This window comes from Rhinoderma darwinii, chromosome 2, assembly GCF_050947455.1.
Source record: "Rhinoderma darwinii isolate aRhiDar2 chromosome 2, aRhiDar2.hap1, whole genome shotgun sequence".
Taxonomy (NCBI): domain Eukaryota; kingdom Metazoa; phylum Chordata; class Amphibia; order Anura; family Rhinodermatidae; genus Rhinoderma; species Rhinoderma darwinii.
In genome coordinates this window covers 187,590,894-187,735,072 of record NC_134688.1, presented here as the reverse complement: position 1 = coordinate 187,735,072, position 144,179 = coordinate 187,590,894, and the positions used below count along the sequence as shown (strand labels likewise).

Here is a 144,179-nt window from a genome sequence, read left to right as displayed (position 1 = left end):
AGTTCACTTGTTTGGGTCAATGATTCATTAACCCTGCGGCATCTTCTGGGGGATTCGTCTGATTCATCGTCACTAGCAGACTTTGTGGTGGGCCATATTTTTATTTATTTTTTATTAATTATATACAGTATATCACAGTAAGTTGGTACCAACTGAACAGTAGATATACAGATGTATATTAAATGGAAAAATCTTTACTCCAAAAGCACACAGGGGCTTACTGGGTCAGTGATTGTCAGTTTCTAGCCAGTGAAGGAGTTGATAGGGAAAGGGACCATTGGTGAGTTCCTGACAGAAGTACATATAAAATAACGGTACAACAGTACCAACTAACTTTTTTTTAATGTATATATTTTTGTTTATATTTTTATATATATATATATATATATTTCTATATATATAAAATAAAAAAATAGAAGCTGAATGGAAGTCACTGGCCAGTGATGGGTTTATGATGGGGGGGGGGGGAGGGCCTATATACTATAAAATATGTGTAGTGCTTGGTGCAACTGTAACAATATCTGACAGGAGCTCTGAGCGACAATGACTCTCTCTGAACGCTTCTCTGACAGAAATGAAGCGATCAGAGGGAGTGGTGTCACCAACCCAGACACCTGCCCTCCCCTGTACTCTGATTGCTTTGTGAATTCTCACCTATCAACCAGAGCAATTTAGTCCTGGGCTGGCAAGCTGTAATTGGAGGCTGTCTGTGACAGCCGCCAATCACAGCTGTCACTATCTACATTAGTGCATAATGCTCTGATTTGTCTGTGAGAATTTGCAGACCAATCGGAGCGATCGTCGACCCGGGACTGCTCTCATTGGTCCCAGGCCGGCTAGCTGTACTCCTCTGCTTTCTCTGACAGTGGAGATTACAGCCCCTGTTCCCCGCCACCCTATTTAAATAGGACAATGCTCTGATTTGTCCATGAGAATTCACGGACCAATCAGAGTGTTCGCCGACCCCGGACTGCTCTCATTGGTCCTGGACCGGCTAGCAGTGATGGTCAGCTGTCTGTGACAGCTGCCATCACAGCTCTGTCACCGTGCACTAAGGCACGATGACGGTTTTATACCATGACGAATATATTCGTCATGGATCATTATGTGACGCTGCTTTATGACTAATAGATTCATCATGAAGCGTTAAGGAGTTAAAGTGCAAAAAAAAAAAAAAATATATAGATATATATATATTATAAGTTAAAAAAAAAACTCCTTTTCACATTTTTTCTCTAAAGTAATGTTAACTGGTATTGCCGCATCCGTAAAAGTTAGAACTATTATAACATAACTTTATTTAACCCGCACAGTAAGCACTGTAAAAGCAAAAATGTAAAAGGCCAGAATAGTTGTTTTTTTGGTCACCTTAGCTCCCCCAAAAAATGGAATAAAAAGTGATCAAAAAGTCACGTACTCCAAAATGGTGACAATAAAAACTACAGCTCGACCTCCTATTGCTCCGAGAAAAAAATAAAAATGTTATGGCTCTCAGAATATGATGACAAAAAGCAAATTTTTTTTTGTAACAAAAACAATTTTCTTTGTAAAAGTGGTAAAACATAAAAAAACTATATCAATTTGGCATCTACTTAATTGCATCAACCTGTAGAAATAAGTTAACATGTCGTTTTTATCGCATTATAAATGCCGTAAAAACGAACGCCAAAAAACAATGGCGGAATACTGTTTTTTGACTATTTTACCCACAAAGAATTTATTTTCAGTTTCCCAGTACATTATACAGTACGTTAAATAGTGCCATGAAAAACGACAACTCGTCCCGTAAAATACATGCCCTCATACGGCTATGTAGACGGAAAAAGTTATGGCTTTTGGAAGGTGGGGAGGAAAAAAACTAAAATTAAAAGCCAAAAATTGGTCAGGTCATTAAGGGGTTAAAGGTTTGACACCGCTAGCAAAAAAGACACATTTAAATTAATTAAAAAGCACAAACATGTAATTCAAACCCTTGGTTGGGTAAAGGACCCACCACACATGGAAAAAATTACAAGTCATAGGACACACAATACATATATGACAGAACCTATTCAAGTCAATAAATAACCTATGTAGAGAAAAATTTAAATAATGCAAAAGAAAGAAAAAGAGTACATAGATAATCACAAAATATTCGTAGATAAAGTAGTGTCTATGCAAGTGTGGCTATGGCTCCATGAGAGCCCCATGTGTATCGCCATACTGATGGCTTCATCAAGGATCACTTTAGGGCTGTGATCCCAGTGCAGTACGTCACTTCGTTCAGTGTATACACCAGGAAATTCTCCTGACGTATACATCAAATATGCCCATACATTTCAATTAGCCAGATATATACTATGAAATGGAATTGACCGGTATACCTATATAACGTATATCATGTGGTATCCATTTTTTGTCAATAGCAGATGTATTCAATTGTATAGGCATAGTTCTGGGGCAAACATTCCCCCTAAGCTAATGCCTGAACGCAGTGTGAACTTTGTCTAAGGCCCCATGCACACGACCGTAAAAAAACTCAGTTTTTGCGGACCGCAATTGCGGTCCGCAAAAACGGACCCATTCACTTTCATTGAACATGGACACCTTTCCGTAGCGCTACGGAAGGGTGTCCGTGCCGTGGAAATGTTCCGAAAATTATGGAACATGTCCGTTCTTTTGCATTTTGCGGGCCGTACTCCCATACTTTGTATGGGAGCACGGCCCGAAAATGCGGCTGTCAGTCGCGGTCGGCCGTGCCCGCAATCGCGGGCCGTGATTGCGGGCACGGTCGTGTGCATGGGGCCTAATACTGTGGATTATATCGTGGTAAAAATTGCCAAACCTGGGAACATATCGCAGCAGAGTGGATAAAAGGAAATATTTCTCCTAGGATCTATTTCCGTATTTAGTAACTAATTGCCAGAGGCAGAAGAAAAACCCTGTTTGCCAACTACCTTGCTAAATATATGAAATATTCTTTATTAATGCTATTAGAAGCGACAAAGAGACAAACCACAAAAATGTAAAAGACTCTATGTACGCTGATAGTAAATAACCTGCGGGCTCAGTGCCTGGATAATACAAAGTTAATGTAATACTTTTTTTTAAATACTTTTTATTGAAGGGTTTTCAAAAAAATTTTTGTTGAGGAGACAAAAGGGAAGAAGGGGAGGGCAACAACATAATACTGTAAATAAATCATTATGCATTGTAAACTGAGGGGAGGGGAGGAATAACACAAAAAAAAAGGGGGGGTTACAAGAGAATTTGCTCTAACAGACAAGTGAGGAGGTGGCAATATGGGACTGGGGGGTGGGGGAGACCTATCCAGGTCGGGACATTGTACCAAGTTAAAATCGCCCCAATAATCAGACTATATCTAGGGGACCCAGTATAATTTGAAGAACTTCCGGGTAGAACACTTGTTAGTTATGATTTGGGGCATAAATATTGACCGATAGATACGGGATGTTTGCTATAACCACGTGCAAGATTAGGTACCTGTCCTGGGGATCTCTAATGGAGTCTTTCAGTGTGTATTGTAAGCCCCTTCTGAAGAGGATTGCCACCCCCTTGAAGAGGAAGAATGCGAAGCAGAGTAGCATCCAGATAACCAAGGGGCCACTAGTTTGCCTTGCGTGTCGGATCTCCAGTGAGTCTCCTTCAAAAAGAGAATATCAGGGGAGAGTCGTTTGAGAGGATTGAGCACATTTTTCCTCTTCAAGGGTGACTTTAGGCCATCTACATTCCATGAAATGAATCTGAGGAGTGGCGGTGTGTGATATGTGTCAGGAAGGTGAGTATTAGGGGTACTCCTCCTGTGTCCAAGAGGTAGATCCTGATAAAGCTGCGTAATACCCAATCGCTGTACCACACGGTCCCAGCAAGCCGCTTCCACAACCCAGTGCTGACGGTGTGTTTAAAGGTGAGAACCATGCATCTAGTCATCAGAAAAAAAGAACACCGCACCAGCGAGTATAAATAGCACAACATAAACATATACACATTGTAAATAGCGATCCCAATCTGGGACAACAAAGCATCCGCCATCAAAGAAAAAAATAAATCGTTGACTGCAAATTCAAACTGTGTGAATAGCAAGCACAAGTCCATATGTCAAACTGAGGAATCTTCCCCTGTGGAGGACATGATTTATTCTGCATCATTTCCTTCCAGGCAGAGTCTTCTCCTAGCTTGAACAGGGTCCTCAAATATTAGTGTGTGGTCACCATCTTGCACCTTCAATTTGGCTGGGAACACGAGTTGGAACCGTGTATTCCTCTCATAGAATAGACGGCAGATTGGGGCAAAAGCCTTGCGTTTTTTGAGAAACCGCCGCTGAGTAGTCCTGGAAAATTAGGATTTTAGAGTCATTGATGAGTAAGTCCCTCTGTTTCCTGTAACCTCTTAAAACTCTTTCCTTCACCGCCAAATGGGAGTATTTGTCAATCACCTGGCGAGGGCTGTGATCTCCAGCATTTCTGACAGTTCTAGGAGGGCCCAATCTGTGCGTTCCTTCTATCATGAGCGGGTCCCCCCCAAGTTCGAGGCCCAGAGCTCAGGGGAGATCCTTACTAAGATATTCCAGCAGTTGCTCACCTGTCACCTCAGGAATGTCAACAAAACGTAAATTGCTATGCCTGTCCCTGTTTTCCAAGTCATCCAGTTTCTTCCTCAGATGCTGATTAGTCACTTGAGTTAGGCACACCTTTTACCCTAAAGTGGATAACGAGGTCTCTGATGTTGTGAATCTCGTTTCCAAATCAGCGTTTTTTTGGGAATGTGATGTGATTTGCGCCAGAGCCGTGTTGATGGAGGGGTGGAGCACCACTAACCTTTTATCAAAAAGTGGCAACAACATTTTGGAAACCTCTTGCGCAACCAGAGTGGACTGTAGGGCATCCATATCAGCATTATGCAGTGGACTATTTTGTGGAGACAGTCCCGGAGGCGTAACATCGTCGCCTGTGAGCAATTACGGGGAAAACTGTGGTTGTGATGAGACTTTTGTGGACGAGGATTTGGGAGGCATTTTGTCCGCTTTAGCGCTACCCCTAGATTTATGCATATTGAGTGAATATGTGGAGTTAGATGGCAAGGAAAGTTGAGAACGAGTAGATCTCCCTTCCAAAGATTTTGTTAAATATTTGTCCATGTCACAGTTCCCGGAATTATGGAAGAAGGCAGTGCGCCAGAGGGGAGTCTTAGCTTCAAATGCAGAGGGTTACAATGGGGAAGCATTCCTCGTGCATTCACATAATGATGGAGAAATTAGGGACATGGCGCCTCTATCCTAAACATGTGAGGTCATAGTGAGTATAACAGAATATTGCAGTCCCAAAAATTAGTAGCAGCAGCAATAAATATGTGCACCTTGCGTTATCCCACGACTATATAAGTACGGGCCACAAAACATCAAAAGGCCAATATAGCCTATATAGTGTCCCCCAAAGGGGCTGTAGAATGTCTAAGGGCAAAGTGGAAGCAATGTCCTGTGTAGTGCAGGCTCAGGTGGAGAGAAAATGGCATTTCCCCTCTGTCAACTTCCAGTCCTAGAGGCTCAGGGATGTACCCTGGAGATTATCTCCTACCTGTGCATCGGGGTTTGTGTTGCACATGAGGGAAGTCCCGGCTAGGAGGGTGCAGATGGTCCCCAAGCAGGCCGGTCTTATTCACCGCCCAGAAGTAAACAAGATGGCATGGCGGCGGGAGGCAGGAGAGGGGCAGGCCGTGGCCTCCGGCCTGTATGTCTGCGTGTGCTGGGGGATGGAGAGAAGCTCCCCGCTCACCTGGAGGTCAAGAGGACGTCGATCATCACGGAGTAACAGCCTCCGGTAAGGTTTCCAGCCGACCGGAACAGCAAGGTGGCGGCGGTGGGGGCCGTTAGCAGAGGTCCGGCGTAACACCGCCTATGACTCCGGGGATGCCAAAATGACACCCACCCCTAGAATGTGTACCCTCCACAAGCGCAAACAGGGCACCTGCAGTGACGTCGCAGGCAGGATGTCTGCGATGAGCCGCAGATGTCAGAGGGCCGCCAGAGGGAGCTCAGATTAAACGCGGCCATCCACGATGCCCCCCCCCCAGATGTCCAGTTGATGTAATACTTATATTTACATGTGCTATCACCAGCGGCTGCAGTTACACCGTGACCATCATTGTATTAAAATTAGTGAGCCCCACCGACATGGTTCACTACAACAGTAGCGTCTTCAGTGGTTTGCGGGGCTAATGGCGGCGCGCTGTTCTGCTTTCCCTTTTATGAACATTGGAGTGACGTGAAAAAGGGTGTAGCTCACTGGTCAACCAATTAAAATCGATAAGACCAAACGAGCCTCTGCAAGACATGACGGACACGTAGGTTATCCAATCGAAGGCCAGAAGGGTGCATCCAATCAGGGAGGACTGTTAACACTTGTGTAAAGCAGATTACCTGACTGTGCAGAATCTAACTGCAGAAAGGGACCACAATTAGAAAATTAGAGGTTAGACATGTTGCGCATGCCCAGGGACTTAGTTCTTAGGACTCAAAGAACAGTATAGAAGGTATGTCTAAGTATGCAAAATCTAAGTGCGAAAACGACCGCACTTAGAAAAATAAAAAGTTCAACATATTGCGCAATCCCAAGAACTTAGTTGTTACGACTAAAAGGACAGTATAGAAGGTAAGCCTATACATTGTAAACTGTCAAAAAGAGGGGACGGTGCCCGTCTCCAGACATTTCGGAACGTGAAATAAATAATGTACAAAAATTAAGTGCCGAATAAAAGCACTTAGAAATTTCACCAACAAAATACATTGCGCATGTCTATGAAATTAGTCATTAAGACTCAAAAAACCCAATAGGCGCGATACACCTATAAAGTGTATTAGTGTTAAATTAGGGTCAATGCACACAGTTAGGGCTACTGTAATAAGTCAAATAGTATGCAATAAAGGTTAAAGATAACGTAATCCTGATAGTATATAAGAAATAACAATATCGTAGGCCATAAGAATATACAAAAAGTTATGCAAAGGGAATCAATGAAGAAGAACAAAGGAAAGGAAGGGAAAAGGTATGCCGCCATAAAACCGTACCTGTGGTTCAATCCTGAGTGCAAATGAGGAGTTACCAATTTTGTCTTATTTATAAACAGATCCAACTGAATACAACAATAATACTTAAGATATAGTATCAATTAGAAATTAATGGCAGGAACAAAGAACCATTGTTCTCTGTTGTCATTTTTGTCATAACATGACCAAGCTGTAGAAACGAAATGTCAAGGAAAATGAGTAAAGGTGAAAACTTCATTAAGTCCTTTAGGACTTAAAGAGGCTCTGTCACCAGATGAAAAACGATAATTTTTGACCAATTTATAAACAATTTTACGTTTATGCTAATTAGTTTAAATTCTCTTCACAACGCCTAGTTGTCTATTAAGAAACTAATTAGCATAAATCTAAAATTGTTTGTAACTTGGTCAAAAATGATAGATTTTCAAAATAAAAACCACTGTTGTTATCTACATTACAGCGCCTGGCATCTTCTTGTAAAAGTTTTCGATCTAGATTACCGGCTCCAGGGCCTAATTTAATTTGGGTAATACCCCAAAATTTAAGGCTGCTGGTATTTCCATCATGTCTAGATCTAATATGTCTGAACAGGGGAGTGTCTTCTTTGGTGTTAATAGTACTGAGGTGCTTGGAAATTCTTCTCCTCAATTCCTGGATAGTCTTGCCAACATATAGTTGGGGCATAGATATTTGGCCACATAGATCACCCCCACTACTCTGACAGTTGATACATTGCCTGATTTGATAAGATTTACCATCATATGGATTACAAAAATTCTTAATGGTGGGCATGAGAGGACAGAAAGAACACCTCCCACATGGATGGGAGCATATCACCGGAGATTGAAGCCAAGTGCTGCGTGAAATAGATTGTCTTGAACAGTGACTGTGTACCCGAAATTCACGCAAGTTTTGCCTCTCCAGTACGTAACATTAGCAATATCAGAAATAGCGTCCGTGAGATCTGGATCAGCCTGAAGAATGGGCCAATATTTATGTCAAATATTGGTGACTTGAGAAGAATAGGCATTAAAGGTGCCTATGCATCTGATGTTAGAAGAAGATTTTGACTTTTGCCATATAAAAGGTCCTTTCTATCTGTTGCTCTAGCCCTAGCATACGCTCTATTTAGGTATTTTTTGGGATAGCCTTGTGCCAAAACTTTTTGGTATAGGCCATCACATTCGGATTGAAAAGTCTTTTAGCTCTTAAGTATTGTCTTATCTGGATTCCCTTCTTTAACCCCTTAAGGACGCAGCCTTGTTTTGGCCTTAAGGCTCAGAGCCCATTTTTCAAATCTGACATATTTCACTTTATGTGGTAATAACGTCGGAATGCTTAAACCTATCCAAGCGATTCTGAGACTGTTTTCTCGTGACACATTGGGCTTTATGTTAGTGGTAAAATTTGGACAATATATTCAGTGCTTATTGGTGAAAATTTGCAAAATTTAGGGAAAATTTATAAAAAATAGCATTTTTCAGAATTTAAATGCATCTGCTTGTAAAACAGATGGTTATACCGCCAAAAATAGTTACTAGTTCACATTTCGTCTATGTCTACTTTAGATTGGCATCGTTTTTTGAACATTCTTTTATTTTTCTTGGACGTTACAAGGCTTAGAACATAAACAGCAATTTCTCTTTTTTTTTAGAAAATTTCAAAAGCCTTTTTTTTAAGGTACCTCTTCAGTTCTGAAGTGGCTTTGAGGGGCCCATAAAACACCCCATTTTAAAAACTAGACCCCTCAAAGTATTCAAAACAGCATTTAGAAAGTTTTTTAACCCTTCAGGCTTTTCACAGGAATTAAAGCAAAGTGGAGGTGAAATTTGCAAATTTCATTTTTCTTGCTGAATTTCAATTTTATTCAATTTTTTTTGTGTAACACGGAAGGTTTTACCAGAGAAACACTACTAAATATGTATTGTCCAGATTCTGCAGTTTTTAGAAATGTCCCACATGTGGCTCTACTGCGCTCCTGGAATAAAACACAAGCCCTAGAAGCAAAGAAGCACCTAGTGCATTTTGAGGCCCCTTTTTTTATTAGAATATATTTTAGGCAGCATGCCAGGTTTGAGGAGGTGTTGAGGTGCCAAAACAGTAGGAATCCCCCAATAGTGACCCCATTTTGGAAACTACACCCCTTAAGGAATTAATTTATAGCTGTTATCATTTTGACCACAGAGTTTTTTCACAGCACCTATTTTAATTGGGCTGTGAAATTAAAAAAATGACATTTTTTCCAATAAGATGTAATTTATGATCAAAATTTCCTATTTTCACAGGGAACAAAATAACCCATTTTGTTTCCCAATTTGTCCTGAGTGCGGCAATACCCCATTTGTGGTGATAAACTGCCGTTTGGGCCCATGGGAGGGCTCAGAAGGAAAGGAGCACTATGTGTTTGTTGGAGTCCAGATTTTGCTGGATTGGTTTTCGGGTGCCATGTCGCATTTGCAGAGTCCCAGAGGTATCAAAGCAATGGAAACCCACCAGAAGTGACCCCATTTTGGATACTACACCATTCAAACAATTCATTTATGGGTAATGTGACTATTTAGACCCCATAGTTTCTTCACAGAACTTATCTGAATTGGGCTGGGAATTTTAAAAAAAATTTTTTTTTCCAATAATATGTAGTTTTAGGTCAAAATGTCTTATTTTCACAAGAAATAAAATACTCCATTTTGTTGCCCAATTTGTCCTGAGTGCAGCAATACCCCATTTGTGGTGATAAACTGCCGTTTGGGCCCATGGGAGGGCTCAGAAAGAAAGGAGCGCTATTTGTTCTTTGAAGTCCAGATTTTGCTGGATTGGCTTTCGGGTGCCATGTCGCATTTGCAGAGCCCCAGAGGTATCAAAGCAATAGAAACCCACCAGAAGTGACCCCATTTTGGAAACTACACCCCTCAAGGAATTCATTTATGGTTGTGGTTATCATTTTGACCACACAGTTTTTTAACAGCACCTATTTGAATTAGTCTGTGAAATAAAAAAAATTACATTGTTTCCAATAAGATGACATTTTTTATCAAAATGTCTTATTTTCACAGGGAACAAAATACCCCATTTTGTTGCCCAATTTGTCCTTAGTGCGGCAATACCCCATTTGTGGTGATAAACTGCCATTTGGGCCCATGGGAGGGCTCAGAAGCAAAGGAGTGCTATGTGTTTGTTGGAGTCCATATTTTCTGGATTGATTTTCGGGTGCCATGTCGCATTTGTAGAGCCCCAGAGGTATCAAAGCAATGGAAACCCACCAGAAGTGACCCCATTTTGGAAACTACACCCTTCAAGGAATTAATTTATGTTTGTTGTGACCATTTTGACCCTACAGTTTTTTCACAGAACTTATTTGAATTGGGCTGGGAATTAAAACAAAATTATTTTTTCAAATAATATGTAGTTTTGGCTGAAAATGTCTAATTTTCACAAGAAATAAAATACCCCATTCTGTTGCCCAATTTGTCCTGAGTGCGGCAGTACCCCATTTGGGGTGATAAACTGCCGTTTGGGCCCATGGGAGGGCTCAGAAGGAAAGGACCACCATTTGGCCTACTGGGGATTTTTTGGTGCAAAGTCATGTATGCAGAAGCCCCTGAGGTACCAGTACAGTTGAAACCCCCAAGAAGTGACCCCGTTTTAAAAACTACACCCTCTAGAGGTGTAGTGAGCATTTTGACCGGAGACATACACCCCATAAACTGTAATGTGGGTACTCACGGGTATGGCAATACCCTCAATGTGGCTGTTATCAGCTGCCTGGGCACGCAGCAGGGCTCAGAGGGGAAAGACGAGGGGGGATAAGCTGTGCGGAGTGCATCAGGGTAAGTAAAACTGGGGTAGATTAAAAATCATGGGATGTATGATACATTTTGAAGCACTCTTTCATACGGAGCCTTAGTTTTTCGGGACACGTGTCACATTGATATATTGTGTCCTTCCTTATCCCCCTCTTATAGCAGACTTTGTACCTCTTTTGACTTTTTCCTTTCTTGCCAGTTTGGGGAACTTCTCCTGGAAAGTGTTGCCCTGGTACGATGCGTGTGGCCTCGCCTCCAGAAGTACTGGGTGCCCCCCCCCTTCTTGGTCCATAAAAATTAGTTTCTTGATAACCACCTATTGAAATTCCAGGAAAGTTCCCCTCTGGCCTGTACATCGATGTAGCACGTACGCGTTGTACAATACCATCTGTATGATGTGCCCGGCCAGCTTCTTATACCACACCGCATGGCGCTGTAGGGCTTCAGGACTTGATCTGACAAGTCCACCCCTCCCATGTACCTATTGTAGCCCAGGATGCAGTCTGGTTTGGGGGTCTCTGTACTGGTACCTCGTACAGGTACATGGGTACTGGTGTGGCATCTCTCCTGTCCTTGTACTTGACACACAATATGTTGCTGCTAGATTGTGCCCTGCTCTAACCCCTTCTGAGCGTTTGCCCTGCAGAATCTTAGGGAGACCTCTCAGATTTCTTCTAGCAGTGCCGCATGCCGCAGGACTGGAAGCGAGGCGGTTGAAGAGTGGGACGCTGGTATAAAAATTATCCAGGTAGAGGTGGTAACCCTGGTCCAGCAGTGGGTGCACCAAATCCCACACAATTTTTGCATTAACTCCCAGTAAGGGGGGGGGGCATTCTGGGGGCTGAGCACTGGTGTCCTTCCCTTTATATTTCCTAAATTTGTAGGTATACCCTGATGCACTCTCGCACAGCTTATACATCTTTACGCCATACCTTGCCCTCTTACACGGCAGGTACTCGCGGAATTGAACCCTCCCTTTAAAATGTACCAGGGACTTATCAATAGAAATACACTTCTCGGGGGTGTATGCTTGGGAAAACCGGGCACTGAAACGGTCTAATAGGGGTCTCCGTTTATACAAACGGTCAAAACTGGGGTCATCTCGGGGTGGGCACGGCTATCAGTATAATATAAGAAGCAAAGTATTGCCTCATTTATTTTTTTAGGTTACAGTTCAGTTCTGAAGTTGCTTTGAGGGGCCCATATATTAGAAACCCCTATCAAACACCCCATTTTAGAAACTAGACCCCTCAAAGTATTCACAACAGCATTTAAAAAGTTTATGAACCCTTTAGGTGTTTCACAGGAATTTAGAGCAAAGTAGAGGTGAAATCTACTTTTTTTTTTTGTCAGAAAATCCTTTTTATACCACTTTTTTTTAGAACACAAAAGGTTTTACCAGAGAAACGCAACTCAATACTTATTGCCCAGATTCTGCAGTTTTGAGAAATATCCCACATGTGGCCCTAGTGCGGTAATGGACTGAAGCACCGGCCTCCGAAGCAAAGGAGCACCTAGTGGATTTTGAGGCCTCCTTTTTATTAGGCACCATGTCTGGTTTGAAGAGGTCTTGTGGTGCCAATTGTAGTTTTCTAGGGGCGCATGCGACTTTTTGATCAGTTTTTATTCTATTTTTAAGTGGCGTGGTGACTAAAAAAACGCAATTCTACTATTGTTTTTTTATTCTATTTTTTTACAGCGTTCACCGTGCGCTATAAATGACACATTCACTTTATTCTGCGGGGCGATACGATTACGGCGATACCAGATGTTTATAGTTTTTTTTAATGTCTTATGGCGTTTGCACAATAAAATACGTTTTGTAAAAAATCATTTACTTTTTGTGTTACCTTATTCTAAGAGCCATAACGTTTTTATTTTTCCATCTATAAAGCCGTGCGAGGACTTATTTTTTGCGTAACGAACTGTAGTTTCCATCAATACCATTTTTAGGTACGTGCGACTTTTTGATCTCTTTTTATTTCATTTTTTGGGAGGTGAAGTGACCAAAGAATTGTGATTCTGGGACAGTTTATTATTATTTTCGTTTATGGCGTTCACCGCGCGGGATAAATAATAAAATAATTTTGTAGTACAGGCCGTTACGGACGCGGCGATACCAATTATGTATAGTTTATTTGTTTATTATTAATAAAAATATATAAACAAAGGACTGATAAGGGAAAAAGGGGGATTTTTACTTTTATTACTTTTAAATCTTTTATTTTCTTATTTTTACACATCTTTTTTTAACTTTTTTTTAACTTTTTTTACTTTGTCCCACTAGGAGACTTGAGGGCAGGAGGCCCTGATCGCTATTCTAATACACTGCACTACATGCGTAGTGCAGTGTATTAAAACTGTCAGCTACTCACTGACAGCAAGCATAGTGGTCCTGACGTTGTCAGGACCCACTAGGCTTCCGTCGATGGCATAGCCGGACGCCATTGTTTGGTGTCCGGTTGCCATAGTCACCATCGCCGGCCGCTATCGTGTAGCAGGCCGGCGATGGCAGCTTAACCCCTAAAAAGCCATGATCGCTATTGAACACGGCTTTTTAGGGGTTAATCAGCGGGGACACAGCGATCGGTCCCCGCTGTAGGAGCTGTGACAGCCGCTGTACGAGACAGCAGCTGTCACATCTCCTGTATGTGTCGAGAGGACGGCCGAAACGGCCGTTACTCCCGAGACGTACTATTCCGTCATGGAGCGCGAACAGGGCGCTTTCCATGACGTAATAGTACGTCACTGAGCGTTAAGGGGTTAATGAGAGTGGATGGGAACTCTCCCATTGTAAAAAGCTATTACTTGCTGCTGTCTTGTGAAAAATATTTGTAGGGACACTGCCATCAGGATCCAGAGAGATTTTAATATCAAGGAAATTGATTTATTTTTCATGTATTTCATAAGTGAATTTGATCCCAATAGTTTTATCATTTAGTACATCCATAAATACTGAAAAAAGTCTCCTATCATCGTCCGATAAAATGAGGATGTCGGCAAAATATCTACAAACAAATTAGCATAAGTGGGTGCACAAACTGTCCCAATCGCAGTGCCTTTTAGTTGGTGATGGAATTTACCATCAAACATAAAGTAATGTGTTAACAAAAATTTTTTTTTTTAGTTAAACAGTGTATAAGTGATTAAACATTGTTCTAATTTTTTAATTTTTTCACGAGTCAGGAAATATTATAAATTAGATTCTAATTTATAATATTACCCAGTGCTGGTCACTAGATGGAGCAATTCCCAAAATTGCAGCATTGGCATGTGGTTAAGCCACATTCCTTTATGCTGCAAAATTTGAGAATACACACTCGCTCTAGTGAGCTCACAGAATCCCCCCTCCTTTATCCTGCCAGGAGAAAGGAGGGGATTGAACGGTCAAACCTCCTACACTGTGTGTCGCCATTTTTTGAGCTAACACACAGTGTAGTAGGTTTACATACAGTAGTAATCACACACTAAAACACGTACATACACAGACCTAACTTACCTGCTCCTGCTGCCGCCGCTCCCTCTGGTCCGTCCGCTCCGTCTGCTCCCTCTGCTCCAAGTGCACAAGTCCGGAAGCCACGACCGGAAGTAGTAATCTTACTGTCCGGCCGCGGCTTCCGGTCCACAAGAAAGTGGCGCCGGACGTCGCTCGGCCGAAGACCTTCAATTTGGACTGTGTGGGAGCGGCGCATGCGCAGTTCCCACACAGACGGCGTACAACATAGTGGATGGAACGGGCCCCGTTCACATTCACTATGGGGCTGTATGTGCCGTATTCCATGTCTGTATGTGTCGTTAATCGACACATACAGAGATGGAAAAAAAAATGGCAGCCCCCATAGACAAGAAAAAGTAAAAAAATAAAAAAAAGTAAAACACAAACACACAAATAAATAAAACATTTTTTAATAAAACACTAAAAGCAAATTGATATAAAAAATTTTTTTTCTGCGACACTCGTCCTTTAAGTATTCAAAAAATGTTGGACGGCAATCAAACCGAGATGGTGTTGTATATTAGTGTATAGCGATTCTACATCGGTACTCGCTATCTTTGTGGTGGGAGTGACGTGAATCTCCCGATGACCGTGTCCTTTGTGTCCCGCAAAAAGGAGGGTAAAGATGTAACAAAGCATAAGAGCGTTTAATCTACATACAGCTAATACCTGATGTAAGAATGTCATTAGAGACTTTTTATGCCTTGCCAAAGATCCATAAGGCCTCCCTCCTGTACCTGACAGACCTATCGTATTAGGTAATGACAATCTTACATCAGGTATTCGCTGTAATTAGATTATATGCTCTCATACTTTGTTACATCTTTACCCTCCCTTTTGCAGGACACAAAGGACACTGTAAATAAATGTATCGTTGTATGGACTCAATAGAAAGTCTGAGCCCGTTCTCTGATACATTTATTTCTGGAAAAAGCCGAACAGACACGAAGCAGCTGAGTGATCACACAAACGCTTCAGCTTCTTCGTTCTAGCGATTGGTGGGGGTCTCAGTGCTCGGACCCCCACCAATCCAAACTTCTGATATGTCACTGACAAGTCAGAAGTTTGTCAAACGTTTAGCTACACTTTAAGTTTTTAGTAGTGAAAAAATGTTTTAAAAGTTAAAAAAACCAACTTCTTTTCCTCTAAAAACTCCCATTTTTTTAAAAATAAACAAAATTGGTAATGCTGCTTCTGTAAATGTCAGAACTATTACAATTTAGCATTATTTAATGCGCACGGTGCACCTCGTAAACAGAAAAAACAAAATGCCAGAATCAGGTTTTTTTGTCAACTTAGCGGTGACACTTTTTTTTATAAAAACGAATCAAAAAGTCGTATGTACCGGGGGGTGTGGCCTGGACACGGATGGCAGAGGACGCATAACTGCACAGCTCCTGCCGGATAGAAGCTTAAAACGGCATAAATAAACCAAAAAACCTATTTGGTTCAGTTGATTTCGGTCCCCAGCCTCTCCGGAATACTCAGAGGATAAACTGTCCAAAATCGGAAGAGATCCTACAGAGGGCAGAGTTGTCCGGAGTGTCGCGGCCTTGGGTGCACTTTGCCTCCTGTGTAGCAGTTGAAGCTGAGCGGAAGCGCGGGCCCTGCAGGTCGGAGCTGAGCGACGGCTGATGAGAAGGTGAGAGCAGGGGAAACAAACAAAACACACTGCCACAATTAAGAGCTCAGACAAAGAAGTTTCCTCACACAGCAGACTGTGTCCCATTACAGCCCGATCTCATTTACGTTGTGAAAGTGCAGACAAGAAGGGACCCGCCGCCATTTTAGATAAATCAACGCAGCACATATTTACTTAGCCTCTGCTGGGAATTCACCCTTGCTGAGGTCTCCCTGGATCAATCCTGCACGGTCTGAAAAGGGACCCGCCGCCATTTTACACACATCCACGCAGCAAATAATTATACTAGCCTTGGATACATACTCACCCCTTCTTTATTCTCACTGGAGCATGTCTGCAGGACATCTATAGTATTTTCGACCTCCCCAAAAATTGTCTAAGTGGAAAGGAGAGGAAAGAGAGCAAAAGAGGAAAAGAAAGAAAAAAAAAAAAAAGGGATATCAGAGGCTTGTGACAAAGTACTCAGGACGTGATCTTAAAGAGACATACACATTTCTTCTAAACATCTGGCAACAAGATGGGTGGCACGTCAAAGAGAAATACGAAAACAAAACCTGCAAAGTTAACAGAATTTTTTTCTAACTCCTCGTCGCAGCAAAGGGAAGTTAATAGACGAATTTCAATCCCTCCCGCCTCTCCTACTCCCTCGTCCAGAGCTGACTCGATAGATCAAGACATAGGTGATCATCTAGATGTGATGCCAGTTACGGAGGATGTAATAAAAAAATTACTAAATTCACTACGAGACTCTCTACAATTAGATATGAGACAAGTCATAGGAGAATTAAAAGCAGATATTCTATCTATTGCATCACGTACAGAACATATTGAGAATAAAATGGAAGTCTTTGCAAAATCTCACAACTAGCTCATTGACGCTAACTCCACCTTAGAAGAAGAAGTGGGACGTCTCTCAAATAAGGTTCTGGATTTGGAGGATAGGTCAAGGAGGAATAACATACGGATTAGGGGTGTCCCGGAATCCATCACGCCTGACCAGTTGTCTCAATATCTTATGGACTTAATGGCGCTTATGCTACCTCAAAAATCTACTCTGGATCTAACGATTGACAGGATTCATAGGATTCCTAAACCACGATTTATTGCACCTCATTTACCTAGAGGACTATTGCTCGGATACACTTCTTCCATGTTAAAGACGAATTCCTGAAGTTTCTCAAGTCTTCCCCGGACCTACCTGACAGATTCAAAGACATAGCAATTTACCCAGATCTATCTCCTGCAACAATGCTACGACGCAAAGAATACGTTCAATCTACTAAGATATTAAGAGAAAACGGCATCCTCTACAAATGGGGCTTTCCTGTAAAACTCATAATAACCAAAAATGGATCTCAACATATCTGCGTGACCCCAGAAGCTACTACGGTTCTATTACGCTCATGGGGATTGCTTCCACCTCCGTCGAGCCCTCCTCGCCAACAGGAGAGACGTCCGGAAATTATTACGCCACTTTGGTCCGAAAAACAAAAAAGTCCACACAGAAAATCGGGGACTGATATCGCTGGACAATACACTCAGGTTTGATAACTTTTTCAGAGCTTCTCTTTGGAACTTGAGATGTCCAGCTCTTTGCTTCAAATGCCAATGGAATGGCTGGAATGTTGCCTCCTTTTCTATTTCCCTGAAAGAGGGAATTTGTTCTTGTTTGAAGTTATTGTCTTTTTGATTTTGTTTTTGTTGTTTTCTTTTCCTGACATTCAGCTAATATTACTTAACGTGGCTCTTTATATTCATCTGACCAGGGGTTGTGTGAAATTTGCATCTATTCTGTTTCTATGCCTTGTGATGCCGCCTATTGGAAATGGGGGTTAAATTTATGTCTATAAATGCCCATGGGCTGAATTCCCCTTTTAAGAGATCTATCTTATGGAGGGAGACGGCTAAGTCTAAATGTGATGTACTATGTGTACAGGAAACCCACCTCGCATCCAAAGATACTCATTTAGTCAAACACAAACAATTTCCTCATATAATTCATTCTTCCACAAATGTAAAAAAAGCAGGGGTTATCATTGCAATTAAAGATTCGGTTACATATCAACAGTTAGAAACCTATATAGATCCTTTGGTAAGATATATAATATTGGTATGTGTCATAGATAATGTGACTTACACGATCGTCTCCCTATATGCACCAAATAGAAGACAGATTCAGTTTATTAAAAAAGTAATCACTAAAGCTAAACAAATGTAAAGAGGGAGTCTGATTTTAGTGGGCGATTTTAATGAGGTTCCGGACTCAAATATGGACCGTACTCTGGGTCCGCGAAGACTGGGTGGGGATCTTAAGAACCTGATTTCTGAGGAAAATGTACATGATATTTGGAGATATCAACACGCCTCAGAAAAAGATTTTACATTTTTCTCTTCCCCGCATAATACTTACTCCAGGATAGATTTCTTTCTGGTGGATAGGGAGCTCTTACTAAATGTTGTACAGTCCAATATTGGGGTGATTTCGTGGTCAGACCATGTGTCAATAGATCTTATTCTTGCGGATAAATATAACAGATCCCCACGTTTTCCGTGGAGACTTAATACCTACTTATTGAACGATAAATCTTTGCAGACTTCAATAGGAAATGCCTTATCAGAATTTTTCTTAATTAATTCCCCTACGGCTTCTTCTCCTAAACTTTTGTGGTGTACCCATAAAGCGTTTGTCCGAGGCCTATTCACACAAGCAGCAGCAAGAGCAAAGCGGGAAAGGACCAAACAAATAGACGCTCTTCTTTCTGATATTCATAAACGGGAAAATAGCATGAAGGTGTCTCCTTCAGTCGTTTTGAAACAAGAAATTAGAAATCTCAGGGATAAACTACGTTCCTTATATCTTTATGCATATGAGAAAAACCTAAAGAAACTTAAGTGGAATTTTTATGTTCAGGGGGACCAGCCTAGCAAAATTTTAGCTCGCAGAGTTAAACAACACACAGCAAAAACCAAAATACATTATTTAACCCCTTAATGACCGGGCCTGAAAAGACCTTAAAGGAACAGTGTCATCACAAATTATTTTTTCATATGTTAAAGATGTTAGTGCTTTATTAAAAACGTTTATATTTATTTGTGTGTTTGTGTTTTACTTTTTCTTATTTTTACACTTTTTCTTCCCTATGGGGGCTGCCATTTTTTGTTCCATTTCTGTATGTGTCGATTAACGACACATACAGACATGGAATACGGCAGCCACAGTCCCATAGGGACTGCGAACGGCTCCCGTCCCATTGACTTCAGTGTACGGCGTCTGTGTGGGAACTGCGCATGCGCCGCTCCCACACAGTCCAATTCGAAATTGGCGCCGTCCGGCGCCATTTTCCTGTGGACCGGAAGTCGCGGCCGGACAGTAATATTACTACTTCCGGTCGCGGCTTCCGGATTTGTGCACTTGGACCAGCGGCAGCAAACGGAGCGGACGGGCCGGAGGGAGCCGCGGCGGCAGGAGCAGGTAAGAGATTTCAATGTATGTTAGTGTTTGTGTGTGTTTACTACTGTATGTAAACCTACTACACTGTGTGTTAGCTCAAAAAATGGCGACACACAGTGTAGGAGGTTACACCGTTCAAACCCCTCGTTTATCCCGGCACTAGCCAGGATAAAGGAGGGGGGATGCTGAGAGCTCACTAGAGCGAGGGCTTTTTACCCAATTTTGCAATGCTGCAATTTTGGGAATAGCTCCATCTAGTGACCAAAAATGGGTAATATTATAAATTAGAATTAATTTATAATATTTCCTGACTCGTGAAAAAAATAAAAAAAATTTGAACAATGTTTAATCACCCACACACTAAATGTTTAATTTAAAAAAAAACAACATGTTTTTCTGGCAACACATTCCCTTTAATGACCAAGCCAGATTTGTTAAATCTGGTATGTCTGACTTTATCAGAGAATAACTGTGCGAAAGTTTTGAATATCCAAGTAAATCTGACATTGTTTTTTCGTCACATGTTGTACTTTATTTTAGTGGTAAAAGTAGACTGATACGATTTGCGGAAATTAATGAAAAAATAGAAAAATTGAAGAAATTTTGTCAAAATTATCATTTTTCCCTATTTTTAACTGCAATATGTCACATATGTACATACATACTGTACAATTTTTTTTATTAAATATATATTTCCATCGCTTTACTCTATTTTGGCAGCACTTTTGAAAACATTTTTTTTTTTTTTAGCAATTTAGAAGACTTACAAGTTTAGTAATGATTTTATACATTTTGAAGTACATTTTGTTTTCCTGCACCAAGCCAGGTTTTCAGAGGCTCATAGGTGTCAGAATGGTGGAAACCCCCACAAGTGACACCATTTTGAAAACTACACCCCTTAAGGTATTTATTAAGGGGTGTTGTAAGTATTTTGACCCCACAGTTTTTTTGTAAGAATTCATGCAAAGCAGGCGTAAAAACATATAATTTCACTTTTTTCATAAAATTATCAATTTGAAGACCGATTTCTTTGTAAAGCAACCATGAGAATGAAGAAATGCACCCCAAAATCTATCACGCTGTTTCTCCTGTTTTCAAAAATGCCCACATTGTGACCCTAATGCGTTGCCTGGACACACGGCAGGGCCCGAAAGGAAGGGAGCAACCGGAGGCATTCAGGTCTCATATTTTGCGTGAAAATGTTTTAGGCCCCACTGTACATTTGGAGAGGTTTTGAACTACCAGAACGATAGAAACTCCCCATAAACGACCCCATTTAGAAAACTAGACCCCTTAAGGTATTTATCTAGGGCTGTAGTGAGTATTTTGACCCCACAGTTTTTTGCTAAATTGAATGCATAGCAGGTGAAATAAAAAAACAAAACACTTTTTATATAAAAGTATCACTTTGAAGACCGATTTCTTTGTAAAGCGACCATGAGAATGAAGAAACACCCCCCAAAATCTATCACCCTGTTTCTCCCGTTTTCAAAAATGCCCCCATTGTGACCATAATGCGTTGCCTGGACACACGGCAGGGCCCGAAAGGGAGGTAGCGCCCGAAGACTTTCAGGACACACATTTTGCTTGAAAATGTTTCAGGTCCCATTACACATTTATAGAGGCACTGAGCTGCCAAAAAGATAGAAACTCCCCATAAATGACCCCATTTTGAAAACTAGACCGCTTAAGGTATTCATCTAGGTGTGTACTAAGTATTTTGACCCCACAGTTTTCGCAGGAATTAATGAAAAGCAGGTGGAAAGAAAATTTTATTTCACTTTTTTTCACAAATGTGTCATTTTAAGGTCAGATTTCTTGTACAGAGGACATGAGAATAAGGAAATGCACCAGAAAATGTATCACCCTGTTTCTCCTGTGTTCAAAAATATCCCCATTGTGGCCCTAATGTGTTTCCTGGACACACGGCAGGACCCAAAAGGAAGGGAGCACCCGGAGGCTTTCAGGACACACATTTTGCTTTGAAAATGGGAGGATTCTACTTTTCTAGATTGAGAAATAGATGTCCCTAACAGTTTCTACACCCTATGACTATGTCGTGCTAAGAAAGCAGCTGTCCTGAAATCATGTCAGTCCATAGACATTATGTATATCAACCCGCTCTGATATATAGTAAGTTAGAGTGGGAAAATGTATTAAACTGTTGGCGGAAAAAGGCAATATATCCAAACAAAAGGAGGAAGAATGTATATGTGGAAAACTAGAGCATGTTCACAGGATGAAAGAAAATTTGTAGGGCTGTAATGACTTTATTATTCAAAGTGACTGGTCATACAACGTCTCTTTAGCTCCATCAATCCCTATATAAGGGACGAATGTGCTAAGTGACGCGGTGCACAAAACAACCAATCACCTGTAGAATATATAAAGGGGCAGTGTCCTACACCGTATGTATAGATACAGTAAAGGACCACTACTCCCCAAATTATGTCGCTATTTCTAGAAGTATTGTCGGGTGTAAGAGGTCCACCAAAAACCCGAACAAAACTGTAATAAAGCCCATAGTGTATTGATAAGGACAAAACAGGGACTTATGCATAGACCAGGGTTGGAAGGACAAGCGGAACAATAATATAGTGACTCACTTCGCTGTCCTCGTTTGCTGCAGACCCGACACCGGTTTTTGGGGTATTTTTGGTTAGATGTTGAAGGGATGGGGTGTAAAAAAAATTTTTCAACAAGTCGGTGTACATCCTCTGACTCATGGACTACTCTCTGGACTGCAGATTGAAATAGGAGATCTTCAATCACTTTCTCCTGAAATTCAAAGAATGTCGCCCTGCCCGCTGATTTTTTGTACAGGACAAATGCGTTCTGCATCGCAACTTGAATCCCTTGAAGCGACACTTTCGCTGTCGCTTTCAAGTAAGGCTGAGTTCACACGACCTATTTTCAGACGTAAGCGAGGCGTATTATGCCTCGTTTTACGTCTGAAAATAGGGCTACAATACGTCGGCAAACATCTGCCCATTCATTTGAATGGGTTTGCCGACGTACTGTGCAGACAACCTGTCATTTACGCGTCGTCGTTTGACAGCTGTCAAACGACGACGCGTAAAAATACAGCCTCGTCAAAAGAAGTGCAGGACACTTCTTTGGACGTTTTTGGAGCCGTTTTCTCATAGACTCCAATGAAAACAGCTCCAAAAACGGACGTAAAAAACGCAGCGAAAACCGTGAGTTGCTCAAAAAATGTCTGAAAATCAGGGTCTGTTTTCCCTTGAAAACAGCTCCGTATTTTCAGACGTTTTTGGTCACTACGTGTGCACATACCCTAAAAGCTCAACTTCAGATGCAGAATCCGTATCTGAGCATAGCATCTGATAGGCTTCCTCAACGTTGTATCTTCTGGCAGCCATAATGATAATACAGTCTAAACCGCAAATAATAAATGGAACTAGTGGTTAAAAATTTTTTTTTATCAACTAAGGCCTCATGCACACGACCGTAAAAACACCCGTTATTGCGGGTCGTAATTACGACCCGCAATAACGGGCTCATAGACTTCTGTTACCCACAGGTACCTTCCCGTTTTCTCACGGGAAGGTGCCCGTGCCGTTAAAAAAAATAGAACATGTTCTATTTTTCTATTTTATGGGCCGTGCTGCTATACTTTATAATGACAGCACGGCTCGCAAAAGCGTCGTAATTACGAGCACGGTCGTGTGCATGAAGCCTAATCAACTAAGAACACTAAAAGAATAAAAAAAAATTTTTTTTTTTTTTATTGTTTTTTGTTTTTTCAAACCTAAACCTAAACCCTACGCCTAACACAAACCGTAAACCCAAGCCCAGAACAGCACCCTACGCCGTCTAAGGCCCCATGCACATGAACGTGTTTTTGCGGCCGCAATTCCCCCGAAAATCCACAGGAGAATTGCGGCCCCATTCTTTTCTATGGGGCCATGCACACGACCGTAGTTTTTGCGGTCCTTGCACGGCCCGGGAGCCCGGACCGCAGAAAGAACGGGCATGTCTTATTACGGCCCTGTTGTGCGGTCCGGGCTCATTGAAAACAATAGTGGCGGCCATGTGCATGTCCCGCGATTTGCGGGCCGCCTGCGGCGGACAGTCCGCAGCCGGCCGACCCAAAAATCACGGCCGTGCACACGGCTATGGTCGTGTGCATGAGGCCTAACAGCGTACACGCCGTCTAACAGCGTACCCTAAAAAGAAAGTAGTTTATAGTACGATTCTTAGTATATACAGTAAATATATTTATATGTATATACTATATACTATAAAATACTGAAAAAAATGTTTTGTTTTTTTTTAATAAACTGTGTAAGGGACAAGTGATTTTGTGTGGGGACACTGACACACTTGTATCTGTTTCTCTCCACAGCTAGAACAGTGAGGAGAAACAGATAAATGTTTTTACTTTTATTTTACAGTAGTGATCACTATGATTGGATCTCATAGTGATCACAAAAGATCAGGAACCAATACTATTGGCTCCTGATCACTGCTCTAAGAACAGAGCTGCTAGCAACAGCTCGTTCTTAGAGCAGGAGCTGTCATTTAGACACTCCCGGCGGCTCTGTACGCAGTAACAGCATGTGACCGCTGTGATTGGCTGTCACAGCGGTCACGTGCTGTTACGACGAAATCGGCAGGTCCTGATGGCTGCACTAAGAACCGGACCTGTTACTTACAGCCGGTTTTTAGTGCAGATGTCACCAGGGTGCTGATAAACCCCCTCTACTACAGCGACGCCAAAAGGCGTCGCTGTAGACTGAGTACATGCACCGCCTGACGTCAAAAGACGGTGGGCGGTCGTTAAGGGGTTAAACTCAGTCAGAGGGCAGAGAATTTATGATCCCCAACAGATAACGGATGAGTTTGCTGAATATTATAGAGCACTGTATAATCTTAGGGAAGATGCTTCCCTCCCTCCTACATCTCAGGAATCTATACAAGCTTTTCTGGGCAAAGTACAGATGCCACAATTGTCTGAAGTATAACTATCCCAATTGAATGCTCCCATGCGAGGGGAAGAATTAAAGAAGATAATTTTAGGTTCCAAACAAAATAAATCCCCTGGACCAGATGGCCTCCCTAATGAATATTTTAAAACGTTTACGGAAACTTTAATTCCATACATGGTAGATACTTTCAATGGAATAGTGTCTCCTCAAGGTCCTCCCTCAGAAATGTTGCAGGCCATTATTGTTACGCTTCCCAAGCCGGGAAAAACTCCAGATTCCCCAGCCAACTTTCGACCCATATCTTTATTAAACAGCGACATTAAATTATTTTCTAAATTGCTAGCTTCTAGACTAAATGACTGTCTACCTTCATTGATAGCTTTAGATCAAGTTGGGTTCGTTAAAGGAAGACAAGCTAGAGATGGAACTCGTCGGTTTTTAGATTTAATTCAAGTAGCTTCTCAATCTAAGGATGCAACAATTTTTCTTTCCCTGGATGCTGAAAAAGCATTCGATAGGGTACATTGGGGTTTCATGGATGCAGTCCTGGAAAAATTTGGATCTTTTATAAAAACAGCAATTCTCTCTTTGTATACCTCCCCTTCAGCAAGGGTTTTGAATTCCGGGTTTATGTCAAGTACATTTCAGATAACTAATGGTACTCGTCAGGGATGTCCATTGTCTCCGCTGATCTTTACTCTTTGCATGGAACCTTTCGCAGAATTGATCCGTACTACTCAGGAGATCTCAGGGATTAAAGTAGTTGCCATGGAGCACAAAATAGGCCTATACGCCGATGACGTGGTTATGACTTGTACTTCCCCCTTGAAGTCCCTGACTGCAGTACTAAAGGTTATCTCCCAATATTCCAGAGTTTCATATTATAAACTAAACATATCCAAGTCGGTAATGTTACCAATTAACATTTTGGATCCCCTGAGGGCAGATCTATCAAAATTTCAGTTTGCATGGGCAGAAACAGGCATTCCATATTTAGGTATAAAGTTATTTTCATGTCCTTCCCAAATAATCTCTAAAAATTATTCTGCTCTTTTGTTGAATATAAAGGAAGAATGTGAAAGGTGAAATAAGTTCCAATTATCGTGGATAGCCAGGATAAATTTTGGTTAAGATGTTCTTACTGCCTAAGATCTTATACTTATGTAGAACCATTCCATTCCTTATACCTGTCTCATTCACTTCACAATTCCAAAATGTTTTGCTTAAATTTATCTGGAATCACAAACGTGCAAGAGTTGCAAAGTCACTGCTGTATCGAAGGAATGGGGATGGAGGTTTGGGAGTTCCTGACATTGCTTCCTATAATGTGGCAGCGATAATGGACCAGCTGCGAGAGATGTGGCATGCTTCTCCTAAGCACCTATGGGCTCAAACTGAAGAAGTGCTTGTTCCTCATCATTCTCTCAAAACCCTGATGATAATAGCATATATGGGAGGTCCAGTTCCTCCTCTCCCCATACAATCTATGAAAGACTCCATACAGGTTTGGTCACAGGTAGTGTGTAAACAAAATTGGGTACATGTCTCCTTACAAAGTATGCCAGTGATTTCTATTCAAGACTTTGTTCCTGCCACTCCAATGTTAGAATGGGAATCAGCTGGGGTGGAGGTTCTTTCTGACTTCTATGACAACGGGGTTTTCAGAACATTTGCAGATTTAGCCGATTCATTTCACATATCTCATAAGAAGTTCTTTCAATATCTCCAAATTCGGCATTTCTTGCAGGGCTTGAAACTTCCCACCCAACTCTCTACATTTCATAAGTTTATATTTCAATGGCAGGGTTTTTAGAAAGGCCTCACATTTAGTTATGATTTACTGCTTCATAGAGGGCGGGATTCAAAAGACCCTTATATGCTAAAATGGGAAGGAGAGTTTGGTACTTCATTCTCCTCAGAACAATGGATTAAAGCTGCTAATTGGATCTCCAAGCATTCTAGATGCATAAATCATATGGAGTTAGTTAAAAAAATACATCTTAGGTGGTACTTAACGCCTTCCAGATTCTCCCACTTTGGAGGGGGCAGCTCTAATATGTGTTGGAGAGGGTGCGGAAACAAAGGCTCCACATTACATATGTGGTGGACCTGTCCTTCTATTAGCTCTCTATGGAAAAAAGTGTTTCAACTGATCTCTGAGATCTCAGGTATACTTATCTCAGGGTCCCCAGAATTGGCCGTTTTGGACATGGGGTTGGAAGATATACCTCACCAAGTCTGACTGATTTCTCAACATATTCTCATAGCTGCAAGAATGTCAATAGCTAAATTGTGGAAGTCTTCCGTCCCTCCATCCTTATTAGAGGTAATTAGAAGAGTTAACATAGATTGTAGACATGAAACGTCCTTCCTCTATTACTTTAACACACCTTATACTAAGGTGGCGGCGTGGGATTTATGGAAAAGCTTAAAATATTATAAATAAGTCATGAATATGTCTGAACAGAGTCACAGTATGTATATGAATGTCTTTTTTTTATTTATTTTGTTTTCTGTTTAGTTGATTTTCTGTTATGTTGTTTTCTGCACTCTTTTGTAGGACTTATCATGTTGAGAACCTTGGGTGCTGAAGCTTGGAGGTATTTTTCCTATGTAATGTGTTGAAAAAGCTCAATAAAAATTTCAATGATAAAAAAAAAAAAAAAAGTCGTATGTAACAAAAAATAGCACTAATAAAAATCACTTTTGCCGCAAACAAAAACAAGTCGTGATTGACTGTGGCATCTAAGGGGTCAAAAGTCTGGGATGGGAAGTAACTCCAATCCTGGCCATTAGAGCAGGAGCCCAGAACTCACTCTAGCCAGCGCGGGACAGCCTTGCTGGGCTTATGACAACGTCATGAAAATGCTGCGCTGTGGCATAAGTACCCTTAATGGTCGCCGTAAAAAGGCATATTGGTAGCAACGCGACCCTGGTCCTCCAGTCGGTGTGATGACGTGTCACGTCAACATGTGACTGCTGCAGCATTCAGATGTGACGAGACGTCATCACTTTAGGCCGGGTGTACAGACACCAGCTGGGGCACCAGGGACGTGTTGCTACGGCAGCGTCAGTGGAGGTGAGTTTGTTGTCTTCTTTTCCCTCAGCTGTTTTTAGCAAATGAAAATAAGCTACAAAATCAGCACAATTTGCTGCGTATTTGCTGTGGATGCTGGGTCGGATTTGCTTCGCCTGATGGCACACCCTGGTAAATGGACCTTTGCTAAAAGTAGTTGAGTGCCCCCCTGCCATATAGCATCTGATTTATGGGACACTTGACATTAAAACAAATAATGACATGACAATTGTCATTGGTGGCGTTGTCTGCTCCTGGAGAAGGTAGACTATCCTGTGGTGCCTATGACCGCCAGTTTGTTGTGTGTGCGCCTATAGGCAGGAACCGCGATAAACGATGTTACTTAGTGCCAGGAACAGCCCCTAGGCTCTGACCTCAATACACAACACACGCACAGTCCCCCGGCGGCAGCCGCTCTCCTCCGGGGGCGGGGCTAGTGACGTCAAGGGGCGGAGCAGGAATCTGTGCTGTGGCTGTAATGCTACTGAGAAGAACGCATCATCAACCTGCAAGGAGTGGCTGCTTCTTACCAGCTGCAAGACACCCTGATCTCCCCTGCAACAAGCGGGCACCCCCCATGTAAGTATGTACCAGGTCATTGACAGGCACATGAGTGGCAGAAGTCATATGTGCGCTGCGCGGCTGTCGCTGTCGCTGTGTGTATGTCTAATATGTTGTACATGGTGACAGGCGGGATGTGTGCAGCCTATGATGAAGATAACGGTGGCCTTCTGCTGCACATCGCTGAGCTGTCTTATTGGCCCGGAGACAAAGTCCAGTCATTGAATCGGCTTGTCTGCCGGCAGTGTCTTCCAGGCGTGCTCCCTCTTGTGTCATGGGCTCGTTCATAGTCTCACGATTCTCTATTCCATTGATTCTGCCTGGTACAACAGTCAAGCAATTCTGAAATGGTCAGGTGGTGATGACCTATGTATGATCATGCCCAATATATGTATGATGTAGCTAAGGAAGTGATAAGCTATATAATATACAGCCCAATATATGTATGATGTATGTAACAAGGTTATAACCCATATCCGATACTGCCCAATATATGTATGATGTAGGTAAGGAGGCGATAACCCATATATAATGTCCAATATATGTATGATGTAGGTAAGGAGGTGATAACCCATATATAATGTCCAATATATGTATGATGTAGGTAAGGAGGTGATACATCATACATATATTGGACATTATATATGGGTTATCACCTCCTTACCTACATCATACATATATTGGACATTATATATGGGTTATGTAACAAGGTTATAACCCATGAGATACTGCCCAATATATGTATGATGTAGGTAAGGAGGTGATATCCCATATATAATGTCCAATATATGTATGATGTAGGTAAGGAGGTGATAGCCCATATCAGATACTGCCCAATATATGTATGATGTATGTAAGGAGGTGATAACCTATATGTAATACTGCCCAATATATGCATGATGCATGTAAGTAGGTGATGACCCATATATAATAGTGCCTAATATATGTATGATGTATGTAGGAAGGTTATAACCCATATATAATACTGTCCAATATATGTATGATGTATGTAAGGAGGTAATAATCCATATCAGATACCGCCCAATATATGTATGTAAGGAGGTGATAACCTATATGTATTAGTGCCCAATATATGTATGATGTATGTAAGGAGGTGATAACCCATCTATAATAGTGACCAATATATGTATGATGTATGTAGGGAGGTTAGAACCCATATATACTACTGTCCAATTTATGTATGATGTATGTAAGGAGGTGATAACCCATATATAACACTACTGCCCAATATATGTATGATTTATGTAAGGAGGTGATAACATATATAATACTGCCCAATATATGTATGGTCAACCCATGGATGATACTGCCCAATAAGTATAGTATGTATGTAAGAAGGTAATAACTAAGACTGGGCAATATATTGGGAAAAAAAAAAAACGAAGCCAAAGTACAGCGCAATTAAACAAAGTCATGTTGCGCATTTTGATTTAAAAAAAAATTTTTTCCCCGGTTTAAACGGTATCTGCATCATCTGTCCAGGGCCGTAGAAATGAACCGCAAAAAATTGGACATGTCCTATTTTTTGGTTTTACGGACCGTGCTTACATACTTTATAATGGGAGCACAGCCCGCAAATGCGGGTGACTTTCCGCGGCCGACCGTGTCCTTAATCACTGGCCGCGATTACGGGCACCGCCGTGTGCAGAAGGCTTCATTGAAAAATAAGGGATATAGGTAAACTTTACAACTTTGTTTTACCTCTAGTGATCCAGTGGAAGGTCAAAACAACATAAAAAGTAAAAAAAACTATAAGGCGTGAACTAATCAATCGATCAGACTGGATCAACAAATTCAAAATATTTACATATGCATTGATATTTTTGTTCTAACAAATTATCTAATGCCTCATGCACATGAAGGTGTGCGCTGGCCAGTTCCCGTCCGTGACCCGTGGAAAGTTAGGACATTCTATCTTTCCACAGATCGGAGAGTCAGGTCCGTTTTCACTGACCCGATTCACCAACTTATGCCCGTTGCACACGACCGAGTGCCACTCGGATGCTGTAATAAAAGGCCCAAGTGGAACTCTGTTGTGTACAACGGCCATAAGCCTTTTTTAAAGCCATCTACTCTGCGGTAGACTATTCCATGGATTCACAGTTCCCACAGTGAGGCTGGGTTCACACGACCATGTTACGTCCGTAAAGTATGGAACGTATTTCGGCCGGAAGACCCGGACCGAACACAGTGCAGGGAGCCGGGCTCCTAGCATCATAGTGATGTACGACGCTAGGAGTCCCTGCCTCGCTGCAGGACAACTGTCCCGTACTGTAATCATGATTACAGTACGGGACAGTAGTTCCACGCAGAGGCAGGGACTCCTAGCGTCGTACATAACTATGATGCTAGGAGCCCGGCCCCCCTCAGTGTGTTCGGTCTGGGTCTTCCGGCCGAAATACGTTCCGTACATTACGGACGTAACATGGTCGTGTGAACCCAGCCTAAAGAAGGCTTGTCGTCTCTGCAGATTGAACCTTTTTTTTTCTCCAGACGGAGGGAGTGCCCCCTTGTCTTTTGAGGGGGTTTTGCATGGAACAGGATTTCACCATATTTTTTGTACAGGCCATTTATATACCTGTACAAGTTACTCATTCCCCCCCCGCCCCTTAGTTGTCTCTTTTCAAGGCTAAATAAATATCATTCTTCCAATTCTTTCCACATAACTTAGATACTCCATGCGCCTTATTAGCTTTGTTGCTCTTCTTTGTATTTTTACAACTCCAGGGCATCCTTTCTATGAACTGGAGCCCAGAACTGAACTGCATATTCTAGATGAGGCCTCACTAATGCTTTGTAAAGTGGTAATATTACATGCCTGTCCCGCGAGTCCAGGCCTCTTTTAATACACTACAATATCTTGCTGGTCTTTGAGGCAGCTGATTGACATTGCATGCTGTTATTTAGTTTATGATCTACAAGTACACCCAGATCCTTCTCAACAAGTGACTCCCCCAGTATAGCTCCCCCTAGGATATATGATGCATGCAGGTTGCTCGTACCCAGATGCATAACTTTACACTCAGTTTATACAAATAAGCTTGTAATTTCTGAACATCTTCTATAGACGGAACTATACTACGTAACTTGGTGTCCTCTACAAAAATAGAAAAAGTGCTATTAATCCCATCCTCCATATTATTAATAAATAAGTTGAATAATAGTGGTCCCAGCCCTGAACCTTGGGGTACGTCACTTATAACCGGGGACCATTCAGAGTAGGAATCCTTTATGAAATTCTCTGGACACAACCCTAAAGCCAATTTCCAATTACACACTAGACTTTTTAAACCCATAGAACTAAGGCCCCATGCACACGAATGTGCTTTTGCGGCCGCAATTCCCCCGAATATCCACGGGAGAATTGCGGCCCCTTTAATTTCTATGAGGCCATGCACACGACCGTAGTTTTTGCGGTCTTTGCATGGCCCGGGAGCCCGCACCGCAGAAAGAACGGGCATGTCTTATTACGGCCGTCTTTGAAAACAATGGCGGCGGCCATGTGCATGGACCGCGATTTGCGGACGGCTTGCGGCTGACAGTCCGCTGCCGGCCGACCCGAAAATCACGGCCGTGCACATGGCTACGCTCGTGTGCATGAGGCCTTAATTTACTCACTAAGCACCTATAAGGGACAGTGTCACATGCTTTTGCGAAGTCCATAAACACTATATCCACAGCGGCTGCTCCTCTGTCTGGAATTCTAATAATCTCTTCTTAAAAATACTGACTGGTTTAACCGGTACATGAGTTAAAGGGGTTTCCCCATGAAACATTTATGAAAGACATTTGTAAAAAAAAAAACTTAAGATATTAAAAAAGCTGTCCCACTTGGACAAAGTCTTCTCTAAATTTATGACCCACTGGAGATCGGCTGATGGGTGTGATCTGAAAGCTGAAACCCCTGTCAATCAGCTGTCATTGCCAGGAGAATCTGTGGGACGCTGCACATTGAATTAGGGATGCATCGAAACTTCGATACTGTTTCGATACCGTGCACCCTCAGACGGTTCGATGCCGTTATTTCATGTATTTCTATACTAAGCTGTGCGGCCGCACAGCTTAGCATTGTAACACGTGAATGTATGAGAATAGGGCTGCGGTTGCGTGCCGTCAGCATGATGTGATGCGACCAGTGCCGCACTAATGAGTGGCGGCACTGAAGACAGAACAAGATGGGCGCACTGCAAAACACCCCCATGTTCTGTCTTCAGTGCCTGCCGCATCACCTCATGCTGACCGTGCGCGCACTCGTTGTCAGGAGCAGGGCAATGGCTGTATTACACAGCCGCAGCCCCACTTTCATCTCCGCCGCTATTCCCCTGAATGCTGCGATCAAAGCTGACCGCAGCATTCAAGGGGAAAATGAGAAGGGGGGATGCACCCTGGATCGCATCACAGGAAATTCCTTTGACGCTTCCCTGTGACGCGATTGAGGGACATACCATATATGGGCAGACAGTCCATTGAAGGACCCCAGGGCTGTTTTACCATATTTCCTGTTGTTAGTGCATACTTAGGTATGTCCTAACAACTGCCAGTTTACTATCCGTAAACAGGCTAACGTACTGGCATATAGATATATGCCAGTACATTATAGTTTAAAAATAAATAAGTAAAAACATACGTTAATGTACACATTCGGTATTGGCGCGGTCGTAATCTGCACAACAATTTTTTGGCGTAATTTATAATGTGTACACTGTAAAAAAATAAAATAAAAACTGCTTTCTTTCACTTATTACAGTGAGGCACGAGGTTTGATGAATTTAACCTCCATGTGCCTCACATTAATAGTAATTAACCCCATCATGTACCTTACACATTAACCCATTATGACTGAGAAACATGATGGGATTAATTACTATTAATGTGAGGCACATTCAAAATTCAACACACCTCGTGCCTCACATCAGAAAATGGAAGGACTTTTTTTTATTTTTTATTACTGCTGGCAAAGTATCGTTTTGGTATTGAAAATCGCAATACTACACAAAGTATCGGTATCGAAGTCCAAATTGTGGTATCGTGACGTCCCTACATTGAATGGTAGACCAAGTAATACATGGTTGTGCAGAGTTCTCCAAAACAGGAGCTGCTCTTTCCCCCAATCTGGCGAATAGAGGTGATCCAGAGCAGAAGACCCACTATGATGTCCACATGCCCCATTACCGTGCAAACTTTCAGCTTCTGGGCTAAATCTCTTAGCAATTCTTACTTGTGAGTGCCTGTACATAGTTTCTTTTCATAATTTGCATTTTTGGAATGATCGTAATCGCCTGTGGAAAAAATAGCTCAAATTCCCAGAATGCAGTGCAGCAGAGTGTCCGTCTATAAAACTTTTTGCCTTTGAAAAAAAACGTACTGGCTGTTTTGCATGGACATATGCAATTTGAATAAACAAATAGGGCATTCTATGCATGCTATTTTTTTGCATGCAGTAGAACTGTGAACAATTTAGTAACATACATATTGGCAGTAACTTTAGAAATCAGTGACCCTCTTTTGACAGCTGTATGCCAGTCCCAAATTAGTTAAAATGGGGAAAGGAAAGACCTTTTTTATCCCAATGCTTCTTCGGCGCAGCGAACAGCACCCACATATTACTCTCACTGGCTGGCAACATGAAGCAAAGAGGTGCCCCTTCTGCACTGCAGTACTGCCAATGGGAATAATTATAGGGTGGCGTCCGGGGCATTGAAATAGTGATAAAACAAGATGAGAACTTGAATTCTAAAGAGAGTCTGTAACTTTATGTTAATTTCACAAAGGAGAGAAATGAACGGTTTGTCTTCTAAGTCTTATTATCTACTCCTGGAGAACTAATAATGAAGGTTTTACAGTGTTTTGTGGTACAAGGAATAGTTTGCTCCTCTCTTGGGAAATGCAATGTTTTTATTGCAATACAGAGCAGTTTGCTGAAGCAACATGTGTAAAAGTTCCTTCTTGCTGCTACGTAATGTTAGTTCCTTTTCCACCCACATTTGCTTTCATTTGTGGTTTTTATGTGATATTTTTCTATAGTTATTACTTCAAGGACCCACATTTCTAAATGTTTTTGCACCATTTGTTTTTGGCACATTTTACTCCAGAATAGGGTCTAATCTGCTGTGTGACATCTTTATTAACCAGTTGCACCAGAATTTAGAGCCATTTTTTATTTACTCTATTCACGCACCCATGGACTTCAATGGGTGCGTGATGCACGAAAAACGCCCAACTATAGGACATGTCGTGAGTTTTACGCAGCGGACACGCGCTGCGTGAAAATCACGGAATGTCTGAACGGCCCTATTGACTAACATAGGTCCATGTGACGCGTGTGATTTTCACGCACGTATCACGGATGTTAAACACGTTCGTGTGAATAAGGCCTTAGTCACATTTATAAAATGCAACTTTTTTTAAAAAAAGTTGCAAATAAGAGAAGAAAAAAGTCGCATCTCTACTCCATATAGATCCTGGCCTAAAAATAGTTCTATTATGTATGGCAAAATATACGACGCTAGGAGTCCCTGCCTCGTTGCGGGACAGCTATCCCGTACTGTAATCATGTTTTCAGCGTCGGACATAACTATGATGCTAGGAGCCCGGCTCTCTGCAGTGTGTTCGGTCCGGGACTTGCGTCCGAAATACGTTCCGTCCTTTAATGACCGAACATGCTTGTGCGAATCCAGCCTTACTGAAAACGTACCTCTTCCAACAAGCGCATTACCTAGGCTGAAGAGTATTACAACACTGCCTCCGCCTGACCTGTCTAGAGCCGTTTAGAGTCCTTATATGTGGCACGTCAATCGACACTCATTGAGCTCTGTATGGGAACGAATCATTGTCGGCAGCACATCCCCTATTAACACAGGGCGATGTTCTGCTGACCACGAGAATATTTACGGCCGCATAACATATGTGATCAGCCGGCCAATGCGCGTTAGCTTATGCGTCGCCTGATTGCTGTCCTGTTTACACTGGGTAATCCTCGGGAACGAGCGTTCCGTTCCCCTGACCATCGGCTGCTCTCGTTTTCTTATAAATTGTAAACTAGTTTGCGCAGGGATCACATCTATGTGAACACTGTTTTGTATCTGTACCATACTGTCAGAATGTGTTACTTTCAATATTACCACTAGGTTTTAGAAAACCCCCTCCTCCAGGGTTTCTTTCTATGTATAGTGCTGTATGTTGCTTGCTACATGTTAAAATATCTAGGCGCCTCTTTTTCACACAGACTGACTTCCTTGTTCACTAACATTCACACTGTTAGGCCTTGTTCACACAGCGCAGAGTTTGCATGTATTATTTTTAAGCCAAAGCAAGGAACGGAACCTAAGCAGAAGAAATATATCAAGTAAGGCCTTATAGGCCTGCTCTCCTGGATCCAATTCTAGTTTTGACTTGAAAAATACATTCAAAATTTGCAATAAATCTGCACAGTGTGAACAAGGTCTAAGGCTGGGCTCACACGACCTATTTTCAGGCGGTGTAGTATTGCCTGGTGGCCAGTCCAGTGAATCACTGTTCATGTAAGGGTGTATATTTGCCTTGTATGCCTATGGGAAATATATTTAATAGGCATACATTTTAAAGTTTTCCGCAGCGTAAATATACAAAGCAAGTACATCACGTGTTACTGCACCCTAATACATGGGCGGGCCAGGTACACCAGAGTGGTAGCCGATGAAACAAAGAAGATTTCTGACACACACTCCGCTTGTTTCCTGGCATAGAAAAGACGCTATTTGCACAAATTGTTTTACTATCATTTACGACAAAAAATTGGCGTAAGTTATAGCAAAAATCTGCACCAGCTCTTAGCTGGCATAGATTTGATTTTCTGATGCACAGACGGTCAGAGATGCGCCTAATTTATTAAAAAAGCATCTTCTCAGCCAGGAGAGCTGACAGGTCATATTTAAATTGCTGTGCAAAAATGAAAGCTGCATTGTGATTGGTTGCTATGAACATCAAGGCCATTTTTTCTGTTAGACAATTTTGATAAATGAGGCCCATTGATACGTGAGCTGGGTTGCTAATATGGAGGGGAATATATTATGACTGGTGTTTTATAGACTGCGGCGTGCAGCATCCATTCTTTCCTTACTATTGGACATACTGTAAAATGAAAAATAAGTATACTCAACTCACGGCTCCTTTTGTCCCCTCCCTGTCCTTTCCGGGTCCCCTCAGCATGTTGTGGTTCATACAAGGTCCTGATGCCGAGCAGTGGCCTTTTCTGCGACACAGCACTCAACGCCGTCAGTGCTACCCTATCAGTATGTTCTATAAGGTGAAGCATTCTGAGGGAGCCAGAGGGGAGAAAAGGTGAGGTAAGGATACATTTTTTTGAAAATGTATTGTCCGATAAGGGGAGGGGGGTAGTCTGATCGGGGGGGGGGGGGGGCAAGCTATGAGGCTTTACACCCACCGAGTGAAATCTATGCCAGCTAGGAGCTGGCATAAAGTTCCACTATAATTTACGCCAGTATTCTGGCGTAAATTATAATACATTTGTTGGAGAGCTGTGACCACACACCCTTTTGGAAGCCACGTCCCTTTTCGCAAAAGTGGCAAGGGCAACGTAAAAAGGCTAAAAGTCTTTTGGGCCCTATTGCAACTTTGCTATGACAGGAAACTGGTGTAAGAAGGTTGATAAATTCCCTCTATGTGTAATGTCACACAGGATGTTCACCTAAAAATATGTTCTAGTAAGACCTCGTTCACACAGGGTTTTTGTCTGGTGTCAGCGTTTTTTTAAATGTAACATGCATTTGTTATGGTGCTTTTTGTTTACGGTGGCGTTTAAAATGTTTCAAAATAAAAAACATGCATTTGTTTTTCAAGTCCTATAGAGAAACCTTTGGGAAAATGGCATAAAAAAACGCCATACCTAGCATGCTATGTTTAAAAAATAAAATAAAAAAAACTACACCTGCCAAAACGCTGTGTATGTAGACTTTTCAATAATTGACTATAGATTTTAGAGGAACCTCTGGACACAGGTTTATTTAAAAACGCCATGAAAAACGCAGCAAAACTCTGTGTGGGAATGCAGCCTAATTGTCCTACAGCGATACTATACAAAGTGACGTTTTAGATTTACTATATTGTCACAAAAAACTCTTTCTACTTTCTGTAAAAGTGAAAGTGAATTTCCATGCAAAAATGGCCGTATACTAATAATTTAGAAGTTAGAGAAATAGCCTAATGGTTTGTTCACATAACATTTTCATGTTCAGCGTTTGTCAAGATCACTTCACAATGACCTATAGACTTAAACTAGCCAAATATATGCCTTAAAGAGGCTCTGTCACCAGATTTTGCAACCCCTATCTGCTATTGCAGCAGATAGGCGCTGCAATGTAGATTACAGTAACGTTTGTATTTTTTAAAAACGAGCATTTTTGGCCAAGTTATGACCATTTTCGTATTTATGTAAATGAGGCTTGCAAAAGTACAACTGGGCGTGTTGAAAAGTAAAAGTACAACTGGGCGTGTATTATGTGCGTACATCGGGGCGTGTTTACTACTTTTACTAGCTGGGCGTTGTGTATAGAAGTGTCATCCACTTCTCTTCACAACGCCCAGCTTCTGGCAGTGCAGCACTGTGACGTCACTCACAGGTCCTGCATCGTGTCGGCACCAGAGGCTACAGATGATTCTGCAGCAGCATCGGCGTTTGCAGGTAAGTCGATGTAGCTACTTACCTGCAAATGCTGATGCTGCTGCAGAATCAAGTGTAGCCTCTGGTGCCGACACGATGCAGGACCTGTGAGTGACGTCACAGTGCTGCACTGCCAGAAGCTGGGCGTTGTGAAGAGAAGTGGATGACACTTCTATACACAACGCCCAGCTAGTAAAAGTAGTAAACACACCCCGATGTACGCACATAATACACGCCCATTTGTACTTTTACTTTTCAACACGCCCAGTTGTACTTTTGCAAGCCTCATTTGCATAAATACGAAAATGGTCATAACTTGGCCAAAAATGCTCGTTTTTTAAAAATAAAAACGTTACTGTAATCTACATTGCAGCGCCGATCTGCTGCAATAGCAGATAGGGGCTGCAAAATCTGGTGACAGAGCCTCTTTAAGTGTCCTTTTGACATACATTCAGAAAGAATGGCTACGTTGCATAGGCTTGGTAACAAGGCAGGGAAGGTGTTGGCTAATATAGCATGAGGAAAACGCCCGTCACAATACATAGCAAAAATGCGGGACGCTGCCGGGAACGTAACTAGGGACCCTTCCAGTATTAATTCAATTTTGTCTCGGTTCTATGAGGAATTATATTCTGATGGCTCTTCCTTACAATTAAATAACACACTCTTAGACAAAACCGCTTTATCTGCCATCTTAGAAGATCAGCTACAACTCCTGAATGCCCGGATTACTAATGAGGAAGTGTATCGGGCCATTAGGAAACGGAAAAACGCTAAGGCCCTGTGTCAAGATGGAATGACTGGAGAATTTTTTAAAGCCATAAGGCCCCATGCCCACTTCAGTTTTTTTCCTTCAGGGTGCTAGCCGTTTTTCTGACGGCTGGCACCCTGACCCATTCATTTCAACGGGGCCATGCACACTTATGTTTTTTTTACGGTCCCGTTGCTCCGTTCTGTTCCAAGGTAGAGCACGTCCTACTTTGGTCCGAGACTCCGTGACCGTGAGGCCCATGCAAGTCAATGGGGCCGTCAAAAAAACTGAAGGCACACGGAAGTCATCCGTGTGCCGTCCGTGTGTGATGGAGCCGTTGCCTAGCAACGGCCGGGCGGGCGGGCAGAAATACATTACAGAAATATTTACACTAATCTGCAGCCACTTGTCTCTATCAATCACTGATAGAGAAAAGAGGCTGCTGATTAAAAATAAAATAAAAAGCAGTTCATACATACCCGGTCGTTGTCTTGGTGAAGAGTCCCTCTTCTTCCTCCAGTCCGACCTTCCTTTCTGACGCAGCAGCCTGTGATTGGGTGCAGAGGCCGCTGCAGCCTGTGATTGGCTGCAGCGGCGGTCACGTGGGATGAAGCGTCATCCCTGGAGGCCGGCCTTCTGACGTCATCCTGACGTGCGTGACCGCCACTAGAGCCTGTGATTGGCTGCAGCGGCGACATGGATGAAACGTCATCGCTGGAGGCCGGACAGGAGGAATGTAAGTATGAACTTATTTTTGTAATTTTTTTTTATTACATTAAGGCCTCATTTACACGAGCGTGTGCGTTTTACGCGCGCAAAAAACGCAGCGTTTTGCGTGCGCAAAAGGCACTTGACAGCTCCGTGTGTCATCCGTGTATGATGCGCGGCTGCGTGATTTTCGCGCAGCCGCCATCATAGAGATGAGGCTAGTCGACGTCAGTCACTGTCCATGGTGCTGAAAGAGTTAACTGATCGGCAGTAACTCTTTCAGCACCCTCGACAGTGCATTCCGATCACCATATCGAGTAACCTGTTTAAAAAAAAAAGAGGTTCGTACTTACCGAGAACTTCCCGGCCGTTGCCTTGGTGACGCGTCCTTGGTGACGCGTCCTTGGTGACGCGCCTCTCTTGACATCTAGCCCCACCTCCCTGGATGACGCCGCAGTCCATGTGACCGCTGCAGCCTGTGCTTGGCTTGTGATTGGCTGCAGCTGTCACTTGGACTGAATTGTCATCCCGGGAGGTCAGACTGGAGGAAGAAGCCGGGAGTTATCGGTAAGTCAGAACTTTTTTTTTTTTTACACGTTCACGTATATTGGAATCGGAAGTCACTGTCCAGGGTGCTGAACCAGTTTAACTCTTTCAGCACCCTGCACAGTGACTGTCTCCTGCCGGGTTCGGTCAAAACGAGTTCGGCCGAACCCGGTAAAGTTCGGTTCGCTCATGTCTAAGACACTCCGTTCGGATGTTTGTAAACAGAAAAGCACGTGGTGCTTTTCTGTTTACATTCAGTTTGACAGCTCTTGCGCGAATCACGCAGTTCGCACGGAAGTGCTTCCGTGCGACCTTCGTGGTTTTCACGCACCCATTGACTTCAATGGGTGCGTGATGCGCGAAAAACGCACGATTATAGAACATGTCGTGAGTTTTACGCAACGCACTCGCGCTGCGCAAAATTCACGCATCGTCTGCACTGCCCCATAGAGTAATATAGGTGCGTACGACACGCGTGAAAAGCACCCGCGTCGCACGCGCGTATATTACGCTCGTGTAAATGAGGCCTAAAATTGTATTTTCCGAGCGCCGAGCATGGTACTGTCAAGGTTGCTTAAAGGGTTACCGCCGATCAGTGCAGCCCATTAACTCTTTCAGCACCCTGGACAGTACCATGCTCGGCGCACGGAAACACGGAGTACACACGGGAGTGCACACGGCCGCTAAAACGGGCACACGGATCCGTCACAAACGGCTGTGAAAACTGTGGCGGAAGTGTGCGTGAGGTCTAAGGGTACAAGTGACTGAGACTCTGGTATTTCTTTTTAATAACGCCCTGGGATCGGAAAGACTCGCAGCCCGCCCCACCCGCCCGCGTGGCAGGTTACGGCGTATATCAAAGTCTTGTTGAAATCTGGAAGGGATCCACTATTACTAGGATCTTACTGACCTATATCCCTCATCAACGTTGACGCTAAACTTCTCTCTAAGATCATAGCGGATAGATTGTCGGATATAATCCCTCACCTCATAGCCCCAGAACAAGTGGGATTCATTAAAGGTAGAGCAGCGGTTACTAATATCTGGACAGTGCTGGCGGTGTTGGACTGAGTGCATCATAGACCATATTTAAAAGGCCCCAAAAGCCAGAATCTACACAACGGACAGACAGAGGTCAAGGAGGCGTTATTTGTGAATGACATATTATTCCTTGCGAATCCCTCACAAGATGTCCCAATAATTTTGCAGTCGCTGCATGATTTTGGGACCTATTCAGGCTATAAATCCAACACATCAAAATGTCAACTGTTGAATTTAATACCACAAGATTCGAAGCATAGGCGACACTTAAACTCACTAGGCGTTGAAATTGCACAGTCCAATATTACGTATCTGGGCATCAGGGTGGGACTTACTCCCAAATCACTTTATGAACAGAACTATCTTCCATTAATTTAAAACATTCAGGCTGATCTTCTGAGATGGCACAGTTTTCCTCTCTCCGTTCTGGGACGGTGCTGTTTGGTCAAAATGTCCAGCTTCGCGAAATTGTTATATCAATTACAGACCATCCCACTACTGATCAAACATACAGACATTATTACGGTCAGCTCGACCTTTACCAAATTTATCTGGGGGGGCGGAAACCAAGAATAGCGCTTACTAAATTTATGATGAGAAAAGAAGAGGGAGGTCTCAACGAACCCAATATCAGAAGATATAACTTGGTTTGTCTGGGCAGACACCTACTGGATTGGAGGCATGATACAATGTATCAGTCTAACACCACTCTGGAAGGACAACTTTCAGAGCCCTGGGATCTCATGGCACTGGTACAAACAACCTTCGCTGCTCTTCCGACCGCCATTAAAGGATCATCCCTTTTACGTGACCCCTTCCTTACATGGAAAATACTACGTAAACACTATGGTCTCTCACATCAGATTTCAAAGTTTATGCCCCTGTGGAAACACAGAGTTTGTAACGGGCAGATCTAGTAAATTATTGTCATCTTGGAGGGATGGGGGGATAGAGACACTGGGTGACCTATTTCATGAGCAGGAGGAGAGGTGGATGTCCTTACAGGAAATCCAATCTACATTTCATTTGGACCACCAATAATATTTGCAGTATTATCATACTGTAAAACTAAACTCATTGACATTGCCGGTAAAATACCAGCTGACTTGTTTGACTCTTGGTCTTCGGCTCCCATAGGAGATTCATATCTCTTCTGTACAGCATTTTACGACCATTACTACTTAAAATGTACCCCAAAAGGCCTTTAAGAGATGGGGAAACACTGTTTAGTATTCCAGGTATAGAAAAACATATTGAAATGGGGTTGGTAGATTTTCGTGCCCATGTTATTAGCGAGAAGTGGAGGGAAACCCATCTGAAGACCATTCGTCGGGCAATCTATGCATTTACTTTGCCCCCTTCAATAAACAAACCCGATAGGAATACTTGCAATGTTACTCGAACAGATATGTATCATGGCTTCTGGGCCTGCCCAGACATACAAATATTTTGGAAATAGATCGCAAGCTTATTAGACCAAGTGAGTAGCTTCAAGGGGGTCCCGGGCCAGATCGAAGTCCTCTTTCATGTGCAACATGATGGAGATCCTGATGATGCGGAGGTGACACACCTTCCTCCCATAGAGCATGCCATACTCATGGTAGCAAAGCAATACACAAGGCAAGACATTTTTTTTTTAAATGGAAGCTGTTTATTACACATCACTTCTCTACATAAGTAAGGGTATGTTCACACGCAGTGTTTTCAGACGTAATTTGGGCGTTTTTCGCCTCTAACTATGCCTGAAAAAAACTGCTCCATTACGCCTACAAACATCTGCCCATTGCTTTCAATGGGTTTTACGATGTTCTGTTCCCACGAGGTGTAATTTTACGCGTCGCTGTCAAAAGACGGCGCGTAAAAAGACGCCCGCGAAAAAGTGCATGTCACTTCTTGGGACGTTTTTGGTGCAGTTTTTCATTGACTCTATTGAAAAACAGCTGTAATAACGTCCGTAAATTACGCCATGAAAAACGCAGGTAGTTAGAAAAACTTCTGAAAATCAGGAGCTGTTTTCGCCTGAAAACAGTTCAGTAATTTCTGACATATTTTGCTAAGCCGTGTAAACATACCCTTATACTTAATATAATTGATCCATTCACTGGTTCACCATGGTATATTATAGAAGACCTCAAAGGCACATTAGCGTTATTGAAACCTCCTCAAACATAGCGACAACAAGCCACTCTTCTTTTCAAATTTTTCATATATGACATCATTAACGTACTCCCTTTGATATGTCTACAGCTCCACAAAGCTCCAGTTCAGTTTCAGTTTTTGTATTCTCTTGTCGGATTTGTTAATGTGAATTCTTTGACATTTTTACATCTAAGTGACTACCTTGGCAAAAGCAGGGTGATAACATTTGCCACGTTAACGTTGATTAACTTGTCATAACACTTGTTTTTTGTCTGGTCACACTACAGTGGAGATGTTAATGTGAACATGTAGATGATTACTTTGCTTCTGACAAGAAACTGTATTTTTGTGTTTTCCACTTATGTATGCACAAAAAAACAATAAAAATATATATATTTTTTGAATCTGAGTTAATGGCATAGAGTTGCCTATGTCTGGTGCGTACGTTTGGAAAAGTGGATGCCAACTATATAACCTGACAGCAGTGTGAACGGAGCCTTAGGTCTCCTTCGCACATACAATTTTTTTTCAGCGTTTTTTAAAAGCTTGTAAAAAAGCTACCATGAATTTCAAGCGTTTTTTACAAGCGCTTCTCTATAGGACTTGAAAAAAACCCAGAAAAAAACGCAAAACCCAGAGTATGCTGCTTCTTGAATAAAACACCACCGAACCCAAAAACACCACAAACCAAAATGTAGACTTCAATATTTCACTATAAATTTTAAGTAACATCTGGCCGCAGCTTTTTTTAATCCAAAAGCATACACAATGAAAAACGTAGACAAAAAAGGCACGAAAAAGATGTTACTTAAAATTTATAGTGAAATATTGAAGTCTACATTTTGGTTTGTGGTGTTTTTGGGTTCGGTGGTGTTTTATTCAAGAAGCAGCATACAAATGGTGCGTGTGAATCCAGCCTACGGCATAAACGCTGCATAATTTCCGCAACAGAATTCTGCAGAAATCCGCAGCATTTGGAGGAGCAGCAAAGTGGATGAGATTTGTTCACGCTGAGTAAAAAATCAGCTGAGAAAATGTCCATAAATGAATAGCTGTGTGGCTTTTTAATTCATAGCATGTCAATTTATGCTGCGAAATCTTTGCACCTTTTTGTTGTGTGTTTTCCTCATTATATTCAAAAATAAAAGCCGCAACAAATTAAATGTTGCGATTTTTGCGGCGGAAACGCTACGATTCCACTGAAAATCGCAAATCTGAAAGAAAAAATGTATTAAAAAAAAATTAGAATAATAAAGTCTATACTTGCCTTCCTGGCATTGTCATAGCGACCGTTCCTTGTTCCCTCGGTAGACGTTTTATTCCATGTGACTGCTGTAGCGGTCAAATGGGCTGCAGCATCATCGCAGGTTGCCGGCTGCCCGGTAACGTTGCTTTCTTTTTTTTTTTTTTATTTTTGTTCTCCACAGCGGCGATTCTGGACGAAAATCTGAACACTAATTCGGGGTGGTTTTTCGGCCGGAACAACCTGTGGGTTCTAGGTTGGATATTCTGCATACTTTTGATGTACTAGCTGCAAAACTGACAACAGGAAGTTCAGCCCTATTACTTGTCACTTTTGAATTTTCTTCTCAGAAACTAACAATCCACTGTGCTTCCGTTAATTGAGAAGCCAATATGTCTGCACATCAGGTTGTCACTTTTGCAAAATCACCAAACCAGAAAAATTGCTAAATTCCCTGTAAACCCATTACTTTTTTCTTTCTAATACAGCAAATCAAATTTATGTGCTTTAACACTAAGCTTATTTGAAAAAAAAATTTTTTTAAAAATTGCCTTTTGCTGATCTCATCCATTAACAGGCCAGGTTTAATTTTGTCCTGCGCAGCTTCTCCGAAAGAAAAATCAGAAGTTGTAAATGAAAGCTTAACCTGACTGGTTGCTGTGGTTTCCCATGAGGCAAGTCATTTCACAGGGCACCAGCCTCGTACAATCCATTTCTATTGATAGTGATGCTGCCTTTTACGTCAAACTTCACATGCAGAGCCAAAGTCGTTCTTTAAATGGAATTTGTGGAAACCGAGCAATCCTCCCGTCTGACCTTCTCCAAAGCCGCTCAGCTCCCTGTGATGCCTATTAATAGCGGCTCATTTGTCTCCAGGACAATAACCAAAATATGAATTCATTGGATTTCACATAAATCCGGAGTCAGACGTTTTGGGTGTCCAGCTGTTTCATTGTAGAAATTTACTAGCTTCACTGCATCTTTATATATTAATTGTGGCGAATTCAAAGGATTGTCCGCTTTGAACTTGGCAGCGTCTACTTGACTGAAACCTCAATATTACATAACTCCTATCATTTCTAGTGTTGTCAGATCTCTGGCACGTTGCCTTTTCTGCACCATAATTCTTATCCTTTTCACAAAGATAACTAATGTTGGTTTGTATTATTGTTGGGTCATCCAAGCTTTTGATTGTCTACAGTTTTTATGTGGCACTGACAAACACTTCTATTCACAACTCCCAGCTAGTAAAACAAGTAAACACGACCAGATGTTACAAACACAATACACGCCCAGTTGGAAATAAGAGAAAACACGCCCAGTTGTCCATTAGAAAGGCTCATTTGCATAAATATAAAATAGCTCATAACTTTGCCAAAAATTATCGTTTTAAAAAAAACAAACCACGTTACTGTTCTCTACATTGCAACGCCGATCACATGCAATAGGAGATAGGGATTTGATAATCTGGTGACAGAGCCTCTTTAACTTAATTAAAAATAGATACAATGTTGTTTAACTAGCATCACTTAACCCATTCCCGCACCTTGGCGTAAATGCACGTCCAGGTGAGCAGTAACTTCGCGCACATGGGCGTGCAGTTACGTCCGCGCTTTAACAGTTAACCGCCGCGCGGCGCTACACCGCAGCGACGGTTAACTGTGCAGGGTGTCAGCCCTGCTCTCCCCATTGCTGATCAGCGGCCTGTCGCCGCTGAAATCGGCAATTAACCCCTTCGATGCGGTGGTCGATTGCGATCACCACATCAAAGAGGTTTACAGCGGATCGGCAGCCCCCCACATGTATTTGCGGGGGCTGGCGATCCTTATCATGGCAACCAGAGGCCAGACAATGACCTCCGGGTTGCCATGTACGGAAGCCTCGGAGGATCAGCCTCTGGCCGGTCCTCCGATGCTTCCTCTCAGTGTGACTGTCACGTCACAATGACAGTTAGAACACATTACACTACGTGTGTAGTGTAATGTGTTCCAGCAGTGATCAAAGCTGCAAGTCTCAGTGTCCCCTAGTGGGACAAGTAAAAAAAAGATAATAAAAATGTTTTGAAAAAGTGTAAAAATAAAAGTTAGAAGTGACATAAACAAAGAATGCTTTTTTTCCTATAATAAGTCTTTTATTATAGGAAAAAAATGAACAGGTTAAAAAAAGTACACATATTTGGTATCGCCGCGTTCGTAACGACCCCAACTATAAAACTGTAATATTATTTTTCCCGCACGGTGAACACCGCGAAAAAAATAAACGAAAAACAGTGCCGAATCACAATTTTTTGGTTACCACCCCTCCCAAAATATACAATAAAAAGTCGCATGTACGCCAAAATGGTACCAATACAAACTACATCCCGTCCTGCAAAAAACAAGCCCTTACACCGCTTTTTTGACTGAAAAATAAAAACGTTATGGCTCTCAGAATATGGTGACACAAAAAATTATTTATTTTATAAAGAAGTGATTTTATTGCACAAACGCTGCGAAACATAAAAAAATTATATACATCTGGTATCGCTGTAATCGTATCGACCCGCAGAATAAAGTATAATGGTCATTTATAGCCCAGGGTGAAGGCCATAAAAAAACGAATAAAAAACATTGTCAGAATTGATGGTTTTTGGTCACCTTGCTTGCCAAAAAATTGAATAAAACGTGATCAAAAAAATTTCTCGTACCCCAAAATGGTACCAATGACAACCTACAGATTGCCCCGCCAAGAATAAGCCCTCACACAGCTCCGGTGGTGAAAAAATAAAAAAGTTCTGGCTCCCAGAATATGGCGCTGCAAAATGTGCAGTGTTCCAAAAGCAGATGCGACATCGGCCAGATATCTGCGGATTATTATTTATTTACTGCATTATTATACCCTCTTATTATACCCTGATGTACCCCGCACAGATAACATATGCCCCCACATTATAAACTGAAACACCAGTAAAACCCCAAACAGAACTACTACCAAGCTACATCTGCACCCCAAAAGCCAAATGGCGTCCCTCCCTTCTGAGCCCTGCAGCCTGCCCAAACACCAGTCTACGTCCACTGATATGGCATCGCCATACCCGGGAGAGCCCGGTTAATATTTTATGAGGTATTTGTCTTCAGTGGCACACACTGGGCATAACATGTAGTGCACTAAAATGGCATATGAGTGGAAAATTTTAATTTTCACTCCGCACCATGCGCTGCGCATTAAACCCTTCGCGCACCACAACATAGCATGTCGTAGTGTGGGGGGTGATGTATGGAGTGTCTCACGTGAAAAATAAAGAATTTAAAATGGCAAAATCGCTGTTTTTTTGGTCACCTTGGCTCTACCTAAAAATGTAATAAAAAGTGCTCAAAAAGTTGTATGTACCAAAAAAAGCGACCGCTCGTCCCTCAATAAATAAGCCCTCATACCGCTCTAGTGACTGAAAAATAAAAAAGTTATGGCTCTTGGAACGCGGGGAGAAAAAAACTAAAAAGGAAAAGAAAAAAATGGATCAGTCCAGAAAGGGTTAATTACTCTCTAATGAAAAACCATTTATGCCCACACGTATTGCCGTACTCGGGAGAAATTGCTTTACAAATGTTGGGCAGCTTTTTCCCCCTTTATCCTTTGTGAAATTGAAAAAAATGCAACATTTTAGTGGAAGAAATGTTGATAATCATTTTCACGGCCTAATTCTAATAAATCCTGCAAAAGACTTGTGGGGTCTAAATGCCCACTATATCCCTAGATAGATTCTTTAAGTGGTGTAATTTCCACTTTTGGGAGGTTTCCACTGTTTTGGCCTCTCAGGGGCTTTGCAAATGTGACATGGCACCCAAAAACCATTTCAGCTAAATTTGAGCTCCAAAAGCCAAATAGCGCTCCTTCCCTTCTAAGCCTTGCTGTGGGTCCAAACAGCAGTTTATTACCACATATGGCATATTTCCGTAATCGGGAGAAATTGTTTTACAAATGTTGGGGTGCTTTTTCTCCTTTATTCCTTGTAAAAATTAAAAATGGCTACCTTTTTTCCGAAAAAAAGTAGATTTTTACCTTTACAGAATAATTCCAATGAATTCAGCAAAACAACCGTGGGGTCAAAATGCTAACTTTACCCTTAGAAAAATTCCTTGATGAGTGTAGTTTCCAAAATGGGGTCACTTTCCGGGGGTTTCCACTATTTTGTTCCCTCCAGTGCATTTCAAACGCGACATGGCACTGAAAACTATTCCAGCAAAATCAGAATTTCAAAATCCAAATGGTGCTCCTTCCCTTCTGAGTCCTGCTGTGGGTCCAAACAGCAGTTATTACCACATATGGGGTATTGCTATAATCAGGAGAAATTGCTTTACATATGTTGGGGTGTTTTTTTCTCTCTTATTCCTTGAAAAAATTTAAAATTTCTACGTTTTTTCAGAAAAAAAGTAGATTTTCATCTTCACAAACTAATTCAAATAAATTTAGCAAAAAAACTGTGGGTTAAAAATGCTAACTATACCCCTAGATAAATTCCCTGAGGGGTGTAGTTTCCAAAATGAGGTCACTTTTGGGGGTTTTTATTGTTTTGGCCCCACAAGACCTCTTCAAACCTGACATGGTACCTAAAATATATGCTAAAAAAAAGGAGGTCCCAAAATCCACTAGGTGCTCCTTTGCTTCTGAGGCCTGTGTTTCAGTCCATGACCGCACTAGGGCCACATGTGGGGTATTTCTAAAAACTGCAGAATCTGGGCAATAAATAAAAAGTTACATTTCTCGGGTAAAACCTTCTGCGGTATAGAAAAAAATTATTACAAATGAATTTTGTAAAAAAAAAATGAAATTTGTAACTTTCACCTCTACATTGCTTTAATTCCTGTGAAACGACTAAAGGGTTAATACACTTTCTGAATGCTGTTTTGAATACTTTGAGGGGTGCAGTTTTCAAAATGGGGTGATTTATGGGGACTTTCTAATATATAAGGCCCTCAAAGCCACTTCAGAACTGAACTGGTCCTTGTAAAAATCGCCTTTTGAAATTTTCTTGAAAATATGAGAAGTCTTGTAACGTCCTAGAAAAATAAAAATGTTCAAAAAACGATGCAAACATAAAGTAGACCTATGGGAAATGTTAACTAGTAACTATTTTGTGTGGTATTACTATCTGTTTTACAAGCAGATACATTTAAATTTAGAAAAATGCAAATTTTTGCAAATTTTCTCCAAATCTTGGTGTTTTTTTACAAATAAATATTGAATTTATCAACCAAATTTTTTCACTAACATAAAGTACAATATGTCACGAGAAAACAGTCTCAGAATCGCTTGGATAGGTAAAAGCATTCCGGAGTTATTACCACATAAAGTGACACATGTCAGATTTGAAAAATCGGCTTCGTCCTGAAGGCCAAAACAGGCTCAGTCCTGAAGGACTGACCTATTTAACCGCAAGTAAAGTGACACTTTCTGTTAGCGTGAATAGAGGGATGCAGTACACCGTAAGTCCAGCTTATAAAACAGCAGCTAATATGATTTACTCATATATGTAAATGCGGGCCCGGACAAAACCATGGCGACTATAAAATTGTCTCTGACCTCTTGACTTCACGACATGTTATCCAGGGTTGTGCCAGGGACACACAAATTACAAGTGCACTCATGTAGGTAAATAAGGCCCATGGCCACCTTTGTCTACTGCTGCTGTCCATTACATTCAAGTGACTGCTAATGATTTCCATGGTTCCTCAGGATTGCCAGTGGATTCCAGTCGTTGATTTGCCAGAAACTGGCACACCGATAAGTGATATTCTAGTGGGTAAAGACAAGTACCTTGGGCATTAAAAATGGGAAGTCCTTTTTTTAATTTCTTAATTCTATGCTCCATTATTCATTTCTACAGTATATATGGTTGCATTATTCATGTGTCCAGTATATACGGGGACATTATTCATGTGTATAGTATATAGTGGCATTATTCATGTATACCGTACATATTGCGGCATTATTAATTTCTACAGCATATATGGTTGCATTATTCATGTGTTCTGTATATACGGGGACAGGGCCGGCTTTAGGTTTATGTGGGCCTTTGGGTGACAGACTTAGAAGGCCCCTTTGAGGGGGAACTCACAGCTGCAGTAAAATGACAGAAAATATCACTTTGTGCCCCCATATAGATGTTCGGCCCTGTTTATGTAATGCCACACAGCCCCCCTCCCTGTTTGTGCCACACAGTACGTCTCCCTGTATGTAGCTCCTTTGGTGTTCCCTCTAGGAGTGGAATCCCCAGCTAGAGCATTGCCGACGCTCTGGCTGGGGATTCGGCTTCAGGAGAATACCCTGAAGTCACTGTCCATATACGGACAGGGTTATCAGGGGCAACCGCAGAACCATAGTCCTGGGCAGAGCGCTACTAACACTCTGCCTGGGACCAGGGGCGAAGCTAAAGGCTCATGGGCCCTGGTGCAAGAATTCAGCTTGGGCCCCCTAGCCCTCCCCAACACTACCAGACCCCTGCCTATGTCCAGCTGCCGTGCCCGACAGAACCCATGAATGCCCCCCCTAGCTGCCCCCACAGTATGCCGACACACAGTATAATGTCCCCCATAGCTGCCCTCACACAGTATAATGATCACAGTATAATGCTCCCCATAGCTACCCCCACACAGCATAATGCCCCCTATAGCTGACCACCACAGTATATTGCCACCCATAGCTGCCACATACAGTATAATGCCCCCATACAGTATAATGCCTCCATAGCTGCCACATACAGTATAATGCCCCCCTTAGCTGTCCCATAAAGTATAATGCCCCCTTAGCTGTCCCATATAGTGTAATGCCCCCCATACAGTATAAGCCCCCTCAGCAGCTACCATGTGAGCCTCCCTCCCATACCCAGCATAATGCCCCATATGTATGTACCTAATAGAAAAATAATAACATAATTACTTACCTATCCCCTTTCCTACGATGGGTGGGGGAGATCCTTTTCCTCCACTGCACTGTGCTGTCAGTGACTCGGTGCAGACAGGCACGATGACGTCACTACATCGCGCCTGCCTGCGCCGAGCCGCTTGCGGCACAGTGAATGCTGGAGCAAGGCTCCAGCATTGAAAACAATTGGAAACAATTGGAAGCGGCACCAGCGCGGTCAGCGGGCTCCCCCAGGCTTAGGGCCCCAGTCGCAGTTTCGACCTGTGCGACCCCTATAGCTACGTCACTGCCTGGGGACACTGCTCTGCTCCTAACAACACTGTCCATATATGGACAGTGATGTCAGGGGCTTTCCCAGGGATGGAGTCCTGGAGCAGAGCCGCTAGCGCTCTGCCTGGGACTCCTCTCCTCCTTACATCACTGTGAATATATGGACTGTGATGCCGTGACGACGTCAGCGCCGGCGGCCGAGTGGGCCCCCCCAAGTATAGTGGGCCCGGGTGCTGACGCCGGCCTGTTTGGGGACGTTATTCATGTGTATAGTATATAACAGCATTATTCATGTATACAATTAATATGGTTGCATTATTCATGTGTCCAGTATATACCCGGACATTATTCAGGTGTATATAGTATATAGCAGCATTATTAATGTGTACAGTATATATGGTTGCATTCATGTGTACAGTATCTAGTGGTATTCATGCGTACAGTATATATGGATACATTTAGTGTGTGCAGTGTATAGTGGCATTATAAAGAATATGATGAATATGGGTAGCAAGGGTAACTAAAATATGAACTTTATCCAACCTAATAATTAAATTAATATCCCATATAGCCTTACTGCCCATAAATAAATGAGGGACACGTTATATATCCTAGTGGTGTATGATGTATTACATTTATTGCACACGTATATTAATATTTTTGTAATATGTTACTAGAAATGTAATTATTACTAGAGAGAGTCCATTTCTGGTTGCCATCACCATTGACTCATCTCCATCAGGTCCCCATTCCTGCCGCCTTCTTCCTGTGCTGCGTAAAGATGTTAGAATAAGTAAGCAGACACCTTTCCTGTGAGGGTTGTGACCGGTGTATACATTCAGCCCATCACATGCTTTTTTTCTGGGATTCAATGGTTTATGAAATATCTGAGTAGCACAACAGGAAGGCAGAATTTAAGAAACTATGTTCAATGTTTTTGTATAGCTGAACGGTGGGTGCGCAAACGTATTTAATAGACGGCAGCTGGTCTTGTATGCTTTAAAATGCCAATGCTGATTTTAGGTCCCAGTCCGGCCCTGACATCACACAAACACTGTGAAAGGGACTGTTTGCAATTCAAATTCTTTGTGAGCATGGAGAGGTGTGGTCCCTGTCAGGGAGCTTCTATGTGTCAGGGTAATGACAAGCAGCCTGACCTGTAGTGACATGCATGCATTGCACGTTTGCTTTGCGGCACCACGGTACATTGCCTTGTCATCACTGAATTCAGCACCATTTCAGTTGAAGGCGAGTAGATAGGGATTTGTTTTGAATGTATAAGGTGATGAGACGGTCGACCGGAAGTGCCTGGGAAGGAAGGGGGTACTGTGGGGTGGGGGAGGGGGGATGGTTGCTTTGAAGGGGAGGGGACAGGGGGGCACTCTAAGATGCAGTGGATGGCTCACAACTGGAAAATATAGATGTTTATTACCATAGGGCAAGGAGTGCGAGATGAGGGGGAAGATCGAGGTTTCAAAGATTCTCTGATGAGAATGGGTGGAAAGAAACGGTGGAGGGAGGGATATGGTATAAATGTACTGTGACGGAGGTATAGGTGGGTCATACATGCATTTTGTATAATATAACAAAAGAGAAAATTTTTGTATGTACCAGATGTTTATCTTGTGTTGTCAAAATTTAATAAAAAGTTGTTTGATTTTAAAAAAAGGCGAGTAGACAAGTGATCCTGTGAGATAAGGATCATATTGTAACCACAAAAAAAAAATCTAGAATAAACTACTACACCATAAGATAAATATGAGAAGGATCACAGTGGTAACATCAATTTATTAATGAGTGTTTAAGATGTATCACTCTGGCTTTTTTTTTCTGAGCGTTTTTTTATATGATCCAAAAGATTATTAGTAGAGTAATCCCATTTGACCATAGTCCGGAAGTCCTACACTGGCACCAATATTTTTATTCCCTAACAATTGGGGTACAATCACATGTGGCAGAATTTCTTGCAGAAAATTCTGTGTGTAGTGTGATCTGTGGGTAGTATGAGTGCAATGTGATTTTGTATATGTCAAAAATGTTAAAATTGTCCCCAAACACCTGTCAGCAAAATTGTAACCTGTCACATTGATCAATCTGTCCTATCTACAGGCATTGTTATAGAACAGGAAGAGCTAAGCAAATATAGAGCTTTTTATTTTAAATCCATGCTCTATATGGCCTTTGGGAGTCGAGTGGGCGGTCTCACTCAGTGAGTAGGTCCACCCACTGGACGCCTACGTTTACAAAATATACTGAATGTTTTGCCACAAATTTCCACCTGTTCTATGGTGTAACGTTCTGCCTGCAGATTGGACTACATCCTGTATGGATGGTGTTTATACTCCATGTATTCAGCTTCATGGAGTAAGGCCCCATACACACGACCATAACTTTAATCCGTAATTAAGGAATCCGTTATTACGGACGAAATTTCAGACCCATTCATCTCTATTGGTCACGGACACCTTTTTGTATATTTACGCATGTGTGTCCGGGCCGTAGAAGTGATCCGCAAAATATAGAGCATGTCCTATTCTTGTCCACAATTGTGACATGGACTCTTCCATAGAAGTCTATGGGCGCTTCCGCAATTGCGGACGGCTACTGATGTCAATCTGTAGCCGTCGGATCCGTATTTGCGGACAGTAAAAATCCTTTTTTCTTGTGCATGAGGCCTTCAAGTTTCTATGCAAAATGTAAATGGAACCTCCTACCACTGTTGGTTTTTATTAAAATTCTATATGTCCCAATAAACAGAAATACTTTGTGTATATTATTATTATTAAATGTCTTATTTAGGTTCTGTGTTCCTGCACTTCCTCAGACAAATTGCTCAGTTACAAATCCGTTAGATATAGGTCGGTCTAGCGGCATCTCTAGTGTGAAATGAGGTTACGTAGATACATTTTCATCTACCTGCTTAGCCTACTCAGGCAGGATACATCTAGTTGTGCTATTCACAGCAGCCAAACATACTGCGGAAATGGGATTTTTCGCAGGTTTGCCCTCATTTTGTAAATCTCAAGTGAAAAGACAAATCATTTCTGAGTTTAAATTTTACATTCCCCGCAGATTTGTATCACTTAACAGATAATTGAAATACTTTAGTGAAAATTATTTTTTCCCTCCCTACCCTAAAGGGAATATTTGTTATCCTAAATATATCTACACAGTATATAATAGATACATACTACAGAAGCCTTTCCAAGGGAATCTTCAGTTTTTACTTGTGATTATTCCATAGGGTGTTTTTCACCTATTTTTGTGTTGTAGGGATGGTAGATGGAACATAATAATAGAAGGAAGGTGACATTTTTGGCTGCTGCTTTTTCCTACAGTCTGCCACCGTGAAAAAAAAAGTAAAAAATCCTGATGTCGAACTCTGCATTGTGCAATCCCTCTGTTATTCCTCATGGAAATCTGAATGAATTGAAAACTAGGTGTTATTTCAAATTTATTAATGGTGCAGTGTTAAAGGCTATGTACACCTTTGCAAGGCAAATTTATTATTCTTTTTTTTTTTTCAATAAAAATGTGTATCCGTGTGTTTGGTGCAACTTTACAAATACTTTTTTATTAAAAATTATTTTTTACTTTTTTAGATACAGCTGTCCTGTGTTCTCTATACAGAGCAGCTGTATCCTGCAGACCTGATGGGTTCAGTGACATCGGGTCCTGTTCATAACTTAGATGTGATAGAGACACACAGGACCCACTGTCACTGAACCAGTCAGGTCCGCGGGACTGAGGGATTCAGTAAATAGCGCTAGATACAGCTTCCCTGTATAGAGAATACAGAGCAGATGTATCTAAAAAAGTTAAACGAACACCTCTGGGACCCGCACCTCTCTCTAGAATGGGGCCCCCTAAACCCTGTTCTGCCGCTCTGTGTAGCGGCAGAAGCAGGTGAATTCCGACCATGACTTAGGAAATCACGAAGCTCGCTGAGCAACGCTGTTTCCGTAGGTCCCATAGAATTTAATGGTAGTGACGGAAACAGCGTAGCTCGCATTCTACGCTGCTTCCGTAACTGCCATTCACTACTATGGGAATTACGGAAACAGCGTAGCTTAGCGAGCTACACTGTTTTCGTAACTCCTGACTATCTAGTCAGGATGTGGCCGGGGAGGTGGGGGGGCCTGTTCTATAGATAGAGATGGGACCCGCATCTATCTGACATTTATGACATATCCTGTGGATATGTCATAAATGTCTCTGATGGGAAAACCCCTTTAAAGGTGACCAGTCTGGAAAACCTTGTGGTTTGTTGTAAAAAGTCATACTTTTGTCATACGTCTGCACAATAGAAGCCTAAGGGTACAACACACTATATAGCTGTATGTATGTATTTGGTATACAGAAGGACATGCCTGACATGGACCAGAAATAAGGTATGAATAAAACCTTATTTAGTCATTGGTGACTTGCCAAAAGAAAGCTGAAGCTACAGAGGGGCAAAACATTGGCTTTGTTCCTTTTAGTGTTGTTAATAAGCTAATTTACACCTTTAGCTATTATATTTTTGCACATTGCCAAGATACTTTTATGCTTAACCCCTTAAAGAGACTCTGTCACCACATTATAAGTGGCCTATCTCCTACATAAGGAGATCGGCGCTATAATGTTGGTGACAGCAGTGCTTTTTATTTTAAAAAAAACGATCTATTTTCACCACTTTATTAGCAATTTTAGATTTATGCTAATGAGTGTCTTAATGCCCAAGTGGGCGTGTTTTTACTTTAGACCAAGTGGGCGTTGTACAGAGGAGTGTATGACGCTGACCGATCAGCGTCATGCACTCCTCTCCATTCATTTAGGCAGCGCATAGGGATCCTTTTAGATCGCTATGTGCTGTCTTATACGAACACATTAACGATACTGAAGTGTTTAGACAGTGAATAGACATTCCACGGGATGTCGATTCACAATCCCTGCACTTCGTTAATGTGTCTGTGGTAGTTACAGCAGAGCCCAGCGTAATCTCGTTGTAACCTGTCATCTACAGCGTGATCTCGCGAGATTACGCTGTGCTTTGCTGTAACTACCACAGACACATTAACGAAGTGCAGGGATTGTGAATAGACATCCCGTGGAATGTCTATTCACTGTCTAACACTTCAGTATCGTTAATGTGTTAGTATAAGACCAGGGGCGGACATACCGCATGTGCAGCCGGTGCAGCTGCACAAGGGCCCCGCGTGGGAAGGGGGCCCGTTCCTCTGCTGGCCGACTCAGTTCTCAGCTGCGCGATGCTGAGGACTGAGACAGAGGCCCGTGGACAGTAGCTGCGAGCCCATCAGCGGGCCCCCCGTGGACAGTAGCTGGGCCTATCACTGAGTCGGAGGCCCGTGGACAGAAGCTACGGGCCCATCAGCACCCCCCCCCCCCGTGGCGCAGCGTGTATTACACAGCTGTTCGGGGGGGGGGGAGTTTTGCGACAGTTCAGTCCCCCGTGGCATATTAGTTGCCAGAGCGAGCAGCGTGTATTACACATAGCTGCTCGCCGGCAGGGCGCCGATCAGCTGTTGAACTGGAGGGGGGGGGAGTTTTGCGCTCTGCCACAGTTCAGTTCTTGTGAAATGTGGCGCCGGCAAGGCGCAGTTCAGCTGGAGAGGGGGGGGAGTTTGCGCTCTGCTCTCTGCTGCTCGCTTCCACAGTTCTTCGGCTACTTGTGGACAGAGCAGAGCTGACAGCGACACACAGCCACAGAGAGCCATTAGTGGAGTGGAGAAGCCCTGCTGCAATATTTACAGCAGCTACAGACAGACAGTATGTATATGGAGAGAGAGAGGCAGTATGTATATATATATTTATGTATAGTAAATAATATCATTGCACTGACACTGCAGTAGTTGTACATTTTCCAGTGCACAAGACAGTGTCATTTATTACACTGTCTTGTGTGCACTGGATGATCACTCACTGCAGGAAGAAGCCTTAACGTCAGTCAGTAAGCAGGGCAGCAAAGCTGCAGTCATTAAATGCCCCGCAGTTCCCAGGCTTGGGATCCCTTGGCTGAAGCATGGAGATCTAAATATATCCGCCCGCCCAATGGCTGCCACGTGTGACCTTAGACTGGATTCACACTTGCGTCCAGAATTCCGTTTTCCTGTTCCGTCAGAGGAGCAAGAAAACGGAATTCAATCTCCGTTACATGACCGTGCCCGACGGAACCTATTCACTAAGCATGCTGTGCTATTGTGTCAGGTAAAATGACGGACACTCCTATGGAACCATTATAGATTTTTTATTTTTTTTGTGCTAATACTAATTTACAAGTTATCCTGTAAAAAACAAGTCCTCACACAGCTCCGTCAACAGTAAAATAAAAATGCTATGGGTCTTTGAATGCGGCGACACAAAAACAATTAAAAGAGTTCTTATTGTGCAAAAGTAAAAAAAACATACAATAAAATACCTGTATATAAATTTGGTACTTCCGTAATTATACTGATGCGCAGAATAAAGTCAACATGTTATTTACACTTTATGGTAAACCCCGTAAAAAGCCCAAAACAATGGACTTTTTTTTAACCATTATCCCCCCCAAAAAAAAAATAAAAAAATATATATATACTGTATATATATATATATAAAAGTTATACAATACATGATGTATAACTATATTTGGCTCCAAAATGGTGCCATTAAAAAATACAATTCAGAATGCCCCTGTAACAATGCCAGTGCAGCATTTCTGAAAAAATGGTGGATAATGTACATCCCCCACCAGTACAAAGGGAATGTTCAGCTACATGTTCCATGTGCATTTTTTATGGCTTTTCCCCTTTGCATTGCAAAAGATGAAATCCACAGCAAAGCAAATCTGCTATATATAGGGCATGACAACCTATGAAGAATGAAGTGCAAACACAGTGCTCACATCTGTGTCGGAGCCTCCATCGCAGATTCCGTAATTTTTACTAGAATAGTGCTGTATGCAGCGTTATTTTTCCCGTCAAAATGACAGACACCGAGGTGGAATGCTGGTGTCCGTTATTTGATGAATCCGGCACTGTGCCATGGTTTCCATTTATGAAGGAAACCTTGACGCAGAGGTGAACATGGTATAACATCATATTTGTTAAATAGGCTATAATATTTACTCATAACATAGTAAACATAAATTACCATCTACTTTTCAGAATGGCGCCTGGCCCAAAACCTAAAAGTGGTGCTCAAAAGCGCAGACAAAGAAAGGACGAGTTAGCGCAGACGGCTAAACTACCAAAAATTAGTTCATTTCTTAAACAGGCTGAGAAAGAACAGAGTGAGATACCAGCCCCCTGCAGCAGCACTTCTGGTGACAGTGGTCAGATCAGCTTTATAGAAGAATGTGAAAGCAGTGCACAGGCAAGTGGCCAGGGTGAGGAGAATGAAAACTTACCAAATATATCTACTGAGGCTTCAGAAAATGCAGAGTGCTCAGAGACAGCGTCGAATAACGAATCCTGTGAAGCAGTTACTATAGAGAGTCAGAGTGAGGAACCTTCCAGAGAATATCTGGATGAAACATTTGTAGATGATGAAGGTCATGATACAATTGCTGATAAATTTCCAACAGACCGTGGTAATTTCCCATCAGAGCTTACAGACAGTCAAACAAAGAGATTCATCATTTCTCAGGGGTCTTGTAGGCCACTCATAACATTTCCACGAGACCAAAAACAGGGAGGACGTTGTTTTTCCCATACATTTTACACTAAGAGAACACAAGCTGGAGTATTGCTCCAACGTTCATGGTTGTGCTATTCTCCAAAACTAGACTGTGCCTACTGTGAACCATGTTGGCTTTTTGCTGATCGTACCTGTGGTGCCTACAATTCAGCATGGGTGAATGGTATGAGAAATTGGTCCCATCTAACACAGGCAGTGCATTATCATGAAAGCTCCATGCAGCACATTCATGCTTGCATGTTGATGCAGCAGTGGCGCAGTCACGGTACTGTAGATGAAGAAAACGAAAGGGAAATTAGAAAGCAAAAAAACTTCTGGAGGCAAGTGCTTGGCAGAGTGATTAATGTGACATTAACACTAGCAATGTGTAATCTTCCTTTCAGAGGTCACACAGAAGTGATAGGCCAAGCAAACAGCGGTGTTTTTTTGTCTTTTATTCAGTTGCTAGCAAGGTATGACTCTACTCTGCAGCAGTTATTGGAAATGCCAAGGGGATCTGTCCGGTATCTTAGCCATAGAGTACAGGATGAGATAATTGCTTTATTGTCAAAGAAGATAGAGCAGGATATTGTTAATGAGATCAAGAGCTCTCCATTTTTTTCCATAATAATAGATACAACACAAGACATTTCTAAAACTGACCAACTTAGTCAGATTTTTCGTTATGTGACAGTTGAAACAAATCAACAGAATACTGTTACAGCATTAAAGATAAATGAAGTTTTCCTCGGATTTCATGCCATCACGGATCAGACCGCTGCAAGCCTTGAAAAAGAAATTGTATTAAGTATTGAAAATAAGGGTCTTGACATAAGTAGATGTCGTGGACAAGGGTATGATGGTGCAGCAAACATGAGTGGCATATATACAGGCGTGCAAGCAAGAATTTCTAAAAGGGAACCTTGTGCACAGTATATACATTGTGCAGCTCACAATTTAAACCTTGCTTTAAACGATTCTGTCCGATACATCCCAGAAATAAACAAATTTTATGATGTAATCGAAAAATTGTACCAGTTTTTTGGAAACCGTATCAAAAGATGGGCATTATTGTCAGAAATATCTTCTGCATCTGAAACTGCTAACATTACGCTGAAGAGACTGTGTCCAACTAGATGGTCTTCCAGGAATGATTCCATCACAGCACTGAGGTACCGTTACACGGATATACTAAAGGCACTGACAAAAATCATCCTGAAGTCAGACAAAAATTCCAGTGACATCAACGATGCCTCTAGTCTAAAAAAGAACATCAGCTCCTTTGAGTTTGTGATGATGGTTGTCCTGCAGTCAAGGATTCTGGATGTTGTAGGACCAATTTCAAAGTGTTTGCAAGCCAAAGACACAAATATAGAAAAAGCAACACAATTACTTCAGAACGCAGTTGAAGTTTTTCAAAAGTTCAGAAGTGACTATCAGGGAGCGAAAGACAGTGCCATAAAATTATCAGAAAAGTGGGGCATAGGAGTTATATTTGAAAAAAGAAGAAATAAACGTGTAAAACGACAGTTTGATGAGTTGTGTCAAGATGAACGGCTCAACGATGCTGAGAGGTACTTCCAGGTTAACATCTACAATTCCTGTCTAGACACAATCATAATGCAACTAAAACAAAGATTCCAAAGTCTTCATGCAACAGTGAAAAAATTTAAAGCAATCCTTCCCAGCTCACTTTTGTCAGCAACTGATGAGGAACTTCAGAATGACGGAGAGAATCTTGTGAAGCATTTCAAAAATGACTTTTCACCAGCTCTCCCTGTACAACTCATTTCTTTCAGAACGTGCTTAAAATCACAAATTGCACAACTGACCACTGTAGAAGAAATAGCCAAGCTATTAATTGTTGAAAACAGTGTGTTATCTACAAGTTTTCCAGAAGTGTGCACAGCATATATTTTGTTCTTGACATTGCCAGTAACAGTGGCTAGTGCTGAACGCTCGTTCTCAAAACTAAAACTAATCAAGAACTACTTGCGGTCTACCATGGGACAAGAAAGGTTAAGCGGATTGGCTATGTTGTCCATAGAAAATGAACGTGCTAGAATGATTGACTTGAATAAGATCATTGATGAATTTGCAGAAAGGAAGGCAAGAAGGAGGAGTTTTAAGTGAATCAATCAACTCTCAGACAGACCAGTAAATGACAGGATCAAATATTCCCAGTTATCTGCCTAAACAGATTGAGTTTTGCTCTTTTGCATACGTTTTTCTATGCCTACATTGTATGGTTGACTACTTTTCAGTTGCCTTGATTCGGCTTTGTTGTGTAAGTTTAAGTACACAGTATTGTTTATTAGCTTTGTATAGTAAGTATTATTTATTTAAAAATGTTTTGCTTTTTTTTCATTGATTCCTCATGGCAATACTTTTACATTCCGTATGTGACATATTGAGATTCAGTCCTGCTTGATAGGTAACAGTGCAGTAAGCTAAGCATGATAAGATCATCTAAATTATTGCATCTCAGTTGCATGAGTGCTTTGTGTTATATTCAATGATTCAATTTAACCTAAGTCTCTAAATGTGGGCAAAGAAAATAAAAAAACTATACTCACCTCCTCCCTCGCCTCCGTTCACCCGCCGCAGCCCCCATCCTCCTGTCTCGGTCTGTGTTACAAGTGTACAAGGCTGCACTGGTGACGCGCTGCCGATGGCACGTGACCGCTGCTGCCAATAACTCCTCATTGGTGTGCTGCTGGGTATTTATTGACATAATCCATAGTCTCCAAAGTAATAGCTGCCGGTCTTCTGGTGATGCTAGAATATCAAATGAAAACTTACTTAGGATGTCCGTACTATGCAGAGGCAGGCGTCTTGTGTCCTCAGCCTTGGTTACACAAGGCTGGCATTTACATGGGGCTGCTTCACTCCTGTGTATTCAGGCATAATTACATGTGTGTCCAGGGACTTTGTGTCCATAGCTAAAGAATAAAAATAGGCCAAGCGAGTCACATGGGTGTCAACTGTGTGTGTATGTACATACACATATATATATATATATATAATATTGGCTAGGCTGACGTGACCATGTCTTGTCATCATTGCTGTATATGCTAATCATTTATCATATTTGATGGATCTACGGCTTTGTTTTGCAGTGGTAATATATGAATGGATAACAGGAGGCAACGTTACGATCATGTGGAGTTGACACAACATGTAAGTAAGTATTGGCTGCTGACCTCTGAACTGCGGGTAATGTTTTCAATGCGGGTGATGGGTTACTATCAAGTGGTATATTTTTTTGAATAACTTTTCTTCACACAGTGTTTGCCAATTGTCAGTTCATGGACCTATAATAATATGGGTTATTTAACCAGCATCTGTAATAGGTGAGCTAAAAATATCACACATTACATCGGTATAGTTAGTTATATAGTGGAGAGCACTTTGCAGTTAAAAGGTTTGAGAACTTAGTTACTTGCTCCAAGCATTTGTACTGAATCTCTAGACCTGTGTGAAAATCCTAAGGCGCCACTAACAAGTTTTGAGTGTTGAGTCATCCTAACATTTCTTACAGGCGACCTAAATTGCTTTCTGCAATTTCAATATTGAATAAATACCTTTGTATAAATACATTCTATTAATAAAAAGAACAACAACTAAACATGTGGCAAATTTATGTATGAAAAAAAAAATCATATTTTCATATTTGAATTTATTTTCTAAACTCTGCCTCTTGTAATGCACTTATTTTTTATTTTTTTTTACAGCAGATTAACTTGTGTTCTTATAGTCACCTTCTACTGTATCTATTATAAACTCACTGGAATAAATTACATTTACAGATCAAGTCATCAGGGGATTCTCCAGACATGTATATATGCTGACATGTACGAGTCTGTCACCAGAAATTTACCTATCAAACTAGCAACAGGGTAATATAGTGTAGGCCAGGGGTCTCAAACTTGGCTGGGTAAGTGGGCCACATATAGAAAAAATGGGAAGTTGATGGGCCGCGTTACTTTCAAATTTGATACAATACAAAATTATTGTTAATCAATTAGTTAGTTGAACTACTAGAACACTATATTACTATAATAATACCGCTAGGTTTAAAATTTGAGATCGCCCTCGGTGGGTGCTGCCGCAGTGCCCTCGGTGGGTGCTGCCGCAGTGCCCTCGGTGGGTGCTGCCGCAGTGCCCTCGGTGGGTGCTGCCGCAGAGATGTCAGGGGCTTGCCCAGAGCTGGAGTCCCGGAGCAGAGCCGCTTCTGGCACTCTGCCGGGGATTCCAGCTCTGCTCCTGACATCACTGTCCATGTATGGACAGAGATGTCAGGGGCAACCCCAGAGCTGGAGTCCCGGGCAGAGCGCTAGTAGGCTCTTCCTGGTACTCCAGCTGTGCTCCTGACATCACTGGGACTCCTTCTCTGGGGAAGCCCCTGACATCATTGTCGATGTATGGACAGCGATGTCAGAGGCTTCCCCAAAGTCCCGGAGCAGAGCGGATACTAGCGCTCTGCCCGGGACTCCGCTCTGGGGAAGACCCTGACACACTGTCCATATATGGACAGCGATGTCAGGGAATTCCACAGCGTCCCGGAGCAGAGCCGATACTAGCGCTCTGCCCGGGACTCCGCTCTGGGGAAGACCCTGACACACTGTCCATATATGGGCAGCGATGTCAGGGAATTCCACAGAGTCCCGGAGCAGAGCCTGTACTAGCGCTCTGCCCGGGACTCCAGCTCTGCGGAAGCCCCAGACATCGCTGTTCATATGTGGACAGCGATGTCAGGGAATTCCAGAGTCTCGGAGCAGAGCCGATACTAGCGGCTGCGTGCTTGAGACCCCTGGTGTAGGCTAACCTGAATCTAACGCTTATTACCTTTTTCAGATGAGTGCCTCATATATAGAGAAAATAGTTTTATTCATTATATGCAAATTAGCATTTTGGGGCAACGAGGGCGTCACCGGCGCTCCAAAATGCTGTCTTCTTTCCCCAGTCTGATCCTCCCTCCCTGATGTCCGACTACACCCGTAAGAGACAGACCTCTTCTGCTCCGCGATTCCTTGAGGTCCATCTCCTCCGGGTGTAGTGTGACGTCATCGGCGAAAGTGCAGTCGTGCCGATTAGAATGGTGAACGTAAAGGGTATACTGCGCATGCGCCTATTAAGAAGCAGAGCCGCTCACGCGTTCAGGAGATTACGGGGTCAGGCGTGAACTCTCCTATTACACTGCCTGGCCTCTGTCAATCAATGGAAGAAGTAAGGGGTATTTGGACTGGGGAAAGAAGACATAGCATTTTGGAGCAACGGTGACACTCTTGTTGCACCAAACTGCTCATTTGCATATAATGAGTAAAACGATTTCCCCTGCAAAGAAGGCACCCATGTGAAAAAGGTAATAAACGTTAGAATCAAGTTTGCCTACTCTATATTACCCTGTTACTAGCTTGATACATTTCTGGTGACAGACTCCCTTTAAAAGCCAAACGTATGCCACAAGAGTGTCCTTTTGTCATACATTTAGCCAGTATACGTTTTTTTTTTTTTTGGATCCTGCAAAAAAATCTTATGCCGTGCAGTATATGTTTTTGTTGTTTTACAATGGAATGTAATGGCAGATGTATTCAACTCTATACACTTCAATTGTGCAAGTTGGATATATACCTTAATCACAGATCCTAACAATTTCATGCTGCAGGATTTGCTTAGTCCGGTTTCCAGCGTTCTAATTGGGAGGTTATTTCAGGGAACGCTATGTCATGTCTGGATTGTAGATGGTTGTTTTGTCTCCATGTGCCTGTAATTCTATCTTTAGAACCCTTTTTTACAGCTCTGCGGCTGTAGTTATGAGATAAATAGATAATAAAGACATGTCTGAGTCTAGTTTGGATTTAAACTTTTGCAGTTTCAATGTTGACAAAACATTTTCTAGTGATATGGTTCGGCACAAAGCACTTTTTAAAAATGTTTTTAATTAAAGCCAATCTTCTAATAAGTACAGGAGTCCTCTCTGCCTGCGTGTCCAACAAGCATCATTTTGCATTTGCAGCAAAAAAAAAATTGGGCGCCGATCTCTCCTAAAAAGTACCCCATAACATTATTTAGAGGGACTGTACACTCTGTTTATTCCATAGATTGGAAAAGTAGTGTCAAGTGCTCTTTAGAGGAGTCTATATAATTAATTACAAAGCTTGACACCGTTCTAACATAATAACTATACTTCATTAAATTTTTTGTTTTTTTTTGTTTTTGTTTTTTTAAATATTTCAATTACTTTGCATTTCTTGGCAGTTTTTCCAGTTGCAGTTCTCCTTCACTAACCGTTGAAAATTCAAGAATTAAATCTTTTGTCTGAGGCCTAGAAGATAGTGACAGTGCCCTCCTCATGCGAAATGACGACAAGACAACGCAGTCCTCGCCATGCAGCCAGGCCTCATTCCACCATCGATGTCACCTCTGAAATGTTAGGTTTGTCACTGGCGGGTAAGTGGTTAATGTGGAAAGTATTTACAGCTTAATAAAATCGTCTTATAGCCATTGTGACTGATGGCCTATCCTAAAGAGAAAAGGCCAGTAAATCTGTGATCATTCGTGTGTCTGACCCACACCAGTCTGCAAAACAAAGGGATCGATACAGTTTGCTGGATCTCTGTAGTTCTTTTACTAGATTTCACAATACCATACTTGTCCATGTGGTTTTGTCAGGTACTGCTTCTCGGCCACAGATCAACCCCATGTATTTGAAAGCATCGGACCTGCAGTACCAGACACCGTAACATGGACATTGCTGTGTTAGGGACTGCTGTAACGGGGAGCCGATGCGACGCAGCGCAGTTGTTATGCCGATTTGTTGTGGATCCCATGGGTCGCATCACGCCGATCGCACGTTGATGGTCTATTCGAAGGGTAGCCTATTAATAGTAAAAATTGGATACTGATACTGTCAGAATTTACAATTTCCATCGTTTGGAGGTAAAAATAACTAACTCTCATTAATCCCTTTTCTCATGACTCTGGACTGCCATGTCTGTCATAGAGTCAGTGTAATAAGTGTCAATACTAACTTCACTACAGAGGCCTGATAGGTGTGATAATGGAACTGCATAATGCCTGGATGTTGCTGCACTGTTTGAGTGAATATTACAGCAATTCAGAGACGTTATTTTATATTCATTCCAAAAACCATTTCCTATTTGACCGTTTTAACTTGCAATATTTCTTGGCTAATGCTTCTGCAAATTGTATATTGTAGATTTACTGTGTGTTATCCCACAGTGTCAATGTGCTAAACGCCTGTATAGTACAGTGACGCTTTTTCATGATGTAGTTGTTTGAAGCATTTTTCTGTTGATGTTTTTGATGAATAGAATGCAGTAATACAACTTATGTGTTCAATCTTCATTCACATCGCTTCAAGTATTTTTAGATTTTTGTTTTTTAACCTATAGCGGTCACCCTGACACATTGTCTGCAATGCGGCCCTTGACTTGATAAGGGCTGCACATAGTGTTTAGCCTGTACCATGGGTTATGCATCCAGAGACATACAGGGTTGGTTTACATGGCCGTATTTGTAGATTTGTGTTTTCTCCATATAACTTTTTTCCAATAACAGGAAAATGTTGAGTTTATTTTTTTCGCTTCTTAACTGGGATCCAAACAAATTTCTCTGCCGAGTTCTGCTCATGTATTTATTTATTTTTTTAAATGCCTACCATGTGTCCAGGCCCTGGTTGAATATGAGCAAAGCCAGGAACACCGGTCCCATAACAGTGACCGTAATAATGGGCCCTATTGGTGACCCCTCTTCTACCTCGTGGCTCTGGCACAGGAATGAGAGAATATTCTCTGTTGTCTATGCCCCTTAACCTGGGGAAGGTTCAGGGGCCCAATCTGCAAGGCACACAAATGCGGGCTGATGGCTGGACATCATTGTCTAGTAGTTCAGACTTCAAAAGTGTGTATAATATATATATATATATCTCAAGATTTGATGTTTAGGAGCCTAGCAATGTTTTTTTCTTCTGCTGCATCTGTGTATGTGTCTCTAAGGATGAGCGACGTACATTGACCTCTATGTATGAGGCTTATCCTTGAAGCGATGTGCACGGAACACAACAGTGTAAACTAACCCTAACATTTCCAACCCCTGAACGGAGTTCTTGAGATATGCTCTTGTCTGACTATTCGAAACCCCTTCGAGGCTTCCATATTCAGCATGGAGCCTTGCCGGGCGTCTCGAACTATAAACAATAGACGCTTTGTGGCAGAGGTTCGTACAGTAATATGAACAATAGGCCTGACTGGCATACTTGTAGTTTAGAAAATGTATAGTACGGAAGAGAAAATTAACAGTGGTGATGCTAAAACACAGTAGACCTTTATTTCCTCATTAAATGCCATATTTAGTATAGAACCTTATAAAAACATTAAAAAAAAATCTGTAATGTATCTTATGTGTAGGAAATTTCCAGGATCCAGATGAACCAATCTTGGAGTTTAGTTTGGGTAAGTGTTACAATTTGCACTAATTTCTAAAACGCTGTAGATATTATTCATTTGTTTTTCTGTATGTTACCTGCTGTATATAACAGACCTTGGGCTAAATTCTCCTGAATGACGCTGAAAGTGTAATTGTGCTCCGTTCTAAAACGTAACTTTTTTTGACACCGATATTGTTTTTATTATTGGGATTATTTGTAGACTTCCGTAGAAAGATAATAAACTTTAGCATAAAGAACAAACACTGTCTGATATGACGGGACAAACAATAAAGTAGAAATGTGTTCGTCTATTAAATAAAACTCACTTCATATGTTGTGTATTCTTCATATTCAGCTTTATTGTGAGTTTTGTAATTTTGTTTCTCACTGATGATCTATAATCTGTTTGTTATTTTTCCTCTCTTAAAGCATGCAGTGAACTCACTACTCCATCACTTGAGCGGAAGCCAAATAGTTTTGTTGCTGTTAGTGTCACAACCCCTCCTCAGGCTTTCTGGACAAAGCATGCACAGACAGAGATCATAGAGGTGAGAAGGTCCTTAATGTCGGAGAACGTTTCTTGTGCTAAAACTACCAACATACAGTGAAGTTGGCAATACTGACCTAAATACTGCCGTGTGAAAGTGGCCTAAATTTTCCTAGCTACTCAACTTGCCTAAAAACGTAATCTTATTTTGAAACAATGATATATGCACAAAATTAAAGACATTGTCTCATAAAGGTGGCTCCTTGAAATTAAGCTGGCCAAAGTTCTGGCTTTTGAAACTCTTAGCAATCAGCTGTTACTGCCAGATCAGTTTGCTGCCAACCAAATTAATGGCTGCTCATGTAATATATGGTGAGGCAAGGTCTGCCAGAGCGGGGGTCACTGATTCTTAACATCTCTCCGCTCTGTTTCATAGAGGATCGGGACACATGGGATATGAATAAGGGTTGGCTTTGTGAGACAGCCCCATTAACTGGTTGACGACGCTTGTGTGTAACACATAGCCGCAGCCCCACTCTAACAGCGGAGATTAGGGGACCCTTTGATCTCCATTGTTTAATCACTTCGATGTCGCGGTCAGTAGGCCATAGATATGGCCTAATACGTTGCTTATCAGTGTCGGGCCTAGTTCACATCACATCACGTTTCAGCCCTTGTTTAGCATGCTCCCGATGTATGTGCTAAACATGTCCATAGGGGTCCAGTAGCCCGATGGAGATCAAAAGAGTGTCCTTTTTCTCCTACCATTGTACTAGTATACGTGGGTAAACCATTATTTTGAGGATGGAATAACTTATTAGACTACTCAATTCCATTCTGAGGGATCCTGCACAATAACGTATACAGCACGATCTACTTTTTTTTTTTTTTTAACATGGGAGCCTACGTGTGACAGATGCCACTCTATGGCATTCGTCAGAGGTTTATGTTAAAGGTATACTTAAAGGAAAATCCCCAGGGCCGGAGTCCAGGGTAAGAGCATCAGGTATTGCTTGGCCTAGGGATTAAAAACAATAATGCTTTACAATACTATGTAAAAGAAAAAATTGTGAATTTAATTTTTTTTCTTATCCCCCTGCAAAAAAAATTCGGCAAATGTATACATACCCCAAAATGGTAGCAATGAAAACTACAACCCGTCCCACAAAAAAAACCAGCTCATACAGCTGTTTGAGAAACATACATAAGTTGAGTCTCCAAAAATTTTTTTTTAATTTTTTTTTTTAAATATAAAACATGTTTTATTGTGGAAAAGTACTATAATATAACAAAAACGATCACATTTGTTATCGCGGTATTTGTTTTAACTCAAAGAATAAAGTTACTGCAAAAAAACAATAACAGAATTGCTTATTTTTTTTGCATTTCCTCCCTGAAAATAATTTATAAAAGTTGATCAATAACTTGATCAACAACTCGTCCCGCAAAAAACAAGACCTCATACAGTTACATCAACGGTAAAATATAAACGTTATGGCTCTTGGAATGCAACGAGGAAAAAACGGGAAAAAAATGGTCCTTGAGGCCGAAAATAGGCTGCTACTTCAGGAGTCAAATATTCCTCACAATGTAAAATAAACTAGCAAATAAAGTGTGGAGATCAGGAGGCTTATCTGTGAGACATCCGCACTTGCCCCTACTGTGTTGCCATTTTGACAATCTCTTTCTATAATAGACTGTTTACATTGCTTAAAAATCGACTACATGTCGTAAATCTTGTTTGAGCAATGCCTACGTGGCTAGTATACTGGCATGATCACCAGACTTGCCAGAAACTTCAAGTGGTGTGCAGCCTGCTTAGGGAAATTGCACTATTCTGTTTCCTCATATATTCACTATCAGGAGGGATCTGCCACCAGTTCAACTCCCCCCCCCCCCCCCCCCCCCCCCAGTTTTATTGCTCTATCTACAGACTGATAATTTTTGTAGCTTCCTTGCAACTCATATATCTGTTTTATGACAGTCTGTAGCCTGTGCTACATAGGTTATAAATAGAAGTTTGTCGTTTTTTGACGGGTTCCGTGCAGCTGCGGGAAATTTGAAACATGAACGATTTTGCTAATTCGATTTTATTAACCAGTTGTGGTTTTTTTTCCTATTTTTTTTTTTTAGCTGCTTAGACCGGAGTCATACTGTACGACAGTATAAACCTGTGTTTTGTGTTGGCTTAGCACAGAAAATACACTCCTAGGCTCAATACAACTGTACTGTGACTATTATCACGGCCACCGGTTATATAGAGTAGTAGAGCGTTGTACCGTGTTGGCCATCCGTGGAGACAAGAATTTAGTTGTAAGATGACTGTTTTTTTTATTGGCTGACTGAATAGATTACAGATTCAGGCTTTCGAGATCGCTTAGTTATCTTCTCTGCTTGAGCCACATGATGCATGCGGAAGAGACCTAAGATCTCTAGAAAGCTTATGAAACGGGTATCGTACGGCTACAATTCTTATTAGATCTTTAGGTGTTTGCTTTAGGCTGTTTATTTGTGATGGCATTGGTTGATAGATGTCTTTTAACCCCTTCCCCCTGCTTGCAATCTGGGCCCTAATGACCAAGCAAATTTTTTTAGTTTTTCCATCGTCACATTCGAAGAGCTATAACTTTTTTTTATTTTCACGTGGACATGGCTAATTGTTTGATCAACATTAAGCAGGGAACAAAAATGGGAGTTTTGACTCTATATCGAATCGATCATCGATGGGATTACGGAACGTCAGCAAGAGATTTGTGCAGGTTGTTGGTGGCTGCTGACACGCTGGGATTGTAGTGTTTAAATATAGAAATCCTAAGGTGAAAAGTATGCTAAAATAAACTCGTCACACAGCTACGCAAAACCAGTTTGTTAATCACCTCTGTCAAGTAGTAGTTCATTATGTTTTTGTCACTCCATTAATTGTCTTGTTTCCAATACCAGTATACATTGCACATAATCTTTTAAGTTGCATTAACCCTTTAGTAGCACAATGTTCCGCAATCCCTTACTTGAGCAGCTAATCCTGTATGGGTGTTTTTTTTCTTTAGTTTTTATTTTTGAAAGTAAAATCAGACTGCTAGCTGGCACCCATAATGAATGTTTGTGAAAGTTTTATGAAGAGAGAATATATTGCAAAATATATGCACATTGGGCCTATAGTTCTGCAATTAATAATTATCACCTAGCCATAACACTGATTCATTAACTACCATATTAGAAGCTTCATATAAAATGTAAGCGCGTTCAGTGTCCAAGAGGCCAAAACCGAAGTTTCAGGTGCCAGTTGCCTAAAGTTCCAGGTTGGTAGCAAGAGCTAGTTCTACATGAGTTATTTCTGCAAAGTATATTAGTTCATGAAATATACTACACCGTAAGCAATTTTCTATCGAAAGAAGTTGTAAACTTTTTTTTTCTACAACTTGTGCCAAACAGAACACGTTTAGTGCTCCTTTACTGTAATCTAGTCTGCACTGAAAAGGGGCTCCCTATGTAAAGAGACCGTGGGATGCTGCTTACAGTCACGCTTTACTTCTCTGCCTGGGTGAGGGGCACTTATGCGTAACTATAAGTAGTGCCCTTTGAGAGCAACTGTTTTTAGTACAAAGGGAGAGCACTTTATATGCTCTGTTACTATAGGTCAAATTATAATAGCATTTTAAACCGCTTAATGTCTTTTTTGCCTGGCCCTGTGCCCTTCATATACACTTTTCATATGAATTCATATCTATTTGAAAAGTCAAATAACCTTTCAGTAATAATTGTCGTATTATTGTACACCAGAAAGCATGCATTTCATTGGGTTTAGTCTCTACAATGTAATAGATAGTGTTGCTAGTACCACAGTATGTTTGCAACAAATGAATGTAGTTTCCTTGACTGCAGAAATGGAAAATTAGCCCATTGTTTGCATTCTCTTTGTTTTACAGGGGACAAGTAATGCTATATTTCTTAGCAGCATTGCTTTCTTCCAGGACTCCCTTATAAATCAGATGACCCAGATTAAGCTGTCTGTATATGATGTCAAGGACAGATCTCAGGGAACTGTAAGTGTTTTATATATATGCATTTCATTTTAGAAATTCAAACCAAGAAGAGATGAGCTATAGCACTGAGGTTGCTGTTGATGGGCACACTGCTTGTTATACTAGGGAATCTCACTATGAGAAATTCCGTAATATAAGGTTATTATTGGACTTACCCCTTGTTTAGGCAGGGGTGAGTCTCATAGTAAGTGTTCAGAGCTGAGATAAATGTCCCATAACTTCCATACAGAATACATAGAATTATGACGGCACAAAAAGACCAAGTGTTCCAACACCCAGCATGCACTTTTTTGGCAGACTAATTTGTCATACCGGTTATTGGTTTTACCCATTTCCACAAGTACATATTTGTGATGGTGACCAGGTAGGGCTCAGAAGCTGGCAGTGCCCCCCTCCAGGATTGGAGATAACTCAGAATCCATCCATTTAATGGCTTCTATACCGCGATCAATGCTAATCGCAGTGCTGCTCCTTTTATCACTTACCGGCAGCCCTAGCATTGTGATCACTATGTTTTATATCAGCGGTCCCCAAACTTTTTTGCACCGAGGACCAGTTTGATGAGAGAAAATTTTTCCTGGCGCCGCGGGGGGTGGGGCTAGGGTCAGTTCACATATTGCGTAAATATAGCATATACCCTTATTTATAATACCTGAAAAATCCACAGCATAATACAGTAGCAGCAAAGTGGATGAGATAAAACAAGTCTCATCCACACGCTGCGTAAATACTGAGCGGAAAAAAAAGCTCAGAAATGGACATGCAGTGCAGAATTTTTTTTTGCGCAGCATGTCCATTGTATTTGCATAAACGCTGCTTATTTGTTGCGAGTATTCCCCATTGAATTCAATGGGGAGGTAAAACCCACAACAAATAGTAGCAGGGGCGTAGCTAAAGGCTCATGGGCCCTGGTGCAAGAATTCAGCTAGGGAACCCCTCCCCAACACCACCAGATGCCTATGCCAGCCGCCTTGCCCAACAGTCACCATGGATGCCCCCACTGTATAATACCCCCATAGCTGCTCCCACGGTATAATGCCCCCATAGCTGCCTCCACGGTATAATGCCCCCACACAGTATAATGCTTCCCATAGCTGCCCCACAAAGTATAATGCCCCCATAGTATTATGCTCCCCATAGCTTCCCGCACACAGTATAATGCCCCATAGTATAATGTTCCCCATAGCTGCCCCCTCACATTATAATGCTTCCCATAGTTGCCCCTTCACAGTATAATGCTCCTATAGCTGCCCCCACGGTATACTGCCATCCATAGCTGCTCCCACAGCATAATGCTCCCTATAGCTGCCCCCACAGTATAATGCCCCCATACAGTATAAGGCCCCCCATAGCTGCCACCATATCTGCCCCCCCTCCCATACTCAGTATAATGCCCCCATATGTGCCTAATAAGAAATAATAACATAATTACTTACCTATCCCCGTTCCCACGACGGGTGGAGGATCCTTCTCCTCCGGTCTGTGCTATGAGTAACTCGGCGCAGACAGGCGCGATGACTTCAAATCATCGCGCCTGCCTGCGCCAAGCCGCACACGGCAGAGTGAGTGATGGAGCAAGGAGCTGTCACTACTTGCTCCAGCATTCAATTCATCACAGGAGGTCAGCAAGGATGACATTAGAGGGCCGGCCTCCTGGGATGATGTTTTATCCCATGTGTCCACCGCTGCAGCCAATCACAGGCTGCAGTGGTCTCCTGGGATGAAAATTTATCACAGGAGTCTTGGCTAATGGTCAGCAGTTTTCCGCAGCGGACATTCCGGGTGAAAAACTACACCACAGTTTCGTGCGGTTTTTCGCTCTAAATTCCCTGAGGCCACCGGGGTGGATACCAGATACCGCGGCCCGGTACCAAATGATCCGTGGCCCCGGTACTGGTCCGCGGCCTGGTGGTTGGGCATCACTGTTTTATATGGTCAGCTTGGAGCCTTCAAAGGTCCACAGGACTGTCCAGTATTAATGGCTGTTATGGCAAACAGTACCCTACGTATTTCCTAACAGATGCCTGTTAATTTTATATGCACAGGCAATAATGTAATGTCATGTAGACATATGACATTTACTTTATAGTTTAAATAACTATGTTTAAAAGTAAAAGTCCCCTAATGGTACTAAAAAGTTTTTTGTTTTTTTTTAGAATTAAAGATAACGATTATAAAAAGTAATGAAACAAATAAAAAAAAATACACATGCAATAAATTACCCATACAATAAAGGTATATTGAAATAAAAAAAACAAAAAACGATTGTGGATCAAAGATGTATGTGCCAGCGCAATTTCCTGCAATTTATCAGAATGGTACACGTGGCATAATAAAGATTGGTGCAATTAAAATGCAATATAATGGCAGCAGGAAACATACTGCCACTAAATAAAGAATTATATATGAAAATTTTCATATATAATTCTTTATTTAGTGGCAGTATGTTTCCTGCTGCCATCATATTGCATTTTTCTATATAGGACTTTAAATGTCAATAATACACAGTATCGTCACTAGATTCATATAAGTCAAGTAACACACCAGAAATGATATAGGGTACGTAGATCTAAACAAAGTAAACACAGACATCGACTCACTGACATTTCTTGCTGAGATGTGGTGCGCATGTCCTTTGCGGCGGCTGGTTGCGATGCACTCCTCCGTCTCCATGGGCGCATTGCGCATGTCCGGAACTCCCGTCACGCGTCGGGAATCCGTGTGGGGTCTGCCTCGCTTCCGGTCGCTCCAACGGAGATGCGCCGTTATGCATCTCACTAATTACATGTCTTAGGGACTATTTAAGGGTTTTTAAAGGGAGCACATAGACACACATCCCCCTGAGGAAGCATTTGTGGCGAAACGCGCGTCGGGGTTCATGTGGAGGAGCGGACATTATCATTCCTTTTGCTGATCATGGGTAAGGCTGCTGCCATATAGACTACCTTATAAAAGCACTGTCACTTTATTGTAGCCTTCGGTGTTTACATACACTTAATATATTTACAATATATGTATTAGACTTAAATAGATTTCCCCCTTGTGAGGGGTGGTATACACCATCGTGATATGAAGTAATTATATACTAACTGGCTATCCCATGTAACTGTATCAGCAATAATATTTATCACTAATTCCGCCATTCTTACTAGAGTCTTATCTTGTTGCATTTTAACATTGTCTATGATATATGTTTAATAAAAGTCAAAAATTTTATATATATATACTGGCCTCAACTGCTCTATTTGTTGTTTCTTGTGTATGGATTAGTCTATGGAGCTGCCGATGTGACATGGGGGGATGTTTTTGTTATAAACAGTGCCCAGCCCTTATTACAAATGTGTTTGGAGTCTATATATTGATTACAATTTATTTAGTATCTGTTCTTTTCTAAACCACGTTCCTCCCCTTATTCCTTGCCTCCTCTCGATTCCAGAGATGTAAAAAAAATAAAAATGTATTGCCCCGCCACAGCCCCCACTTTGTTTGATGCCTAATATGATCATTTTGAGTAAAGGGACAGAGTGGAAGAGAGGAGTCAGGGATTAAGGGGAGGAATGTTTAAAAAAACAAAAACATGACAGTTCCTCTTTAATACATTATCCTCCATATGAGTGGCAGTAAATGGCTTCTATGTAACATGTGTATTATTAAATTATTTCTTTGAACAATAAAATAACTTGAAAGTAAATATGATATGTGTAATGTTCTGTCTACTTCCTGTGCAGATGTACTTGCTGGGCTCTGGAAAGTTTACAGTGAAAGACTTGCTGCATGAGAGGAGCCACAGGTTACATTTACCAGTATGGTCAGTGTTTACGTTCTGATTTTATCTACTTATACATGCCGTATACAATGTGGACTCCGATCTGACTGATTCAGATCGGAGTCGACAGCAATGTCTTCCATTTGAACCCAATAAATAAATTCATTTAGAGGGCAGCAGGTGAGATAGGAGTTCTATTTTCATTTATAGTGCGGGGAAGTTAGAGAGACAAAACTCCTGGAATAAAGTGTTACATTATTTACAGTGAAAGGATATAGACATAGGAGTAGCCATTGATATAGTAGATGCTTGTTCTTTTCAATGAAATAATGGATCTTGAGAGTAAAATCTTTATTCTTCTTTACAGGTCTGCTGAGCAGGAACGTGTTGGTAATATTACTGTAATAGGCTGGCAAATGGAAGAGAAAGTTGATCAGCAAGCGCCTGTGTCGAGATCCTCAGATACGGTTAATGGGAGAGTGAGTATTCATAGGATCATATTGAAATCGGTGTAATACTCGTAAATCGGTGAAACCGTTATTATTGTAAATTCTGAACCACTCGTCATCTAATACTGAAAATATACTATTCCTACTGTATCAGAAGTAAAATTCTCACCTGTCACGGTTGCTTCAGGTTACATTAAAGGGGTTCTCCTATGGCAATTTATTTTTCAATCAGACCGTAGGTTCCCTACAATGGTGGGAGTCCCAGAAGATTGATCCCCACCTACATATTGATTGCAACTAATAAATGTGAAAAAACGTATTTAAATTTGACACTAGTTTTGCCTATACTTATAGGGTAAAGGATACTCTTTATTTATTTACAGTGGCATTCTATCAATGTTTTAATCTTCTGATCAAATTTCACTAAGCAAGCAATGTGATTAGATGATATAGACGATATATGTAATGATTTACAGTCTGTTGAGCCAGTTCTTTGCCCTCTTGGAGACAGCGTTTCTTCATGCTGATATCATGAACAGGGAAATCCTCCTGAGATCAAGCTTTCCTACTGATCATTATAACGTTCACTGAGCTGATAAACTCACGTTTACTTTTTTTTTCCTTTTTAGACTTTAATTCCTGTCGATGAAAGTTTAACAGAATCTTTAGGTATTCGCTCAAAATATGCATCACTGAGAAAAGATACACTATTGAAATCAGGTAAGAACATTGGATTCCAAGGTTTTTTGTTTTTTTTTACATTGTTTTTATTGTATTTATAGCACAATACAATAGTCACATAGTCTAAAAATTTAATAAAAGTGAAGTGACATGTTTTGAATGCAAGCCATAGAGGAAAATAACAAGAACCATTAAAGGCTATGTAAAACAAACCTTTGAAAGAGATTTTCTTTAAATAAAAAGTTCAATCAGTGTGATTGGTGCAACTTTATAATAAATTTTTATTAAAAATTATTTTTACTTTTTGAGATACAGCTGCTCTGTATTCTCTATACAGAGCAGCTGTATCGTTCGCTAAATCCTGTTCCCGTCAGGTTCGGAACTGACGAGTTTAGTGACAGCTGGTCCTGCGTGTCTCTGACATGCAGGATCCACCTGTTATCCATCAGATCTAAGTTCATAACTTGACATGACAGAGACATGCAGGATCCGCTGACACTTAAGAATTTTTTATAAAAACTACTTATAAAATGTCGCCAAACACACTGACCTTTTTATTAATTAAAAAAAAAAATCCCTTTCAAAGATGTACATAGCCTTTAACTTCTGAGGTCAATAGCAACCGCGGCATCTAAGCTATTAGAAAGGGGGGGAGCTGATCGCAGGGTACCGATGCTTGTCATGGCAGCCTGGGGGCCTAATGAAGGCTCCCAGGTCTGCCATCTTTCTATATAATACAATACACAGGTATTGCAGTGTATTTTACCAGTGCTCTAATGATCGCTTCTTCAAGTCCCCTAATGGGACTAAAAAAAGGTCAAAATTAGTTAAAGTTTACTAATAACGAAAAAATATATATTTTTCCCCTAAAGTAATGTTAAAAATAATAAAATAAACATAATTGGTATCGCCACGTCCATAAAAATTCAAACTATTACTATATATGTAAAAGTTTTAGGCAGTTGTAAGAATCCTTTCAAAAATAGAAGTGTTAATAATAGTTTTTTTTATCAATTAACAAAATACAAAGTGAATGAATGGAAGAGAAATCTAAATCAAATAATATTTGGTGTGACCATCCTTTACCTTCAAAACAGTATCCATTATTTTAGGTAGACTTGCACACAGTCATGGATTTTGTAGGAATATAGTCAGGTGTATGTTTAACCAATTATTCCAAACAGGTGATAGTGATCATCATTTTCATATGTACGTTGAAACACCGTCATTAAATGTAACAGAAACCGCTGTGTAGGAGGCTTAAAACTAGGTGAGGAACAGCCAAGCTCTGCTGCAAAGGTCAGGTTGTGGAAGACCGTTTCATGTCACAGGTCTACCATGGCAAAACTGAGCACAGCAACAATACACAAGGTAGTTATACTGCATCAGCAAGGTCTCCTCCAGCCAAAGCGTTCAAATCAGATGGGGTTCAAGCTCTTTTGAAGAAGCACAAAGAAACGGGCAATGTTAAGGACCGTAGATGCATTGATCGGCCAAGGCAACTTAGTGCAGCAGATCAAAGACATCATGCTTACTTCTCTTCGAAATCGGAAGATGTCCAGCAGTGCCATTAGCTCAGAACTGGCAGAAACCAGTGGGACCCAGGTACACTCATCTACAGTTTAGAGAAATCTGTCCGGAAGTGGTCTTCATGGAAGAATTGCGGCCAAAAAGCCATACCTTAGATGTGGAAACAAGGCCAAGCAAATCAACTATGCACGAAAACATAGGAACTGGGGCTGGGCAGAAATATGGCAGCAGGTGCTCTGGACTGATGTGTCAAAATGTTAAATATATGACTGTAACAGAAGGCAGTTTGTTCGCTGAAGGGTTGGCGAGAAGTACAATAATGAGTGTCTGCAGACAGCAGTGAAGCATGGTGGAGGTTCCTTGCAAGAGGCTGCATTTTAGCAAATGGATTTGGGGATTTGTGGTCAGAATAATAGTGTCCTTAATGCTGAGTAATATAGGCAGATACTTATCTATCTTGCAATCCCATCTGGGAGGCATCTGATTGGCTTCAAATTTATTCTGCAGCAGGACATCGACCCCAAACATACGGCCAATGTAATTAAGAACTATCTTCAGCGTAAAGAAGAACAAGGATGCCCTCTAAGTTTTGATTTGCCCCCCCCCCCAGATCCCTGATCTCCACATCATCGAGTCTGTCTGGGATTACATGAAGAGACCGAAGGATTTGAGGAAGCCTACACCCACAGACGATATGTGGTTAGATCTCCAAGATGTTTGGAAAAACATCCCTTACGAGTTCCTTCAAAAACTGTGCAAGTGTACCTAGAAGAATTCATGCGGTTTTGAAGACAAAGGGTGGTCACACCAAATATTGATTTGATCTAGATTTCTCTTCTGTTCAATCACTACGCATTTTGTTAATTAACAAAAAAAACTATTAACACTCCTATTTTTGGAAGCATTCTTACTTTGCAGCATTTTTCCACAACAGCCTAAGACTTTTGCACAGTTAAAAAAAAAAATAAAAAAAAATAAATATATATATATATATATATATATATATATCATAGAACAGAGCAATGGCACCAGGACTTCAGAGTAGATGAAACAGGGTGGATTTATTCACCTCACCTACTCTGAAGTCATGGTGCCGTTACTCTGTTCTATGGTTTGTTTTATATTGAAGTCTGGGAACTGATTCATCCACTGGTAACGCGCACATGGCCTAACTTATGGTTTGTTGGAGTGCTGTGTTCATCTGTTTTTGGACTATATATATCTATATATAGAGAGAGAGATTTATATATATATATATATATAGATAGCCTTCACCCAGCTCCATCGATGGAAAAATGCCGTTATTGTTCTCAGAATAGAGCAAAACAATTTATTTATTTTATTTTGTAAAAGTTTCAAAACAATGACATTTTCTATTGAAGTAATCGTATCGTCCCGCAGAATAAAAAGTAACATGTAATTTGTAACGCACGGTGAACGCCATAAAAGCAAAACCAAAAAACATTACAAAAATAGCTTCCCTCAAAACTGCTGACAGCGCTATGTGCAGGGTGGGGAGTGTATCGTATCTATACCGGTGGTGTCAGTCATGCATGTTGCATGATGAAGAAATCAATGTTTTAATGACTCCGACGCTGCAATTGCAAGTGCCACGGAGGCGGTTTCTTGATGTTCACGTGCTCCAGGCTCTCTCACTGTATGCTGCCAGCACCTATCCTCTGCTCTAAGTGACAGCTCTAGCCCTCTCCTGATTGAACGCTTGATAGGTCATTTCTCAGAGGGGAGGGGCTTGCTGCGTTCAGTAAGGAGAGCCTGGAGCAATTAAACATCAAGAACCCACCGCTTGCAAACCCACCAATTTATTTATTTATTTTTTAATTTTTTTAATCTTATTTTTTTAGTTTTTTTATTATGCTACACTCCCCACCCTGTATATAGTGCTATTAGCCATTTTGAGGGTCCAAAGCTACTGAAGATTTCCTTTCACTTCAGAGAAGTCAAGGGTAGGTTGTTTCCAGGCACGAGCAAGTATCTGCTTGGTAGCTTACTTTCCAATGTTTTATGCAAATTTAATACGAAACAAGTGTTGTTGTGTGCCTTCCTTGTATTCGCATGCAACATGCGTACCTGTCCTGGCTTCAAGAAATGTATCTATTACCATCTTACGCACCTTCATATATTCTTCAGAATCTGGCAGAGGTTGATTAGCACACAGAATCAAACCGTAGGCACAAGTTAATACAATTTAACTTGGGTTTCTTTATAGGACTAACCAGGGGTACAGTGCCTTGCGAAAGTATTCACCCACCCTGGATTTTTTTCTGTTTTGTTGTGTTACAACCATGAATTAAAGGGGTTTTCCCAACTTGGACATTTATGACGTCCATAGGATATGCCATAAATGTTCGATAGATGCGGGTGCCACCTCTTGGACCCGCACCTATCTCTAGAACGGGTTCCTCTGACGCCCCCATCCTACATTCTCTTGCTCTCGCTGGTCTCTGGCCACTAACTGTTAAGGTGGTTGGGAGTACAGAAACAGCTTAGCTACACTGTTTCTGTAACTCCTATAGAAGTAAATGAAAGTTACGGAAACAGCGTAACACAGTGAGCTGCACTGTTTCCATAGCTTCCAATTTCTGGGAACAGTGTAGCTTGCTGTGCTATGCTGTTTCCGTAACTCCCATTCACTTCTATGGGAGGTAAGGAAACCATGTAGCTCGGCTGTTTCTGTACTCCCAACCACCTTGTCAGTGAGTGGCCGTAGAGCAGCGGAAGAAAAATGAAAGGCAGGTGGCCATGGATAGTAAAACAAATCCCCAAAAATTCTTCAAGTATAGAAATGCAAAAAAGCCAAGGTCTGAACATGTAGGACCCTTAGATAGTGGTAATGGGGAGTTGGACACAATGGATCAAGAAGAGGCAGAGTTACTAAATGGGTTCTTTAGCTCTGTATATACAACAGAAGAAAGAGCAGCTGATGTAGCCGGTGCCAGTGCTGTTAATATATCAGCTGATATACTGAATTGGATGATTGTAGATATGGTCCAAGCTAAATTAACCCCTTAATGACCAGCCTATTTTAAACCTTAATGACCAAGCCATTTTTTACGTGTTTCCATCGTCGCATTCCAAGAGCTATAACCTTTTTATTTTTGCGTCGACATAGCTGTATAAGGTCTTGTTTTTTGCGGGACAAGTTGTATTTTTTAATAGCACCATTTTGGGGGACATATTATTTATTGATTAACTTTTATTAACTTTTTTTTGGGGGGGAATAGAAAAAAAACTGAAATTTTGCCACTCTTTTTCGCGTCTTAAATCTACACCGTTTACCGTTTGATATAAATAACACACTAACTTTATTCAGCGGGTTGTTACAATTGCAACGATACCAAATTTGTATAGTTTTTGTATGTTTTACTACTTTTACACAGTAAAAACGCTTTTTTTCAAAATTATTTGTTTTTGTGTCTCCATATTTGAAGAGCCGTAATGTTTTTATTTTTTGCCGATGCGGTTGTATGAGGGCTTTTATTTGCGGGACGACTTGTAGTTTTTATTGGTACCATTTTGGAGTAGATGCGACTTTTTGATCACTTTTTATCACATTTTTTTAAAGTCAGGATTCAAAGAAAACAGCAATTTTTCCATGGTTTTTTTATTACATTCTTTACGGCGTTCACTGTTCGGGTTAAATAATGTAATAAATTTATAGTTGGGGTTGTTACGGACGCGGCGATACCAAATATGTGTAACTTTTTTACTTTATTTTGTTTTTTTAATAGTAAAGCATTTTGTAAGGGGAAAAGGTGGGTTTTTCATTTTTTTTCACTTTTTTTTTAACTTTATTAAACTTTTTTTTAACTTTTTTACTAGTCCCAGTAGGGGACTTTAATATGCGATTCTCAGATCGCTATTATAATACACTGCAATACTTTTGTATTGCAGTGTATTACTGCCTGTCCGTTTAAAACGGACAGGCATCTGCTAGGTCATGCCTCCGGCATGATCTAGCAGGCATTCGCTCCAGGCAGACCTGGGGGCCTTTATTAGGCCCCCGGCTGCCATTGGAGACACAGACACTCGGCGATCATATCGCCGGGTATCGGTGGGAGCGAGAGGGAGCTCCCACGCATCTGAGGGGTTAAACGGGTGAGATCGATACTTCTATCGATCTCACCCGGCAGAGCAGGGATGCCCCCAGCCCTCAGCTGCCTCTGGCAGCTCAGAGCAGGGAGATTTGACGGCTCCCTGCTCTGTTTACTTATTCCTGATGCAGTGACGTAAAAAGGCATATGCATCAGAATAAAGCCCGTTAGTGGCCGCCGTGAAAAGGCGTATTGGCGGCCACTAACGGGTTAAATAAAATAAATGTACACAAGGACTAGATGGGTTAAACCCTGGATTTCTTAAAGAGCTTAGTTCAGTTATTTCAGTCCCCCTCTTCTTAATATTCTCTAGTGACTGGTGTAGTGCCATGGGACTGGCGCAGGGCAAATGTGGTGCCTATTTTCAAAAAGGGCTCTAGGTCTTCCCCAGGTAATTATAGACAAGTAAGCTTAACATCCATCGTGGGGAAAATGTTTGAGGGATTATGTGACAAAAAACAGTATTATAAGTGACAGCCAGCACGGTTTTACTAAGGACAGATGTTGTCAAACTAACCTGATTTTGTTTTTATGAAGAGGTGAGCAGAAGCCTAGACAGAGGGGCCGCTGTGGATGTAGTGTTTTTGGACTTTGCAAAGGCATTTGACACTGTCCCCCATAGATGTCTAATGGGTAAATTAAGGAAGAAAAATAGAGCCAAGATCCAGCGCTGAGTGTGAGTTAAAAAGGAACTCCTGTTCCAATTTTATTAATGTAACAAAAAATAAAATGAACTAAATAGAATAGTTCCGGAATGCAGCAGAATACAGAGATAAGTGTTGGGTGAAGGATTGAAGTAAGCCCTGTTCAAATTTGCAAATTTACTTCAATCCTTCACCCAACACTCCTCTACTCTGCTGCATTCCGCAACTATTCTATTTAGTTCATTTTATTTTTTGTTACATTAATAAAATTAGAACAGGAGTTCCTTTTTAACTCACACTCAGCGCTGAATCTTGGCTCTATTTTTCTTCCTGTTGTTCACCGCTGGCCGTGCGGGAATCCGGGCGCTGTCTGTCCCCAGACACAACCAATGGTGAGCTGGAGGTTTACCTCCCCCTCTTCCCCACTTGTAATTTTTGTGGGTAAATTAAGGACTATAGGTTTAGATAGTATAGTTTGTAATTGGATTGAGAATTGGCTCAAGGACCGTATCCAGAGAGTTGTGGTCAATGATTCCTACTCTGAATGGTCCCCGATTATAAGTGGTGTACCCCAGGGTTCAGTGCTGGGACCACTATTATTCAACTTATTTATTAATGATAAAGAGGATGGGATTAATAGCACTATTTCTATTTTTACAGATGACACCAAGCTATGTAATATAGTTCAGACTATGGAAGATGTTTGTGAATTACAAGCGGATTTAAACAAACTAAGTGTTTGGGCAGTTGGCAAATGAAGTTTAATGTAGATAAATGTAAAGTTATGCATCTGGGTACGAACAACCTGCATGCATCATATGTCCTAGGAGGAGCTACACTGGGGGAGTCACTTGTTGAGAAGGATCTTGTAAATAATAAACTAAATGACAGCATGCAATGTCAATCAGCTGCTTCAAGGGCCAGCAAGATATTGTCGTGTTTTAAAAGCGACATGGACTCGCGGGACAGGGATGTAATATTACCACTTTACAAAGCATTAGTGAGGCCTCATCCAGAATATGCAGTTCAGTTCTGGGTTCCAGTTCATAGAAAGGATGCGCTGGAGTTGGAAAAAATACAAAGAAGAGCAACAAAGCTAATAAGGGGCATGGAGAATCTAAGTTATGAGGAAAGATTAATAGAACTAAACCTATTTAGCCTTTAAAAAAAGACGACTAAGCGGGGGACATGATTAACATAAAAAACAAGGGGGCACTATCTCTGTCTGAAAAAAAAAAGGTTCAACCTGTAGAGGCGACAAGCCTTCTTTACTGTGAGAACTGTGAATCTATGGAATAGTCTACCGCAGGAGCTGGTCACAGCAGGGACAGTAGATGGCTTTAAAGAGGCTCTGTCGAAGGGCGAGGCTTAGCTATGGCGGAGTGAACACGCTTCTCGGGGGAGTGCCGTGCAGCAGAGCCGCAGAATACAGCCTGAGCCCGTCCTGATTACCGGGAGATGCCTGGAAAGCGTAGGGGACAAAGCTCTACACCCTCCCGCTCCTTACCTCGCTCGCAGACACGGAGTGTCAGCATGGACCGCTTCCTCTCAGCGCCGTAAGCCGCTCCAGGGGTCCTGGGTGTCATGGCGGCCGCTGCACAGCCAGCGGCCACGTGGAGTGCAGAGGATCGCCTGAACGCGGCAGCGGCACCATGCATGCAGGGGCAGCTGAACGATCCACAGATGTCTGCTCCATCTCCAGGGACCAGCAGTAATGAGGTACCGCCAGTGTCCCCTGCCATCCCCCTGTCTGCCCTGCCGTCAGTCACAATCCCCCAGCCTGGAAGACCTGATGGTATCCCCCTGCAGCCTGCCCTGCATGCAGACTTACATTTACTCAGGGAACTAATACAAGCTCTCCCTACCAGACAGGACTTAGATTCCCTGGTTACTAGGATTGAGCAATCCCACCAACAAGCTATTGCGGACCTGAGACACGAAGTGGACAGGGTGGATACCAGGATTACTTCTACTGACTGCGCGGTTTCCGCTATTGACAGCCGAGTGCTAATATTGGAGCAGGCAGCCATTGCAAATAGAATACATATGCAATCCCTTGCCCTCCAACTGGATGATCAAGAAAACAGAGGCCGCAGAAATAATATTCGACTGAAGGGCCTCCCGGACTTAGGCCCCAGAGACGACCTCCCTAATAGAATCACTGCCATCTTTAATACAGTCACCAATAGACCCTTGGAAGCTACATTCTTAATGGACCGTGTTCACAGAGTCTCTCGGCCCGGTCCGAATGACCCTTCAAACCCGCGGGACGTCCTGTGTCGTCTGCATTACTATTCGGACAAAGACTTGATTGTCCGAGGAGCATGGTCGCATGGTCCAATTTCTGTTGATGGAGGCAGGGTCGCGGTCTATCCGGATGTCTCTCCGCGGACGCTATACATGAGACGTCTATTGCACCAGCTACTAGAGAAGATCAAAGCGGCTGGAGCCACATATAGATGGGGACATCTGTTTCACGTGGTCGTCAGGAAAGACGCAACCTCCTTTCTCTTGCAGATTGATCCGTTCCCGGTACCGGACTGGCTGGCACTGGAACGGCCTGACCCGCCTCAACGCCGACGCAATCGGCGCCCGAGCCAGCCTTTCAACAGACCCTCGCTACGGGATTCAATAGGATCTCAGCCGGACCTCTCGCTTCGACTGCCGCCTGAGCCGGTCTCCGGATCTACACTTTGTCACCATGATACAATATTGATGGCATTGTTTACAGGTTCTTTATCCGCCCTCCTGAAGAGTGTCCTTATAAGCGGGCCATGCTGAACAGTCCCGATACTTCTTCCCTGGATCAATGGGACTTTCCTGGAAGCGGGTTGATACGTCTGATCTCAATTTCCCAACCACTGTTTGGATTGTATCAATTAAAATATAACTTTTATTAGTGTATCTAAATAAAGGACATACAACAAGCAGAGGTTAACCCCTTCCCGACATCCGCCGTATATATACGGCGCTGTCGGGAGGTGCTTCCCGCAAAGCGCCGTATATATACGGCGCAGTGATGGTGCGGGCTCAGGAGCAGAGCCGGCACCATCACCGCGGGGTGACAGCTGTATTATACAGCTGGCACCCTCCTGTAACTGCCAGGACCGGAGCTATTCTCCGATCCGGCAGATTAACCCCTCAGATGCTTTCACCCGATCGGCAACCCAGTGATGCAATCGCTGGGTTGCTGTGGCAATCGGACGCCAGAAAATGGCGTCCGAGTCTGCCTTGTACGGGAGCCGATGAGGACCCGCCTGCGGCGTGTCCTCATAGGCTTGCTGTCAGTGAATAACTGACAGCGCTAATACACTGCACTTCGTATGTAGTGCAGTGTATTAGAGTAGCGATCGGGGCATCAGGCCCTCATGTCCCCTAGTGGGACAAGTAAAAAAAGTAAAAAAAAGTTAATAAAAATGTGGTAAAACAATAAAAACACACACATTTCAAATAAAAATAAAGCTAAACTGACTTTTTTCCCATAGTAAGTCTTTTATTATGGGAAAAACCGTAAAAATCAAAAAAAGTATACATAATTGGTATCGCCGCGTCCGCAACGACCCAAACTACAAAACTATTATGTAATTTATCCCGCACGGTGAACGCGGTAAAAAAAAAACATGAAAAACAGCGCCAGAATCTTTGTTTTTAGGTCACGTCTCCTTCCAAAAAATGCTATAAAAAGTGATCAAAAAGTCACATTTACTCCAAAATAGTACTAATAAAAAATAACAATCCGTCCCGCAAAAAATAATCCCTGACACCGTTTCGTGCACGCAAAAATAAAAAAGTTCTGGGTCTTAGAATATGGCGACACAGAAAACAAATGATTTTATAAAAAAAGTGATTTTATTGTGCAAAAGCCGCAATACATAAAAAAAACTATATAAATTTGGTATCGCCGCGTACGTAACGACCCAAACTACAAAACAATTATGTAATTTATCCCGCATGGTGAACGCCGTAAAAAAAAACCATGAAAAACAACGCCAGAATCTTTTGTTTTTAGGTCACATCTCCTTCCAAAAAATGCTATAAAAAGTGATCAAAAAGTCACATTTACTCCAAAATAGTACTAATAAAAACGACAATCCGTCCCGCAAAAAATAATCCCTGACACCGCTTTGTGCACGCAAAAATAATAAAGTTATGGGTCTTAGAATGTCGACACAGAAAACAAATGATTTTATAAAAAAAGTGATTTTATTGTGCAAAAGCTGCAATACATAAAAAAAACTATATAAATTTGGTATCGCCGTAATCGTATCGACCCGCAGAATAAAGCTAACATGTAATTTAGGGTGCACTGTGGATGCCGATAAAAAAAACAATAAAAAACTATTCCAGAATTGCTTGTTTTTGGTAATTTCCTTTACCAAAAAATGAAATAAAAAGTGATCAAAAAGTCGTATGTGTTCTAAAATGGTACCAATAAAATCTACAGCCCGTCTCGCAAAAAACAAGCCCGCACACCGCTCAATCAACTGAAAAATAAAAAAGTTATGGCACTAGTAATGCGGTGATGAAAAACATCTCAATGCGCAGGCCGGAGGGGAACATTCCTTCAGTTTCAGGGCCCCAGGATTTAGGAACTAGGAAAGGGAAGGGACATCCGCTGGAAGCGAGGGTGCCCGTATTATACCAGTGCAAAACTTTCCCAGTAATATTTCCCAAACTACGAAGGAGAAAAAGTCCCCAAAAGGTGCAGAGCATTACAAAAGGGGAATAAGAAAGAAAACCGTTTATCAGTGTGACACCGGCCTGTGCATAACGGATTGCTTCACAGCGTAACACACATCTATGGATAATTGTATTATTTACCCCATTTTTATACCCTCTTATTATGCCCTGATGTTCTCCGCACAGATTACATATACCCTGATGTTCTCCGCACAGATTACATATGCCACCACATTATAAACGGAAATACCAGCAAAACCCCAAACAGAACTATTACCAAGCAAAATCCATGCTCAAAATGGCGGTCTTTCCCTTCTTAGCCCTACAGTGTGCCCAAACAGCAATTTATGGCCACAAGTAAGGCATTACCATACCCGGGAGAACCCGCTTAACAATTTATGTGGTAAGATTCTCTAGGGGCACAACATCTTGTGCGGTGAATGGGCAGATCAGTGGAGAAATTGCAATTTTCACTTTGCACAATCCACTGCGTATTCATTTCTGAAAAACACCTGTGGAGTCTAAATTCTCGCTACATCCCTTGATAAATGCCTTTAGGGGTGTAGTTTCTAAAACGGGGTCACTTTTGTTTGGTACATCAGTGGTTTTGCAAATGCAACATGCTGTTCGCAAACCATTCCAGCAAAATCTACGCTCCAAAAGATAAATACCGCTCCTTTTCTTCTGAATGCTCCCATATACGTAAACAGCCGATTATAACCACATATGGGGCGTTACTGTACTCGGGAGAAATTACTTTACAAATGTTGGGGTGCTTTTTCTTCTCTATTCCTTGCAAAAATGAAAAATGTGTATCTAAAACGACATCTTGTTGGAAAAAAAAAATATTTTTCATTTTCATGGCTTAATTCTAATTAATTCAGCAAAAAACCTTTGGGATCAAAATTTTCACTATACCCCTAGATGATTCCTCAGGGGGTGCAGTTTCCCAAATGGAGTCACTTTTGGGGTGTTTCCACTGTACTAGTACTACAGGGGCTCAGCAAATATGACATGACACCCAGAAACCATTCCAAAATCCAAATGGTGCTCCTTCCATTCTGAGCCCTACCGTGTGTCCAAACAGATGTTTGTGACCACATGTGGGGTATTGTTTTACTCGGGAGAAGTTGCTTTACAAATGTTGCAGTGCTTTTTCTCCTTCAGTCCTTGTGGAAATGAAAAAAAAATACCTAAACCTACATTTTCTTTGAAAAAATGTAGATTTTCATTTTTACGGCCTACTTACAATAAGTTCTGTAAAAAAACTGGCTGGTCAAAATGTTTGCTACACCCCTAGATAATTTCCTCATGGGGTGTAGTTTCCAAAATGGGGTTACGTGTTGGGGGTTTCCACTGTTTTGTCCCCTCAGGAGCTTTGCAAATGCGACATGGCCTCCGCAAACCATTTCTGCTAAATTTGAGTTCCAAAAACCAAATAGCGCTCTTTCCCTTCTCAGCCTCGCTGTGTGTCTAAACAGCCGTTTACTACCACATGTGGGGTATTGTTTTACTCGGGAGAAATTTCTTTACAAATTTTATGGTGCTTTTTCTCCTTTAGTCCTTGTGGAAATGAAAAAAAATTAGCTAAACCTACATTTTATTTGAAAAAATTTAGATTTTCATTTTCCCAGCCTACTTGCAATAATTTCTTCAAAAAACCTGTGGGGTCAAAATGCTCACTATACCCCTAGATAATTTCCTCAAGGGGTATAGTTTCCAAAATGGGGTCACTTGTTGGGGGTTTCCACTGTTTTGTCCCCTCAGGGGCTTTGCAAATGTGACATGGCCTCCGCAAACCATTCCTGCTAAATTTGAGCTCCAAGAGCCAAATGGCGCTCTTTCCCTTCTAAGCCCCGCCGTGTGTCCAAACAGCCGTTTATTACCACATGTGGGGTATTGTTTTATTCGGGAGAAATTGCTCTACAAATGTTGTGCTTTTTCTACTTTAGTTCTCTTGGAAATGAAAAAAAATTAGCTAAACCTACATTTTATTTGAAAAAATGTAGATTTTCATGACCTAGTTCCAAAAATTTTTGCAAAAAAACTGGCCGGTCAAAATGCTTGCTACACCCCTAGATAAATTCCTCGAGGGGTGTAGTTTCCAAAATGGAGTCACTTTTGGGGGGTTTCCACTGTTTTAGTTCCACTAGACCTGTTCAAAGCGGATATGGTGCCTAAAATATATTCTAATAAAAAGGAGGCCCAAAATCCACTAGGTGTTCCTTTGCTTCGGAGGCCGGTGCTTCAGTCCATTAGCGCACTAGGGCCATATGTGGGATATTTCCTAAAACTGCAGAACCTGGGCAATAAATATTGAGTTGCATTTCTTGGGTAAAACATTCCGTGGTACAAAAAAAATTGATTCAAAATGAATTTCTGGAAAAAAATAATGAACTTTGTAAATTTCACCTCTACTTTGCCTTAATTCCTGCGCAATGTCTAAAGGGTTAAGAAACTTTCTAAATGCTGTTTTGAATACTTTGATGGGTGCAGTTTTCAAAATGGGGTGACTTATTGGGGGTTTCTAATATCTAAGGACCTTAAAGCCACTTCACAACTAAACTGGCCCCTGTAAAAATAGCCTTTTGAAATTTTCTTGAAAATGTGAGAAATTGCTGCTAAAGTTCTAAGCCTTGTAACGTCCTAGAAAAATAAAATGATGATCAAAATACGATGCCAATATAAAGTAGACATATGGGGGATGTTAGTTAGCAACATTTTTGTGTGGTATAACTGCCTGTCTTACAAGCAGATGCATTTAAATTGAGAAAAATGCTAATTTTTGCAATTTTTCGCTAAATTTTGGTGTTTTTCACAATTAAATACTGAATGTATCGGGCAAATTTTGCCAGTAACAAAGTCCAATGTGTCACGAGAAAACAATCTCAGAATCGCTTGGATAGGTAAAAGCATTCCGGAGTTATTACCACATAAAGTGAAACATGTCAGATTTGAAAAATGAGGCTCTGTCAGGAAGGTCAAAAGTGGCCAAAGAGGGAAGGGGTTAAAATTGTTTTCAAAGGACGGCCAGCATATCATAGGAAGTTGAATGAGTGTATGTAGCACATCGCTACCCCCGAATTATCCCCTGAGGACGCTGCTTGTGCAGCGAAACATGTCGGGGGGGCTATCGCCATTTTAATATTCACTGACGGCTCAGCGATCCTTTTCACTTCAGTGTGACTGCATGAACAAACGGCAGTCTGCAGCTGCCGAATTAGCCTGTCACACTGTGTGTAGCGATGTGCTACATACACTCATTCAACTTCCTATGATATGCTGGCCGTCCTTTGAAAACAATTTTAACCTCTGCTTGTTGTATGTCCTTTATTTAGATACACTAATAAAAGTTTTATATTTTAATTGATACAATCCAAACAGTGGTTGGATAATTGGGACTTTTGTGCCTAGGCACATTATTTGAATTTGTTGCTGTTAATATATCCCTGCCAACCACTAGGGGTCCTCCTTTTGTCTCTCTCCCGATACGTCTGATCTCACGCTACCTGCAGAACAGTTGATATACCCGGTCCTTCATCTTACTCTTATCCTTCGTTTCCAGTCCCCCCCCTCCCCCATCCCCAACATGTTGGTATACCGGTATATGTAGGACCCACCTCCCCTTTTAGTGCCCTTAACCCGTCGCGCTCATACAGGCGATCGGCCGGGGGGTATTGTGCTCATTCTTATTTCAAATCGTCAGTATTTCTGCCCAGGGTCCTATTACATGTTATATGAATAGTGTAACATACGTTAACGGGCTACTCCCATTTATTGTGGTGTTCTTCTGTGTGATACCGTTTCGCATATACATTAATGGGTAGTCTATTTGTCGCGGCTGTTACCATCTTTCTTAGCCTTCTCTACATATTTCATATTCATATTTCAATGTTTTCAGGAAGGGGGTTCCTATTGATCGTAACGTCATGTACGCAGAGACCGGTTATATGTACCAGTGTTGTATCCCTTGCTCATCTTTGGTGGGTACCGGATATTTTTGTCTCCCCTCCCCTCTTACCTACCTCTCCCACTCCTCTTCCTCCCTTCCATCCCCTTTCTTTCCCCTCCCCTCCTCTTATCGATCACAGGTGTCTCGTCGGATATTTGCGCATTGTAGAGTATCCGGGCAGGGTTATTGTACCGGGCGGCAGGTGAGCATGACAGGGTATTTTAATGCCGGTCAGAGGATTGCTGGCTTGTCTGGCCTCCTCAAATGGTTGAGATAACGGCCTGAGCTCGTACTCTTCCAATAACCTTGCCCGGGTGTCTCTTCGTGTTCCGCTCTTAAAGCTTTCAGGAAAAGGGATAATATTGTTTGATTGGCCTTGTCTGTTGGGCTTGGTTATATAAGGTGTTCTGGCCTCCCTTGCTCACCTCTTGGTGGGCATTGGACGAAAGTTATATTTTTCATTGATGTGCTGCTCACTGCATGGGGCTCCCCCCCCCCACTTCTCTTTGGTTTTCCTTGTTCTCGTTTTGTTGATAATCTTTTTCTACACAGGTCTTCTTGCCACGTAGGAGTCGGCCTCTGGGCCACTTTTCTGTCTATTTTCTTCTTCTTCTACCTGATTTTCCACTTCTCCCCTTCTCGTCCTCCCTTCCTTACCTTCTACCCCTTCCCGCCGGGAACATGGCCCGACACTCCCAGACAGACCTGCGGATAGGCTCATTGAATGTCAAGGGCTTACATAGTCCTGGGAAGCGATCCATTCTGCTTAACATGCTGAAAGGTAGACAATTACACGTAGCTTTCCTGCAGGAAACGCATTTGAGTGAACGGAAACCCTTTAAGTTGTCTAACTTATGGTTTCCACATGCTAATCATAGTTTCTCTCCCGACCCGAAATCCAGAGGGACAAGTATCCTTCTTTCCCGCTCTATTCCATGGGAATTTCTGGACTCTCGCAGTGATGGGATGGGGCGAATGCTTTTGGTCAAGGGCGGCATCGACTCACAGATCTATACCTTCGCCTCCTATTTGCCCAATGTGGGTCAGGGCTCGGCACTGATTGGTTTTTTTGATACACTGGAGGAGTTTGAGGAGGGTACCATTGTTTTAGGAGGTGATTTTAATGTGGCAATGGAACCGACCATGGATGTCTCCTCTGGTTCATCGTCAATCCCACATTTCCAACTACGTCGCATTAAACAAGCCCTCCGCGACCATAACTTTGTGGATACGTGGCGTCTTTTACATCCAGCAGACAGGGACTTTTCATTTTACTCCTCCGTACATGATATTTACTCCAGACTCGATCTGTTATTTATCAAGCATCGCGCTCTTCCGACGCTACAGGCGGCCGACATTGATTCCATCTCTTTCTCAGACCATGCCCTTGTCACGGTGTCCATATCATTGCAAACTCCGATACTGTACCAATCCCAATGGAAACTTAATCCCTCGCTTCTTAATGACTCCCTTGTCTCATCGGATGTACAACGTACGCTGGATGACTATTTCACCACAAACACATCCGCTGACACGAATCCAAGGGTGCTATGGGAGGCACATAAATGTGTCGTTCGTGGCTCTCTTATCAAACACGGTGCCCGGTTGAAAAAAGAGCGCGTCGTGACTATTCGGCTACTGTCGGAAATCAAGGCCTTAGAGACCACACACAAACGCTCGCATGAACTGGAATGTCGAACTGCGTTAATTCAGAAACGGGACGAACTACGTACCATACTATTATCCAAAGCTAAAGCCACCCTCTCTAAATGCAAGCGCCATTTTTACGAGTATGGAAACAAATGCAGCAGATCGCTTGCCAGAGCTCTGCGAATCCAGCAAGCGCGCACTTATGTACCCTTTATTGCATCCTCCCCCAGTACGCGAGTCAATCTGCCACTGGACATACCTGCACAGTTCCACGACTTCTATGCTTGCCTTTACAACGCCGACTCCACCAATCCGGCCACGCTGTCAAGCGACTTCCGCGCACATATCCAATCATATATTGCGGACTCGGGATTGCCGCCCTTGGCAGAGGAGGTACTCACTGCTTTGGAGGACCCAATTACTACAACCGAATTAACTGATGCGCTCAAAAATTCCGCCTCTGGTAAGGCCCCGGGGCCTGATGGTTTCACACTACCCTACTATAAAAAAAAATTCTCCTGCCTTGGCCCGTATCTTCTGTCATCCCTGAATTCTCTCTCCTCCTCCGCTCGCGTTCCACCAGATGCTCTCAGGGCCCATATAGCGGTGATTCCCAAACTGGGGAAAGACCCTTCCCAATGCGCAAGTTACAGGCCAATTTCACTGCTTAACGCCGACATTAAACTTTTCGCTAAGATTCTGGCAATGCGCTTGGCCCCCTTGCTCAGTGGGGTAATTCATCTTGACCAGGCGGGGTTCATGTTGGGACGAGAGGCCCGAGACAACACCACGAAAGCGATCAATCTCATACACAAGTCCAAATTGTCTCGCGTACCACTTATGCTTCTGTCCACCGATGCTGAAAAAGCATTTGACAGAGTTAATTGGACGTACATGGAGGAAACACTTCTCGGACTGGGTCCTCAAATGATGGGTTGGATAATGTCATTGTACTCCTGCCCATCTGCCAGGGTTCGTATGAATGGTATACTTTCGGAAGATTTTACAAACCACAAGGGCTGCCCCTTGTCCCCCTTGATCTTTATCCTTACACTGGAACCATTCCTAAGACATGCTCGAGCCAATCAGGACATTAAGGGCCTAGGGGAGGGATCCCGGGTCGATAAGGTTGCAGCGTACGCAGACGATCTGTTGTTCTTTCTGACTAGCCCTTCTGTCTCCCTCCCGAATCTGATGCAGGAGTTTCGTCGCTTTCCCAGCCTCTCCAATTTTAAAATTAATTTTTCCAAATCTGAGGCCATGAATATCTCCCTCCCCCCCGCCCTGCTGTCTACACTAGAGCAATCCTTTGGTTTCAAATGGAACCCGGTGGCCCTTAAGTACCTAGGTGTGCGCATCCCGGCGGACCTGAAGGAGCTTTATAACTTAAACTTCCCAGGGTTTCTTGCCGAAATTAAAGCAGATTGTGCCAGATGAACGGGGGGCACATTTACGTGGATGGGGCGCTGTACGATTTTTAAGATTAATATTCTACCCCGTCTGCTATACCTTTTCCAAGCCCTTCCTATAGCAGTTCCCCCTTCGTTTTTCAAAGCAATTAACTCCATTCAAATGTCCTTTGTTTGGAATGGCAAACACCCACGCCTCAGTCGTGCGCTCCTGTGTCGCTCTCGGGAGACGGGGGGGACTGGCACTCCCTGACATTCGCTCGCACTATATTGCAGCCCATCTGTCGCGCGTAGTGGATTGGTGCAGACATTGCCCTTTTAAAGCCTGGGTAGGCCTTGAGCAAGGCTTTTCGGAGGTCCCTTTAGAGGCGATTCCATGGTTGAAACGTGGACTTCTCACATCCCTTCACCATCATCCCACGATCAGCCCCACACTCCGATGCTGTGCTCTTCTTACGGTCCGATCAAGTCTCCTACCTCTTTGCTCTCCCATGACTCCGATCTTGGGGAACCCCTCCTTCCCCTCCGGGATGACTGATTCGGTGTTCAAGTCATGGTCGTTGGCAGGCGTATTTAGGGCAGAACACTTCCTGCAGAATTCAGAGTGACCCTCCCTCGCGGAGTTGACACAGATGCCTGACCTCCCTCCCTTGGGTTACTGGCGTATATTTCAACTCCGCCACTTCTACTCCTCATTACCATCTCCGGCCCTATTCCAAGCCCCTAGATCTCCGTTGGAAGAGGTATGTGCCGGCGGTGGACTAGCTCGCCATACTCTGTCCACGATTTACCAGCTCCTGCTGAACCCGCCGGACTTACCAACGCCTGGATAAGTTTCTGAGTGGGAGGTGGAACTGGGAATCACGTTTACCGCAAGTCAATGTTCCCGAATTCTCATCCTAGCTCATAAAACCTCAATTAGCTCACGATATCAGGAAGCTAGTTTCAAACTGCTTACACGATGGTATAGGACCCCGGTCCGTCTCCATCGAATCTTCCCGACCGTCTCACCTCTTTGTTGGAGATGCGGTTTGGATAATGGTACCCTCCTCCACACTTTCTGGTCTTGCCCGCTTCTAGCGGAATTTTGGGACGGGGTCAAGAAGGTGATCCTCGAGGTAACTGAAACCACCTTTAGCATCACTGTGACATTCCGGCTAACATCTACAAACGCTCTCTGCTTCACTTTTTAGTGATGGCTGCAAGACACTGTATTCCCTTGCTCTGGAAAAAAACCTCTCCTCCTACATTGTCCCTCTGGGTTTCGAAGGTCAACGACCTTATGCATATGGAGGACCTGACTTCTTCCATTCACGATACTCACGCTAGGTTCTGCCTCACGTGGGCTCCTTGGATCGTGTTTCAGGACACTGTCTCCTATAAAGACATTCTTGGAAGTGTGGACATTGGTGGATAGCTAGTGAGTTCCGGTCGAGAGTGGCGGGGGTCTCCTCGGTGGGAGTCGCTACTCCTCCCTCCCCTTCCCGCCCTTCTATACCTTTCCTTTACTTCTGCTTAGGTTCGTTTCTTATGCATAGTGGGGAGTATCCATGAGTATATTCTAGAGATGACATATAATGCTACCTCTTGATAGGTTTACAGTATGAGGTTCAAATTCATGCATCTTTCTTTCTGTAAGTTTGTTATATCTTCCCATATGTACTTGATATATCTTGTATTCTGTAAATATGTGGCTGTCGGCCACGAAAAGAAAGAATTAAAAAAAAAAAAAGGCTCTGTCACCAGATTCTCAAATCCCTATCTCCTATTGCATGTGATCGGCGCTGCAATGTAGATAACAGTAACGTTTGTTTTTTTTAAAAAAACTTTCATTTTTGGCCAAGTTATGAGCTATTTTATATATATATATATATATATATATATATATATATATATATATATATATATATATGCAAATGAGGTTTGAAATGGACAACTGGGCGTTTTTTTTTTCGTTATGTCCAACTGGGCGTGTATTGTGTTTTTAACTGGGCGTGTTTACGTGTATGACGCTGACCAATCAGTGACCAGTCCGCATCATACACTCATCTCCATTGATTTACACAGCAGCGATGTGCAGCCACATAAACAGAGATTAACGTTAATCAATTGTCCTGATAATGAATACACGAAATCTCGTTTCCCTTGCTGCAAATCTCACAGAAAAGATTCAGAAGTGTCAGGATTCTGAATACACATGACGTCCAGGCTGGATGATCATGTGTATTCATTATCGGGACAATTGATTAACGTTAATCTCTGTTTATGTGGCTGCACATCGCTGCTGTGTAAATCAATGGAGATGAGTGTATGATGCTGACTGGTTACTGATTGGTCAGCGTCATACACGTAAACACGCCCAGTTAAAAACACAATACACGCCCAGTTGGACATAACGAAAAAAAAAACGCCCAGTTGTCCATTTCAAACCTCATTTGCATATATATAAAATGGCTCATAGCTTGGCCAAAAATGAACGTTTTAAAAAAAAAAAGAAAACGTTACTGTTATCTACATTGCAGCGCCGATCACATGCAATAGGAGATAGGGATTTGAGAATCTGGTGACAGAGCCTCTTTAAAAAAGGCTTAGATAATTTCCTAGAACAAAAAAATATTCGCTCCTATGTGGAGAAATTTTTACCTTCCCTTTTCCCATCCCTTGATGGACATGTGTCTTTTTTCAACCGTACTAACTATGTAAGGTAAAACGGGTCAGGGAGCACTGTTCTAGAGATGGGAAATTTGATGGCATAGCCTTAATTTATTTTTTGGGGGTTTGTACCACTTGATTTACACAACATGCCTATCAGTTGTTAAATATTTTTTTTACTGTGACACAGGCAATAACTAAGACAAAAACCAGAGAACTTTAATGTGCACCCCCTGAAAGTCAATACTTTGTGGAGATGTCTTTTTCTGCGGAAGTCTCTTGTGGTATCTCTCTATTAGCTTAGATACTGGAATTTTTGTCCATTCTTCCGGGCAAAACTGCTCCAACTCTTTCAAGTTAGATGGGTTTTGTTTCCAGAAGAATTGCCCTGTATTTAAAGAGGCTCTCTCACCAGATTATCAAATCCCTATCTCCTATTGAATGTGATGGGCGCTACAATGTAGATAACAGCAAAGTTTTTTTTTGTTTTTTTTTAAACGATCATTTTTGCCCAAGTTATGAGCAATTTTATATTTATACAAATTAGCTTTTCTTTTCAATGGACAACTGGGCGTGTTTTCTCGTTTTACCAACTGGGCGTGTATTGTGTTTTTACCAACTGGGCGTGTATTGTGTTTTTACCAACTGGGCGTTGTGAATAGAAGTGTATGACGCTGACAAATCAGCATCATACACTTCTCATCGTTCCCACCCAGCTTCTTTCACTAAAGACACACAGCGTGACGTCACCCACAGGTCCTTAAACCTTGTCGTCGGACAAAGAAGATACATCGGCTTCAGGCGTCCAAAAGGTTAATATGCTCGTCTCTAGGGAGTTTACTATGCTTACCTGCACATGGTGATGCTGCTGCAAATTCAACTGTACGCCTGGAGCTGATGTGTCTTCTCTCTTCCGACGCCAAGGTTGAAGGACCTGTGGGTGACGTCACGCTGTGTGTCTGCAGTGAAAGAAGCTAGCTGGGAATGGTCACAATTTGGAAGATCCTTAATTCAGTGACTTCTAGGGCATGTGTGTGTGTGTGTGTGTGTGTGTGTGTGTGTATGTATGTATGTATGTATATATATATATATATATATATATATATATATATATATATGCTCCTAACGTTTTAGTAGTTGCTAAGATTTTTTTATCCTTGGTTTGGTAATGACCATAATGGTGTCTTGAAATTAGTTTTGTGATGATCAGATTTTTTTTTTTCTAATTGTAGCACGAATGACCAATAAGTTGTTTTGCTTAATTTTTTTTCCCCTTATTTTAGTGTTTGGTGGTGCGATTTGTCGCATGTACCGGTTTCCTACAACAGATGGAAACCACCTACGCATATTAGAGCAAATGGCTGAGAGTGTCCTCTCCTTGCACATACCTAGGCAATTTGTAAAACTCCTGCTTGAAGAGGATGCAGCAAGGTGAGATATATGTGATTCACAAAGATACACAAAATTCTTATATGGAGAAGAATGGATGCCATTTTTGTGTATGATTATATATTATTTATTTAACATTCAAATGGATTTTCCTGGATAAACTCCCCACCTGTTTTTTAAATTATCATAAAATAAAAAAATTGAACGATGACAAGTGCGCGACAGAAAACCGGACGCAAATAGCAACCTCCATTGTGACACACTGTACATTCGCTAGTTTTCTGGACCTCCAGGGCCTGCGTAAGCACAGGTGAAAGCTTGGTGGTAATTGCTTGCAGTGTGTTTCAATGGAGGTTGCTAATGGACATGTCCAGTCACATGACTTTCCATCTGTGGCCGTTTTCTGGAAGCGAGCAGCAAGCTTTGTTAACCATGGGTTATGACTTCACAGAGTGATAAAACAGCGCAGCACTTTTAATGAATATATATTTGTAATTGCTGATATTCTCCTTTCCCACACATTTGTAAAGATTATGCATAACGTCTCCAACCCCTTTAAGGCTATGTTCACACAGAGTTTTTTGCAGGAGGAAAATTCCTCCTGCAAAAACTGTTCCAGACGTTTTTTGCACAGTGGTTTGACAAAAACTCGTCAAAACACTCGTCAAGGTGTTTTTTTTTACCTTTTCTGACTGATTGAAATGCGGTTTTGGAGGCGGAAACCGCCTCTAAACGGGTCATGTCGCTTCTTTTTACCGCGATGCGTTTTTTTTTACTCGCGGTAAAAAAACTCTTCCAACTCCCAGTGAAATCAATGGGAGGCATTTTCGGGCGTTTTTTGACGAGTTTTGCGGAGCGGTTTCCGCGCCAAAAAAACTCAGTGTGAACAGGGCCTAAGGAATACCATGTGTCTGTCTCTTATCTGTTCTTTTTCTTGCTGCTCTTTTCACTAAATATCACACTGGGGTCGTTTCATAGCAATAGCCTAAATCCAGCTTCGGTGGCACGCCTTTTCTACTTGTGTCTATGGGGATCTATAGATCGCTCATACAGGCACTAGAACTTTCTGTATGATGAAATTGCATGGACTATTCTACACGGGTTCTCCACATGGGGGGCACAAATTCACAGTAACTAATGATGGTTAAACAGGCTCCTGTCACACAGTTATAATAGGGAGAATCACAGTCCATCCTCCCTGGCACTATTAATATCTTATACAGGGGAACATTGCGGGAAGGATAATGACACTGTCCTCACAGCAGGCAGAGATGGTACTGGCTCTAGCTACTTGTGGGACGCTGTGCTGAGGAATCATGGGATTGATAACATAGCACAGAGGAAAAGAAAGAAGTGTCAAATCTAAAATTTAAGATGATGTCTGATCAGAAGCAGACAGGAGGCCGGACTGCAGGGAAGGGAGTGCAATATACATAAAAGAAGTGCTAGATATACAATCAGGTGGGGGAGCAGTGATGGTGATTAAGCAGTTCCTTCTCAAACCCTTCAAGAAGAGTACCTGTCATGTGTTTTGTTTTTAAAGCCACATAGCTCCCCTTATTTCTTGCATCCTTTCAATTCCAGCGCTGTAATTTTTTATTTTTTTTGGCCCTCCCTTTGTCCCGTTACGGCCCCTGCTCCGCTCGGCACCTAATATGCTAATTTAGCATATTAGGCGTCAAGCGGAGCAGGGGCCGTAGCGGGACAAAGGGAGGGACAATAAAACTGTGCCGGAATCGAGATTACGCCAGAAATAAGGGGAGGTATGTGGTTTAAAAAAACCATGACCGGTCCTCTGAGTATTTTTCAGCATAGTAAGAATACTCATCATTTTTAGCCGAGGTATATCATTTTCAGGGCATAAGGCATAGGCCTACGGCATAGGCATGTACAAAATTCGCTATTTATGCAGGGCAGCATTACTATAACTTATAACAAGGCTCCCATGCATACATAGTTTGTTTTGGAGCATCATGGTAAATAGGCATATAATGCCCAAACCTGCCTAACTATACACTAAGTCTAAATACGCTTGTGTGCAGAGGGGTTATGGTGAGGATGTATTTACGCGTTGCAGTTGAATTATGTTTTTTGTGGGGATTTTGCACATACACAGCAAGAACGCTGCGGTTTTGCAAACCTGCCATTCCACTATGTGCATACAGCCTGGCAGTAGTTTTGGTATTATAGTCTCAAACCAGGAGGATCAGGATGCAATGGGTTATTCGTTCCGATATAAAAGCGAAGGAAGTTCTGCCTCATGTATGAAACTATGCAAATCCCTTTACGGGCGTCAATAACTCCTATAAGGGCATTATTGTGGCCTGTGATTCTAGGCACATTGCTTGCCTAAATCCAGCAAGATGAATAATTGTACCCAGAGCAACATCTACATTGGTTTTATGGTTTCTATCTGTTCAATGTAAGGCTTCGTTCACAGCTGCGTCGATGTGTTCTTTTGTCCTGCTCCATCAGCGGAAGGGAGTATCGGAAGCAACGGTTCTGTTGCACAATAGACACCGACAGCTGCCAACGGAACCCATTGACTTTAGTGGTTTCCGTCGGCTTTCTGTCAGGTTCTGTCCGTGTTTTTCTGAGAGACAATAGCGCAGCATGCTGCGCTGCTGTCTACGGTGATCTGCGACGGAGGCCCCTAACGGAGCCTCCAGCGCATATGTGAACAAAGCCTTATGTGGGTTGAGACAAACTTTTTTCTATGACCTCCGAGCAAAAAAATAAGTGAGTGTCTTTTAAATGTAATTTATATTATATACTGTGGCAAACTTTCTGCAAGGTATTACTACCTAAACCAGGGGTGGGGAACCTTTTTTCTGCCAGGGGCCATTTGGATATTTATAACATCATTCGCGGGCCGTACAAAATTATGAACTTAAAAATGAGCCTTCTATATTTGGTCAAACATTTAATTAACTCACCCCTAATGTGATGGCTGAACCTGCTTCTCTTTGGTGAGGCGCGTGATATTAGCCGATATTGATGATGTTGCTACTGCGTCGGTCAGTCTGGAGCGCAGTCGACTCTTTGCAATGGTAAGTTTTGAAAAGAACTCGCAGCAGTAAGTTGTTCTGACTAACTTACTTAAAGGGGTTTTCCCATCAAGGACATTTATGACATATCAGATAGATGCGGGTCCCACCTGTGTCTGGACTGTGCCTGCACGGGAGTGGACCAGTCCAGTCACCTGACCACACGTCACTGACTCAGGTCAGGTGACTGGACTGGTCTACTCTTGGGCCGGCACGCATCGACCTCACTCAGACCGCTGCCGCCATACTTGGCTCCCTCCTCCCTTCTCCTGCTCCTAAATGCGAGTGAGTAGGGCAAACTGAGGCAACTAGCGAATGACGCGGCGGCAGTGCGGTCTAAGTGAGGTCGGGCCGGACCAAATGATATCGCGGGCTGGACATTCCCCTGACCTAAACAGATCAATATAATGTATACACTATATTGGAAGCTCAGTGTAGAAATTTAGCTTATTCCGCATGGGGTGCGGTTTCCCTAATTCATGAGATTTTTCCTGTTTTGTCTTGCACAGGGTGTGTGAACTTGAAGAACTGGGGGAGCTGTCTCCATGCTGGGAGAATCTTCGACGGCAGATAGTAACGCAGTATCAGACGATCATTTTAACATTCCAGGATAATCTGACTAATCTTCATCAGTACAAAGGTCAGCTGAAGAAATTTATAGTCAGATTTTTGGGTTCTCCATTTATTTTTTTTGTCTCTTTTTAATGTATGTAGCAACAAAAGGCTTCATATGGAACATGCAAAACAAAATCATGTGCTGGGGGAATATAGCAAAAAGTAATTGAACTTAAGTAAAATTGAGGAATATGCGGGAGACGAGCTAAGGGAGAAGTTTAGTAATATAAATGTGTTAGAGCAATCTCCTTCATGTATTTTATAGTTGAAGTCCCCAGAGTAGCTATACATATTTTGCATAGGTGATTATATTGGTTATGTCAATATTTATTCTGTTTAAATTTTTTTGGGTGGATCAGTCTAATGGACAATACTGTTGACTGGCATTCACATCAGCTTCCAATTAAAAATATGTCCTTTAACAATGTCATTCCTGTAAATCGGCACACCCCATCCTAGTTTTTTGGTGGTTAGACCAATGACCCTGTGTTGCAGTAGAATTGCTGTATATTACTATTAGATACATGTACACTTAGCTTTAAGGAGCTGCCCCTTTTTATATAAATAATGCTTAATCATCATATAATGTAAATATTTTTTAGCTTTCTAATATACTTTGTGTTTCAATTCTTCACTATTTTCAACATCTCTACTTGTTGTCAGTAAATGGAAATATTCTTGTTTACATCCAGATGCTAAAAAGCTATACAGTCTTCTTATGTCTCACATCGGAGGAATTGCTACCATTATATCCAGTCTAGGCAATTCTCTGTCCGCTAAATACAACACAAGTCTCCCTCCCGGCTCAATTATTTAGCAATCCGTATAGACAAAATGTATTATCCTGTTGTACAGGGTAGGAGAAATATTTGTACTGCTGTTGTGTTTAGCCCAGAGGATTATTATTGTTTATTATTTCTGTTGCTTATATAGCGCCAACATATTTTGCGGTGCTGTACAGAGGTCCTCACTTAATATCCCCATTGGGGTTCACAATCCAAATTCCCTATCGGTATGTTTTTGGGGTGTCGGAGGAAACCAGAGTACCCGAAGGAAACCCACTCAAACACTTTCCTATATTGATATATTGGGGCAACCTCTCAGCTATGAGAAGAATTAGGTTTGTACATATTTCCAGCACATGGATATAAATATGAATTTTGAGACAAATCAGAAAAAATGGTGAAAAACTGAAACAAAGAATTGTAGAAAGTTTAAGATTTTTCAGTTTTTACTTCTCAAACGTCATTTATATAAAACTGGAACCCCTTTACGGATATACGTAAAACAGATAACTTCTAAAAAGAGATATGAGGGGGCCTATACATACTACACACCATGGTGACCTCAAACTCATGAAACTTATAACCTTCATGTGTCTTTTAGGCTGTGTTCATATATGCTGTTCTTGTGCTTTTTTTCCTTCATAAAAATGACAGGAGAAAATGCATTAAAAATTTCAAAAACGATGGCAACAACGATTACAGTCAAATTGTTGCAGTTCTGAAGCAGAAAAGGATACAAAAAGTAGACGTAGAATGAGGTCACATAAATAATGGGTTCCCTGGCGTGTTCATGTTCTGAGTGCACTTTTATAAAGTAATATATTTGTTCTAATATAGATGTCAAATTCTTAGTATTGTATAATGAAATGTGGACTTTTTGTTTTCTAGGTGTTTCTTTTAAAGCAAGCAGCTTAAAAGCAGACAAGAAATTAGAATTTGTGCCTACCAATTTACACATTCAAAGAATGAGAGTTCAAGATGAATCCACATCAGGTAGCTCGCACTTGTGTATATATTTTAAAGGTTATTTTTAGAAAGATCTGATTAATACTGCAGCTTGAGGTAGGCAATGGCTTTTCAACTCCTAAACTGAGCCATGTCTGACAATCTGGTTACTAGTAATAAACTGCCTAACAACCACAGGCTTTTCTATGGAATTGTCGGGCAGTGTGTCCCTAGCAACTAGTCTGCCAAAGCTTATTTAGGCTTAAAGGGTAACTAAACTTTCAGAAAACTTCTGACATATCATAGTAAGGGGGAGTTCACACAGAGTTTTTTGGCGCGGAAAGCGCGCCAAAAAACGGCCGAAAATGCCTCCCATTGAAATCAATGGGAGGCGGAGGCGTTTTTTTTCCCACGAGCGGAAAAACCGGCTCGCGGGGAGAAGGGACATGCCCTATCTTCGGGCGTTTACGCCTCTGACCTCCCATAAACACCTCAGTATTTTTTGTGTTGGTAAAAGTACTAAAACTCTAATCTCCTCTTTTAATTGCAGATCAGAACTATGATATAGTGACTATAGGCGCACCAGCAGCACATTGCCAAGGTTTTAAGTCTGGTGGATTGCGTAAGATGTTACACAAATTTGAAGAGGCAAAGAAAAAGTAAGCACACGTTTATCCCAGTTGAATTAAATTACTGATATATTTATTACCCATAATTGTGTTTATCACAACCAATGATACCTCATACTCCATCCTTCTTTTCTATTGACAAAATTAAAGTGTTACTATAATGCTTAATCTGACATGGCGTGGAGAGACACCGGAAGCATTGCTGCGAGGCAACTGTACAATGCCTAAAGAGTCTTCTCCGTTGCTCCTATATATTAGTGTAGGACTATGCACAAGACTCTTCGGGCATCGTACTGTTACCTCAGCAACTGTGCTGCCCACTGTGCTCATGTATCTCTCTATACCCAATACACCAAAATGAGCAGAGTGGCTCTGGCCTATGTGCGTGAGCCTGTGTATAACAAACCTAATACTGCCAAACCTATAACTTAGGCCTTTCTAATGAAACAAATATCATCACATGGTAAAGTAAAGTATTCCTTGGTTGGTACTCATATCCCTTTGTAAACATTGGTGGAAATATATTAAGACTGGTGGGTCGCAAACTAATTTACTTCGGCAAAAAATGTGCCAAATATATTAATAGGTGCACACCTCTTAATATGTTTGGCGCATTTTTTGCATTTCGGATGCACAGTCAATTAATCTACTCCTACTATGAGCAGATTATAGATTTGCACTATAGCTTATGCCGGTATCTGACGTAAATTATGAGAAGTCTGCCGTATCAGGGGAAGGCCCTGCTCTCCAGCTAATCTCCTCCCCTTTTCTTGACCTTTTAAGAAAGTGGCAAGAAAATTTAAATCGCAACATTTGGCACCTTCTTTACGCCAGAAAACGAGCGTAAACCGGTTGATATATTTTCCCTATTGCCTATTATTGAGGGATTAGTTATACATTTACTGAATATTATCTGAATAATATCATTGTAACACTGGGAAAACTAATTTGGAACAACCTTAAAACTACCTTATGCCTACCTGAATCTACGAACTGCTTAAATGTGGCTTGGGCTTTAAATAAACCTTTTAAATATGTTGTCTCACAACTACAACTTCTTTCCATTTGACCGATTATGTTCCTTTCTCAGGACCCCGTCCTATTTGTCTGGGCAGATAGCCGCTAAAAAAAGCGACTTTCACTTCGGTGGGCTCCTCCCAGCCTTGTGCAGGGCTTAGTTCACAACGTGCTCGCACAACTTCCATTTGAAACGCTCTGCTGAACATATGCCCCATACGTATGCAACTGTATGCCTATATAGTTACATACGTCTGCCTACTATAAAAACAAAGATTTTTTTTGCATACAGTATTAACAACCATAGTTGACTTCTTTTTTAAAAACCGTTGAGGCAAAGGTATGCTGGCCAAGCATATACCAAAATGGCACTGTTTTAGCACAAGTCTGGCTACTAATATAGCCTGTGGGTATGTTAAGGCCCTTTTACACTGGTTGATAAGCTGCCGGTGCAGCTAGCGCCGATCCACGGAGCTATGGATGGGGACGAGCGGTTGTTACTCCGATCACTCGTCCCCATCCATTGTTATGTCGCTGCCGACAACGATAACCTTTTTACTTTTTTAAAACTATACGACCAGCAGATGATCGAGCGTTTGCTCGTTCATCTGCTGTCCACTGCACTTTTTACACAGGGCAATTATCTACAACGAGCGTTATATGAACACTCCTCTGCCCGATAATCGTCCTGTGTAAAACCCTATTTAGATGTATACATTGGTAGCATTTCCTAGTGTATGTGGTGTTATCCTAGCTTACATAGTTGCCCAGTCATTTGAATGGATGTCATGTAATACTACTACTATTGGGTAGCCAGCCCAAATTTCCCCAGGCGATATCAGCCAATTGTCGGGGGTTTTGAGAGTGATTTCATTTCTCAGGCAGATTACTTCAGACAAGGGTTTGTTTTGTTGATGCAACCCCTTAAAGGTGAAAGTCCAGGTAAAACGGAACACTTGTTGTTTAGGGGGGGTTTGGGCCAAAGTTTTTCTGCCTGTAGTTTCAATTTAAAGAGACACTCCCAGCGTTTTTTTTTTAATTGTGGCCCCCATTTGTACAGTACACCTGGTAAAAGGTTGGGCAGGCGATTCTCTTAACGGGCGCTTTGTTGCAGAAATATCCCAGCCGCAATTGTGACCGGACGATACCTACAGCGTCTGCTGTGTGGACTGGAAGTCTCTTTCACTATACATTCCTATGAAAGGCTCAATGTGAATCTCATAGGAATGCATAGTGAAAGTGACTTCCGGTCCACACAGCAGTCGCTGTAGGAATCGGCCGGTCACGTGACCGAATTGCCGGGATATTTCCGCAACAAGGCGCTCAGTAAGAGGATGACCTGTCCAACCTTTTACCAGGTGTATTGTACAAATGGTGGCCACAATAAAAAAAAATTGCTGGAGTGTCTCTTTAAAGGGTAACTAAACATTTGATAAACTTCTGACATGTCATAGTGACATGTCAGAAGTTTTGATTGGTGGGGTCCAAGTACTGAGACCCCCACCAATCGCTCAAACGAAGCGGCTGAAGTGCTCGTGGGAGCGCTCAGTCGCTTCGTGTCTGTTCATCTTTTTCCGGAAATTACGTGCTCAATAGAAAGTCTATGAGCCTGTACGCCGATACATCGGCATTCCGGAGAAAGCCAAACAGATACGAAGCGGCTGAGCGCTCAAACAAGCACTTCTGCCGCTTTGTTTAGCGATTGGTGGGTGTCTCAATGCTCGGACCCCATCAATCAAACTTCTGACATGTCACTATGACATGTTCGAAGTTTATCAAACGTTTAGTTAGACTGTCTTTTTATTTAAAGTTTATCAGTCTATATTAGGCGTTAAGCTAAGGTCCCACTGTATCCTGCCATCTCTTATGTCTCTTTGGAGCCCTACCCTAAAATACAGCTGTTTTGTTTCGGCTTTTTTTACTTTTCTGATCTAATTTTGCGCTTTGTTTCTTGGCTCCTTATAGCAGTTATGAGGAAAGTTGGTGAGTTGGCTTTGCAGCATCTATGACACCATATATTTATTTTTCCATGCATTTTGTAATCCTGTCTATATGTGGTTTTGTGTGGATGTATCTCCATTATTGCATTGTGGTACCTGTCTTTTAAACACGCTTTTCTAGCTTTGCAGCTTTTAGAATGGGCAGTGGTCACCAAAATACTACCTCTGCTTCACTATATGGCAACACATGGACGTATAATATTCTCTCACATAAATTTGTGTGTGTTTTAGAAAAGCATGGTTTTATTTTAATGCATGTGTCTGCCATGCTACCTTACATTTTTAGATAATTTAATATTGTAAGTTGTGTTACTTTGTACTGTGTTGTGATCATATGTTTTATATTTTTCAATTAGTTATTGGTATACTTATATAATCTGTTTATTAGTTAGTTCATTATTTATTTAGCAATATTTTTACTGAAACTATCAAGTTAAACTACATCATAATTGTAAAGTAATATTGCTACAGTCTTGTCATAAATAATAATGTGAGTCAAAATGAGTAAGTTGTGCAATTACCCAGGAAGCTTCAGGAATTCATTGAAGGGGTGTTCAAGCTTTAAACATTTATCTACTGACTGATAGGTGTCAAATGTTAGACCATTGGCAGTTCAAATACTGGGACGCCCAGCGATCGCTAGAATATGGGACCCATGTCACTCCATTCAAACTTATCCTGCCAGCAGTCAGACCTCCATCAATCTAACATTTATCACCTATTCAGTGAATAGAGGATGAATATATGGGACTTTTTTGCCCTTACCAAATGAGGTAATTTATATTTAAAGGGTAACTAAACGTTCAACAAACTTCTGACAAGTCAAGTTTTGATTGGTGGGTGTCCTAGCGCTGAGACCCCCACCTATCGCTAAAACGAAGCGGCAGAACCACTTGTGTGAGCGCTAATCCGTTTAGTTTCTGTTCGGCTTTTTCCGGAAATCGATGTCTATCGAAAGTCTATGGGGCCATACACTGGTACATCGGCATTTTGGAAAAAGACTAACAGAAACTAAGCGGCTGAGCGCTCACACGAGTGATTCTGCTGCTTCGTTTTAGCCATTTGGTGCGGGTCTCAGTGCGCAGACCGCCACCAATCAACTTATGACCTGTCAGAAATTTGTTGAATGTTTAGTTACCCTTTAAGAATTGTAAGTGTTTTAACCGTACTACTCTATAGACTCTAAAACAGTGTTTTTCTGTAACCATCTATAATATATAATTTAATATCATAACGTATATATATCGATCACAAGGAACATTGCACGCTATAATCACAAGTGAATGTCTCTAGGCCATTGCTGTCATTGCCTGATCTCTGCTTCTCCTATTGTATTGCTGGTGTGAAGGACATATTGCAGATATAATGTTTTCAATACACATTTTTTTCATAGTTCTACAGCAATGAACTTTGTTTTGCATCTGATGTTGAAATGTATTTGTGGTTCCTTTTTTTCCCCCACTGCTCTTATTCAACTGCTATCATCTCTCGAGAACATGAAGTCAAGAATCTAGATCAAGTACATCCCATCAAGTAAAGAACAATCACTTTCCTCTCAGTGTGACATGTATCACAATCTGTCCATGACATATTCACTGTATGTATTCATTTCACTGCTTGCTTGGTGGTAATTTCTCTTTCCTCTATGATGTTATTTTCTTCCAGCATGACGGCAAGTCCCCAGTCCATTGTTTACATACCACAAGATATCATTCGAGCCAAGGAGATCATCGCCCATATTAATACTCTGAAGACACAAGTCAGTTATTATGCGGAGAGGCTCTCCAGATCGGCTAAGGACCGATCGGCCAATGGTATTGAGAGGACGCTCGCTATTTTAGCAGATAAGGTGAGACAACTTAGATTGTTTTTCTGTTTACATAACAAATTTTCAGAATCGCAGACGTGTTCAATGGTTATCATTTACTTTATGAAATACATGAACTCTATAAGTTTGCTTTGCATTGCTTTGTTGTGTGACATTATTTTGTTTCTATATATTTTGCACAGACAAGACAGCTTGTCACCGTGTGTGACTGCAAACTATTAGCCAATGCAATACATGGACTCAATGCTGCTCGCCCTGACTACATAGCCTCCAAAGCCTCTCCTACATCAGGGGAGGCCGACCAAGTTGTGCTGAGGAATGACCAGGATACTCTGGTGGCACGGTGGACAGGAAGAAATAGTAGGACATCTCTTCAGGTGGATTGGCATGAGGAGGAATGGGTGAGAATCTGTTTTTATATAATAATGCCAACATATTATTAATGCATTGTGCAACCTTAAACGGATTGTCTCATGAAGAAAACCCCATTTTTAAATGGAGCTGGCTTCTCTAACTCCCGGCGATCAGCTATTTTTGTCATGTGAAACATTGCATGGTGGATATTGTATGCAAAATAGTTCCCTTCCAGAACGAACAAAACTGGCTCTCAAGTGCCACCTATCTCACTCTGGTTTGGTTAATAATATGTTTAGTCATGTTTCAAGGCTCTATAATGAGTCAGACATTGACTTACAGGATAATCACCTATAGGTGGCACTAGGGAGAGTTTTCTTCCTTCTGGAGAACTGTTTTGCATACTCCTTTCCCAGGAGCATTGCTGTTAAGACTCAAAACCAACTGGATCTCCACAAGCAGAATCTGTACTTTCCAAGAGCGGCTACAAAGGCAGCTCACTCTGTTAAACAGAGCACTCGAGTGAGGGAAAGCATGCACTCGAGTTTTCACAAAGTGCTGTCTTCAGATGAGTGTCTGTGGTATGGCTGTTAAAAGGTTTTCCGAGACCTTAAAAAAAATAAGCAAATAGCAGCACAGTGTATAAAATGAAACTTTAAAAAAACAAAACATATACTCACCTATTCAATTCCCCACCGCAATCCAGCACTTAATCGCTGCACAGAAGGTAACAGAGACTAGTGGGGACATTAAAACGGCAGTGCTGGAGTGGTGGGGAAATAAACTGTTGTGTAGTTTTTATTTATTTTTTTATACACTTTCCTGCTGTTTTTCATTTTGTTTAGGTCCCTGAAAGCCCCATTAATGTGAGTCATGTTTCAAGGCTCTATAAAGGGTTGAGCATTGACATACACTTAGTCACCTTCTGGAGGAGAGCTATTTTGCATACTTTTTCCCAGGGAGCATCACCCTTAAGACTCCCTTCCAGCTGGATCTCCGCAAGGTGAATCGGTACCTTCCAAGAGATGGCGAACGTTCAAATGGAAGGCTGTCCATGTAATGCATTCTTGGCTTATGGAGGGGGGTCCTAAGTGGAAGACTTCCTCTATGACATTCATATACCCTAATCGAGCATATGTAAAGGGGTTTTCTTCATGAGAAGACATGTTTCCATCTTTGCCAATATTAACTGTATGGTTTCTAAAAATGTCTGCGATTTCAAAGAAAACTAATTTTTAATCTCGGATATATGCGTTTTTCAGCATGTTACAGTTATGTACTAGGAACTTTACACACAATGATTGTATCCAGACAATAAAGTTACAAAGAAGATTTTATAGGCTTTGAATATAGTACAGCAAAGAGGAACCGCATTTGTCTTCACTAAAGCAAACAGGAAGCTTAAATTACTGACCACACAGTTCTGTATAAGCTGCATGGACAAAATTTAGTGTGTATTGATTGCTGGAAAAACTGTGACAGCAGCGTTGTTCTTGCTATCTGGAGATCTGGCATAATTTTTTCATTGAATATACCAGTGCTGGCGATAAAGGTGAATTTGTGTCTTTGCAAAATCAATACAACATTTGGGAAATCATTCTTAAATCTATTTAATTAAACTAAAACAGATGATAAATAATGTGTTTGGCCTTTTTTTTATTTTTTTTATTTAGTGATTTATTTACTTTTTATAAAAACTTCCCCCATGGGGGTGGCCATATTGGAGACACATCCTTCTTGTACTTGCTGTGTAAGTATAGCAGGGTATGTGAGCTTTATTGGGTATCAATTGACAGAGAAATCTTATAGATTTTAAGGGTCCTCTTACACGGCCCGACAGCTTGTTGATTTGGCGCTCTTTTGCTTCTATCACAAGGAGCTATTATCAGTAATGTATGGGGACAAGCGCTCGTTCTACGATCATTCGTCCCCATACATTTCTATCATGTGGGCAGCATATCTCCCTACACTCCCTTACACACAGGAGATATGCTGCCGACAACTATATTTTCGGCTGCAGTAACGATACAATCAGCCGATGAATGCTTGTTTGCTTGTTCATCGTCTGATGGTTGCACTGTTTACACTGAGCAATCGGGAACATGCGTTCTGTGAAGCTAAGTTTGCCAGATAATTGGCCCGTGTAAAAGGACCTTTACAGTCTTCAGGAAGTGATGGAGTACAGCCCATCCCGCATAGACCAGTGGAGATGCATAATGGGCCATAGCTGTGCATAGTGTTACTACCCTGCCTTATCTAGTCTTTTAGTAATACAATAGAGCTGTCAATAAAGGTGTTTTCCGAGTTATTCCAAAAAGTGGTACTGGTAGGAGGGATGCATTAAAAAAAAAATCCATTACCCACCTCACAGATCCCCGCCGTTCCAGCACCGCTGCTTCGGTCCTCCCTGCTGCTGTTTACCTAACTGCAGCAATGATTTTCCCGTATACCCACATGATCGCTGCAGCCTATCACTGGCCTCAGCGATCCTGTGCCGCATACCCTATGAGACAATTTTTAATCATATTTAATCTTTTTATTATCCCTTTATGCTTTTGTTTACATTATATCTAACATATGTTTGTCCAGACATGATATTTCCTTAGCTATTAAAGAGGTTTTCCCACCATTAGAAATGATGGCATATCTAGTGCTGGGATCCGCATAGTGAAGGGCCTGCAGCTCTAGTTATTCTTTCCTTCATACCGACACCTGCTGTGCACGGAACAGTAATCCTATTCAAGTGAATGGCACTCTGGAGTTCCCTGCACAGAGGGTAGACGGGAGCGCTGCTGAGCAAGAAAAAATAAATAGAGCTTCAGCCCCTTCAGGATCGGTGGGCATCCTAGACTTCAGACCCCCGCAGATCATAATATATATTGTGTACTACCAATAATAGTAACTACCAAATTTCTGTTGGTTTTAGGAGAAAGTATGGTCAAATGTTGAGAAGAGCCTGGAGTGCATTATTCAGAGGGTAGACAAACTTCTCCAGAAAGAACGTTTACATAGTGATAGTTGTGAAGATGTCTTCCAATGTGAGATAAGCTGTACTAGCAAGAAAGGTAATGCGAGACAGAGAGCATACTGGATAAACCCAGAGGCCTCAGATGACGAGGCTGTGTTATCATCCACATCATCTCCTGCATGCCATCCTTCCCAGTTGACAAGTGCGTATGATTGTGACTTTCCACCTCCGCAACCTTGCTCTTTAGCACTAACTTCACAATACCATAAAGGCTTACAATGAACGCTAGAGCTAGTAACAGCGACATTTTGGACTGCTTAAAATAAAAGGGGAAAAACATATAATAATTTATCAGGTTAATCTCAGATGTTAACTGGATAACCCCACAAGTATTTAGGAGATTAGTTATGAGTAGATAGTAATAGCTGATGATACATATTTGTGAGCTGTTCACTTGTGGTCATTTCTGGTATTGCGGTTTTCTAATTTTCCTGCTGTAAATACTGTGTGTACACGCATGCTTGACGTGTTTACTTCATGTGTTTGAACATAACATTTCACAGAATTTCTCTATATGTACTGTTAGTATTGGAGTTCTTTTTATTTGTATAATGTTTTGTGACGAGAGGGAATATTCATTTCAATTGACCAGGGTGCAATACTTTGTCCCACATTGTTATGACAACACTTACCATGCCAAGTATATTTTAGCATTGCATAGCTTGAGGACCCAAGGCAAATTGAGACATTTAGGTAAATCACACTAATGCTAGCCATGAATGATAAATATCATGTGCCCGTTAGAGAAGTATTCCAGTTTCAGCAAATAAACGTTATTCTATGTGTAATGAAAATGATACAACTTTCCAATATACTTTCTGAATCAATTTCTCACAGTTTTCAAGATTTCTGCTTGTCGGTATTCAGTAGGAACCTTCATTGTTCACTTTTAGGGAATATAATTCTCCCCATGGTCATGTGATTGACACATAGGTGTGTGGCTCGTTACAGTGTGTGTATCAGAGCTGTGTCTTTTAACGAGCTGTGCACCTGTGTGTCCATCACATGACCATGGACAGAAATTTATCCACTGGAAGTAAACAATGACCGTTCCTATTAAATGACAACAAGCAGAGATCTTGAAAACTGCAATAAATGAAAGCAGAAAGTATATTGGAAAATGCCATAACTTTTACAAGTTGTAACAATTATATTTGCTGAAACTAGAATTTGCTTATGTTGGGGAATCAAGTATTTTATAAATTTATCTGCTGTCAGTTTGCCATGATTCAAGGGAAATTAGATAAATATACCAGTTTCTAGAAAACTATAATGTATGCTTTTTAATGCCAAAACCAGGCTTTCCTTAAGAATAACTATCTTATGGACTGGGCTAATATATTGCCTATTATTTTCTTAGGAAAAATCTTGGCTGTTCATTTATGGCGTATAGGTTGATAGGTCATGGTCACATAAGACTTTGTAAAGCTCACAAAATAAATAATATAACTATTGCTAATAAGGTCCCTGAAGCTGGCCGTAGATATCAGACATTTGTCAGCAGATCCATCAATCTTTTCTATGGGCACAGCTCGCAATGTGACTATACTGTGTCATCGTTAGTTAAGTGACCGTTCTTCAGGCACATGACTTAAGGCCCATTTACACAGACCAATAATCGTCAGAACAAGGGTCCGTTCCCGATTTTATTGGCTCATGTAAACAAAGCGTTCAGCAAACGTTTATTTGTCGGCTCGCCGCCTCATTTGTGCAGCCTATAAAATCATTGTTGATGGCATCACAATTCCCTGTGTAAACTGACAACGATCCAAACTGATGGGGACTGAATGATGGTAGTAATGATCGTTCGCCCGATACAGAAAGCATTGTCTCCTGTCAGGGCCTGTTCACAAATGCCAATCGACTTGTTATATCTTGGTTGGGCTGCTCGTGTAAACCAGCCTTAATTCTAGAGCATGTATTTGGTGAAACTAGTAAAAAATATTTGGTTTCCCTAAAGGTTATTTTATGTTTCTTAGTTAAGACAATGAAAAGCTTGGCAAAATTCCTCAAAATATTAGAGATGCCCTGTTCACACTGAGTTTTTTGCAGGCAAAAAATTCTGCCTTAAATTTCAGTTTGCAGTTTTGAGGCAGATTTTGATCTGCCTGCACGACATATGCCGCGTTATTCACTCGCGCCCATTGAGTGCCACGGGCAAAAACGCAGCAAAATACGCTTTCTCTGCCTCCCATTGACGTCAATGGGAGGTCAGAGACGTAAACGCCCGAAGGTAGGGCATGTCGCTTCTTTTTGTCCCGAGCGTTTTTGTCCGCTCGTGGGAAAAAAACGCCTCCGCCGGTATTTTCGGAAGTTTTTTGGCGCGTTTTCCGAGGTGGTTTCCGCGTAAAAAAAAACGTGTAAAGAAACTCTGTATGAATGATGCAGAGTTCTCCGGAGGTTTTTCTGTCTACTTCTGGACGGACTGGTATCATTGGGTCATGGAGGCTCTAAATATATGATGTCAATTGTGGTAAACTTAGATTTAATGGATAACTCCCTTGCATGGATCTAGATTAAATCCTAGCATCCTTCTTCAAACTAACTATATTTGCAAGCTCCTTCTCTTCTGCTTTATATCGTTGTTCCGTCGCAGGCTTCGTACTATGTTGTCTATTAAATGCTTTAATCTAATTTGCTAGCGATTTTTATGTATTCATTTTCTTTTTTTATATGGAAATTTAATTTGCTGCTCCTTAATCATGCATGTTGCCCCTCCATTTCTGTGCAGATAGCAGCTCGGGTGCTGAAGAACCAGGACCAGGTATGTGCTACTTTCCATTCATTGCTTTCCACGAAGGGTGTATTTTCATAAGTCTTTTTTATTTTGCCATGATTTTCGTGATTGCGTCAACGCCAGTGTTTTTCTTTACAAAAATGCTACAAAAATGACTCCTGTAAATACACCCTTATGCTGGTCTTCTCCTTTTGAGTTTTCAATTTGCTATAACTGCTCATGCGGCTTCTAGTGACTTAATAATTTTAATAAATTGTATTAGTCTTGTACTAGGAGCTAAACATTTGTCTCCTATATGAAAAAAAAATACTTGTGTATGGAAAGCAAATATATGAACATATAACATTTTAGCATGTAGCATCTCATGGTTCAGTACATAACCTATTAAATAGGCTTTCCAGTTTCATGTCAATAAAGCTTATATTGGTATAAATTAATTTTCAGATATTTTGTTTGCTGTCAGTGAATGAAAATACTCTTGTTTATATCCAGAGGCTGAAAACTAGCTATTCCTTCTCTCCTCTGAGAAGTGGATACAGTTGTATTCAGTCTAGGAAATTCTCTGAGTTAAATACATCCAAATCTCTCTCGTAGTTTGCTACAATGTATCAGTCCAGGCTGTTTAGCACAGCATTGCCTAGATACAAGTCTATGTATGCTTGCTGGCTCTAAATGTAAACAACCGCGTTCTCATTCACTGATGGCAAACAAATATCTTGAAAATGGTGATGTATTGAAGCACAAAGTATATGAGAAAGTTGCAGAACTTTCCATTTATAAAGCGATTAAGCTTTATTAACATCAAACCGGAAAAGAAAACCCATTAAATATCCTGCGTTGACTAGAATATGCGCATGTACACACCGTAATGATAGGGCTCTGGGTCATAGAGGCAGTATTTCCACAAACATATAAGACTGCTTAAAAGATGTGAAGTTTCTAAAAAATTGTAAACAGGCTGCCGGTATCAGATCTACGTTTGTATAGAAAAGTTCTTTGGAGGTTCTCAGGACTGGACATATGTGATATTAAATAGTGATAATGGTGGCAGTCATTTTCTCGGCTTTCTGTCGTTCCATTGTAGAACCCTACAGTCGGCCTGACATGGCTTTTTACAGGGGACGACAGTTTGTAGTCAATTGCACAGTAAGATCATGGTATTATTCATTGTCTTCTAGAAATGTTGCCTATTATTTCACACTTGAAAACCGAGTTGACCATAAAGTGCACAAAATGTAGCCAAGACTCCATGCGCACGACCGTAAAAAAAACTCTGTAATTGCGGACTGCAATATGGCCCGCAATTACGGACCCGCCCGGTTCTATTAGCCGCGGACACCTTTCCGTATCGCTATGGACGGGTGTCCGTGCCGTAGAACCGTGCCGGGAAGTATGGAGCATGTCCTACTTTTCGTTTTTTTGCGGGCCGTGCTTGGGAGCACGGCACGAAAATGTGGCCTGTGGATGTCGGCGGCCGGACGTGCCCACAATTCCAGGCCGTGATTACGGGCATGGCCGTGTGCATGAGGCCTTAAAGTGTATCTAATACCAGTTTTTGAGGTGTAATCTGTATTAGTTTATTATGTATTCCTTTGTAGCTTTTCGGATAAATTATATATTTAATTTTTTTAGTGACTCTTTGTGCCACTTTTCAGTTACTTTCACTTTGAAGTGAATGAGTCTGAAGGGTCGACTTTTGCCTAAATGTGTCTAAGGGCTGGAGCGCTCTGACCGATCAGATTCAACAATGTATGTGAGGTCACATGATAAACCGATCAGCTGCTCAATTTTGTATGTTTGAGGCCACAATTTGAAACCGCTCTGGGGAACTACAAGCTGCACTGTGATTGGTTGCTATATTTCTTTGGTAGACCGTTTTGATAAATGAAGCCGATGTACTGCTGCTTATGTCGTATAGTGAGTTGTTGGCTTTTCCCATACTTTATGCGAAAGAAACCTAGATCAGGGCCACTGCTGATCCTGACTGGTTTGCCTTATTATTCAGACACCAAAAAAAAACAAAACTCTGAGGTATTCTGGTTTCAGCAAATTAATGCTACTCTACGTATAATGAAAAGTTACATAATTTTCCAATATACTTTCTGTATTAATTCCTTATAATTTTCAGGATCTCTGCTTGTTGTTATGCATTGTTTATTTTCAGTGTAATAAAACTCTGTCCTGGTCATATGATGGACACACAAGTGCAGGACTGCTTACAGTTACAGTATGTGTATCAGAGCTGTCTTGGTCACATGACCAGGACAGATTTATATCCCCTCAGGGTAAGGAATGAAAGTTCCTATTAAATGTAAGCAAGCAGAGATCTTCAAAATAAGGAATTGATACAGAACATATATTGGAAAATTTTCTTAACCTTTGATTATAAAAAAAAAAGTAACCTTTATTTGCTGCTACTGTAATATCCCTATAACGTAATCCAATACACATATAAGAGTCATCCAGAGCAAACCTCAACATTTGTGTTTTGCCAGAATTACATCTCCTCTCTTATCACAGGCCTTCTAGAGCATGTCATGCACCCGCCCTCCCTTATAATTTGTGCAACACGCAATACAGTGTGAGAACTGCACAAAATTCACATTTTTGAGACTTGCCAGTGTGCCCCTACCATTACAATTATTATGTAATAGTTGTCAGTCAGTTATGATACTGTATAGAATGGTTTCTGTCTAGCATTACCATGTGTTTGCAATTTATATTAATAAGCTCTGGTTTTCTGTAGGGGAATGGAGTGAGGCCCTTTACCCCTTATTGAGTACACTGACAGACTGCGTGGCCATGATGAGTGATAAAGCAAAGAAAGCCATGGTCTTTCTGTTAATGCAGGACAGTGCTCCGACAATTGCCTTGTGCTTGAGTCTCCAGTACCGCAGAGATGTTGTCTTCTGTCAAACGGTATGTTTCATTTATTGCCCAATTTCTGTAAATTATTTACACTGCCTAGCCCATACTATATATTGACAGGATTTCATCCTGTTGTGTGCATAGTACTGTATATACACTGTGTAGGGTTTCATTCTTAGATACTGAAGTACATTTTAGGCTTATTTGCCTTTTACAAGTTATTCCAGCTCTAAGAGGGTCATGTACAATCTGGCCGAGCCGCTTGAGGTCTATTAGTCAGCAGACGTCTAGTAGTGAAATGCGTCTTGCATAACCAGTGTCACTTACGTTTGTTAAAAGATGAATAATATATTGTATGTGAAAGGCATTTTAAGAGCCTTTGTCGACTATAGCAGTTGTCTGGTTTAAGAAAAGAATGTTTCCAAGTACTGCGTCAGATGAAGGTTCTTTATAAGCCAGAACGGATAGTCTCTTTATTTGGTGGATTTAATACATCCATGCTTTGTTTTTCCTATTGTGCGCTATAAATTCAGTTTTTCTGTTACATCTTAGGAGCAGAATAAGGCTATGTTCACACTGAGGTTTTTTTAGCGCTGATTTTGACACGGAAACCATGTCGGATTTCCTGAAAATTCCTGAAGGAATTTTGAGGCAGATTATTTTCTGCCTGCAAAATACTCTGTGAACGGATTTGTTAACAAATCAATGCTGTGATAATGTCCATATAACTCGCTTCTCTGCGTATGTGCAGAGTACAGTCCTCGGCCTCATGTGCGCAGTGCGCCTGGTGCCACTGGACTCCTCTCTCAAACTCAGTAACTTGTAAGTTCTTTTACTAACTTTTGCCGGAACAGCCGGTGTAGACGTGGGCATGTTTGAAACACTAAACTCCAACTCCATACTGATGAGCTGGGGATTTAGGCTTTGTTCACATCTTTGTCAGGGCTCCGTTCTGGCGCTCTGTCTGAGCTTTCTGTCAGAACGGAATCCTGACTGAAACGAACGGAAACCATTTCCGTTTGCATCACCATTTATTTCAATGGTGACGGATCCGGTGCAAATGGTTTCCGTTTGTCTCTGTTGTGCAAGCGTTCCGTCGTTTTGATGGAAGCAATGTCGTAGTCGACATGAAAGGTGATGCAAACGGAAACCCATGATAAGTTTTATATAATCTTCATTTAACTTGTTAATCTGTTTCAGTTAACAGCCCTGATCTGTGGCTTCATTATCAAGCTGAGGAACTGTCTGCATGACAATGGTTTTCTGCGCCAGTTATACACCATTGGTCTCCTGGCACAGTTTGAAAGTCTTCTCAGCACTTATGGTGAGTATTGTGCGGAATAACAATGCTGTATAGGATACACTGCAGGAGTTTCTTAGTAATATGGCTCTGAATAAATATCTACAAAAAAAGGGGTCAAGTAACGCCCAAATGTCATAAAGCTATATAGAAAAGATAGAAAAAAAAAAACTTTTGGGAGAAATGCATACACTCATTTTAAAATGAGTCATACAATGCAAAAACAACATGGCGTCAGCCTATGCGTACATATATCAATATATGGGGGTTAAAGTGAAGAATGCGATAATATGAAGCATGAATATCCACAAGTTGAAGTATAATGCAAGTACAAACAGGTAGTGTAATGGATAAAGATAGAAAAATATCTGCATTATAAATTGGCACAAAACATGCCTAAACTAACCTAAACTAAGTTGTTATCTAGTGAAAAAAGCTTTTTATGTGGACATCACATTCCTATAGTAGCTGAAGATAGGGTATACACTGTCACATACCCTATCCAAGGAGAGTAACACATTCTGTGGATATCAAATTTCTATAGTGACTAAAGATAGGCTAGGGACTGTAGCGTACCTAGTCTAATGAGGATAACACATTAGTGGACATCCATGCTTCTATTGTGACTGTCACATACCCATTGCTATGCTGCTGCACAGAGACTGACGCCAATCCTGACGCGCATTTCGGCTAATTCCCCCGGACGAAGGCTTATATCACAAAATCTCTGTGAATTGTAGACTTCTTCTACAGCAATATATTTGTTACTTAACATGTACTTGGGACCCCAAAGAATTGAATTATTTATTGCAGTTTTTGTCCAACTTTATTCATAGGAGAAGAGCTGGCCATGCTGGAAGATATGAGTTTGGGGATCTTGGACTTGAGGAATGTGACTTTCAAAGTCACACAGGCCATATCGACCTCCTCCACTGATATGCTGCCCGTAATAACCGGAAACCGGTGAGTTAACTTACTCTGCTTTGTACTTTGTTCTGTTTGACGACATTTTATACTAGAAACTCAAGAATAACCGTGTAAGGCTGTGTTTACATCTGCGCTCCCCAGATACGTTGTTCTGCTCCGTCAATGAGAATACTGTATGCGTCGGATCCGTCGCGTGACGGAAATCAATGGCGCCTAACAGAACCCATTAATCTAAATGGGTTCCGTCTGGTTTCCCTTATGGTTTCTGTCATTTTGGCAGACAAAATGGCACACACTGCTATTTTGTTCGGCAAAAATGACGGAATCTGCGACTTAAGGTCCTAACTGAGCCTCCGACACAGATGTGAACGGCCTAAATAATAGCTGAAAGAAAATGTATAAGCAAGGAAATCCAATTATACATTTTAATTTCAAGTTTATACTAGCGAGCTGATTTTATATTATTTATGAAATTGCATGAAAATTTCCACAATATGTCATCTGTCTAATTCACATTATGCTCCTTTTGCATGATCTGTATATCATGATTTGTATTTCTTTAGTTGTCTTAAGAAAGAAAGAAATAGACCCATATCTCATTTGATACAGCAGGCTAGTAATGCAACACATATAATAGATCCTTTAACAGGAACAAATATTGGAGAGTTTTATATGAGGTGTTATATGACAGTTTAAAGTAAGTTTCTCCACCTTTTAACACCACGTTGTTTTTTAAAAAGATAACATGCTGTCTGCCTGCAGCTGCCACTAGAGGGAGCTGACTGCATACTGTTTTATCATTGAGTTACAAAGTGTTACAGTATACAGTTCGCTACTAAGCACCATCTAGTGGTGCCTGCAGGAAGCTAGCATGGTATCTTTAATGCCTGTGTAGGGGATTTGGTGCTTTCTATCAGAAAAACACACTATAAAAATATATTAAGAAATTATGATGCAGAATTTCGAACATCTAAAATAGTGTTCAAGGGTCTGATCACACTGGCGTCATGGATTACATTTTCATAAGATATGACAGACCCATTTTGATCTCTTAGGTAACTGATCCTCACGGATCCCACTGATTCATATTGGTCAGTCAGGTTTCCATTTTTTTCCTGGCTAGAATAGCACGCGAGGGGCAGCGGAAACCTGACTGAACTGAACCTAATGCCAGTGCAAACATATCCCTAGTAAATAGTTCTGGAGAACAGAAAGCAAGAGAGGCTGTTTGATATGAATGATTTCTTCTTTTTTAAGTGATGGATTTAATGTTCGCATCCCATTGCCGAGTGCTTTGTTTGATGCCCTTCCCCGTGAGATTCAAAGTGGAATGCTGCTAAGGGTTCAGCCTGTCTTGTTCAACGTGGGGATTAATGAACAGCAGACACTGGCGGAAAAGTAAGTTTGATCACAAGAACATACAAAGCTGACCGATATTTTATCAAGGCCCCATGCACACGGCGTGCCCGTAATCGGGAAGGTGTCTGTGGTCAATAGAAGAGAATTGGTCTGTAACTGCGCACCGTAATTGCGGTTCGCAATCACGGATGATTTTTACGGTCGTGTGCTTGAGGCCTTACAGTGTATGACTCTTAATATAGCACTTCACTATTGAGATGCTCACAAAAAAGTCTTGACCACGTGTTATATATATATATTTACCTATATGTATGTATGTGTTTTTCTTACTGATCCTGTAGATGCCATTTTATAGTACCCTTAGAGTATTATAGATGCCTAGGCTGTATAGTTAAGCTTGGTCTATACAGCAGACTTATACCAGCGCAGTAGCATCATTCACGCTTTATCGGGTTAGCAGTGTTGCTGTAGTGTCAGGAGGAACCGCTAATTGCATTTATGCGTGTACTTTTAGGTTAAATTTACTTAATTTGTCAAGCACTATAATATATTGCAGGAGCAAGCAACCTTCAGCACTGCAGCTGTTGTGAAACTACAATTACCAGCATGCCCTTATAGCCATTGGCTGGAGTAATAAGGCATTTGGTTGTCAGTGCATGCTGGGAGTTGTAGTTTCACAACATTTGGAGTGCCGGAGGTTGCTGACGCCTGATATATCGTATATGTTATTTCTTTTTATGAACCAAGGTTTGGAGATACATCACTGCAGGAAGTTATAAACATTGAGAGCTTGGTGCGACTAAATTCTTACTATGAGCAGTTCAAAGAAGTCTTACCGGATGACTGTAAGTTTATGTTTAGTGATAGTGGTTCATATCCGTACAATAAAAACAATGGGGAGAATTTATTAACTTCTCTCGCCAGTTTTTTGGTGTGGAAAAGTCGAAATTACGTCAAAAGTAGCAATTTATGCAAAAATGAGCAAAATTTGACCCAAGTCACTTTTACTAAAAAGGAAGAAGGGCTTAGTGAAAGGGGGCATGGCCTGACAACTTTACTATAATTTATGCCATAAATTGACTTGTAGCTGGCGTCTATTTCCCTTTCAGGCGCACAGACAGCCAGAGATGCGCTTAATTTAATGTTTGCCTCTTAATAAATTAGGCGCATCTTAGTCCACCTATCATTTATATTCAGACTCGCGCATGTAACGCCAATCAGGATAAATGTCCCCCAAAGTTATGATTTACTGCACTGTACTGAAAATATGTAGAGTTAGAGTAGACAAGAGATTCAGACACCCATAAATAACTAATTGTTTATAGGGGTTTCCTGCCGTAGTACGTTATGGCATATCACTAGGATATGCCAACATTATCTGATTGGTAGGGAATTCAAACACTGGGTACCCAACTGATGCCTAAAACAAAAACTCTTGACATAACTGTGTTGGAGAAATCAGAAGGGGGCTGCTGTGATTTACTATGAGCTTCAGTAGGAGTCCTAGTAATATGCTATTATTTAAAGAGAATCGGACACCTGCCCAAAATACTTCATCTGACATCTCCGTTAGATTGCAGGCGCCTCATAGATTCTGCTGCTTTTTATTTCTTTCTTCTAGCCCCCACCGTTGCTGAGATATCGGTGCCGTTCGTTTTGGTGCCGGGTAACATCTGTCACTTGATAAGTGGTAACCGCCCACTTGACAGTCAAAGGCCTCATTTGCATATCGGACACCAGAACGAACGGCCCTGATATCTCTGGAACGGTGGGTGGTAGAAGAAAAAAAAATGCATCAGAATCTGTGAGGCGCCTGCAATCTAACGGAGATGTCAACTGCAGTTTATTGGGCAAATGACAGGTCCTCTTTAAGCATCTGCCTACTAAATCTGGAAAAGCATAACAAAACGGGGAACTTGTGGCCCAGCATAATGGAAAAAGGGGTAATAAAAAAATAACATAGGGTTGTTTAAATAGTAGTGATAGTATGTGGGGTTTTATTTTGAGGCTTTGTTTCCGTAGCACAGACATGTAGTGTTATTTTCTCAGTGTCTTCTTTAGATTTGTTTGTGTCTATTTTAGGTCTCCCACGGTCTCGGAGTCAAACATGTCTCCCTGAGCTGCTCAGGTTTCTTGGACAGAATGTGCATGCTAGGAAGAACAAAAATGTTGACATTCTTTGGCAAGCTGCTGAGGTAAGATATATATTTTTTCTTATTTTAGTAATTCTTACTTGCATCCGTGATCTAGTTGCCTGTGGCATAGCCCTGTTGTTAAATTGATGCTCTTCAATAAATCTCCATTTTGCAGTACCATAAAGCCACGTATGTTTATGTCCATATAGTTCCATATAGTTCCTTTTTTCTGGAACAACTTGTTTAATTTTAAGGCATTGTTTTTAATGTAACATTTCATTTATAGAAATTTTTTATGACGGAATGCATAAAAAAAACAATTTTGCCATTGTTTTTTTTTTAACAGAGTTCAACATTAAAATTAATAGCATAACTATATTGTTTGGGTCATTAGGAGTGTGAAAATACCTAATATGTACTGTATCTGTTTATTTTTGTATTAAATAAAGTTGATCAAGGCTTTATTGTGTACTTTTTTCTCTTTGGTGCATGATCATTTTTAGCCATTTTTAGCCATGTATTTAATTGATTTAAATTATTTTTTTCGTGCCATTAGGGGACTTTTCACTTTTAATCGTATATTTTTTACAACCATATTTATACAGTCATATATTTATTTATATGACCATACATTACTGCCTGTGCATGCAAAATGTACAGGCAACTAAAAGTTGGTTTTCACCGACCCAGGCTGTTGCTGTGGGTGTGTGGCTGTCAATCACAGCCACACTCCTTCTCTTGTGCCCGGGCTATCAGCGATGACGTAAATATACGCCATTGTGCGAGAACTACATCCCGCTGATGATGTACGTCACTTTGCAAGAAGAGCTGTTTTATTTTTTCATTTGGATTCTGTAGCTTGTTTTCCGATGAAATGGGGTTCCCCCATATTGTTCTGCCTTTACTATTTTTTATAGCGTCACACAACTCTCATTAATTTTGTATTGAGATAATATTAACCGTCACTAGAAATAAATAAATAAAGGGGTATTGGGAACAGTACGGCCTTCTGCAGATGGAGAATTAATGAAGAGGTGGCTGTGTGGTTCTCTCCATTGATTCCTATGAGAGTTACGGAAACAGCCGAGCAAACGGCATGCTACCAGGCGGGATGGTGTACGATTACTTCTGTTCTGGTGATAGTCGCTGGGACCCACATATCCTGTGGATATGCCATACATGTCTTAGATAAAAATAACTCTAAGTCTGAAAGTAAGAAAATCTACTCTGGCTGCTTTCACAGGATTTTCCCAATATTTTTAGATATGTCGACGACTAAATGGTGTTCGATTTACAAGCTGTAAGAGTGCCAAGGACCGTACTGCCATGTCCGTGACGCTGGAGCAGTGCTTGATTTTGCAACATGAGCATGGAATGGCCCCACAGGTTTTCACACAAGCACTAGAGTGCATGCGAAGGTAAGCAACTCCTGCTTGCTGGATGGCGCTATCATTTCCCTTCACTACAGGAACTAGGTGAGCTACAGATGTGTGTTTCCCAGAAAAATCCAGGTAACTCCTTCAGAGAGGAACAGAAGTCTAAATATTGTAATGAATAGTATTTTATGAAAAATAGGTGAAACTCTTCTATTTCTTATGAGATTACTTCTACTAGTATATAAATATTATATGAGTCTGTCTTAAGACAGTGCTCCTAATCTGCATGTAAATTAGTATTAAGACCAGGCAACGCCAGTAAAGCGGCCTGGTCACTGGGTTTCAATTGCCAGAAGACACTGATGGTTGGGAATGCATCTGCAGGTTGCGCTGGTTCTCGAGTCATAGCCGCTAGAGAAGGATTAGGTAACCCGTTGCTTTCCAGATGTTGTAGCTATACGGCTGGGAAGTGTCAGGATCCCTACATCTGCTCTAGACACATCCCAGCTTTTACTTGTTGAGTCACCCTTGCTATGTGGTCGTTTGTCATGACCTGTTCCTGCCCTCACCATCTCACCTTGTTTGTACAGCATATCCGCATTCATGTTCAATGTGCAGCAGCAGCAGAGATGTTCCTGTGGAATTAAACAGAAATAGGGATTTATATCCTCTGTGTTTTCATTCAAACATTGCATTGACATTTAACCCTTGCACATCACTTGCCACAAGAAAGTATAAGAAACCGGTTTGCAGCCTCTTTCCCTGTATAGTTTAGAAAAGCTGCTCAGTCTTGTTCCCTCCATACATGTCTATGAAGTGTCTTCTCTGAACTCAAATTTTCCATCCCCTCTTATCCTTTCTGTTGAGTTTTCTTATTTGACCCTTTCTTACTTTCTAAAACTTATGACAGATTTATTTTACTTTTTTTTTACTGGAACATACACATTTCTTTTTAGTTAACTCTTTTTCCATTGATCCTGCACTTGAGGTAATTTATATTTTAATGTCATATTAAAGTTGTTGTATGAGATTAGATACACATGGTTGCTTTCTTCCAGAAATTGCACCACTGTTGTAGTTCGGCCCTATTCAATGTGTTTCTAATCTCATACAAGGGATATTAGTAGGCTGTCCATACACATTAGATGTATGTCGGCCGAACCAGACGGTTTTGGCGGGACAGGTCAACCATCTAATGTGTATGGCTGCGTCCCAACTCTCCCCCGATAGCAGATGTCAGGGGAGAGAATGGGTCAGGCATGTTAAGTTTCATCATGCCCCATCCTTTTGTTTTTTTTATTAGATAAGCTACTGCCAGACAAGTCTGGCAGTGGCTTTCTAACTGAGAACCCAAGCAAGCTCGGCCAAGTTGAGCGTGCCTGTGTATGGGGGAGTCAGGAGGAATCGCTGTCAGCCGAACAAGTTTTCAGCTAACCGCGATAAAAGGTATGGCCAGCTATAAAATCAACACCATATGATGCAGAGAAAAGAGATTGTGGGTATTTTTCCTAATTTTTTTTTTAAGCGTACATTGATATAAGGAATAGAATATGTACAGTATATAAAGGCTATACCATTAATTAACATAGATATAATATACATTTATGGTTTTTCATAAAGAGAATATAAGGTCTGCTCATGTTAATATCCACCATGTGCATTAATGCATACGTAGTGATGTCATCAGCAATGTCTATATAGTTAGAATGTAGGTACAAAATAAGTGTAAGGAAGAATGATGTTGGGTGATGTATAGTTGACTCATTGGATTTTCCAAAGATATGAGGTAGAATAGTGGTAGACATAATATGGGACTCTTTAGGGAATTTATGGGGAAGAAAATATACTGTAGCTATTGATCTTAAAGTAAATGTTCACATTTACATAACAATTAGTATGCAATAAGTAAGACCATGAATTCACAAGGTTAGGCCACATTTAGATGCGAGTATGGTACCAGGGTTTAACAGTCCATTCCTAATGTAACAACCATAGATCACTATGGTGCTCTAAGGTAAGGTTGGGTAGAACCGTAGGGGTCTGGGCGTTGCATCCTGAATATGGACTGTTAAACGCTGGTATAATACACCCGTCTGATTATGCCGTACTCAACGTTTTAGTTAGATTATATCCGTTAGTCAATGAGATTTGACTTTTTTACAGTTGTTCAATGTGAAGGCATGCAGAAGGGTTTTAGTAATAGTGGCAGTGTTACAGTGAAAAGTATGTTGCCCATCTTTTATAGAAATATATAGGGGGGCTTATTAATTCTGGTAGACAGTATAAAATTAGACCAAACCGTCATAAACGGCGGTAAATTTATCATAGTAGCCCATTTCCTGACTTTTACCCTGGACTTGTCTAGGATGGTGCAAAAAGTGTCCAATACACACAATAAATTTGTGGCAAGTGTTTGCTTGGTAAATCTCTCCCATAGTGTTTTGAAGAGGGAACATCAATGGAATTCCATAGATGACATTGACGAGTCTATTAGGGTCTTCTCTTTTTCTCCAAGAGTGAGAATCTGGATAAGACTTGTGTGGTTGTAGCTGTACTTTGATAATAATATAGCCTTCATAGTGAGGGAAAGGGGATATATATGTAGATATATGTACACTTACAGCTATCCTTTCTATTACTACATGCATGTGTACAGAGAATCTTTTTGCCCATGCTATGAATACAGTGCAACTCATGTCTAAATAACCAGTAAGTCCCTAGCATGAAACCAGACCGCAGCCATTAGGTATTATGAGATCCTGACATTAATGTATTTGACCTTCATGAGATCTCCATTTTTTAGATCAGTTCGATGTTCTTCCAGAAGATAATACCAGTGGCCCAGCTTTTGCCAAGCAATTAACATTAATGCCCTGAAGTAATCTTATCAGAACATGACTTTTTATATTAGTAAGAAACCTGTTAACACCTGCATACAACTTATTCAGGCAACTCCACTCGGCAGCGTTAACATTTTTTTCTTCGATATTGAAAGGGTCAAATCCTGTACTGGTTTTGTATATGGTCTGCTTGCATTTCAGATGGCCACAGCTTAGCAGCATGTTGATGCATGGCAGCATGAACTTGTGGCTCTCTGCACTAAACCAAACATGGAAATCTGCCAGTCTTTTTTTCTTTTCTTCCTCACTTGTCTACAATGCATTCTTATGTTTTCTCTTTTGTTCTCTCTTTTCTCTTCTTTTCACTCCACATTGCTACTTATGGTTGACTTACATCATCTCTATATGTATGTTTTCAATATTCTGTGACTATCCTTTGATGCATATTTTTTTTTAAATCTTTTTGTTTGCCTACTCCCTCTCGCTTTTTACTTTAACCATTTTATGTGTTTTTGTTTTTGTTTGGTTTTTCGTTTTTATTTTGGCCATGATTTTTTTCTTTGCACCCCTAAACTATCATCTTCGCAGCATTGGAACTCGAGAAATAGTCACCCAGAAGAACTTGAGTGGCTTGGTTCCTATCCGAGATTTCAGGCTGGACCCCAGCCTCCTCTACTCTATCCCATTGTTAGCATTTAGCCCAAACTTGCTCATAGTGTGGCTGTTCCTCAGCATTGCATACTTGGTTTCCAGATTTCGTTGCAAATGAAGAGGAGGCAGAAACATTTATGCCTAGAAATACACAGTCCCGTGGGGACAGAGAAAGGAATTTCTCACACTAATGACTGTGTCCTATATTATGCCTTACAGTTTTAATTTTACATTTGGAACTTTTGTAAATCAGGGGAAGCTCATTGAAATTGGGCAGACCATTCTTGTACATATATATAATTACATTCTGCTTACAACGTACCTCATGTCCTTGATGCTGCTTTGTACTTATAGTACTAACCATGGAATGGCACTATGTAGCTTATGTTCCAAACTTCAGTATTCTATTGAATTTTGTACTATTCATGCTGCTCCCATGACATACTTTATAAGATATAAGGTATTCACCGATCTCTTCCTCATTGGCCACGCCATAGATGCTGGTCTGACCGAAGCTTCATTTTTATGTTTTTGAAGCATGGTCGTAGCTACCCATTTGCTTTAATAGTCTCTTGATCAATATATAGCTCGATTACTTTACAGATGCATTCACTTATAAAATCTATATTTTTAGGTATATTTTTAAAGCAAGGAATAAAAACAATTTTCCTTACCTGCTGCCTATTGGGCTTCCATGTTTAAATAGTATATAGACATAGTCTTGCAATATAGCTCATGCACCTTCTACATTTTCCATTACTTTGGGCACCTGTGCTGTTTGGAAGTAACATGGATGTCTTAGGCCATAGTTTGCTCCAGAAAAGTGCCTTTTGCACAGAACTGCCCAATATCCAGTTCAGATTTGCTGATGTACAATACCTCTATATTGCTATAATATACTATGCCTCCATATTCCTATAACATGTCTAATAATGCACAGTCAGGGTTCAGTAAATATTACAACTACAGTATTGCGTTTTACTTTAATTGTAAAGTTGCACGTGCATTATCTTATTCTCTTTATAAGCTTCTATTCAACAAAATGGACCAGATATGTAGAAGTATAAAGGTCGAAATGTATGGTGCGGGGAACCATTACTGAGGTCAAAGTGGGATTGAAGGTTGTTTTAGGCCCATGTATTTGATATTGCGCCTCGTGATCTTTTTTCTAGACTTACCAGGCTATTGTCATTGATGCTTTTTGAAAAAGAAACAAAAACTTGCACGTCGTTTGTCCTCACAAGGTGGCAAGACCACAAAATGTAAATGTTCTTTATCTTGTATATGCAATTTTCACTATAATGTAATATGGCCCATGAGCCATTATGTATAGCAAGTATATGCCCGTTCTGTATACATGGGAATCGTGTGTGTGTGTGTGTGTGTGTGTGTGTGTTAGTTACACAGCACATCGAAGCACAATCCTTGAGACCTGTCCTTATCACCCAAATAGGCAAATAACATTTCCCCAGACTAACACAAATAGGAACTACATAAATATGAGTATTACATTAAATTCCCATTTATACCTTGACGTATGCCCAATTTTATAAATAAATAATTTTCTCTGATCTTTGGAACGCATAACATTTTCAACTTGTATGTAGTAATTCAGATCTTTTTTTATTATGTTTCTGCATTTATTTATAGCCTGTTAAATGGGTGAAAGTTATGCTTGCGTTTGCTGAATCCCCATGAGTTCAATAGTTACTCCAGCAGTAAACTAAATACTTTTAGGAATTTCCGTCTTCTCTTTTATTCAATATATACTTCATGTTATTTTTTGTAGACAAACAGTGTAGACGTAGTTAGTTATTAAGTGGATAAAAAAACAACAGTTTTATAGTTCAATGACATGCCTAGACCTGGGTGGTAAGTACTATATGACAACGTACGAACGATATATATTTTAACCTGCTGAAATAGCTTCTTTATACTTCAGCTTTTTACTTGTTGTCGGTATGACCTAATTTTGCAGGACATTGCATATCCTTTTGTGTCAATACCAAACAGTATATACATGTACTGTACCTAGTGTTCTGTTCATATACAAACTTATATCAGTATGTAAACCAATAATACCTTTATAGACTTATATCTGCTTTTCCCACGTCCCTACTATGATTTACTTCATTCATATATATGCAAAATCTGGACTTATTTGAAGGTAACGTCAGCAATGTCTGTAGTTCGAACACAGAAATGTTGTACTTAGATGGGATGGGGTTGTATTCATTGAAACAGGGAGTTAACGGGGAGATGCTATGTGGGACATGTTCTATATGCCAGAGCAGAGTTAAAGAACATCTCCTGCTTTTGTGATGGATCTCTGGCATTACTATAGATGCCCATTAATGTGGCCCAGCAGCAGGACCCCCATAATCAGTTAGTCGCTTTAAAAAGGGTTTTGCCCAGCTTGCTAGGTAGTATAATGTCTGGTAATGTTACCCTATAGTCAGTCTGCCATGTTTATGGGTGTATTGCTTTTCTTGGGTTACTTCATTAAGATCTGGCACGGTCCCAAAACTCATGGGGGACCTGGCACAATTAGAGTTCGTATATGTTTTGCCCATTCCTTAAAGGAAGAGTAACTTGTGTTTTTCTTTTCCATCTATTCTGAATGCCTCCAAGTTTGCACTTCTTTTTCTCCTTTAAACACACCTGCTATAGCCCAGTTGCTGTCATGCTTTACATCTCAACACAAAATATAATAAATTACACTTTTCTATTCCACCAGGAAACATCTGCTGGATATGTTAAGCTGCATATTCCACTCCCTTGGCATGTGTCCTTGAACATCCTCATTTAATATGCTGCACTTGCTACTGCTTCTGCCCATGCTTTTCATTTGTTGCTTGTGCAAGTTTTATTTTCTTTTGTTGTGCCTGTTTTGTCTTTTTGTTTTTCCATAGTGAGGGCTGTCGTCGAGAAAACACCATGAAGAATGTTGGATGTCGCAAATATGCCTTTAACAGTCTCCAGCTGAAAGCTTTCCCAAAGCATTACAGGCCTCCTGAAGGGACCTACGGAAAAGTGGAAACTTAGGTTCTGCCAGTTGGAGTTCCTCTTGCAATATCTGTAGATTTGCATTAATTCTGTATATATAGAAAATTCTGTTCTTTGATGGTTTCTGGAGACACCGACTATATAAACTGAGCATGCACAAGAAGATAATTTTGCATAACGTGTTAGGCTCACCTCTCACAACAAGGTTATTTATGAGTTGAAAACATTTGTAAATCTTCAGGGCAGGCTCGCGGAGCTGTATAGTTATGTTGACTGCCTGAGAAGGTGTTCCATGGTTTTACTATGATCCCACTGGGTCCTCCTGTAGAAAAAATAAGTGACCGTTTTAGTATGTTGGGCTGCAGATTTCATAGGTAAAACAGTTTGTATGTCTTCAAGTTGGTTTTAAACATAGTAACTTAGAGATGTAGATATTGATTATCCTAAGCTAGCATTTGCTGTAATAAAAAGGGAAGTATACCAGTAACTTGGAGTACAAACATATTCAGGAGCAAATCCCAGAAAAGAATGTGAGCTTTGTGAGACTTCTCTACTGTTTATCTTCCAAAACCATGAAAGGAGAGTCCCATAACCCATCATTAAATATTAGTTACATCTACTCCAGCACTATCAACTCCTCTATGGGCATTTTCAATGTTTACAACACACCAGCAAAAACCCTGTAAGATTTAATTTCACTTGATTGGAACACTTTTCCATCAGTAAATACAGATTCCCCGACCTCACACGGTTCCATAGTCTTTGTTTTGTTCCATCTGGTTGTATAAAATAGTTGTAGTTACTGCTACTCTTCTGGGCTTTTGCTTGTCTTCATGCAATATTGAGGTCCTACAATAAATGTATTCTATATTTCTACTTCTTTCCAATAGATCTCTAGTTTAGTCACACATACCAGTGTAGATGTGTTTAAATGTCTGCGATGGTATCAAATTCTTACAATTCCTCAATAAATCCCCAATAAAACCTGAAATTAAGCATTTGGCTACTTTTCTAAATAAGTTTTTCAAACACACAGAATCCTCATGACTTATGGTGAAACAGGATCCTTTGTAATTCTCAATCGATGTTGTTGTATCTAATGGATACTTACTAAGCTGACTGTATAAAGTTAGAGGTAAATGTGATCACCATCATCTTCCTGGCTTAAATTTCTACTCTGCTGCTTCTTTCACCATCTACCTCTTGCATCCTACTTACCTCCATTCCCCTGTTACATCCAAGCTCAGAGTTCAGATTATAATATGTAAGAACACCGACCTCCTACAAAAATTCAGAATCAAAGGCCGAATATTGATTCCAAGTTGGAAGTATAAACTTTCGGTTATGTACACCTATACGTAGCGCCACAACCTTCTTGGAGGAACATTTGTCAATATCTGCCTATGATAGCCTAAATACCAATGCCCGAAATAAAGAAAACGATAACAGATAAGAATGCCTTTTTTATATTAATTAAAGAGGGAAGGAAAAGCGGCTGGCACTGTTAAACCAGAAATTGATAATTGAGTGGAGGCTCATATTGGCACTATTCACACTGGTGGACCACGGCAGTCAATATGCCCACGGGGTGCTCATCGACAAGTACAGCACGTACAACTTGAAATCCAAAGTAGAAATAAATCGAGGCACTCACCGACTTGGCAATGAATTTCTTTTTATTCAGGATCTTGGTCTAAATGATACGGAGTAAGCCTACGGCCGTTTCGCGCGCAAACACGCTGGGCCTTGACAAAGCGTGTATGCACGCGAAACGGCCGTATGCTTACTCCGCATCATTTAGACCAAGATCCTAAATAAAAAGAAATTCATTGCCAAGTCGCTGAGTGCCTCAATTTTTTTCTACTTTGCCTTGTTTTTATATGGCTGCTCCCTTGTTTCCATGTAATATAAATATACATTTGTTTAGTCTTTCTTTTTGAAAGACTCCCAGTGTTTCACAGCAGAATTTGAAAAAATAAATTGTGATTTAAAAATAAGTGTATGAGAAATGTAAATATAAATTTAATATTTTACAAAGTAGTGAAATCTATTTGAAAACGGATCTGGTATAGCCATCATGGTTGTAAAACGGATCTTGACAAATCTAGTTCTGATATTTTTGATGGCAAGAATATCTAAACCCCTAACGAAAACCTAAATACCTCAGTGTGACTAGTTCACAGTGATGTCATGGATTCCATTATTACAGGGTCTGTAAGCAATCCTTTATGATCTGCATGATCCCTTTAACGTCATATTCCTCTATGATACGTTCTGACCCCTATTAACTTATAATGGATACAAACCTAAAAGAAAAGATCTAACATAAGTGTAAGCAGAGCCTTAATCCTAATTTTATGGAGATTTTCTTTATAAATATCGTGACAAGATTTCAAAACATTTTTGCTTACGTTTTGCCTTGGGTATAAGTGTAAGGGTTCGTACACATCTGCGTCGGGTTTCCGTTGCAGCTTTCCGTCAGGGGAACACATGGACGGAAACCATAGCTTTCCATTTGTATTACCATTGATTTCAATGGAAGCCTTTCCATTGCTAATGGTTTCGTTTGTCTCCGTTCCGTAAGGTTTCCGTTGTTTTGGCGGAATCAATAGTGTATTTGACTGCGCTATTGTTTCCTCAAAAAAAAGGAAACCTTACGGAACGGAGACAAACGGAAAACATTTGCAACGGAAGTATTACTATTGAAATTAATGGTAAATGCAAACGGAAATCTATTGTTTCCGTTCATTGGTTCCCCTGACGGAAAGCTGCAACAGAACCCATGAACGGAACCCCGACACAGATGTGACCGAAGCCTAAACCACAAAACACTTACAGAAAATGTGGCTATTTAAAATGGCAAACTCCAAAGTCTGTTCACTGGAAAGTCAATTAAATCGCTGCACATTATCTCTTTATTGAGGATGTTAAATATTATTATACATTTTTGACTGGTGAAATATTATTATACATTTTTGACTGGTGAAATATTATTATACATTTTTGACTGGTTAAATATTATTATACATTTTTGACTGGTGAAATATTATTATACATTTTTGACTGGTGAAATATTATTATACATTTTTGACTGGTTTAAATATTATTATACATTTTTGACTGGTTAAATATTATTATACATTTTTGACTGGTTAAATATACATTTTGACTGGTCTAAACAGAGCAGAATAATGAAAGTTGTAAAGAATTGCTTCCAATTGGTAAGCAGTGGTGTCATTTAATGGAACTTTGTCTCTATTGGATGATATAAGCCTGGGTTGAGTCACTGGATCGTTTATTTTAATGATATAAATACTGTATAATATTGGAGACTGTTGTACATAGGTTAAAAATTACAGTACCGTTTATAGTGTAAAGTTCAATGTTTAAATATTAAAAGTTTTTCATGAAGTGCTAAAAAATAAAAATAAAAATCCAGCATTAATTCTTTGATTCCACCCATAGGTTACTACAATAGTTTGTTACCCATTAACTTTATTTTTAGTTGGTTTATATCATGTGTGACTTTGCATATAGTAAGCACCGCTTTTTCACCTTTCTAAGGGAAACCACCAACAAGACGCATGGAGAGAACATTTCTTTGTTCCCCAAACTACAAATAGGGAAAGACTTCAAATGATTCCTCTTAGTCAATGCTGCAAACCTTGAGATTACTAATATTAGGTGTTGGCTAGCGCCATTACCCTCTGTGCGATTTATTACCAGTGGTGCATTTACGATAACTAGCACTCAAAGGCCCATTTTGAGAAAGCGATTACCATTCAGATCTGAATAATTACAAAGCTCTTGGTCCATCCAGGGGAATAAAAATCTGTCCTGGTCATGTGATACACGGACATGGCTCGTTACAGTACAGTTATCAGAACTGTGACTTCTAACGAGCCAAGTACAAGTTCCTACTAAATGACAGCAAGCAGAGATCTTGAGGAAAGGAGACACAAAATATATTCTTTTTTCATTTTTTTGTTGAAACCTGAATATTACTTTTAGTCTTTTTTCAGGCATTAAGGGGATAAATAAAGAACTGCTGGATGCATTTAGCAAAAACATATCATTTTGAACTTTCTGCTGAAAACAGGAGAAGCTTGAATATCTACACACACATTTACACTCCCCAGTTAGCAAATTTGCCTTTCATATTGCAAATGGTCTAGGTGAAACTATACATATGTATAATTTTATGCTTTAAACACCATACGCTGCACGGGGAAGAGATTCTAATTCACTGCTCGTATGGTTCACCAGCAAAAAAAATTTAAAAATCTCCCTCATCGTTCCCAGAGATTAATAACAAATAAGTGGGTTGTCTCAAGATTGAGATGGGAATATCCCTTTAAAAATCATATTTAAATATGTTCCTTATATTGGCAGATATTCATAACTTAACATATTTATTTTTAGTACCGTTCTTGAGATATTGTTTCTGTTGTATCCCAGGTCCCTTTGCGAGTTTACACTCCGTTTCCTATGGGTACGACCACCACCGAGATTCTGATGTGGTGGCCGCGCTTGGGTAGATGCTACTGAACTGTTTGAGGAGTATGGCCGGGTTCTCGGGAGTGCGCATTTGAAGAGTATGCGCAGTAGCTCCTGACCCGGCTACCTCTCTGCTGCGCTATAGAAGTGAATAGGACAGCTCTCAGACATGCGCAGTAGCCAGAGAGCCAACCTATTCAGAAGTTCATCTAATGTCTTCACATCCCAGCTAAGGATTCGTTCCCATCTGCGCTAGGGCTCCGTTCCATTAGTCGACTACGCTATTGATTCCGTGAAAACGACGGAACCCTTGCACAACGGAGACTAACGGAAACCATCGGCACCGGATCAGTCACCATTGAAATCAATGGAAATGTAAACCTATGGTTTCCATTTGTGTCTGTCAGGGCTCAGTTTCGAACGAAGCCTTAGACGTAGCAGAGTCCTTACCAGGGCTGTTCCAACGCTCATTCACTTAAACACTGTTATCTCTATATGCAAATCTAGAGATAACAGTGTGAACTTTGCAAAATAAGTAAGTAAGCGCATGGTGACAGCCCTGATAAAGGGCTCTGCTACAGTCATCTCTGCACATATGAGATCAGTTCAAACAGCTGCTGACCGGGTAGTCCACTCCACCAATGTTTATCACTGTTTTTACAGTCATTATTAGGGTATGTGCACACACACTAATTACGTCCGTAATTGACGGACGTATTTCGGCCGCAAGTACCGGACCGAACACAGTGCAGGGAGCCGGGCTCCTAGCATCATACTTATGTACGATGCTAGGAGTCCCTGCCTCGCTGCAGGACAACTGTCCCGTACTGTAATCATGTTTTCAGTACGGGACAGTTGTCCTGCAGCGAGGCAGGGACTCCTAGCATCGTACATAAGTATGATGCTAGGAGCACGGCTCCCTGCACTGTGTTCGGTCCGGTACTTGCGGCCGAAATACGTCCGTCAATTACGGACGTAATTAGTGTGTGTGCACATACCCTTACACTGAAGCAGAACATCTGGTAAAGAGAGGGTAATTGGAAACCTCCTTTACCATTCCTGTTAGAGCATTAGTGGCACAGAATATGTAGTAATACTCATAGCAGCAGTGTCGGGGGCGTACACACACATACAAGCAGTGCTGTGATAATATCACAGTGCCACTTGCTGGATTTGTACAGAAAGGGGCTTAGTACAACCAACTAAATCAGAAAAGCCAGAGAACGAGGAGCAGGACCATGCCATGAATAAGTGGGAAAGGGGAGGTAAGAAAACATGAAAGGGTATAACATGTTTATTTTTAATAGAATATTAGTTTTGATGATCATTTTTAAAAGTGAAGATTGGAATACCCCTTTAAGAGTTTTCTCCTAACAGGATAGGTGATAACATGCTGATCGATTGGAATCCCACCGTTGGGACCTCCACTGATCACAGGTACGGAGGTCCCGGTCCTTCGAATGAATGGAGTGGCAGGTCACGCTTGTGCCCTTCTGCTCCATTCATTCTCTATGGTACTGCCAGAGATAGCCGAGTATCACCTATCCTGTGGTTAGGAGATCTTTCAATCTTGAGATAACCCCTTTAATACTGCCAAGTTGTTAGAGAGCGTACAGTATGGTATGTCTTCAGTTGAGCTTTGTTGTACAACAGATGAAATCTCCAGCCCAAAGAGAGAAACATACAAGGAAGAAGGCAGCATATAGTAATTTTTCATAGAATAATTTTTCTGGGGGTAGGGACGATTAAACTGCAATTTCCTTTCAATGTAAACCATAAGTCCTACAATATCATATACTCATTAACTTTCGTGTTATGTCCCTAACATTTCCTAGTAGCCTTTGTACAAATCTGTGTTACTTGCTGTTTCTATAGTGGGTATAAGCTAAATACCATGTGATGAGGTAACTTAAGAAAATAATAACGTTTTGGATTAGAAGTTTTCACATGCTCGTAGTGATATTAGTATTGTTCAGCCTTTGAATCGTTGTAGCTGCCTGAAGAAGCAGAATGCCTTGCAAGCCTGGTTGCTAAAGAATTGCATGTGGATTCCCTTTCTTTCAATAGACCTCAAATGGTTAATAAAGCAATATGTTATAAAAGACCATCTCTGCAGCCACCTATTACTTTACTCCGTAACCTGGTTGTATAAAGTAACGTCAAACTGTTATCCCTGGTAAATGAAGGCGATGAGTTCTACTAATGAAGCTGGAAGATCTGTTTATTTGGTCATGTTTTGTTACATTTGCACTTGTAAAGATATTGTATGATAATACATACTTTTTTTTTTGTTTTTCACTTGCCAAGCACTGTATACTTTTTTTAACGTATTTAATTTGGCCAGTATTATGTATATGGTTCTTTTCTGTAATCTTCCTTCACTTGCTTGGTGTATCTGCTGTAAATGTGCTAGTCTTGAAATAAACAACTGACAAATGTTGCACAGACTTTGTTTGTTTTCATATCAGTCATGAGGAATTACTGTTTCTATGTTAAGCATTCGACCACTGGGTTGCAAATCCGAATGCCAAAAATGCTGATATGACCAAAGGCAGTTCTAGTTACATACGTTTTTAACTCTAGTTTCCAACATCCAAAATGGGGAACTATTATTGCAACATACCCAAAAAGGAAATATGAAGAAATGTAATCCCCATAATAGACAGACAAGGGAAGACCAAAAGTGCAAGTGAGACGTAAAATGACTTTGTATTATTATGGAATATTTCAGGAATTGTAAAATTGTAAGACAGGCAATTATATGCTGGATCTAGCAACAATGTCTAGGTGAAGAGAGAGGATGGAGGTGGTGTAGTGATCCACTATTAGAACCTTTTAAGGCCAGGATCACACACAATGTTTTGATGCAGTTTTTGGCGGTCTTTTTAGCCAAAGCCAGAAGTGGATCCAAAAGGAAAGAAAGGTATAAAGAAAATACTGATGCATCTACTTTTTTTTGTGTCCACTCCTGTTTGGCTAAAAAAAAACTGCATCAAAACTGTGTGTGTGATCCTGACCTAAGGAAGCTTTTTAAAGGCCATTTTCCAAGTAGCAATACGGAATGATCACGTTTATGGTCTAGTCTAAATGCACAAAAAAATGATAAAACTATTATACTAAAATTACGAAACTATTAAAAGGAATTGTGCATAAATGAAAATCATCACGATCATTAGCAGTATCGTTAAATGTGTCGCTCGTCCAACATTTAAAATACATATATTGCTACAATGAAACTTGTATTCAAAAAGGGCGGCAATTGTGCAATGATTGTACTGATGGAAAGGTCGAACAGATACTTGGAAATATTTGGGAACCACATAAAAATAAGAACTATATTATTATTGCTCACCATTCTACTGGTTAGCTAAATCCAAGATCAACATATGGGGGCCTGTTATGACCTTGCTATGTCTATTTTTATTGCTAAGAACAAAGATATGCTACATTTTTTTATGTTTCTTTTTTTTTCCATTCTAAAAAGCCTTCAGAAAACAAATATATGTCCACAAACAGGATCTAATTTGTAGCTTCCTTTTCTCCACATTCCCTGAATCATGCTTATGTCTCAGGAAAGAGTTGACAGACCAGTAAGAGCCCCTGTAATGAGGGGGTAGGGAGACAGACAAGTGAGCCCTAATCTACCTGCAACCCAGTCCCTGCCTACTTGTACGGCCCGTCCTAGGCGACGGCGTACAACTGGGCGACGGTCCCTACACTCAATATGTGCACGACGGACAACACAAGACAGGGTACACAGAAGAGAGGGAATTGGGACAGTTGCCCACGGCAAAACCGTGAGCAACAGGAGTAGTGAACGAGCCGAGTCAAACCAGGAGAGTACGTGGTAACAAGCAGCAGAGCAGAAGAATAGTAGTCAATCAAGCCAGGGTCAATATGGAGCAGGTCAAATGTAAGTAGCAGGAACAGCAGAGCCAGGAACCAGAGAGAATCACAGGCAAAGGACAAGCAGCAAATGAAGGTATACATAGACCAAGGGCGGGAGCTAGAACCGTCTGGCCAGGCTGTGATAGGTTCTCCCACTCCTGAGCCTACCAGCCTGAGTGGTAGCAGATTGTGTCACTCTACCAGACCTAAGCACAGATGCAGACTGATTAACCACGGGCGTCGACACAGAAGCTGTGTCAGGCAAATCCTTTACAGCCCCTTAACAGGAGACCATGGCGGATTATCATATGGTCGGTCGCCCGAGGCTCCCAGGGGGCCCATAAAGGGGTGAGATCCAGCCCAGTACGCCTAGGTACTCACTAGCTGGTTGGGAGAAGCGGGACCCAGAATCGGTCCCCTTCACTCAATTGCATCCGCGTCCTGAAGACGCGGATACAATGATCAGTCTACCGCTGGCGAGGCACAGGAACTATCCGTGCCCTGCCGTTCTGCGCTTTACCAATGATGCAGAAGAAGCGATGACGTCATTACACCGCCTGCGTTGTCCCGCTGGAAAAGGCCTGGTCAGAAGAGACTAGGCCTGCGTTGCTGGAGGAAAAAGACATCCGAGTGGAAAATTCGGCAGAAATAGGTTGTGGCCCGGAGAAGTCGTCATTAAGTCTGAGCCAGATGGAGAAGAAAAAAAAGAACGACTAGAATCTGAGGTCACCTGTGAGTCACTGGATTTAGAGAGAATCTGTCACCTCTCCTGAAATGTCTGTTATAGGAAATCCTTGTATTCCACAAAAAGTCTTTGTGTAGCCCAGGACTAATAGACAAATAGGTCTATTCCCCTTGTCAATAGTGTGATACTGTCAGCGATAGTTGGAGACTGTCAGCATGTAGGAACACGGCCCTTTGACAAGGTTAATAGTAACACCTATTTGTCCATGCTCGCACAGAAAGGTGGTGTTGGGTATAGACGCAGGGCAGCGGTGAAGAAGGGGAATCCAAGTTTGAGGAACAGCCAGGCCTATGGTCTACTTAATGCGCCAATGACAGGAGATTATATCCCACCTCAGTAAGGGGGGGGGGGAAAGAGTATAGCAACCTTATGCAGCCAGGGTAATACCAACTCTTCAGTATTAAGTATATCCCTCTGATAGTCTCATCAGATCACTAAACTGCGCAGTTAGGGTATGTTCACACGCGGAGTCAAAAACGTCTGAAAATACGGAGCTGTTTTCAAGGGAAAACCGCTCCTGATTGTCAGACTTTTTTTTAAGCCACTGGCGATTTTTGCTGCGTTTTTTTTACGTCCGTTTTTGTCCCAAGACTTGATTTGCATTTTTTCACAGCCGGTTTTCAAAACGGCCGCATAAAAAAAACGGCCCGTCGGAATAGAACACCGTTTTCCCCATTGAAATCCTGAGTCGTCATGGGTCAATAGGGACTGGAAAAAATGGCAAACTTTTTAATATTGAAATAATCCTGTCGTCCAAATTCGATTCCAGTTATTTATTAGGAGAGGAATTTACTGGATAGACTCTCCTTTCACAAAAACCAAAAGGACCAAAATGTTTTGTTTTGTTTTTTGTTTAATTCTGGAAATACACTAACTATGGATTGATAATAAAGTCGTATATAATTGTTTTCAAGCAGCTGGTACCGTAAAAGTGACCTAGAGCTGCATAGGTGAAAAGTCAAAAAGTATTCTGTATTGCCTAAGGTCCCCTGCACACGGTCTTACCTGTGTGCATGGTACGTTATTAGAACACAGACGGGCCGCGGACTGTCACCTGCATTTGCCGTATAGGAGCACGGTCCGTAAATGCAATAAATAGGACATGTCCTATTTTTTTAAGGTTATTTCTACGGCCTGGACACTTACCTGTAAATATATGGGAAGGTATCTGTGGCCCATAGAAATGAATGGATCAGTATTTTTATCTGCAATTACAGATCTGTAATTGCGGATAAAAATTACGGTCGTGTGCATGAGGCCTAACTTATATGGGACTTTCAATCAAAGAGGAAAGAAATTGTATCACTGCTGCAGGGTAAGGGTATGTCTACACACAAAACAAAAAAACGTCTCAAAATACAGAGCTGCTTTCAAGGTAAAACAGCTCCTGATTTTCAGACGTTTTTAATGAAAGTCGAGTTTTTTTAACGGGCATTTCTGGAGCTGTTTTTCTATAGAATCTATGAAAAACGGCTCCAAAAACGGCTGAAGAAGTGACATGCACTCTTTTTCACGGCCATTTTTTTACGCGGCTGTTTTTCAATGGGTCAATGAAAAACTGCTCCAAAAATGCCCCAAAAAGTGACATGCACTTCTTTGACGCGGGCGTCTTTTTAAGTGGGAACAGAAAATCGTAAAACCTATTGAAAGCAATGGGCAGATGTTTGTAGGCGTAATGGAGCCATTTTTTCAGGCGTAATTTGAGGCGTAAAACGCACAAATTACGTCTGAAAACAGTGCGTGTGAACATACCCTAATTTAATAAAACACTTTTTTTTCCTCCAATTTCTATCTATCTAATCTATCTATCTATCTATCTATCTATCTATCTATCTATCTATCTATCTATCTATCTATCTAATCTAGACATTCAACATACCAAGACAGCACTTAAATCTACACACAACAGTTAGGAATATGACAGATTTTCTGAAAATTTGACATCACAGATACGAAGACTCCAGGGTGAACAGGAATAGACGAAATAGAGAAAGTGGAGCAAAGATGCTGATGACTACTATAGAGGCCAAATTTACATCTGGCAGAATGATGACTTTAGAGATGGATCCAATAGAAACAACAGGAGACAGAAGAGATCTAGCGTACATCCAAGGGCGACAACAGGAGACCAGGCTGCCTCTTGTTTTTTGGCCGAAACCCCGGGCACTTCAACTCCAGCACGAAGCACACCAGAAGAGGGGAAAGCAGACACCACTGGCACCCTACCTCGTCTGAACAACAGATCCAATCCAACGATGACACGATGAATGAAGAAACGTTAGTGGTAAATATCTCCTCTAAAACTTTGACTATACCACAGATTTCACTGCTTCGTAAAGGGTGGTCCTTTTGCCCATCATCTTGTACGGATTGGTTCTAACTTGAAACCGATTTGTTCTGTTTTTTTTTAGGATTATCAAATTGAAATGGTGGTTTTCACAACATTTCTCTAGTGAAAGCATAAAATCCTCTGAATTTATTCTGCAAATAACAGTTTTACTCATCCCAATCTCACTAAAATAGAGGTAGAGGCCCTTAGGGAATTATCCTGTGACACCAGTTTATAGCGTAGCTAAACTTTCGCAAAAAAAAATAAATATTTCAACTGCGATTATGTCCCTCTATGTGAATACATTACTCCTAGCAATTTTTGTTCACTTCAAAGTAACTTTTTTGCAGCTTTTTTTCTTGTGAAACCGTCCACATCTATTTTCTCCCACTTCCTGGTTCTGGCAGTTGCTAGGGGCGTGTCT

At 41.2% G+C, this 144,179-nt stretch overlaps 1 protein-coding gene across 9 annotated transcripts; it reads left to right on the top strand.

The window, feature by feature from the left end:
* The first annotated feature begins 27,419 nt into the window (after positions 1-27,419).
* Positions 27,420-133,982, top strand: INPP4A (inositol polyphosphate-4-phosphatase type I A). 9 transcript variants are annotated; one of them, XM_075852606.1, is made up of 26 exons: positions 27,420-27,462; positions 62,073-62,137; positions 65,215-65,406; positions 67,386-67,430; positions 67,835-67,953; positions 71,819-71,935; positions 75,664-75,743; positions 76,069-76,180; positions 76,780-76,870; positions 98,744-98,891; positions 102,406-102,536; positions 104,185-104,289; positions 104,792-104,900; positions 107,853-107,870; positions 109,553-109,736; positions 109,898-110,116; positions 112,996-113,239; positions 115,829-115,861; positions 118,581-118,753; positions 119,903-120,026; positions 120,839-120,965; positions 122,187-122,327; positions 123,036-123,133; positions 124,371-124,483; positions 125,687-125,841; positions 129,228-132,195. In XM_075852606.1, exons 3-26 carry the CDS (start codon positions 65,316-65,318, stop codon positions 129,406-129,408), a joined length of 2,958 nt encoding a protein of 985 aa, XP_075708721.1. In that variant the 5' UTR covers positions 27,420-27,462; positions 62,073-62,137; positions 65,215-65,315; the 3' UTR covers positions 129,409-132,195. The 9 variants fall into 9 exon arrangements, with proteins under 9 accessions (XP_075708721.1, XP_075708723.1, XP_075708722.1 ...); XM_075852608.1 differs by lacking the exons at positions 27,420-27,462; positions 129,228-132,195 and adding exons at positions 27,895-28,038; positions 132,203-133,982; XM_075852607.1 differs by lacking the exon at positions 27,420-27,462 and adding an exon at positions 27,895-28,038 and having other exon boundaries at positions 62,073-62,133.
* Positions 133,983-144,179: the final 10,197 nt, after the last annotated feature.

Bases quoted from the DNA above. Each gene is read 5' to 3' on its own strand.
- INPP4A (XM_075852606.1), top strand. From the start codon at position 65,316: ATGACGACAAGACAACGCAGTCCTCGCCATGCAGCCAGGCCTCATTCC. The intron at 75,744-76,068 runs GTCAGTGTTTAC...TCTTCTTTACAG, and splicing joins AGGTTACATTTACCAGTATG to GTCTGCTGAGCAGGAACGTG. The intron at 118,754-119,902 runs GTATGTTTCATT...AATCTGTTTCAG, and splicing joins ATGTTGTCTTCTGTCAAACG to TTAACAGCCCTGATCTGTGG.